This window comes from Nomascus leucogenys, chromosome 22a, assembly GCF_006542625.1.
Source record: "Nomascus leucogenys isolate Asia chromosome 22a, Asia_NLE_v1, whole genome shotgun sequence".
NCBI classification, from domain to species: domain Eukaryota; kingdom Metazoa; phylum Chordata; class Mammalia; order Primates; family Hylobatidae; genus Nomascus; species Nomascus leucogenys.
The window spans coordinates 128498160-128620055 of record NC_044402.1 but is presented as its reverse complement, the minus strand read 5'-3'; the positions used below and the strand labels follow the sequence as shown (position 1 = coordinate 128620055).

At 40.6% G+C, this 121896-nt stretch overlaps 1 protein-coding gene and 1 pseudogene across 1 annotated transcript; one reads left to right on the top strand and one right to left on the bottom strand.

Annotated features, from left to right (window-relative positions):
* Positions 1-22728: 22728 nt before the first annotated feature.
* Positions 22729-76739, bottom strand: DAW1 (dynein assembly factor with WD repeats 1). Its single transcript, XM_003274712.3, has 13 exons — positions 76065-76739; positions 62350-62422; positions 56607-56751; positions 55295-55353; positions 52707-52829; positions 48025-48124; positions 43204-43311; positions 41303-41409; positions 39995-40097; positions 39080-39194; positions 27819-27895; positions 25155-25317; positions 22729-23142 (listed from the first exon to the last, which is right to left on the bottom strand). Exons 1-13 carry the CDS (start codon positions 76102-76104, stop codon positions 23108-23110), a joined length of 1248 nt encoding a protein of 415 aa, XP_003274760.2. The 5' UTR covers positions 76105-76739; the 3' UTR covers positions 22729-23107.
* LOC100600200 lies at positions 76130-77733 on the top strand (annotated as a pseudogene).
* The last annotated feature ends 44163 nt before the right edge of the window (positions 77734-121896 follow it).

The window sequence follows — 121896 nt, the reverse complement described above, 5'->3', positions numbered from 1 at the left end:
AACTAAAGACTTCCACCCAGATAAAATTATACCTTTCCTGCTGGTTGATCTTTTAATAATATACACAGGTGGCTAAAGATTTATCAAAAGTGATTGCTGACGTAATTTAGGGCAGTTTCCTTTGAGAAATGCATGTCTACCTGTTATTTTGCTATTGTGTTTTTGATAGAGCAAAACATGAAAATTATATTTAAGATTCAAAATTTTATATTTGTCAGGCTAAATATCTAAAAGGAAAACAAGACACCTCAGATTTGAAATTTATTTTAAATTACACTAAGTCTCTCTTTGACACATTTCCAAAATTATTAAATCATAAAATTTTAGAATTGGAAGAGACATGAGCAGAGACAAAAAAAAAAACAGTCAGTCCTAGGTTCAAATATTGCCTATAACATTTCATTGGTCTTGTCTTAAGTGGCTTTCAGGTGATACCATTTCAGAAATCACAAAGCTGAATTCATGCAAAAGAGAGTATATCAAATTCACGTTGAAGGAGTTAATGAAGGAGTTAAAGAGCCCTTCAATCTTCCTTTTCTTTGAAGAGGTATAGAAACAAAATTCACTCAAGGTGAAACAAGTTAAGATTCAAAGGTTATTTCTGAAGCTACAAATAAGTAATGGATAAAATTAGAAATCATTGAACAAATATTTGAGTGTCTTTCACAGAAAGGCCTTGGGTGATATGTCCAAGGCCCTGGACTAGCAAGGAGTCTAGTCTGGCAGTCAATCAATTGGAGTCAGTATGACCCACCTTTGCAAAGACTATAATGAGAGAAAGTTAGCATGGCGGACTCTATCTTACTTCTACCCTTGCAAGCTGGCTGTCCTCACTCATTCCTGTGTGTAGGATGTAGGTCAAGCTAACCATGGGAAGAATTTAGTTTATAATTTAATTTTGAAGCAAGGATGATAATAGTCCCTCCCTAAACCTAACCCCTCCTTACTAAAGAAAAGCTAAAAGATTAGGATTATTGGAGGGGCCTGGATTTTGCTAAAATGTCAGTGTAGTTTCCTTTTCTCTTTTTTTCTCTTCTTTTCTTTTCTTTTTGTTTTCTTTTCTTTTTCTTTTTTTTTTTTTTTTAACAGATGGGGTCTCATTATGTTACCTAGGCTGGTCTTGAACTCTTGGGCTCGATTGATCCTGCTGCCTCAGCTACCCAAAGTGCTGGGATTACAGGCATGAGCCACGATGCCCAGCCAAGCATAGTTTCTATAAACCCTTATCGCTCAGGAGTTATGGCCATAGGTCCCAAGATTTGTGACTTCCTCAATCGCTCCTATAGATAACATCACTATTGCAGAACTTAAAGTTGGTCTTTTGAGATGTTGTTCAGACTTGTGCATTCTGACAACTGATGGACCCCACCCGGACCTGTGACTCGTGACTCAACTGGTGCTGTGCCCACCTCTACCCAGAAGCGGATTCAGTACACAAGGACCATTTCCCATACCCCTAAAATTTCATCACCAACCAATCAGCAGCACCCATTCCCTAGCCCCTTACCCACCAAATCATAAAAACCCAGCCTCTGAGTTCTCAGGGAGACTGATTTGAGTAATAAATCCAGCCTTTCTGCTTGACCAGCCTGAAGTTAATTAAACTTTTTTTTTTTGTTTTTTTGTTTTTTGTTTTGTTTCGTTTTGTTTTTTTTAGGCAGAGTCTCACTTTGTTGCCCAGGCTGGAGTTCAGTGGCGCAATCTCAGCTCACTGCAACCTCTGACTCCCGAGTTCAAGTGATTCTTCTGACTCAGCCTCCCAAGTAGCTGGGAATGCAGGCACATGCCACCACACCTGGCTAATTTTTGTATTTTTAATAGATACGAGGTTTCACCATGTTGGCCAGGCTGATCTCAATCTCCTGACCTCGTGATCCACCCGCCTTGGCCTCCCAAAGTGCTGGGATTACAGGCATGAGCCACTGCACTTGGCCTAAACTCTTTCTTTACTGCAATCACACTGTCTCAGTGAATTGGGCTTATCTGTGCAGCAGGCAAGAACACATCAGGTGATCACAAATATGCCCATAAAGTATAAGACTTATAAGCTAGGTAGAGGAAAAGCAAATGCTGTTCACTGCCCTGACCTTGGCCATTGCCTTGATGTGGCTAGAGTTACAGCTATAAATATATCTGACTGCATTATGCAGAAGTGGTATTATATCTTCTATATCCATGCTGTCCAAAATGGTGGCCACTGGTGACCTATGGTTATTGAGTGCCCAAAATGTGGCTGGTGTGACTAAAGAATTAACATTTTCACTTTATTAATTTGATGTTAATCATATTGAGTTGACACAAGAATTAATGAATTTATTTAACTTGAATAAATGTAGTTTTGAAACAGATACTTTTGCTTTAAGGTCAAATCAATTCTGGCTGGGCGCAGTGGCTCAGGCCTGTCATCCCAACATTTTGGGAGGCCAAGGTGGGCAAATCACTTGAGGTCAGGAGTTCAAGATCAGCCTGGCCAACATGGAGAAACCCCATCTCTACTAAAAATATGAAAATTAGCTGGGCATGGTGGTGGGTGCCTGTAATCCCAGCTACTTGGAGGTTGAGGCAGGAGATTAGCTTGAACCTGGGAGGCAGAGATTGCAGTAAGCCAAGATCGCAACACTGTACTCCAACCTGGGCGGCAGAGCAAGACTCTGTCTCAAAAAAAAAAAATCAATTCTTCTAAAAAAAGATATACCAGGCCTGTCAATGTGGGTGTGACTATTAAAGAAAAATGATTATTTGGTACTCAGTTTAGTTACTGGACAATTTTTACAACATGGTTGGAACAACTTGGATCACAATCTAGTTTTTCAACTGGGAATTTTATAAAACCTAAATACAAACAGGGTATTTCCAATGAAAATTTAGTGTCTGAATGAATATGAGTCTGTCCTCATTTTCTCTCTACTATGAAAATGTTCTCATTCTAATTTGTCTCAGGAAAGAGGGTTTCTGGTGAGTTTGTCCTGTGGAAGTCTCTGTCAAGTGAACCTTCCTTTTGAGGTGATGATACCTGAACAGCTGGGGTTGGGAAGTGCAGAAGCTTGGCAGGTCACTGGTAAGTTTCTTGAGAAGCCTTGACATCGGGACAGCCTGTCTTTCCCTTTCTAGTCAAGCCACCATTCTCCAGAGCTATGCAGATCTGGGGATGCAGGGACAGCACTTGCCAGTGGTATGCATCTGACCAGGGGAGAAATCCAGGAATTACATTACTGACTCACGACAGAACTTATCTGGGTTTGTTGCAAAATGATTCCTTTTTGTCTATAGAAAATAGAATTATTTGTCTCTTCCCTGAAACTTATTATGACATTTTTGAATAATGTGTTCACTGTTCTTCCCAAGGTGGGTCAGTTTTATGTGTCTACTTGGCAAGGCTGTTGACCCCAGTCATTTAAATACTCTGGAAGTTCTATTTGCTTTTTTATTGAGTATAAATGAGAAAAGTCTGAAAACGTGAGTGAGGATCAATGAGTAGTTGGAGTGTCTGTGGTGTCAAGGGAGCTTCTCTTCAGTGGCACTATCATTGTGGTTGAGGTCACCTTGGATCTCACAGCTATAGGTATGGGAATCCCAGCTCTGCTCTTCCACTCCCAGAGGTAGCAAATCTGCAGAGCTATAGATTCGCAGAGCCAATATGCTGAGATGCACCTGCATGGAGAGAAAAACACACATGCACACACATGCATGAATGCACACAATGATGTATAATCTCTAACAGTGAAGAAAATATGGTACAGTAGTTTCCCCTTATCCACAATTTCACTTTCTGTAGTTTTGTTACTCAAGGTCAACTGTGGTCCTTGAGTAACCAAGGACCCAAAAATAATCAGTAAAAAGTTCCAGAAATAAACAATTTATATATTTTTAATTGCTTTCCATTCTGAGTAGCATGATGAAATCTTATGCCATCCCACTCTGTCCCATTTGGGAAGTGAATCATCCCTTTGACCAGCACGTGGCTGTAGACACTACCTGCCCTCAGTCACTTAGTAGCTGAGGGAAAAGAGAGATCACATTCACATAATTTTTATTACAGTATATTGTGATAGCTTTTCTAACTGTTGTATTTTATTATTAATTATCATTGTTAGTCTCTTACTGTGCCTAATTTATAAATTTAACTTCATCATAGTATGCACGTACAGGAAAAACATAGTATATATAGGGCTCAATATTATATATATAGGTTTCAGGCATCCACTGGTGATTGCAACTTATCCTGTAAGGATGAGAGGGATAACTTAATGTGGATTCCTGAATATCTAGTAAGCTCTCACACTATGAGAGTTATTGGGTTAAGTGCAGAAATATAAAACCAAACAGACTAGATATTACTAATGTTCATCAGTATCTATTTTTCTTCAACTTCCATGTACTCAAAGGATTACATTCCTCCCCGCCTTTTTTATAGAGACAAGGTCTCACTCTGTTGCCCAGATTGAAGTGCAGTGGCACAATCATAGCTCACTGCAGGCTCAAACTCCTGGGCCCATGTAATCCTCACCCCTCTCCTGAATAGCTGAGACTACAGGCACATGCCACCTGCCTCGCTAATTTTTTTTTTTTTTTTTTTTTTTTTTGTAGAGACAAGGTCTCACTATGTTGCCCAGACTGGTCTTGAACTCCTGGACTCAAGTGATCCTCCCACCTTGATATCCCAAAGTTTTGGGATTACAGGCTTGAGCCACTGTGCACAGCCCTTTCCCCCTTTTTTTGAAGTTATGTATGGCCAGGTGACCAAAAAAACTGAACAGAAGTGTCATGTGTCAGTTGTCAGTTATGAACTCTACAACCTCTCCGCCCTTGTCTCAGTGACCCTGAGACCATATGTTGATGTGGAGCAGCACATGAGTCATCCACAGAGAACTGGTGCCCTGAAGAGTCACCTAGAGTCACAGCAGACTTACTTTACGAAGTGAGAAATAAACTTCTGTTTTGTTAATCATCTAAGAATTGAGAGGGGAGCAATTTGTGTATTTTGTGTTTGTTTGTTTGTTTGTTTCTATAGCAAACCTTGCCTATCCTAATGAATGTCTAAGTAACACGTGGTATCTGCCCTCCATGTGCTTACAGTCTAGGAAGGTGATTTCAAGTGTCTCAGTGGCTTTAATAACATGTATTTACTTTTACCGAAATAGTTATTTCCAATTTATGAAGGCATTTATTTCCAAAGATGATGGAATGATCATTTCAATATCAAAACATGTATAAAACAGGAAAACCAAAAAATTCAAATATATTTAGAGCATTTATTCTCAACCTTGGCTATATCAGAATCACCTGGGAACATTTTCAAAATACCAAGGTCAGGGCCCTAACTGTCAGAGATTCTGATTTAATTGGTCCACAGCGGAGCCCAGGCATTGGTATTTTTCAAAGTTCCCTAGTTTCAGATTCAATGACTTTAATAATTGCATTAAGCTCCTGGGATAAGTCTTTTAAGTAGTCTTAATATTAAACATTAAATTAAAAATTAAATTTAACTTTAGTTAGCTTCCAGTTATCCAAAGGAAAATAGAAACACATTTCCCAACTGACACGTGATTGAAAAAAAAATGGCAGATAGGAGGCAGTACTAAAGTGCAGCTCCCACTCTGGATGCACAGAGCAGAATGTGGAGACTAGCACTGTGGGCTTTTGCTCCAAAAACTACTGCAGGAGTATCCCAGAAAAGCCAAGAGAATCCACAGACCCTTTGAAGGAAGTGGATTGCTCCTGCAGGATCCAGGAGACATCTCAAATGCTGTGCTTATATCCACAGCTGAGAGAACCGAACACAGTTCACCTCACAGGACTCTGTGCAGACACCCCCAGTACCAGCCCAGAGCCTGGTAGCCCTGCTTGCTGGCTAGATTCAGAAGAGAAATAACAATCACTACAGTTTGGCTCTCAGGAAGCCATATCCCTAGGAAAAGAGGGAGAGTATTACATCAAGGGAGTACCCGTGACACAAGAGTCTGAACAGCAGCCTTGAGCTCCAGATCTCCCCTCTGACATAGCCTACCCGAATGAGAAGGAACCAGGAAAACAATTCTGGTAATATGAAAAGAGAAGGTTCTTTAACACCCCAAAAAGTCACACTAGCTCACCAGAAATGGATCCAAACCAAGATGAAAAATCTGAATTGCCAGAAAAAGAATTCAGAAGGTCAATTATTAAGCTATTCAAGCAGGCGCCAGAGAAAGGTGAAGTCCAACTTAAGGAAATCAAATAAATGATACAAGATATGACGGGAGAAATCTTCGGTGAAACAGATAGCATAAATAAAAAACAATCACAACTTCAGGAAATAAAGGGCACACTTAGAGAAATGCAAAACGTACTGGAGAGTCTCAGCAATAGAATTGAACAAGCAGAAGAAAGAACTTCAGAGCTCAAAGACAAGGTTTTTGAAATAACCCAATCCAACAAAGACAAGAAAAAAAGAATTTTGAAAATGAACAAATCCCCAGGAAGTTTGGGATTATGTTAAATGACCAAATCTGAGAATAATTGGCATTCCTGAGAAAGATCAGCATTCCGGAGAAAATTTAAAAGTTTGGAAAACATATTTGGGGGAATAATCGAAAAATCTTTCCCCGGCCTTTGCTAGAGCCCTAGACATCCAAATATAAGAAGCTCAAAGAACACCTGGGAAATTCATCACAAAAAGATCATCGCCTAGGCACATTGTCATCAGGTTATCTAAAGTCAAGACAAAGGAAAGAATCTTAAGAGCTATGAGGCAAAGCATCAGGTAACCTATAAAGGAAAACCTATCTGATTAACAGCAGATTTCTCCCACCTTGGCCTCCCAAAATATTATGATTATAGGCATGAGCCACTGTACTGGGTCTTATGAAGGTGTTTTGTAGAGGTGATTAAAATCCATAATCAGCTGACTTTAGGTAAGGGCAATTATGTTACATAGTCTGAATGGCCCTGATTCACTCAACTGCAAGATCTAAAGAGAAGAATAAAAGCCTCTCAGGAGAATGAGATATTCCGCCTGTGGACAAAAGTTTCAGCTGACACTGATCCTGATGGCCTTCCCTAAGAATTTCAGACTCGCCTAGTCAGCCTCACAATCCTGGAAGACAATTCCTTACAGTAAATCTCTTTATGTTTTCTACTTACTCCGTTCATTGTTTGAACCTCGATTGATATACTCCCCCACCCTCACTAAATTGTAAACCGTCAGGGAGAGGTGTCTGTCTTCCTTTTTATGAATCCCAGTACCTAGCAACATGCCTGGCCCATAACAGGCACCCAGTGAACATCAACACAAACAAGGCTACTCTGTGATCATGATGTGGGCCAAGACAAAAGACAAAACAAAGCAAAAAAATCACCGTACAGCCATCTGAACAGACACAACATGAGCAGTGTCCAAGCCACGAAAATGACTAAACAGCCCCCTCTCCTGGCTGGTATGAGTGACAGCTGCTCCTTTACCAATTACAACTTTAACCTTGCTCTAGTTTGCTTTCTCTATGGATAATTTATGAAGACACCCAATCACATAAAATTATTCTCACTTCCTGAGAGTATTCCATCTAAAGCAAAGAGCAAAGCCGGAAGGAAGGAAGGAAGGAAGGAAGGAAGGAAGGAAGGAAGGAAGGAAGGAAGGAAGGGGAAGTGGAAGGGAAAGGGAAGGAGGATCAATCTGGCTGAAGAGGTAAAACATGCAACATAAAGGGCGGGCCTTGAGACACAATAAATGCTATTGGAATTCAGCATAAGGAGTGAGCACATCTGGCCATGGAGATCAGGGAAGATTTATAACATGACCTGGGGTTAAAGGATAGAGAGTGGGGGAACAAAAGTGTAGAGATTAGAAAGGGCATATCTGGACACATCGTACAAGATAAACTAAACAAAGAATTCATGTGAGCAAGTGAGGGAAAACAAGTGTGGAAGAATAGATCATGACCAGATTTTGCACAATTAAATGCAGAACTTCATTCTTTCAGCCAGTGGTTTCTTGCTATCTATCTATTTAACTATCTATCTATCTGAAGATTCAAAAAATTTTTCTTCAAATGCATTTTACTTGGAGGCTAAAATCAAAGACAAAAAAAGTGTTTTTAATGGCACTCCACTGGCTAAAGCGCAATGTGGAAGACAGGATTCCGTGTACTCAGCTCCTCACTGACTGAGCTTTAACAAAATAGCTGAGGCTCCATAAAGCTGAGTTTGAAAATCAATGCTAAAGTCATGAGCCATGTTAGTATTAATTCATTCATGTATTTATTCCATCAATCAATCAATTAATTCACTATTTAGAGCACTCTAACATGCCACATTTTGGAGAAGCTCCCAGTAAGAAGAGAAGCTTCGTCTCCTGGTGGTGGGACCAGACTGAAAAGGGATAATAACACTCCTGAGGTTGCAGGTCTTCCTGGACATTACTGAGGTCCAGCAGCAGCCTCCAGGTCCTATGAGGCTTATGCCAAAGACAATGAGTCCCTGACAGAGGAAGCAGACTGTTGTGAACACTGTGGATGTGTACTAGCCACATTTTTCCTGACCTCTTCTCGCCTACGTGAACTTGTGCCACAGCCCTGGGGAGATAAGTTAAAAACAAAGTACTCCATCATAAACGTCTCTGTGAAACATTGAGGCAGCAGCAAAGCTGCTTTACAGCCCACACAGCAAACTGCTAAAGCAGTGCCAAAAGGCACTTGAGGTGGAATAGATTTTTAAAATGGAATATGAGAAAATTTTATCTATCTGAACAGGAAAAGGTGGTGATCCCAGTGGACAGAGATAGAAGCACTTGTCACTTCACCTGCATCCTGTCTTGGAAAAAGCAGGAGGTTTGACAAATCCACAGAGTCTCAAGGAGAATTCAAAGTCTATTTGCCTGGACCTTCTTGCAAGACTTTCCATTTTTCCCCAACCTCCTTATTTCCAATGGCCTAGGCTCTTTCCAGCCAATGATCTTCCCTTCACCCAGCAGAGCTCAGAACATTCTCTAAAAGATATCTAGTCTCCTCTTTTCTTGGTGGTTAGTCTTTTCATATTCTGTCTTTATTCATGGAATAGCCCATTCCTCACAGGGAACCAACAGATCTGTGCTCCCTGGCACTTTCAACTCTGAACTCCTGTCCTTTGTCCTGATCCCTTTGTAAACCCCCCAGCCCGGGGCCAGTGTTAGGATGTGTCTTCTCCACACCAGTGCTGCACAGCCTAGCCCCATGGGAGAGAATCACACAATGGGAATGCTGATCGCTGCAGTAACTCCATCAACTCCAACTTTGGCTGCACCTCTGATGCTGCCTATCAGCCCTCTATGATTCTCTTCAGTGACTATTCTCTCCGCAAAAAACACCTCATTCTCAGCAGACATCACCAGAAAGCAAAGTCATCAGGCATTAATTATTCAGGTCTTGGTGTTGCTACTGGCCTGAAACTCAGAGCCAGGCCTTGGTGTTTTCCAGTTGAGCACAGCTTCACAGAACATCAACGTCAACAAGGCTACTCTATGATCATGATGGACATCAAGACCAAAAACAAGGCCACGCTAGAGTCATGTCTGAACAGACAGAACGTGAGTATTGTCCAAGCCACAAAAATGATGAAACAACCCCATCTCTTGGCTGACATGAGTGACAGCTGCTCCTTTACCAATCACGTTAGCCTTGCTCTAGTCTGCTATCCCTATGGATAATTTATGAAGTACCCCATCATGCAGAATTATCCTCACTTCCTGATAGCATCCAATATAGAGCAAAAAGCAAAGTCCCTAAACCTAACCTAACACCAGCTCACATCCCATAATAAATTCTCTCTAAAATTATCTGAGACATTCCATGCTTTCCCAGGGAGTGCATTTTGTCTCCAAGGCATCATCAACCAAATTCGTTCAACTATAGTCATGTTCCTGGTGGTCTTCAGCTGGAGGATATTGACAAGAGTGATTAAAAAAAAGATTGCTTTTGTTGGGTTCTGTACTAAGTAATTTACATGTGTTATCCATTTGATCCTTTGATGATGGTGAGGATTTGTACCCATTGTAGACATGGAAACACTAACACTGAATCAAACAAAAAGCCATTTAGGCCAGGCGCAGTGCTCATGCCTGTAATCCCAGCACTTTGGGAGGCTGAGGCGGGCCTTTGGGCCTGTAATCCCTCCTTTGGGAGGCTGAGGTCAGGAGATCGAGACCATCCTGGCTAACACGGTGAAACCTCATCTCTACTAAAAACACAAAAAATTAGCCGGGCACGGTGGTGGGCGCCTGTAGTCCCAGCTACTCGGGAGGCTGAGGCAGGAGAATGGCGTGAACCCGGGAGGCGGACCTTGCAGTGAGCCGAGATATCGCCACTGCAGTCCGACCAGTCCGGCCTGGGCAAAAAAGTGAGACTCCATCTCAAAAAAAAAAAAAGCCATCCAAGTCACAGATCCAGCATTAAGGGTAATGGGATTCAGGAGTCTGGCTCCTGAATGAAATAATGTATACAGTGGTCCATTTCCAAGACAAAGTGCCTTGAATTGGCTTAGGTCAGCAAACTACAGAAGAAACAGAGTATACTGGGCCCCTGCTTGGATAGCCGATGCCTGCTTGTCAGCCTCCCGCTCCCCGCACAGCAACTTACTTGCCTTTACCCAAACCAAAGAAGTTTAGTCTAAGATGAAAGTTTACTAGCCTGCAAAATAGCTCGTTTCACCTGTTATCAGCCTGCCCAGATACTTGGGTCATAAGTCAAATACTTGAAGAGCCCCTGAGCTAACTAGGATTGCAATGCATTGTGGGCTGCAACAAAATGCAGCAAGACAACCCTAAAAAAAAAACACCTGAAGCCCCTGTGCAACAATTAATAGGTGACATCTGGGAAGATTGTGACCCCATGGTACTCAGCCTAGGAGGAACCACGGGAGGGACCTGTGCACTAGGGGTTAAATTGCTTGTGGAAACTGTGCTGGGTGTGCCTGCCTATCAGACACCTGATCTTGTAAGATCCTCATTAAAAGTCTCATGCTGTTCTCCGGGTCTCTGAGTCCATCCTTTGGGTTTGGGTGAGTTTGTCTCACACTCCGGAGCTCATGCTCTTAATGATTTTAGAAATAAAAAGAAAGAAAATTTAGCAAGACCATTGTCTTCCTCACATCCTCTCCTCCAGTCTCAGAACAGGAGCTGTTTCTCCTTATAATGTCAACCTCCCCCTCTGTCTGCTCTTTCATCCCTCTTCTTCCTCCTTAAGCAACGGGCTTCAGCAAATACCAATTTTCTTCTGATTCTTCATGTCTCTTTCCCCTAGGACCATATTCTCAGTCAGATGTAAGCCTTTTTCATTCTAAAAACAAACCACAGTTACCTCCAACGACCCATGGTTCCTTCACCTTTTCCATCTCCAGCCCAAGTTCTGAAAACCCTAGTCTACATTTGCAAGAGGATAATTAATAGGCATGCATGAATGGAATCTGGGAAGCCTATCTTTTCCTGTGTGGAGGGAAAGAGTCGGGAGAAACTCAGAAAAGAGTACAAGAAAATAATGATATCTGCAGCAAATTCTGAAGTATGAGGGGGTAAAATTGTCCAGTTGTAGGGATAGGAAAAGGAATTTTAGAGTAGTTAGGTAAAAGTAGAATCACAGAGAAAGGAAAGCATGGCACATTTTTGAGACCTAGTGAGTAGTCTATCTGCTGTATTAGTTTATAGGGCCGCCATAACAAAATACCAGACTGTGTGGCTTAAACAACTTGTTTACTCACAGTTTTGGAGGCTAGAAGTCCAAGATTAAGGTGCTCCCGTTTCTTCTGAGGTCTTGCTCCCTGGCTGGCAGGTGGCACCTTCCCACTGTGTCCTCACATGCCCTTTCCTCTATGCATTTGCCTGCCTCATGTTTCCTTCTTTTCTTATGAGAACACTAGTCATGGGATAAAGAAAATATGGCACATATACACCATGGAATACTATGCAGCCATAAAAAATAATGAGTTCAGGTCCTTTGCAGGGACATGGATGAAGCTTGAAGCCATCATCCTCAGCAAACAAACACAGGAACAGAAAACTGAACACCGCATGTTCTTGCTCAAAAGTGGGAGTTGAACAATGAGAATACATGGACGCAGGGAGGAGAGCATCACACACTGGGGCCTGTTGGCGGGGATGGGGGAAAAGGGGAGGGAGAGCATTAGAACAAATGTCTGATGCATGCGGGGCTTAAAACCTAGATGACGGGTTGATAGGGGCAGGAAACTACCTTGGCACATGTACACCTACGTAACAAACCTGCATGTTCAGCACATGTATCCCAGAACTTAAAGTAAAATAAATAAATAAATAAATGCTTGAGGGGATGGATTTAAAAAAAAAAATGCCAGTCATATTGTATTAGGACCCGCCCCATCCCCGGTGGTCTCATTTTAACTTAATTACCTCTTTAAAGACCCTATCTTCTAATAATTACATTGTGAGGTACTGGGGGTTAGGACTTCAACAGATGAATTTTAGGAGGGACACAACTCAACCTATAACATCTGGGATATACAGGAGTAGGGAAGATGGGGCCAGAAATGCAGATTAGGATCAGCTCACGGATGCCTGGGAATATAAGAATGGGAAACTTGAACTTCTTTAGATAGTGAGCTATATGAACACCTGAGATGACATACTTCACTCATTTAACCTTCAAAATTGAAGGTTAAATATGCTAACATGATTCATTTACAAACAAATTATCTTTGAATGTTATAATGTGTATTTTGCAGCAATCAACACTTCCCTCTAAAGAAACTCGCTTTCAGATATATATAGATATATATATATATATCCACATTCTCCTATTTTTATCCTCTTCTTTCAAACCAACCCTAAGAGGAAGATCTTATGGACAGCAAGAGATTATCTGAAATGTACATATAGCCAACGCTACAAAAAGGTTTGGACTAATACTCATTAAGTATTAGCTCAAATTCTTGGGAAAGCAGCTAATGCTATTCTAAATATAGACCACCTGCTTTCCCCAACGGAGTCAGTAAAACCTGAGTGACTCAGAAGCACATTGGAGAGAGAAAGGCTCTGCTGCAGCAGCAATGAATGGTCTTCAGACAGGCAGAGGAGCTGCCCTTGCACTTTGCAGGAAGGGCAGTGCACGCAAGATCTTCCCTCCTGTCACACAGACAGAACTGATTCCGGCCTCGAAATGGCACATTCTCAATGGAAAAAGGGAAGGTCATTTTGTAGGTGAGAAAACTGAGTCACAAACTGAATTCTCAAGGTCTCAGAACCAAAAAGTGGTGGAGCAGGATATTAAAACAGGCATTCTGATTCCAGACTCGGCATTTTCAATCACCAAAATACTGTCACTCATGAGAAATGGGCTGTCATGGCAGCCATCCCTCCTCTCAAATAAAAACCATTATGACAGTTTGATATCAACAAAGCACCATTGACCTCCACTTATTCCAGGAAGTGGCCACCACAGAAAACCTTCCACCCATAGCACTGAGCAATCCTTAAAGAAACTGCCAAATGTACCTGAAGACCAATTAGAAAGTCACCCCACTTCCAAACTCCTGTCTTCATAGAACGCTCGTTAATGAGAGGCTGCCTCACATTTCCTCTTTTTACTCAATAAAACGGATTCTCCTCTGAACCTCTGATCACCTGTGAAACGCAAGTGACAGCAGATGGTTTCCCTGTCTGGTCTCAGACTTACTTTTGTCTTTGACAACCAAACACAAATCAGTTTGACCCTTTAGGTTTATAGTCATGTAAAAGTAATCAAATTCAAAGTACTTACAATTATTACACACTGAATCCACTGAAAACACAATAAACTTTATTAAAACAAAAATAATCCATGTCATACTCTGATCAGACATTAACATTAAAAGACATAATTGAGTGTTGAATTCCCTGAACACATGTGGTAGTCATGACTCTGAATCAATCCAGCTTTATAGTAACTTTTCCCCTTTGTAAATCTCTAAACCTCTAAGTAGCTTAAGAAGCCTCCTCTGTTCTACACAGCAATGGAAATCATTGTTCATGAGGAGGAAGATGTAAATATCATTAATTAAGAGCAACTGACAAATCTTGAAATTCTCCTCCCAGTACTTGAGATGATAAAGCATTTTTATAAGAAAAATTAGAGGGAATTCATCAAATACTTTAAAAAATATATTAAGGGTAAAAGTATTTCCCAGGGTGTTCTCATGTTTTAATTTGAACAGCAGTCCTGTAAAATAAATGATCATAATATGGCTTTCAACAGAGGGGCCTTTGAAGAAAAATGGAACTATCACTTACTCGCCTTATTGGTCTGTGTCCTCACAAATAGATTAGAAGATGTCTCTACAGTGCAACAGGATTAAGAAGACATGTCATTTGCCCCAATCTGCCAGCGTGGTCCTAAGTTTAACTATACCACAATCTGAGCATTGTTATGTATCCACCCATAAACCTGATCTGTAAGGGACACAATACAAAGCTTACTCTATATACTTCATGAGTAGCTGCAAGAAAAGAAGCCAGCACTTACTTATCTGCTGGAAGATGAACACTGACACCTGCTGAGTAAGAGAACTAACAAAAATGTGCAAAGTTATGCACTTTTAAAACAGTGACATTTTCTAGTTTTCATTAGTGAGAGCAGTAAAAAGTATTCGCTTCGTTGTTAAGTAAAATACATGAACATCTGGCCTGTTGTGGTGATTACTTAAGATCTTATAGTCCCAAGAAAATAGTAGCAAAGGCAACTTTTTTCAAAGCAGTCCATCCAACATTTCCCAAAAGGTATGACAAAGAGCAATCTTCACCTTCATGGTATTTACAGCTCCCATAGAGCCTTTCTGGAATTCCCATTGTTTGCATGGCCACAAGTACCCACATACTCATTTTTAAGCTTCTAAGTAACACAACCTGAAACTACAAAGCACGAGAGAAAATTTCAGACTAGAGAGAAAGTGGTGGTTTTGCTCTGATGTGCAGCATTCACAACTGTATCACTTCCCCTTCATATGCTGAATCGATATTCATACTAGGAATTTCTTATGTAGACCAGGGTGTTCCAGAGGAAAGGCAAGGAGAAGAAGGTGGGGGCGGGTAGTAAAAAGGGATAAAAGACTCAAAGTTATACCACCTCCTAAACATGTGTTGTCAGCTTAAATTAAGGCTCTAAGAATTCCTACTTTGTTCCTATTATTAAATGAACTAGTTTATCCAAAAGTCTCGTAAATTGTAAAATATACAGATATTTGGAATTTTTTCTGATTACATTAGAAAGAAGTAACCTGGTAGGGCAGGAGGAAGCTCGGGCAATTAGCTAGAGGATTGTTTCAGTTTCTAGTGCCAGGGTGATAATGAGATTCTAGATTCTAGATTAAAATGGAATAAGACTGCATAACTAGCATTTTTTAATTGAGGGAAATCTTTATGATTTGGGGACCAGATAGAGAAAATAAAGGAAAAAGAGAATGATAATTCTGTTGTTAGCAGAAACAGCATTGCTGAGATGATACAGAAAATGGAAGGAATGGGGAGGGGAGTAAGTAGTTCTCTTTTAGCTATGATGAGATTAAAATAGATGGCAAGATGCTTAACCTAATAAAGCTGTGTCCTCAATCTTGCAAGCAGGAAGGTTACTCAGGAGGACAGAAGCCAACATGCTAAGTTTGGAAAAGTGGAAAGTCACCAAACTCTGGGTCCTTGAGTCCTCGTGCCATCGCACAGTCACCTTCGGGACTGACCTTGTTTTAATCATGGTATTAATCGTGGTATTTAATCATGGCAAGTATTCTGTTGCTTGCAACAAAAGCATTTCTAACCAAGACAACAGCGAATTTGAATTCAGCAAAATATAAAGTAATCATGGTAAGATAACAGTTTTTTTTTTAACTTCAAATTTTACTCCTTTGGAAACTGAAAAAGATAAATTGTTTTAGAGTAATAGTAGCAGTGAAAACACAGAAGATAAATTTACTTCTAATTTAAAGATGATCAGTGTGTTTTTAAATGGCAATGTGAGACATACATGTATAAAAAGCATTGTTTAGTTCAAAAGTGTGTTTATTTTAATTTTAAAATGGGAATTATGCTAAATCATGAGCTAATATATCTTTATGTATGAGCTGTTAGAAACTCTCTTTTTATAAGAATAATCCTCTTTCATAGACTCATATAAGAAAACTAAACATATGAAGAAGATGGATTAGATCATAATAGTCTATATTAATGATTTCTTTACTTCTCAGTTCCTCTGTTCAATACAGAACCTTTAAACGGATAATACTCTAAGAACCTTAACTTTTATTTCTAATTGATAAAAAATTGATCTAGATAATTCTCCTTACAATACCTATAACACATTAAAGTCAGTTATATCTTAAGTATGATTTCTGAGGAAATAATACCGTGTTCTTTCTGGAGAAATGTGTTTAAATAAGATGACTAAGTTCTTATTCATAAAAATAATAGTAAATGTTGGCCAGTACAGGGGCTCACACCTGTCATCTTAGCAATTTGGGAGGCTGAAGTGGGCAGATTGCTTGAGCCCAGGAGTTCAAGACCATCCTGGGCAACATGGCCAGCACTCATCTCTACAAAAAATAACAAAAAATTAGCTGGGCGTGATGGCATGTATCTATAGTCCCAGCTACTTGGGAGGCTGAGGTGGGAGGATTGCTTAAGCTCTGGAGGCAGAGGTTACAGATCACACCCCTGCACTCCAGCCTGGGCAAGAGAGTAAGGCCCTGTCTCAAATAATAATAATAGTAAATGTTGAGTACTATGTTTATTATGTGCCAGATATTCCATTTTTTTTTTTGAGACAGGGTCTCACTTTGTTCCCCAGGCTGGTCTCAAACTCCTGGGCTCAAGTGATCCTCCTGCCTCAGCCTCCCAAAGTGCTGGGATTACAGGTGTGAGCCACCGCACCCAGCATGTGCCAGGTATTCCTAATCCTAAAGAAGAGAACTATTATTATCACTTTTTATGTAAAGAAATTGAGACACAGAGGAGTGATCAGGTAACTTGCCTATTGATTAAGAGCTGGAATCAGAATCCACATGCAGGCAATCTGACTTCCAGACCCCACACATACTGCACTACAACTCTTCAATGCCTTTTCCTGCAAATGAAAATAAAGTGGGTATATTATCACTTTTCTTATGATTGTAAGTATTCAAACACTTATTTTAAGTAGGTTGGAATATCTGAAAATCATAATAAATATTAAGAAAGACTTCTTCAACATATAAAAACTACAGAAATAGGCCACTTTCTGGCCAATGCCTTCCTACACCTAAATTGGTCTATGGGAGGTTGGATCTCGACTATCATACATTGGCTGACTCTTTCGAATGATGTAACAAAACAGTATCACCCTTCCCTAAAGCAATCAAAGAGTTAGATAGGCAAGAGTCAGCATCTGCTTCTGTTTTTTTTTGTTTTTGGAGTTTTAAAAGAAGTAACCACAATGGGAAAAGGATAGTCTCTTTAATAAATGATGCTGAAAAAACTGGATATCCACATAGAACAAAAGAAATTGGATCCTTATCTTACATCAGACTCAAGAATCAACTCAAAATGGATTAGAGATTTAAATATAAGGCCTGAAACTGTAAAAAATCCTAGAAGGAAACATGGGGAGAGCTCCACAGAGTTGGTTTTGGCAAAGATTTTTTTTTTTTTTTTTTTGGTCATGACAGCAAAAGCACAGGCAGTAAAAGCAAAAAAAAGCAAATAAGATTACATCAAACTAAAAATATTCTGCACAAATAAGAAAATAATCAACAGAAAGAAAAGGCAACCATAGAATGGGAGAAAATATTTGCAAACCATATGTAAGATAAGGAGTTGTGGTGCAGCCATTATAGAAAATAGTATGATAAAACCTCAAAGAATTGAAAATAGAACTACCATATGATCCAGCAATCCCACTTCTAGATATATATCCGCAGGAAATAAAATCAGTATCTCAAAGAGGTGTGTGAACTCCCATGTTCACAGCAGCATTATTCACAATAACCAAGACATGAAAACCACCTAAGCATGAATGGATGGATGATAGATAAAGAATATGTGATATCTATATATCTATATAGATACAGTGATACATGTATGTCTATATCAATAAAGAAAATGTAATATATATGTATATATGTATCTTTATCTGACAATGTAATGTAAGAAAATCTAATACACATGTATGTATATATCTTTATCATATATATATATATCACATTTTATTTATTCATATGTTCATCAATGAACACTTAGGAGGTTGTTTCCATATCCTGACAATTGTGAATAATGCTGCAGTGAACACAGGTGTGTAGATGTATAATATAGATGCAGGCAGACCTTGGAGATACTGCAAGTTCAGTTCAGATGCCTGTGGCAATTTCTTAAAATAAGACGGCAATAAAGGTTGCTGCATCAATTGACTGTTCCTTTCATGAAAGATTTCTCTGTAGCACGTGATGCTGTTTGATAGCATTTTACCCACAGTAAACTTCTTTTAAAATTAAAGTCAATCCTCTCAAACCCTTCTGCTGCTTTATCAACTAAGTTTATATAATATTCTAAATCCTTTGTTGTCATTTCAACAATGTTCACAGCATCTTCACCAGGAGTAGATTCCATCTCAAGAAACCACTCTGTATATCTGGAAGAAGCAACTCCTTGTCCATTCAAGTTTTATTGTGGCATTGTAGCATTTCAGTCACACCTTCTAATTCTAGTTCTAGTTCTTTTGCTATTTTGAACCACATCTCTTGAACCTCTCAGTCATCCATGAGGATTGAAATCAACTTATCCCAAACCTTTGTTAATGTTGATGTTTTGACCTCTTCAAAATGATTCATCATTCAAGATGAATCATGAATGTTCTTAATGGCAACTAGAATGGTAAAACCCTTTTAGAAAGTTTCCAATCTACCTTGCCAAGATCCATCAGAGGAATCACAATTTATGGCAGGTATAACCTTACAAAATATACTTCTTAAATAACTAGACTTGAGAGTCAAAATTACTCCTTGATCTATAGGCTACAGAATGAATGTTGTGTTAGCAAGCATGAAAGCAAAACTAATCCCCTTGTTCATCTCCATCAGGGCTCTTGGATGACCAGGTAAATTTCCAATGAGCAGTAATACTTTTGAAAAAAAAAATCTTTTTTATTGCTGAGCAGTAGGTCAGCAGTTGCTAAACTATGCTATAAACAGAAGTGCTGTCATCCGGGCTTTGTTATTCCATTTATAGAGCACAGACAGAGTTGATTTCACCTAATTCTTAAAGGACCTAGGATTTCAGGAATGGTAAATGAGCACTGGCCTCAACTAAAGTCGCCAGCTGTCTTATCCCCTAGCAATAGAGTTAGCTATCCTTTGAAGCTTTGAAGTGAGGCACTGACCTCTCCTCTCCAGCTATGAAAGTCCTAAATGGCATTTTGTTCTAATGAAAGGATATTCATTTACATTGAAACTCTTTTATTCAGTGTAGCCACCTTCATTAATGATCTTAGCTAGACTTTCTGGATAACTTTCTGCAGCATTTGCTGCTCACCTTGCACTTTTACGTATGGAAGCAGTTTCTTTCCTTAAACTTCATGTACCAACTTCTGCTAGCTTGAAACTTTGCTTCTGTACCTTCCTCACCTCTCTCAACACTAATAAAATTGAAGATGGTTAGTACCTTGCTCTAGATTAGGCTTTGGCTAAAGGAAATATTGTGGCTTGTTTGATCTTTGATCTTTTGTCCAGACCACTAAAACTTTCTCCATATCAGCAATAAGGCTGTTTTGCTTTGTTATCATTCATGTGTTCATTGGAGCAGTACTTTTAATTTCCTTCAAGAACTTTTCCCTTTCATTCACAAGTTGGCTATTTGGCATAAGAGGCCTAGCTTTCAGTCTGTTTTGGCTTTCAATATGCCTTCCTCATTAAGTTTCATCATTTATAGCTTTTGATTTAAAGTGAGAAACATGTGACTCTTCTGTTCACGTGAACACTTAGATGCCATTGTAAGGTTATTAATTGGCCTAATTTCAATATTGTTGCATCTCAGGAAATGGAGAGGTCCAAGGAAAGAGAAAGAGATGAGAAATGGCTGGTTGGTGGGGGAGTCAGAACGCACACAACATTTATTAAGTTTGCTGTTTTATATGGGCATGATTCATGGTGCCCGAAAACAATTATAATAGTAACATCAAAGAATACTGATCACAGATCACCATAACAGATACAACAGTTTGAAACATTGTGAGAATTACCAAAAAGTGACACAGAGACACAAAGTGAGCACAGGCTATCGGAAAAAATGGCACTAACAGACTTGCCCCAGGCAGGGTTGTCACAAACCTTAAATTTGTTTAAAACATGTAATATCTGAGAAGTGCGATAAAATGAATTGCAATTAAGCGAGGTAAACCTGTATAAAGATATATGTAATATTATTTAGCCTGGGCAAAGGAGAAAATCCTTTCATATACAACAACATGGATGACCTAGAGGACAAAGTGAAATAAGCCCAACAAAGAAAAACAAATACCGTATTATCTCATATATGGAATTTTTAAAAGTAAAACTCAGTAGAAACGGACTAGAAGGGTGGTTACCAGGGGTCAAGGAGTGGGGAAAATGGGGAGATGTTGGTCAAAGGGTACAAACTTGCAGTTTCAAGATGAATTAGTTTCAGAGATCTAATGTACAGCTTGATGACTATAGTTAAAAATAAAGAATATTTGAAATTTGCTAGGAGAGTAGATCTTAAGTATTCTCTCCACAGGGGGGAAAATGGTAACTGTGTGAGGTGATGGATTTGTTAATTAGCAGTTTGAATGTGGTAATTATTTCATTTTGTGATATCAAAATATCACATTTTATACCTTGAATAATACAATTTTTATGTGTCAATTATAGCTCAATAAAGCTGAAAAAACTAATAAAGCTTAAGAGGTTTGCTTTTAGAAAAAAAAGAAGCAGCCAAATTTTGGCAAAGTTTTCTCCAATCTAAGTTCTTGGCTTCATCATGTTGGAACCTCCTCTTCCCAACAGTCCCAACAAAGGTTTGGTTTATTTTCTTTTGTGTTTGTTTACTTAATTTTTTTTCCTTTATTTATTTTATTTTTTTTTTGAGGCAGGGCGTCACTCTGTTGCCCAGGCCAGAGTGCAGTGGTGTAATAACAACTCACTGTAGCCTCAACCTCCCGGGCTCAAGCAAACCTCTTACCTCAGCCTCCCAAGTAGCTGGGACTACAAGCCTGCACAATCAAACATGGCTAATTTTTTAATTTTTTGTAGAGATGGGGTCTTACTATGATTCCCAGACTGGTCTTGAACTCCTGGGCTCAAGGAATCTTCTGGCTTCAGCCTTGCAAAGTGCTGGGATTACAGGTGTGAGCCAGCACACCCGGCCTGTGTTTGTTTTATTTTTTTCTTCTTGAGGGTTAATATCTATAGATAATCCAAGAAGTAATTCTCACTTCAATTCATCCTACCTTTACATCTGATTCTCCTCTCCCATATTAAATCTTTTCTACTTAAGAACACGGTTTAATGGAGCCAGCATCCCTGGTTTCTAAAACCAACATCACCACCTAATATCCAGATGCCCTTGGCAAATACTTAACTTCTCAGGGACTCACTTTCCTCGTTTTTAAATCAGGGCTTGTATCTACTTTGTAACAGTTGTTAGGAAGATTAAATGAGATGTTCTACATAAAGTGGTTGGGCATTAGTGGCACATGGTAAGCACTCAGTCATATTGGTATTATTCTCATTATTAAGAAAATGAGTTCTAGAACACTTTCTGGGGATTTGCTGTACACCACAGTACCTATAGTTGACAATAAAGTATTATACACCTTGAAATATGCTAAAAGGATAGAGCTCGCGTAAAGTGCTTGTACCAACAAACAACAAAAATCACAAAACAACACAAGGAAATGGTTGAAGGTGATGAGTATATTTAGTACCTTGATTTTGATGATGGCATCATATATGTCCAAACTCATGAAAATGTATACATTAAATATATGCAATATTTTATATATTGATTACATATCGATGAAGCTCTTTCTAAAAAATGATTTTATAAGATTTTCAGGCATTCTCTTGCTTCAGATTCAGGCCTTATTAGTGCTTGTACTTTTCTTTTAACATTAATTTTAATATGCATTTGGGTACTTTTACACAAACCAAGCTTTTAAAAAACATTTTAAAATATTTCAGCAGTATTTAGGTTGGTGTTTGATCATTTTCTCTCATACTTCGATCGTTTTCCACCCAGATTTTATTTATTTATTTATTTATTTAGTGTATGTGTGAGATGGAGTCTCGCTCTGTCACCCAGCCTGGAGTGTAGTGGTGTGATCTCAGCTCACTGCAACCTCCATCTCCTGGGTTCATGTGATTCTCCTGCCCCAGCCTCCCGAGTAGCTGGGACTACAGGCCCCCACTGCAACGCCCGCCTGATTTTTTTTTTTTTTTGTATTTTTGGTAGAGATGTGGATTCACCCTGTTGGCCAGGCTGGTCTCAAACTCCTGACCTCAAGTGATCCACCTGCCTCAGCCTCCCAAGGCACTGGGATTACAGGTGTGAGCCATGGCGCCCGGCCCCACCCAGATTTTTAAATGTAATAGTCCGAATATTCTGTTTAACTTTTCCTTACAAATAAACCTGCCAAAATTTTTTCAATGTATCAATACAGAAGATATTTGCTATTAAATAAGATCCATATTATTTCCCTTACTTCACCCTAAAAGCATACATCATAAATACAGATGTACAAGGAATTTCCTCCGAACACTTTATTCAACAGAAATTATAACAATAGGCTTCAAAGTAAAATCCAGGAGACACGTTGTTAAGTTACTCTGGTCTCCTTTTTCAGTATCATAATGCTTTTAAAAAACAAACACAACTGAAATAACTGGTGGCATTAGCCAAACATCATGCTGTGTCCTGCCATCGCCATCAAATGATAATATTGGAGTGGCATAACTTTGTCATGTTTAATGGTCATATCCGTGAAATAAAGGACAGTTGTATAAATAGTTGACTTGTAGAAAAAGAGAAAGTATAAGAAATATTAAAAGAGCTGCTGTCTGTGAAGTTCCAGTTCTTGATTACCGTTTTTGCTAGCAAGGTTGCTCACTGACCAGCTTCCTTCAGTCAACGCCATATCCTACAGGTATTATCCTTGCTGCCTAATAAAACAGATTTCACTGAGTTATTTTTTTCTTCATTTCATTCACCTCATTCTCTCTTTCTACAAGTTGACATTTTCTGGGCCATTGGTAATTAACAACGTGCTAAATGGGCTAGGTTCTCCACGCCTAGCTGCAGAGTCTCTGAGCAGCTCAGACATTTTTGAAGTAGTGATTTTTTTTTTTTTTTCACGATACCAGCTAGTTGTTAAAACATGAAGTGTCATTGTGTGGGATATGGTTCCTAGGAACTAGGAAAGCCTATAAAAACCATATCCCACAAAATGACACTTCATGTTTTAACAAATGTAAAGGTCATGCTAGCCATTTTTCTGCCATTTACTTTGTGATTCTAAACCCAGCCTCGGGCAGCCCACTACAAAATGCCTGCAGTTTATCACACTGGGGTCCACTCAGAAAATAGAGTAGATTCTTTCAAATAAAGTGATTGCTCCATCGATGTCAAGAGAAAAGTGTCGCCCCATTCTAATAAGCTCTGTTGTCTAGTGAGCCAATGTTAAGCACTTCGGTGCTTTGGGATACACTAAATTAATCAGTAGTATCTTAGAAGCGCTCAGGAATGTATGTGCCGGCACCAAAGCAAGGCACAGCAACAAAAATTATTTTGCTAAACTCTCCAGGGTCTTCTGTGAAAACTGGTTGAGGGAAGAAGTACTGCAGAGCCAGCCTCACATGAGGCCATGTGGACTAGGAAAGGCTGGTCTTCCTTCTACCTCACGCCCTGCAAGAGCGCCCTGTGCCCTCCATCATAGCCCCTCACCTCTTTTCTCATCAAGGAGAAGGATTTGATATTGTGTTCACAACAAAAATATATGGCTTACTTTCCCAGTGCTTTCAGAGTACCTACATCTTAGTTAACACTTGAAAATCATAAGCCCGAAGATTTTGAAGATCATAAGCCCTGTGATTTTGGAAACTGTCCATGATTAAGTAGACTGGGGAGGCATTTTAGGTGGTAAGGGGAGATAATTCTCAGCACCCCTGAAGTTATCTGACAAGGAAACCACCTAATTAGCCAATATGTAAAGCCAGCCTTGTGCCTGTGGCATTTAACTTACTAGACCAGTAATTTTTAAATTTGCTCAACGCAATGAGAATCACTGGTACTTAGGCAGATCCGGTCTTCTGTGCTCACTTAGGGCACCCTACTCCACACTATTGTGGCACCCATTCCCTGCCAAGGCCTCCCCTCGAGGCACTGCACTAACACGATACCATCATCTTGTCATTTTTCTCCCCTTTCCACAATTTAAACTACCCTTTCCTTATGAAATGTTGCTAATATTATTAATTCACCATAAACTGTTAATGGTTGAAAAATGGTTAATACATGTTCTTTTCCCCCCAGACGTTAGTTGTTTGGGTTACTAACACTTACTGACATAAACTGAATTTTTTTCTTGAGACAGGGTCTTACTCTGTCACCCAGACTGGAGTGCAGTGGCCTGATCATAGCTCACTGAAGCCTCCAGCTCCTTGGCTCAAGTGCTCCTCCAGCCTCAGCCTCCTGAGTAGCTGGGACTACAGGTGCATGCCACCATGCCCAGCTAATGCTCTATATTTTGTAGAGACTGGGTCTCACTATGTTGCCCAGGCTGGCCTCAAGCATTCTTTCTGCCTCAGCCTCTCAAAGCACTGAGATTGTCGGCATAAGCCAATGCGCCTGGCTGACTAAATATTAACCATTCAATTGATAGAAAACACCTGGGGAAATTTAGTAACCCATAAGGCAGGCTATCAAATTGTTACCTTACCTAGAGCAAATAAAATTCAAAGTTCACAAAGCCTTACTACAGTCAATGGCAGAGCTCACTCCTGCGGGTCCTCATAAAACTAAAATTAAATAATGAAAATATGAGGGCAGGCCAAGATGAGCTAGTGACTCCAGAAAAGAGGTAGGGAATGGGGATGAACTCCTGTTAGTATTCGGCTTGGGAACTCTAACAGCCAATCAAGAAAAAATGAGTCTATGGTGTTGATGTCTTCCATACCTGTAATGACTATGTTGCCTGTATAGTTGAAAGCACACGAAAAGATTTCACCAGTGTGCCCCTCAAGAACCTGGAGGCACTGGCCAGTCTGAGCATCCCAGATTCTAGCTGTTTTGTCAGAGCTGCCAGTTAGAAGACGGTTCCCTTGAGGGTTGAAAGAAATCTGCAAAAGAGAAAGAAAAATGATCATGCTTTGTGTAATGGTTCCCAAAACATTTCTTATCAGCACACAAAAAAAGGACATTACTAAGCACATGTCACCTTCCTAGTCTGGTATTTATTCTTGCATAGAACAATTTCTTCCTGATGGAAAAAAATATTGCAGGGACTAGTATATGGAAATTAAAATCCAGAGAGAAAATTTAATTGCCTACTCCTCACATTTCTAAGAATAAAGACCAAAGCATCCTTATAATTTGAGTATTCCCCACCCAGCTTCTTTCCAAAGATGCACGATGCCCTTCTCTGTGCAAAGACGCAGGGCCCTGGGGTGGATGAACACACGAGTCAGGATCCTTCATAGCCAAACCCTGGTGTCATCTTTGTGGTCAAAAGCACACAGATCCGGGCCAGGGGCGGCGGCTTAGGCCGATAATCCCAGCACTTTGGGAGGCCAAGGAAGGTGGATCACCTGAGGTCAGGAGTTCCAGACCGCCTGGCCAACATGGCGAAACCCCGTCTCTACAAAAAATACAAATTTAGCTGGGCATGGATGGTGGCGCACACCTGTAATTCCAGCTACTGGGGAGGCTGAGGCAGGAGAATCGCTTGAACCTGGGAGGTGGAGGTTGCAGTGAGCTGAGATCACGCCACTGCTCTCCAGCCTGGGTGACAGAGCAAGACTCCATCTCAAAAAAAAATAATAAAAAATAAAAATAAATAAATAATTTTAAAAAGCACACAGATCCTTCTCTAATCTGTGCCATAGAATAAGTGAATGTAGAACCTACAAGAAAGGATGTTCTCATCTACTGCCACTCCAAGTATAGCATTTTCCATAAATACGCTTCTGTGCCTCCCATGTGCCAGGTGTTGCCAATTGGCATCTGAGTGACCATCAAAGGAACCTGCTAGTCCTGCATCCCTTTGGGCATCACACTTACATCCCTCTCTAATCACCAGAAGACAGAGATTCGGGCCATCTCCTCAATGACTGAAGGTTTGAGGAGGGCAGGGCCATATCTGTTTTTATCACTCTGTTACCAGTGGCTGTGCAATGCCCAGCACAGTTGACACTCTCTAAAATGTTTGCTGAATGAGTGAATAGTTTAGCTTTGCACCCCATAGAAATGCCCTTACCAGGTGCCAATTCAATAAGAATATGTTCACTTAAAAAGCATAAAATTTAATAAAATAGCACTAGAGAATTCTTTATATTCACTCATTCATGAAAACAGATGTTTACTTGTGGAGGGGACACACCAGATGTACCAATAGCTACCTAGCCAGACACTCAGAAATGTGGGCCAGGCTTCCTCCTCATCCTGCCCCACACACCCCACTTTTCCATCCCCTCCTGCCATCTGTAAGCCTCCCAGCTTCTGAAGAGGCCATAGTCTGCATGCCCTGGAGACCACCACTGACCAGCCAGAGGGCAATGATCACCAGCTGTAGGTGCAGAGGCAGAAAAGCCAAGAGTACAGCATGGGGCGGAGGTCCAGGGTCTAGATGGAGCCTTTAGAAACCTAAAATCATCAAGCTGATATTTTACAAAGCAGGAACAAATCTGATCTCAGGCAGGGAACCAAGGGATTGGGCTGAGCTGGGAGGTGAGAGCCACCAAGTCCTAGCCTATTCTACGAAGTTCTGACGACACATCTAAACTTCAGATCACTGACTGGGTGGGCCTGCTCTGTGAATGATCCTTTGGGGGAAGTTTGTACAAAATCCTAAAATACAGCTTTGTAGTTTCAAAATGGATAATTTTATAATTTAATTTTAATTATAATTTTACATATTTCCAGGAACTACTTCCTCAGTTGCATCTAACTTACAGAACACTTGATACTTGCTGCACAGCATATTTTTCACACAACATAAACTTATGGGTTTACTGGAACCAGGAAAAGCGGTTTACACACTCCTTAAATTGCTGTATTAAGTATTTGCAGCTAACTAAATTTTTTGCTGACAGTGGAGGCGAATGTTGTTCCATACTTTTTAAGAGGTTTTAGAAATCATTTATTATGCTAAGTTTGAGGGCACAGTTAAAAATAAAGTCTTTAGGTAAGTGATTTCTAGAAAAAAAAATGAGACAATGGAACACATCTTAGTACGTCAATTTCAATAGACCTATTTATACTGAGCATGCTTTTTTTTTTTTTTTAGATAGAGTCTTGCTCTGTCACCCAGGCTGGAATACAGTAGTGCAATCACATCTCACTGCAGCCTTGACCTCCTGGGCTCAAACAATCCTCCTTCCTCGGCCTCCAGAGTAGGTGGGACTACAGGTGCATGACACCACGTGCAGCTGACTTTTTTTGTTTTTTGTAGAGATGATGTATCCCTATGTTGTCCAGGCTGGCCTTGAATTCCTGGCCTCAAGCAATCTTCTCACCTCTTCCTCTCAAAGTGCTTGGATTATAGGTATGAGGCACTGCACCTGGGCCCTGCTCTTTATTTTTTGAAAATAAATAAACTCCTCCAAATGAGAAAGCAACTCACCTTTGAAATTTCACCTTCATGGCCTTCCAGTTTGGCAATGCATTTTCTTGTGGCAGCACTGAAAATTCTTGCTGTTCCTTTTTGAGAGGGGTGGGGATATATATAAATTCATCTTAAATACAGAACTTTGGATAAAAGACTTTGCATTGTATAAATATATATCCTCCTGACACATGAGCTCTGTGCTAAGTTCATCTTCTTGCCTGTGGCGAGAGCCAGATACTTAATACTCTAAATTCCTGCTGGTCCCACTGTAGGAGAGGGTGAGAGGGAGCTCCTCGCTAGCCCTGAGCTTATTAGAAGAAATAATGTATTCCAAGGTAGAAAAGAGAGCAAGAAACAGGAATCCAGAAAGAAAAAACTTTAAGAGAAAAAGAGGAATTAGAGCAAGTTTCAGGAGGCAGGTGATGAAAGAAGCAGCAAGACCAGCATGATACACTAGGTGTGAGTCTGAGTTTCTGCAAGGTACATAAGGAACATTGAAGAAGGAGCATCAGCCGCTACTCAACAGGTAAAAAACAGGCTTCAAAAACAATTTCTATAGAAAAAGCTAATAGAATGCTTTGTTCCTGCTCTGCCTCCAGCACCAAAAGTGCCAAGCATATATTAGCCATTCAATAAATAGCTGTAGTATGGATGGATGGATGGATGGATGGAGAAATGGATGGAATAAGCACTACGAACATTTCCTTATAAGTAAAGGATGAATAAGTTAAATAAGTATTGAAAGAGAAAAACATGAGTAGTAAAATTTTTGTTAGAAGAAAAGTTACAATTTGCCTTGCCGGATGAAGACTGCTTTTTTACATTTCTAATTATAGCATTACATAGTAGTAAAATACGGCAAGGATACAAAATTGTAGGTACTTGATTTGCATCCAGAGAAAAGTAAAATATCGTAATAATTTTTTACTTATCTTTCTGACAATGTCAACTTCATGAGGAAGTACAAAAAATGATAAAACCTGCCATTTTAGAATTAATGTAATGAAAAAATATATAACTTGAAATTCAGTTGGACATTTCAAAACCCTTAAAGTGAAGTGACCAATTTGGTCTCAGAGTCAATAACATGAAAGAGAATGTCCTGCATAGATCTACATTCTAAATTTTATAAAACTATATTTCTAAATTTCAGAAAACTCAGAAATAATATGGCCTGCAACACTGTAATTTTTTTACAGATAGGGATACAACTAAAGAAACAAAAAAGTCAGGCTTCAGAATAATTCCAATGAAGAAGAAAAAATAGATAGATAGATAGATAGATAGATAGATAGATAGATAGATGATAGATAGATAGAGTAGTGTAATGCATGGTCATGAGGGAGATAACACAGACATAGCTTAGTGTCACATGTGGTCAGAGAGATGACAGAAACGTAGTGTAGGGTCAAGTGTGGTTATCAAGGAGATGATGCAGATATAGTGTAGTGTCATACATTGTTGACAAGGAGATTATACAGACATAGGTCAGAATTACGGAGCTGACACATACACAGTGTAGCATCATACACGATCATTAATAAGATGATCCAGATGTATAGTAGTATCTACACAGGAGTCAGAATGTTAACGTAGACATGCTGTACATCATATGAGGATTTAAAGGAGATAATGCAGACATAGTATAGCCTGATATGTGATCATTGTCAAGTTAAAGGAGATGAAAAAGACGTAGTGTAGCATCATATATGATCACCAAGAAAATAATGGAGACATCACATAGGGTCATATGTGGACTACAGAAGATGACACCCAAATAAGATAGTATACATGGCCATCATGGATATGACACATATCCATGATTATCATGTGTAATTGTCTAGAAGATGATGCAAAATAGTATAGCGCTCTACAAGGTTATCAAAGAGATGGCAGAGAAATAGTATAGCATCATACTTGGTTTTCAAGTAGATGATATGCACATTGACATTCATAATATGTGACTATCAAAGAGAATGACCTTTGTTTCATCATACATAGTTATCAAAGAGATAATGCAGTCATAACAGCATCATATTCTCAAGCAGATTTTGCACATAGTGTGGCACCATATATAGTTGTCAAGGTGATAACACATATCTTGCAGCATCAAATACTGTCATCAGTGAGATTACTCATAATATAGGCATAATTATTTTAAAATTGATGTAAACATAGTATAAATTAATGTACTGCTGTTAAAAACAACGCAGACACAGTATGTAACCATAAGTGGTTGTCAAGGAGATGATTACCTATTAGATATACTGTAGCAGTATATTATTTTCAGCGTAATAGTCACACAAGGTCTCGGTAAGACAATGAAGACATAATGTTGCATCATACATGGTTGTCAGGGAAACACAAAGATTTAAATATCACAGATGTTTTTGAGAAATATGTGACTGATAAAATAGCTATCATGAAAATATGCAGAAATACTGTATAATCATATGTAACTTTCAAGGTGATGGCACAAACATTGTAGCATTATAAATTGTCCTAAATGAGATGAACTACAGCATAATATTATAAGGAATTTTCAAGGACATGATACAGACAATAGTATAACATTGCATGTGGTTATCAAGAAGAGGAAGTAGATATAGTGTAGCATTATATATGGCTATTAAGGATATGACACATAAGATAGCATCACATATGATTGACAGAGACAATTATATTGTAGCATAATAACTGGGAGTAGAGAGATGAAACATAGTAGATATATTCAGTGTTATTAAGAAGACCCAAATAGAGTCTAGTATCATAGGATTTACTACAGACAGGATATGTTACAGCATCACACATCATTCTCAAGGAGATGATTATCAGAGGTTATTTTCAAGGAGGTATCACAGAAATAGTTTAGCATCACACAGGGTCATCGCAGAAAGGAACATAGTTATAGTATTAATCCCACTTGTTGTTCAAAGAGATAATGCAGACATCTTCCAGCATCAAACATGGTCATCAGGAAACTGACCCATAAAATAGCATACTTTATGGATATCAAGAAAAAAGAGGCAAATATAGAATAGCATATACATGGTACTTAAGTTGATGACACATACATAGAGTAACACCATACATTACCATCAAAAAGATGACCCACAATAGATTGTCATTTGAGAATATTGTGGAAATAATAAAATCATAGTATAGCATCATATATCATCACCAAGGAAAGGATGCAGATATAGTTTACATCACTACATGACATGAATAAAAGCAGAGCATCATATATTTATCAAAGTGTGCTGCAGTAATACTATACCATAACACATACTTAATAAAACTATGATGCAGACAGAGTGTGGCACCATATGTTTCTGTCAAGGGTATGATGCAGATATTAGGTAGCATCACTGTCATCAGGGAGTTTAGCCATCAGGGAGATAGATAGATAGATAGATAGATAGATAGATAGATAGATAGGATACAGCAATATCATACAAGGCTCTCAAGGAGGTGAAAAAGTCATAATGTAACAACATATGTAGTACGTTAAAAGATGATACAGACATAGTATAAAATGATATGTAGTTGTCATGGTGGCCTATAGCCTAGAAATATATATGATTATCAATGATGCAAACATATCATGTGATTAAAGGGATGACATATATTAGTGCAACATTATCTAAGACAGATATCATATTGAGTCCAACATAAATTTCAAGATGGTGATGAAAACATGTAGCATCATAGGTGGTTTTCAAGGTGATGACTCTGATAAGACATAGCACAATGCATGTTAATGCAGACAGTGAAGTAGACATCATGTATCCTCATAAGTGATCATCAGTGAGATGAAGCAGACAATATAATGCCAAATGTGGGCATAAGGGAGATGACATAATCTAGTGTAACATCATATGTAATCTTCTTGGATATAAGGTGCACAGAGTGTAGCATCATACATGGTTTTCAAAGAGATGACACAGAGTGGCATCATATACAGATATCAATATGATGGCTCAGCATAGAATCATAAGTAGTAATCAAAGTGGTGACAAATAACATAGATCATCAATGGTTGTAAAGGAGATTTGGTATACATAGTATATCATCATAGGTGGTTATCAACGAGATGGTGCATATGGCATTATAGCACCAGCCACGGTTATCAAGTTTAAGATGCAGACATATTGTAGCATCATATATTATGGTCAGAGAAATGACCCAAAATATAAGATAATCCTCAGTACAGGATCACAGATGATGAAGACACAGTATAGCACCATATTTGTTTGTCAAGGAGGTGGTGCAGACATAGTACAGCATCACTCATGGTTATCAAACAAATGAGGTAGACACAGATGTGATGTGAGGTCCTATGTGTTTATCAAAGAAATGCCATAGAAATATTGTTGCATTATAAAGGCCTTTAGGAACAAGAGTTTCTAATGTAGAGAGAGAGAGAGAGATACAGATATATGACTCTCTCAATAAATTAGATAGATGGTGATGATGATGATGATGATAGATAGATGATAGATAGATAGATAGATAGATAGATAGATAGATAGATAGATAGATGATAGATAGATAGATAGATAGATAGATAGATAGATAGATAGATAGGATGACTGTCTTCTGGTAGAAGGTGTAGACATGTTGTAATGTCATACATGATGATCAGGGAGATGACAGAGACACCGTAGCATCTTAGTGGCCATAAACAGCATGACATACGCATAGTGCAGGGATATATGTGGTGTACAAGGATTCTACAAAGATTGATTTTAGAACTATACATAGTGCCACGGAGATGACACATGTATAGTATCACATGGTTATCAGTGGGATGATGTGCATGTAGAGTACCATCACATATGGGAATTTTAAAATGGCACACAGGATAGCATTATACATGAATATCAAGGAGATGACATGCATGAATGTAGCTCTGTGGGTTTTCCTCATGGAAATAACCTATATTATGGCATCATAAATGTCACAAAGGAGCTGGTCCATATAAATATCAGGCATCATATGTGGTTATCAAGGAGAAAAGCATTATCTGCGATTTTCAACATGATGAAATACACAGTATAATGTCACATGTGGTTATCAAGGTGATGACTCAGAAATAGGGAGGTATAACACATGGTTATAAAGGTGATAACTTTGTATAATATCATCTATAGTTATTAAGGAAATGAAGTACACATAGTATAACATCACATGTGGATATGAAGGATATTCTGTGGTCACGTTTTAACACAATATGTGGTGATATCAAGACCCAAACAAAGGATAGTGTCACAAATCATCATCAAGAAGATGATCTTCTCATGCGTGGTTCTGAAAGATGAATCCTAAAATTGCACGTCACTTTGTTATCTAGGAGATGATTCAGATATAGTACAGACTTACACATGATTGCGATTGTAAAGGAGATGACAGAGAAATAGTTTAGCAATATACATGCTTGTCAAATGTTACAAGCTCCTTTGTAGCATTTATGATGCTATAAGCAGTCATAATATTGTACAACATATAGCTGTCAGAGATGGGGCATCAAACATGATCATCAGTGATAGGATCCAAAATGTGGCATCATATATGGTTGCCAAGGAGATTTGGAGTGATATTATAGCATACATAGTTGTCTAAGACATATAGATGCAAACATATGAGAGCACAATCCACAATTATCATGTTTATCATTGCAGACACATGGCAGCTTTTTAGATGATCATCAAGGAGATAACCCAGAATATACCATCCTACATGATTAACAGGTAGGGGATGACAGCAGTATAGCTTATGTATGGTTTTCAACAAGGTGACACAGACATAGGAAAACATTTTTGTTTTCAAGGAAATGAAGAATATAAACGAAGCACAATAGGTGGTCATCACTGAGATGACGAAGACAAAGTGTAGCAATGTCCAGACCTCCAGTGATATGAAACAGACATACTAGACCGTGCGGCATTATATATGATCATCAAGAAGATAAGGAACACAGCATGTAGCATAACATATTGTTGACAGCAGATGACACAGGCACAGTTTAGCATCACATCCAGTGATCAAAGAGATAACACACCCAATGACATCAAACATGATTACCAAGAACGTGACATAACTCGGGAGGCTGAGGCAGGAGAATCGCTTGAACCTGGGAGGCAGAGGTTGCAGTGAGCCAAGATTGTGCCACTGCACTCTGGCCTGGGCGACAGAGCGAGACTCCGTCTCAAAGAAAAAAAGAAAACGAGAAAGAAGGTGACATAGATACAGCATGACATCATACATGTTGACCATGGAGATGAGGCAGAATGTAACATTATACTTGGTTCCAAAAAAGACAATGTACACACATAAGTCAGTATAGTATGGTATGGTATGGCGTAGAAGAGTAGGGCATAGTGTAGCACAGTATAGACACACAGACACAGCACAGAGCCAAAAATTGTTGTCATGAAAGGATCTACACATACTGAACCAGGATACATGGTCATGAGAAAGATGAACCAGACAGTATAGGGGCATATATGTCAGAGAGATGGCACATATGTAATGTGGCTGCCATTTGTGGCCATCAGGGAGATGACATAGACATAGTGTAATCTCATAAAGGTCCTACAGAGAGGTAAGAGATAAGATAGCATCACATGTGGATGTCAGGGATATAACACATACGTTATACAGCATCATATGTGGTAGTCATAAAGATGATACAGAAAGAGTACATGTGGTTATCAAGGCAATGACACAGACATAGTGGAGAAATTATAAGTCGTTGCCAAGGAGAGGATGAAAACATGTTCTTACAAATAAAATGATCATCAGGGAGACAAAGTAAATATATTGTAGCATCATCCTTAAATAACTAGGCCATGTCACCCATAAGGTATAGCACAGCCCTTTGTAAAGGGCATGATGAAGTTACAGTGTAATATAAGTGGTTTCAAGAAGATGATAAAAACATAAAATAATATGCAGTCTTCAGGCAGAAGCAGCACACAGTATTTCATATATGCTATTATATGCTGAATTGTGTCCTTTTAAAATTCATATGTTGAAATCCTAATTCCCAGTATCTCAGAATGTAATATATAAAATTATACATAATCATGTATAATTTTATATATATACATGTGTGTATATATACACATGTATATATGTATATATATGCTTATATATACATATATAAAATATATGTATATATGTTTATATATTAAAATATATGTATATATGTTTATATATATATATATGTATATATGTTTATATATATACATATATATAAAATATATGTATGTACACACATATTATGTATGTATGTATATATACACATATGTATGTATATACATATATGCATGTATATATGTACATATACATGCATATATATACATACATGTATATATATAACTATACATGATTCTTAAATATATGCAAGCATAGTATAGTTTCATCCATTGTCAAAAACATGATGAGACATACAATTGTCAAGGATATGGCTCAAAAAATAGTGTAAGCTTACTTAGGTTGTCAGAGAGACAATGCGGATACAGGGCGATGTCATACATTATCAGGGAGATGACACATAGCATAGTGTCATACAAGACATCAGGGTCTCATGGATGATTGGATGCAGAAAAGAAAGTATCTGGGTGATGACATATAATTTTGTGTCATATGAAGATACCATGGATTTGACACAGATATGTTGTAATGTCACAGGTGTTTATCATGAAAATGAAGCAGACATATTGCAGCATCATAAACAGTAGTCAGGAAAGTGATGCAAAAATATTGTATCATCATACCCTGTTTTCCAAATGGCACAGACATAGTGTAGTATCATATTTGTTGGTCCTGGAGATTAATTGTAGCCTAGTGTAATAAATGGTAATCATGAATATGATGCCGAAATAGTACAAAGTAACATATAGCATCTTATGGGGTTGTTAAAGGGGTGATATAGTAATAATATAACATCACACATCATTGTCCAATACATTTCAAATAATGTAACACCACATATGGCTGTCTAGAATAGGGGGTGGTGGTGTGTGTGTGTGTGTGTGTGTGTTCATCAACGAATATATTCATCAAGGAGACAGGGTCTCACTCTGTCACTCAGACTGGAGTGTAGTGGCACAATCACAGTTCATTGTAACCTTAAACCCCTGGGCTCAAGTTATTTTCCTCAGCTTACTGAGTAGTTAGGTCTACAGGTGCACGCCACCACACCTGGCTAATTTTTGTTTTAATATTTTGTAGAGATGGGGTCTCACTATGTTGCCCAGGCTGGTCTCAAACTCCTGGCCTCAAGCAATCCTCCCACCTTGGCCTCCCAAAGTGTTGAAATTACAGGCATGAGCCACCACACCTGGCCATGATGCGTATGTTATATAGCATCATACATGATCATCAAGGAAATTGTCATAGTACCTCATATATGACTACCAAAGAATAAGGTAGGCATAACACATGTTTTAGGATACCTTGGAAACATCACGATGTTGTATTTGGTTGTCAGGGAGATGATGCAGATATAGTATAGTGTCATATGTGGGTAACAGGATATACACAGACAGTGTGGCATTGTGATGGTTAATTTTATGTGTCAACTTGACTGTGTTAAGGGATACCCATGTGGCTGGTGAAACATTGTTTCTGGGTGTGTCTGTGAGGGTGTTAGGCTGAGCAAAGAAGAGCCACCCTCACCCATGTGGGCAGGCATCATCCAATCCACTGAGGACCCAGATACAACCAAAGATGGAGGAAGGATGAAATTCTCTCTTCTGGAGCTGGGACATCCATCTTCTCTGGCCCTCGGTCATCAGAGCTCCTGGTTCTCAGATCCCCAGATTCCAAGACTGACACCAGTGCCCTCCTCAGCTCTCTCAAGTTTTTGGCCTCAGACTAAGGGTTACACCATTGGTCCCCCCAAGTTTTTAGGTTTTCAGACTTACACTGAATTATACCACTGACTTTCCTGATTCTCCAGCTTGCAGATGGCATATGACAAGACTTCTCAGCCTTCATATATAAATATGTGTGTGTGTATACTTATATAATATTGGTTATATACTATATATATGTGTGTCTATATTTATATACTATTGGTTATATACTATATATAGTATAAACAGAATTATATATATAGTATATATAGTGTAATACATATAAATATATAATTATAAAAATGTATAAATATATAAAAATATATAAAATTATATATAGTATAAAACAGAACCAATAGGAGATAGATAGATAGATGATAGATAGATAGATGATAGATAGATAGATAGATAGATAGATAGATAGATAGATAGATAATATCACCACCTTTCTAAAGGTGGTGATGTGATATAGTGGACCCTGCAGACATGTTGGCCAGGGCAATGAGGTATAAATACTATAGCATCATACATGGATTTCTAAGAAATACTAAGATATGGAATAGTATCAAACATGGTTATAAATAATTGGATAAAGATACAGTATAGTATCATACATTATTATAAAGAGGATAAAAACACAGTGTAAATTAAACATAGTAGTCAGATACATGACATAGATAAAATATAGCATCATATGTGGTCATCAGATAGATAACATAGACTTGGTGTAGCTTCATATGTGGTCATCAGGTAGATGGTATCGATGTAGTTTAGCATCATCTGTATCTTCAGGAAGATGACACATAGTTCATACTTTATATTCTATGCCTCATAGAATAGCATCATGCATGGTATGTGATGTCATGATATGACATAGACTTAGTATAGCATCACATATGCTTGCCAAGGAGACATAGGATGATGGAGACAGTATAGTACCATGTGGTTATCAAGGATATGGTGTAGACATAGTTTAGTGTAAAATAGGAAATTGTCAGGGAGATAATGTAGAAATTGTATAGTGTTAACACATGTTTGTCAGGAATATGCTGCAGACATAGAGTAGCATCATAAATCCTTGCCAGGGAAATAGTGCAGACACAATGAATCATCGCATATGGTTGTCAAAGAGATGACACATAATATAACACCATATATGGTTGTCATGGGAATGACTTGTTGTTCAGTATCATAAAATGTTATCCAGCACATGATGCATGCATAGTACACCAATACAGATGGTTGTCACTGAGATAACAAAAACATCATATAGCATTGCCTGTGGCTTCAATGAGATGATGTGGACAGAGTGTTAGTATCATACATATTTGTCAGCAAGATGATCATGGTTTTGCATCATATATGATTATCAAGGCTATGATGCAGATATGGCCCAGCATCAAATGTGGTTTTAAAGGAGTAGATGAAAACACAGTGTAGCATAATATGCAACTTTCAATAAGATGATGCAGATACAGTGTAGAAATAAACATGATCCTTAGGTGATAAGACAGACACAATATCATGTCACATATAAGCAACAGGGAGATGACAGATATAGTGTAGTGTCACATGTGACTGTCACAGGATTGAAGCACACCTAGGATAGCACCATATATGGTTATCAATAAGATGACACACAGTGTAGAATCACAGTGGTAATCAAAGAGACAGTGTATAGCATAGCATCATGTATGCTTATCACAAAGATGCAGTAGACATAGTGGAACAGCGCATGTGGTTATAAAGGAGATTATAGCACCAGTGATGGCAATTAAGTTGACAAGGCCAAGATAGGGTAACATCATATGTAATCATCAGGGAAGCTGGGCGTGGTGGCTCGCACCTGTAATCCCAGCACTTTGGGAGGCCAAGGCAGGTGGATCACCTGAGGTTAGGAGTTCAAGACAAGCCTGGCCAACATGGAGAAACCCCGTCTCTACTAAAAATACAAAAATTAGCCAGGCATGGTGGTGCATGCCTGTATTCCCAGCTACTCGGGAGGCTGAGGCAGGAAAATTGCTTGAGCCTGGGAGGCAGAGGTTGTGTTGAGCCGAGATTGCACCACTGCACTCCAGCCTGGGCAACAGAGTGAGACTCCGTCTCAAAATAATAATAATAATAAGGGAGATGACCCAGAATATAGCATCATATACAGATATTAAGAAGATGACAAAGACCTCATATACCTCGTTATCTAGGAGGTGACACAGACATTGTATAACATTACATGTGGTTATCAGCTATATGATACAGACATACTATTGTGCCATACATGGTCACCATAGAGATGAGACATGGTTTTTATCATAGCTGGTCATCAAAGAAATGACCCATAGTGTAGAATCATGCATGGTTATCAAGCAAAGCATAAATCTCTCCAAAAATTAAAAGAATGAACAGATCACCTACCATCAGCTGAAGCAGTTGCAATAAGCTTTCCAGTGTAATCAAAGCAGCTGTCTAGTATTTCATCATCATGGCCTGTTAAGGTTGCCACACATTTTCCATTTGTAGCATCCCACAGCTACGATTAAAAGAAACAAAAAACAAAAAGAAAAGACTATATGACTTTCTGTCTAAAGTGTGAAGATGGCCAGTGGTCTTCATGACATGCTATGGCTGGATAAATAACTGTACAAAAATCACTTGTGTAATTCTTGCATGTTCAGTTAGATTTACCTTGATTCATGACCAGAGACCACGGCCAACCATCAAGCAACTCACACTCTAGTCACAGAGAAAACCAAAGTCAGACATTTAGAATCTGCCACTACATTAAAGAAAGAAAAAATATCTCAACGTGTATGCTTTACTGGTTGGTGAAGAGTTTTGCTCTTTTTATAGGAAGGACATCAAATGATTAGGAGCTTGATATAAAACTACAGTGTCAGAAAATGGAAAGTACATTATAAGATTATATTTGTTACATAAACAAATGATAATTCCATAGTATAATCTCTTAGTAACCATTTTTTAAGTACAGAAACTTAGGGACAAGGAAACACTGTGTTTGAAGCTCCTTGAGGGTCACTCTACTGATTGAAGTTCTATAAATGAACAGTGGGATATTAAATAAAAATAAAATGCCTTCTCACATAAGATATTTAATATACTTGAAGCAATTCAAATTGCTTTACTACCTCACAATTCCTTCAAATTTGGAAAATCCAAAACTTGAAATTTTAAAAATTACCAATTATTATTTGTAAATTAATATCTTAATTTTATATCACCTTTGAAATTTGTTAACATTACAATGGATATCTGACACAGTAAAGAGTATAGACACAATATAAAGCAAAGATATTTATTTATTTAGCTCACCATGCAGGTTTTGTCCATAGAGCCAGTTAATATTAGAGAGGAATCCCAGTTGAATAAGGCACCGCTAATCTCAGCACAATGACCAATTAAGATATTTACCTTCCTACAACACAAAAATAATTAAAACTAGTGAAAGATATCTTACTTCAGTATATGCAGATGAATAATGAGGCCAAGCCCATCTGTGTAAGCTAATCTAAATTTTGGTTTTTACAAAATAATATATTTGATGACAAAACAAATATGGCTCTACTATTGCTCAAAAAGAAGCTACTAATAATTTCATTTCAGCCAGGCGTGGTGGCTCACGCTTGTAACCCCAGCACTCTGGGAGACCGAGGTGGGTGGATCCATGAAATCAGGAGATCGAGACCATCCTGGCTCACACAGTGAAACTCCGTCTCTACTAAAAATACAAAAAATTAGCCGGGCGTGGTGGCAGGTGCCTGTAGTCCCTGCTACTTGGGAGGCTGAGGCAGGAGAATGGCGTGAACCTGGGAGGCAGAGTTTGCAGTGAGCCAAGATCGTGCCACTGCACTCCAGCCTGGGTGCCAGAGCGAGACTCCGTCTCAAAAACTAAATAAATAAATAAGTAATTTCATTTCAACAAAAATGTACTTAGATTTTAAACTATCAAAATAATACTACCTAAGGCAACATTTCAAAAAGAAATGGGTAACAAACAGTAAAGGCCGTAAGAAGTATTCTTACACCAGATGAGTGCACCCCTGGTTGTTCAGAAACTACACATTAAGTAACTGAAAGGTCCTTCTTTCTCTGTCATTTCTTGTTGCATACATCTTGGTCAGCACCCCTGATAATTAGCCCCTCTATTAAATCACAGACAAATCCAAGAGTAGAGTTTTCCAACACAAATATGCTAATTTAGTTAACTTCCTAGCAACTAGGACCAAAAATCATTAGGAAGGAAATTGAAGTTCTTGGACTAAATTAATTTGGGAAATTAACTAAGAGTTTTTATGTATACATGATATTCATGCCTAACATAATGACAAGCCATTGAAATTTGATTATCCATGGAATAAATAATAGCTATATAACCAGACTATTGCTAACATTCTCCTTTTATGTTGCTGTTTGTCATTATTTGCTCAGAATTCAAAGAATGCACACATTTTGTGAATCAGAAATATCATTAAAGAATGAACTAATTTACATTTTCAATATGCCCTATTTTCATGGAATCCAAAGCAGAGTTAATAGATAGTAGCTTAAACTAAAAAATAACAGAGGGTTTTCTGAATCCCCTGATCCAGGTTAAAACAATTCTTAAGAACTAAGAATTACCTTCCAGTATCAGCGTCCCACACTACAACTGTATGATCAAAAGACCCCGTGATGATTCTGTCTCCTGAGGTGTTAAATGACAAGGAGATGATTTCAGCAGAATGTCCCTAGAAAAAGAACAGATACTGTCAAGTATACCTGCAGATAAAACAATTTCTGCAAGTGTACAATATCATAGTCTAAAAGGAAAGGCTGGAGAAGGCCGAGCTCTAGGAAAGGAGGTCAGCGGTTGGCTGGGGTGAGGATGGGGAGTGTCTGCACATGGGCAAAGGGTTCTTTTTGGGGTGATGGAAAGGTTTGAAAACCAGGTTTTGGTAATGGCTGCACAATTCTGTGAGTTTACTAGTGACTTACAGCTAGTTCATTTAACTTAATAATGTTGATTAAAACCAAAAGAAAGAGGTTGTATTTGGGGAAACTAGAGGACGTCCTTTACATTGTCTTGGAAACACTACAGAGCAGGGGACTCCATGGGCTAATAACACATGGTGTGCAAAAGTAAACAGTGTATGAAATAAAACTAATTACTTTTAAAAAGGAAATTATTAGGATAACTTGACATGAAATCCATTGACAAATTCCTGCCTTTGGCCTGACTTTCAGCTGGTTACTGTCTAGTGTTAGTGAATCAAACTGTGAGACAATGGGAAGACACCACTCTCCACAACAGATTCTGGAACTCTGATAAGGGGATCCTGGTTGGAGTACATATATCCCTTGATTCCCTCATTATTTTAGTAAATTAACATAAGTATATTTTTAAATAATACAACAAATTAGAAAAGTTGAATTATAACTTGATTTTTCTGATTGATTTCAAAGGACAAAATGAAATGTAGTTGAATATTCGAATTCTAAGTACGCAAAACAAATGCACTCTCTGGCGCAGACAGGTGCACCAAGCAGGACTCCTCCCATCGAGTGCTCTTAGGCACGTCTGTAAAAGGAGTCATTTTAGTTGAAAGTGCGGCATTAATGGGGGCCTTTCCCTGCACATTTGCCTGAAAGAAGAGATAGTAATGATTTAAAAAAAAAAAAAAAAAAGAACTGAGAACAGAAAGAGTATACTTACACTAATAATGCTAGATACTCAGATTTAAGAAAGAAAAGCCATTACTTTTATTTTAAAATGGTGATCTTTTTTCCTTCTCAGTCCATGTTTTAACTTTCTTAGAAAAAGCTTTCTGAGAAAACAAATCATGTTTTTAAAAACGTATTTATAATTTTGAAAGGACAAGGATACTGAATTTCCCATCCAGCTGTTCCTGCTGATTACAACATAATGTCACTCTAGTTTTGTTGCTGCGGTGACTTGGGCTGGGGTGGGAGGAAGGGGAGGGTGGGAGGAAGAGGAGGATGGGAGGAAGGGGAGAGTGGCAGGTGGCGGGGAGGTGCTGGGCGCATGGTGGTGACACACAAGAGCACGCCCCACCAGCACTCACTCTGTGGGCAAAGCCCTTTGGCCGTTTCCCTTCTGGTCACTTGCCCCTCTGTCATTTCAGACTTTGTGACACAGGATGGTTGAAAGACCAGTGGGCAGAGGACAGTGTGCTCACAGTCATTGCTTTAAGGATTCTCTTGGCATGGTTCTCCAGTTCTGCCTCTTCCAAAAGTACCAGCCTCCACCTGCTTTCCTTTTAGCCAGAGAGATGGTGATGGGTTCTAAGCTATAGTTTATGTGTTTTGCAGACTAAAGTTAGTCAAAATAAAAAGCTCCTTGGACTTCCCCAGCACCTCCACCCAAGTCTTTTGGAAGAGCCAGGAAACCAGTAGGAACACTCTTTCACCACTACAGTTTGAAAACCAGCAACTCAACAACATCCAACTTAGAGCTCATTTTGCAGCAAAAACACAAATAAGAAGGAACACAAATAACAGGCTTATTAACATTATTGACATACTCTTAAGGTGCAAACCTCCTCGCCATTCTGAATGTCCCACAATTTGGCTGTTGTGTCCATACTTCCAGTCGCCACCAACGTGCTTTGAGGGTTAAATGATAAACACACCTAAATTACATGAAATGGGAGAAATTTTAGGAAGATAGAGTTTCAAAGTGTTAATTATACACAGAAAATCTTCCAGCCGCAATCACCTTACCAGATTCAGTCTAATTCTTTGTACAAAACATCAGGTTATGTGTGACCTGCTATCCCCAGGTTGAGTCCTTCAGAGTCCTCCTCTTGAAAAGAGGCTGCTTGTTCTCCCACAGCACCCAGCTCAGGCTTGGATAGGCACTAGCTCTCTTTGCCACTTCCAGACCACAGAAGAACAAGAACAAAAGTGAAGCCCACCTCCTTTAAGATCTGTGCTATCTGGCTTTCCTTCTCCTTGCTGCTGTCATCACAGTCCTTCCAATCATGGGCCCTCACTCATCAAGAGACTACTGGCTTTTAGTCTCAATGCCAAGTCTTAGGTGGCCTTCACGTGGGCAATCCATCCAGTTCCCCCAGACCCATGCCCCAGACGCCTCTTCAGTAGTCTCTCCCATGGCCACACCATGGACCTTGGTATTATCTTCTCTAGAAGACTCAGCACCAATTCACCAATCCAGGGTCACAATTTCCCTTCCCCCCGCTCCCCCAGAAGATCTTTTATCTTATTGAGACATCTGCCTTTTCTCCTGCTCCATCCTCCCCATTCAACTGACACCCTGGAAGCATCACTCCTGCCAGTATCCTCGACGCTTAGTCCCTATCTATCTGATGCACCTTTCATACAAACTCCTAACATTAACTTTTATCAGGCAAGGATTTTATCCAATCATTCACCTCCCTGCCTCATCACCCAGCCAAGGTAGCTTAAGAGAGCTGCACAGAAAGTTACTGGTATTGCTCATTCATGCCTCTGTCCTCAATAGAATCCTCAGCACCATTCCCTACTATGTTTAAAATGCCTCTGGCTCCATACATTCTCCCATTTCCCACTCTTGCCTCTACTTCCATCCTCACCCCTCCTCAACAGACAACATGGCCTCCTACCACTTCCCCGAGAAAACTCTCCTGTCAGGTAGGAACTTCTCCACTTCGATCTTACTTTGCTTCCCTTCAGTCTCAGATGCAGAGGGATCCTTCCACCCATTCTAAGACCCTGTTCCCTGCACACCTAAGGGAGATGCACCCACTAGCTTTTCCTTCCCTCTGGACTAGATCCTTTTCAGTGGCCTGTAAATATGTTTGAGTAAATCCTCCCTTGATTTTATGTACCCCTCTTAACTACTCTTCTTCCTCTTTTACAACCAAATTTCTTGGGAAACAGTCTACCACCATTTTTGTCCATCTTCTGCTCACTCTTCAACTCTTCTGAAACCACTCTGGCTAAATGTCCAATCCAGGTTTGGCCGGTCATCCCGCTTAACCTCCCTGACATCTGCAGCACTGACTCCTTTGTTCTCTAGTTTCCATCTCTTTCTTCTTTTTTGTATCATTTGAAGTTCTCTCTTCTCCATCCTCCCAAGATTCTGTCAGTCCCTCTCCATACTCTACCTTTTCCTCTGGGCAATTTCAATTGCTCATTGGTTTCTACTGCCACCCAGATGCCAGTGACTCATGCATCCAAGTCTTTTTCCCAGACCTCACTGCTCAGTTCCAGCCCCAAAGAGCCAACTGCTAAATGGATGCCTCTGTCTGGCTATCACACAGGCAGCTTACATCAATCTAAGACACAAAAGTCATATCGATGCAAACCTGTTTCTCCTCTTTTATGCACAGAATTGGTGAATGGCACTGCCCATCATGCAAGCACAAAATCAGGGAATCCATCCTGGGGTCCCCTTTTCTTTTATGCCTCATAACTACTTAGTAACAAACTTCTACTCACATTCTCTTCATCTATCTTTACAACAGGACTTCATCATTTTTCACCTGGATTTCAGCAAGATCCCCAACTGGCCGATAACTCTGATTTTACCACCCTCCCATTTCTTTTTCACAGTGCCACAAAAATAATCTTTCCAAAGAGCACAGCTGATCGTACCATCTCCTAGCCAAAAAGTCTCAACAGTATGGCATTACCTACAAAATAAAATCCAATTCCTTAGCATAGTATTATAACCTCCTGCATACTATGGCCCTTGCCTGCCTCTCCTACTTTAATTGCTCACACTCTGTGATCTGAATTTGAATGGGCTATAAGTGTACCAAGGCATGGACACTTTTAACCCAGGGAGCTGGGCAGCAGCAGGGATCCTTGCCCATCACCTCTGGCCATGCACAGCAGGCAGCTCCCTTCAGTGTGCTGCAAATCCACATTCGCATATTCTGCACATGCCACCACATGGAGGGTCAGGAAGTTCTGCTCTGCTCACACAGAGCGACCTGAGTTTCAGGCACACATCACTGTTGCATACCTCTTTTCGGCATTTTCCAGGGCTGCTCGCTCTGCCTGGAATGCACATGCCACCCCTCTGGGAAGTGTTTCCTGAACACCTTTCCTTGGCTCAGGAGGCCACACTGCTCCCTCTGTGTCCACACTGAAATCCCCATCCACTTCTGACACTTACAACACATCTTTCAACTTATCCATTGACGCTTTTACTCCTTCTATTAAATTGTTAGAATTGTGTCTGATTCTCTCAGGTACCCTAAGCCTGTAGGCCAGGCCTCCACACATGGTCAATATTTAATAAATATTTATGGGATGGACGTTGTTGACTGTGAAAACGATGAATGTCTCCCTAGGAATTATATCTAAAGAAAATATTCCCCAAAATCTAAAGGAGTGTGGAAAAATGGTCACACTCTAAGGACACACATTATGTTTTTCTTTGACTTTGGGCAAGTTACTGAAGCTTTCAATGCCTCAGTACCCTACTCTGTAAAATGGGGAAATACCTTCCTCTTAAGGTTGCTATGAGGCACAATTAGCTAATGCCTGTCTATGTAAAGGGGCTTATGACAGTGCCTCTCAAACAGCAAGTGCTGTCAAAGGGTCAGTTATGTTTCACTGCAGGATTCCCAGTCACTAGCCAAGTACCTTCAACATAGCATGAGTTCTTTATGGATGAATATACCATGAATTTTTAGGATGAGTGTAAGTAAATTTTACTTCTAAAATAAGCAGCTTGTTTTTGTTCTTGTTTTAAGGTGCACATAAATAAGCAGGATACAGGACCCTTTCCCATCTCCAGGTACTTTCCTTACCCTCAAGATATATTTCCAAGCATTCCACAGTCTGTCCTAGGTATCTTGTTCCTAAGTTCCAGGGGTGGGTGTGGGTGCTAGCACTTGAACACTGCTGGCAGACTGGCTGTCACCAACTATTCACAAAAGTTGTCGCCACTGTGGCTTGCTTTTCCTCCCTCCACCCCTGTATGTTCTTGTTTTCTTTTTCTGGTTCACAGCAGGTATCTTTTTTTCCAGTGAATATTGAGATTAAAAGACCCACCACTCTGTTATCGATTTCCCTCTTCATCTAATAATAGTTATTAGCACATTCTTTTTATGTCTCTGTTCAATTCAAAAAGTACTGAGCTATATTTCCCCACTGACAATTATGGGAGAGGTGGTTATATTTTGTTTCCTGCTTTAGCCTTTTCTCTCTTTGACCCTTAAAAGTCTCTATTATTTTTATACTACTACTGCATTGGTAAACTGAGTACCTTCTATTTGTGGATTCTCTTTTGGTATTATCCACTTAAGAGTAACTTCAAAGTATAACAAGGGAAGTGAGTTAAATATCTAAAGAAACATTCTACCTAATGAAGGCCAGAAATGGAGGGAAAGGGGTGGTCCCCATTAACAGGACAAAACATAACTTGGGGATTTGTTAAAATCAGATCAATTTTTCCTTATTTAAATCTTTGATTAAAACCATTTAAGGTATTACTAATCATTAGGAGCAGCAGCCTGTTTATTTTTCAGCACTATCATCTGTTCTTATGGAATGCCAATTATTGCACTAATTGTTATTAGATACATCTCAGAACTGGTCAAGGAAAAGGGCTTCCCGATAGTGAAAGCTGTTTCGAGTATCAGACTATTTAGGCAAATTTGAGCTCTAATGATATACAGAGAACAATCGGCCTAAATATTTAACTATTTCACATAGTATTTTAAAAATTATTTTAAAAACTGTTCTTATAACTTAATTGACCCTCATTGAGTCAGTACTTTAAAGAAAAGTCAATGAAAAATAAAAAGTAAGATTGGTTATTGTATTTATAAATTTATCATATTACATGTCTACTTAGTCAATGCAGGGTACGATTCTTTATAGAATCTGCAAGATATTAACTAGAGTAATTTTTAAATTGTATCGATACCACCACATAAATATAGGCAGACTAAAAGCATGGGGTAGAATTTGAAAATTAATTATAAAAGTAGCCCCATTACTTTTATAATAGAATCCTAAAAAGAAATAGCAACATAAAATATAATAATAAGGCCAGGTGTGGTGGCTCCCGCCTGTAATCCCAGCACTTTGGGAGGCCAAGGCGGGCAGATCATGAGGTCAAGAGATCGAGACTATCCTGGATAATAGGGTGAAACCCCGTCTGTACTAAAAATACAAAAAATTAGCTGGGCGTCGTGGTGGGTGCCTGTAGTCCCAGCTACTTGGGAGGCAGAGGCAGGAGAATAGCGTGAACCCAGGAGGCAGAGCTTGCAGTGAGCCGAGATTGCACCACTGCACTCCAGCCTGGGTGACAGAGCGAGACTCCGCCTCAAAGGAAAAATATATATATATAATATAAAAATAAATAAATTGTTAAATATACTCACTATTTCTGCTGTATGACCCCTGAAGGTATGGTAACATTTTCCTGTTTCTACACTCCAGAGTTTACAAGTTTTATCAAAGGACCCAGTGGCGATTTTGTCACTAAGATTTAAAAGAAATGTGGATTATTAAAAAAAAAGACACATTATAAAATAAACCGAAATAAGATAAGAGATATTAATACGTGAGTAAAAAATTTACTTCACTTCTAAAGCTATAAGCAATCTTAAATTTGTTTCAGTGGATAATAAAATAAAAATCTAATTTTTGAGTGGTATCAATTTACACATTTAATTTTAAAGGTTTTATATTAAAGTTATAGGTATATTTGTTTGGGATTATAACAATTTTTAAAATGAGTTTAATGAATGTAGCAAAAGGTTTAGTTTAGAAAATTACTTACAAATTAAAATAAATAATGTATAGTATGAACTGTGTAAACATAGAAAAATTCTGTTAATAAGTATATGGAAAAGAATAACACTGAATGTAAAAGAAAAATGAAAAAAGATAAATCCCATTAAAAATACAGTTAATAAGGTTTTGAGAATTTAGACAGTGCTTGTCCTCTTAAGGAAATGCTGGCCAGGCGCGGTTGCTCACGCTTGTAATCCCAGCACTTTGGGAGGCCGAGGCAGGCGGATCACGAGGTTAGGAGATCGAGACCACGGTGAAACCCCGTCTCTACCAAAAATACAAAAAATTAGCTGGGCGTGGTGGCGGGCGCCTGTAGTCCCAGCTACTCGGAGAGGCTGAGGCAGGAGAATGGCGTGAACCCAGGAGGCAGAGCTTGCCGTGAGCCGAGATTGCACCACTGCACTCCAGCCTGGGCGACAGAGAGAGACTCCGTCTCAAAAAAAAAAAAAAAAAAAAGGAAATGCCTATATTATTCCAGTTGTAAGAGGGCTTAGAAAGGAAATACAAAGACTTCAGTCACTTTCAACTAAGAGGCTTCTCATATTGACTGGGGGGCAGGGCTATCATCAACGTCTAACAAGCAAGAGTAGATTACCCTGTTTGGCCTTTGATCTTGGAACTAAAAGCTTTTCTTTTAACCCTGGCTTACATCTGTCTTTTATACCAGTTCTTCAAGATGTTCACCGAATTGGATTATCATTTACGGTACAAGCTCATTTTCCCGAAGTGTAAGAGATCTCATGACCCAACACATATATCCTAAAGCAGATTAGAAATGTATATTTATCCAGACTAACACTGATGCCTTGATTCTCCCCCTTGTCCCAGGACACCCATATTTCTATAGTGTCTACGTGGTCTCTTAGACTAAAGCAAAGTGGCACCCTCTTTGTCAATGCTCCAAGGGCAGCTTGTACTGGCAAACACTCACCCACCCAAAGCTTGCTAACAGAGTATCTGACCTGACTTTCTCCTCTGGCTTCTAGCCCAGGGCATTTTACTTCAGCTGCTGATGTCTTCCAATGTGTGCTCAAGATAAGCCTGTGCTTTTTTTTTTTTTCCTTTGAGACAGAATTTTATTCTGTCACCCAGGCTGGAATTCAGTGGTGCGATCTCAGCTCACTGCAACCTCAACCTCCAAAGCTGAAGCAATCCTCCCACCACAGCCTCCCCAGTAGCTGGGACTACAGGCACATGTCACCATGCTTGGCTAATTATTTTTTATTTTTTTGTAGAGATGAGGTATCACTATGTACATTCTTTATCAGTTCCCTCAATTCATTTTTCCATCCTTCCTGACCCTAAAATATATGAGTCTGGAGTTGCTGTTGTTTCTTGACTAATACCTATTCTATCACAAACTGTTCTCTATATCCACATGACACCACATTATAGAAGATATCTCTCATGTCAATGTGTTTGAGAATTACTTTATTGAATCAAAGCTTACTTCTGCCCTAAGGTATAAAGCAGATAAACAGTAAATTGGTTGAAGTTTTTCTTTTCTCTCTTTCTCTCATACACACACACACACACACACACACACACACTCCCTCTTATTCTTTGGTGATTGTGTTGAATTTATGCTACTGAAACCCCAATGACCCCAAAGTGCAATGAGAAACACTGCATTCATGCATACATAAATCATCACGTGATGATAACTGATTGGACAAGTGGGTTTTTCATCAGGGGCTCTTGGTAGAATTCAGCTGAAGAGTCAAAAAGTATCCCTCACCTCCCCAACAAGAGAAAACTTCATTCTCAGATAGACACCCAAACACATCATGTTTGTTAAGTAGACTATTAAAGGATATGGCATTATGTTATAGAGAATATCCTTTAAATAGCATTGCAATGAAAGTAGGAATTATACCAGATGTAAAATAGTGTCATTTATAATTTCAATAAAATCTTTATCTTTTCATAAGCTGGTATAATAAGGTATTATAAAAACTGTCATTCTCTGGCATATAAAAATGCATAGATCAAAGTTACATTTTCTAAAACTTAATTGGAACGTTTAATCGTTTTAATGTACCAATTTAAGTTGGTGCCATCACAATTAACATGTTTTGAAAGGGTATTACATTTTTCAAAGATATTATATTGGCAACCTAGATATCAAGTTTTTTAACTATAGTATAAAATGTCTATTCTAAGTGTATCAAATTTTTATGAAATTCCTCTATTCTTCCTGCCCCTACCCAGGCAATGAGTGTATTATGGTATCATGAGTGTATTATGGTCCCATGAGTGTATTGTCATATCTGCATCCTAAATGACCTCCTTGTGTCTTGTTTCTTCTCACATCCAAATCTTCTGACTTCTTCTCTCTGCCAGAGCTATCCTTCTATTTAAAACATCACTTTCATTGTTCCACTTTTTGTTCCCAAACCTTGATGGCAACTCAGTCCTATAAGACAGAGTTTAAACTCCACTGAATGCTCTGACCTCACCCACTTCTGTTTCTCAACATGAAATGCTCACTTCAGAGACTGGCCACTGAGTCGCTGCAGAGACTGGCCACTGAGTCACTACAGAGAGTGGCCACTGAATGTGCCTGATGAATCTCCTCCTGGAGACACTGAGCTGCTGAGGTCTCTTTGCCCCCTGTGTTCTCTCCACTGCTCACCACCCTCCATTCTTCTGGCATCTGCTTTCGGCTCACACCATCACTAAAGTCACACTGTGACTCTCACCAGGAGAAATCACAGTGATCACTTTCTCGTCTTAATTGTTAAATCATTTACTGTTTTTGTTCTAGTCGTCATAACACTATAGTAAATGAACCATATTTATAGACCCAGCTTAATTTATGGAAAAATTCATTTAGCATGTGCAATCATGAAAAAAATACATGCCTGTCTATAAAAGGTATACTCCACTAGACATAAATATATATTTATTTGCCAATCTAGAGGCCACTGTCTTTCTTTGACTATGCGTCAGCTAAGTGGAGTTTACCATCTGTCTTTCAGAAATCGTATCAAACCTCTACGATATCTAGTTTTCTTGTCTTGCAAGTGGAATGAGAACTTAAAGAACTTAAACATACGTGCAGAACAATCTGAGTGCAGAATTTTTCTAGATTTTGACAGTGTGCTTTCCAATTGAACATTGATCTCTTCCACAATTTCATTTAGTTGTGAAACAATTTTTCAAAGATTTGCCCTTTTTATGCTTCCCTAGAAAAGACCAGCTTTCTTTTCACACTCATATTTTATTGGTTTATGTAATATTTAGTTAAATTACATGTTATGTTACACAATTACAATTGAAAGTACAACCAACATAAGCATATCGGTTGACAAATACAACTAACTCTTGATCAGCTTAGTGGGAGGAGAGTGCCCATTCCAGTGGGTATCTTCATTGCTACAGATGTTCAGGGTGCCATGGGAATCAGCAGTGTGTCATGAGGAAGAATGGAGGACACTGGGTAATCTCCTGTCCATTATCTAGAGGTTGGTTTAAAAATACTTCTGCTGTACTTGGTACTGTTATTTAGCATGTTGCCACACACATTTTTTTCCTGCCTGGCAAGACTGTAAATTAACTTCTAAATGAAGTAAACCATGCTGTGTGTGTATGTCACATTCCCCCAGAGGCACCAGCCCAGAGCTGTGAACATCAATGGGCAGTGCCTGTCGGAACTCCCAAGGATTTAGAGTCAAGTCTTGCCTGAGCATGAACTCCAGCTCTCCTCTTTACTATCGTGCGATCCTTGGAAGCATACTTGAACATTGTATTCTTATTTTTTTTTTTAAAGACAGAGTCTCACTCTGTTGCCCAGACTGGAGTGCAATGGTGCAATCTCAGCTCACTGCAACCTCTGCCTCCTGGGTTCAAGTGATTCCCCTGCCTCAGCCTCCTGAGTAGCTGGGACTACAGGCATGTGCCACCATACATTACATACATTGGCCCAGCTAATTTTTGTATTTTTAGTAGAGATGGGGTTTCACCACGTTGGCCAGGCTGGTCTCAAACTCCTGAGCTCAAGTGATCCACCGCCTCGGCCTCCCAAAGTGCTGGGATTACAGGCGTGAGCCACCGCGCCCAGCCTTAAACCTTGTATTCTACATGAGGATAGTGATAGCTAACCCAAAGACCCTTTTAAGCTTTGAAGGAGGTATTTAAAAGGCTTCCAAAGCACATACCAAGCTCTCAATAAATTTAGACCTCTTGTCTTCTTCCCTTTCTCCCCAAGCAGATGGAGGGATGAATAAATGAATTAATAAACAAATAAGTGAAGGGATGAACACACCCGTAAGGATTGTTGAATGCTATGGCATAAACCACATTCTTGTGGCCCTCCAGGGTGTTCAGCTCCTCTCCAGACGCAGTTTCCCAGAGCTTGCACGTCCAATCGTAGCTTCCTGTGATAAAGCTAACACAAGGAATATAAACACGTTGCAGGGAAGAATGGCAGTGTGTTAATAAAGACTTCATGTTTTACCTGAAGGATAATAACTCTATTTATTATGCTGTTTGTTTGTTTGTTTGAGAGAGAGTCTCACTCTGTCACTCAGGCTGGAGTGCAATGGCGTGGTCTCGGCTCACTGCAACATCTGCCTCACAGGTTCAAGCAATTCTCCCGCCTCAGCCTTTTGAGTGGCTGGGATTACAGGCGCCCACCACCACACCTGGCTATATTTTTGTGTGTGTTTTTAGTAGAGATGGGGTTTCACCATGTTGGCCAGACTGGTCTTGAACTACTGACCTTAGGTGACCTGCCCGCCTCAGCCTCCCAAAGTGCTGGGGTTACAGGTGTGACACACCACGCCTGGCCTATTATGCTTTTTACAGTGGAAATCATGTGTGCAAAACAAAAAGTTAAATTGAGAACAATGTCTAAATTGTGATATATTCCCTTGTTCCCCCCCAACCCCCACCCCACCCCCAAGACAGAGTCTTGCTCTGTCGCCCAGGCTGGAGTACAGTGGTGCCATCTCAGCTCACTGCAACCTCTGCCTCTGGGGTTCAAGCGATTATCCTGCCGCAGCCTCCCAAGTAGCTAGGATTAGAGGCATGCCACCACACCTGTCTAATTTTTTTTTTATTTTTAGTAGAGACAGGGTTTCACCGTGTTGGCCAGGCTGGTCTCCAACTCCTGACCTCATGATCTGCCCACCTCGGCCTCCCAAAGTGCTGGGATTACAGGCGTGTGCCACCACACCTGGCCTATATTCTGTTTAATAAACAAATGACTGGTTCCTTTAACATAGCTATTCTCCTACAGGAATAGTGAATAGAGTATAATGTAAAATAGCAGCATCTTAATCATTCGTTCAATATTCAATTAGGAAAGAGACTTTCTCTCTAAAGTATCTCTGAAATCAAAATATTGCTTCAAAGTATAACAAAAATATATTTCCCCAGCACAGAAAACAATCTACAAAATTGAAAAGCCAGTCTGAATGTCAAGTGGCAACAAGAAAAGGTGAAGAAAAGTCTAATAGCAAAACTCAACTGAACAGGCAGGTTGACAAGACAAGGTATCTTTGATTCTCTCCTAGGTATTTTCCTTCTACCATCTTCTGCCACAGACTTCCTCTACTTTTGGAAAGATGCAAACTCACATTTGCAACTATACACATATATACTATAGATAATTTTATGGGTTGAAATATATGCCCTCAAAATTTATATGTTGAAGTCCTAATCCCCCAGAACCTTAGAATGTGAATTTATTTAGAAATAAGGTCATTGCGGATATAATTATTAATAGTTAAGTTAGGGCTGGGCGTGGTGGCTCACGCCTATAATCCCAGCACTTTCGGAGGCCAAGTTGGGCAGATCACCTGAGGTCAGGTGTTTGAGACCAGGCTGACCAACATGGAGAAACCCCATCTCTGCTAAAAATACAAAAAATTAGCTGGGCATGGTGATGGGCACCTGTAATCCCAGCTACTCGGGAGGCTGAGGCAGGAGAATCGCTTGAACCGGGGAGCTGGAGGTTGCAGTGAGCCGAGATTGCGCCACTGCAATCCAGCCTGAGCAACAAGAGTGAAACTCCATCTCAAAAAAAAATAGTTAAGTTAGGATGAGACCATGTCACAGTAGGATGGGCCCTAATTCAATACATCCTTATAAGAACGGGCCATATAGACACAGACACGCACAGGGAAAACCATGTGAAGATGAGGACAGAGCTCAGGGTGATGCTTCTCCACACCAAAGATTGCCAGCAAACCACCAGAAGCTACAGGAGCTGTGGAACAGCTTCTTTCCCACGGCCTCAGAAAGAACTGACCCTGATGACACCTTGACATCTGACCTCTAACCTCCACAACTGTGACACAATACATTTTGGTTGTGTAAGCCACTCAGTTTGTGCTACTTTATTATGGAAGCCCTTAGCAAACTGCTTATTTTATGTCTATTTTATGTTTATTTTATGCCTGTAGGTCAACAGGAGACTTCTCCTTCATCTCTCCTACCTAGCACGTCAGGTCCCAAGCTGATCACAGCCATGCTCTCAACAGACTTGAAGCTGCTGTTCGCCATACCCCAAATCACTGACCCAGATGGAGAATGTCTGCTCTGAATAGACTGATCACAACCAATCAAGTTAGACACGAGGCCACCCTGCCCGACTCATTCCTGAGTTGAGTCCTTCAGCAGCTACATTTGCTGAGAACCCAATGTGCCTCCCATTCACTGCGGCACAATACGACAGAAAACTCAGATTAGAAGAGTGGGAGAAAGGGCTTATATTTCTCCTCAGTATCCAAGAGGGTACTGAAATCAGAAAAATGAATATATTATGTACTTAGCTAACTGGAATCTTTGATAAATAAACACAGAAATTTGTTTCATTGCTAAAAATTAGACATAAAAAAAGAATCTTACCATGAGCCCGATTTGTTAACTGCAACATTAGTCAGTGGCAATATATGTGCTTTGAGAACCTTCAGTGAAAGAAAACACCATTTTTTAGACTCAAACCAAATTAAATTTGTTAGTTATAACTTCAAACCAATGAAGACATTCAATTTTGTCTTAATTATACATCAGAAATGGGCAATATCTGATTTACCTTTAGATAGTGCTCTGTGCTATCTTATTGATAGCACTAATTTGTAACATTTTCTTTTACATATGGCATATGGTTTTGTATATATGTATAAACTGGGTATATAGGCAATACACTAAATATGTTTCAATAAAGATTTGACAATGTATTATGATTTTATGAGTCCTGAAGCTCCTTTAGTGTCAGAATATGCCTTCTTTATCTTTCGATCTCTACATCTAACATACAGTGAATGTTTAATGAATATTTATTGAATGCATGCATATACATAAATTGGACAATCTATTAAGAGTGATTGGCTGGGCTGGGACAGTCCCAGTTATGTCTGTTACCAAAATGTAACTATTAATAGCATCTACTTTCACTATCAAAAATGTTCCCTTTGGAGAATAAATTGAGACACGCTAGTTATACAGCTCATATTTGAGATTAAACAGTGCCACCTACTGGACAAAGAAATGTTACAAGACTATAACATCCTCTTCCAGAAACGAATGCCTGGGTATTTTATATCAGGTGAGTCTATAACTAACAATTATATGTTATTATCATAATTATATTTAAATCATAAAAGATAAAAGCAGTGTAATATGAAGTAATTCTAAGATAATGACAAAGGAAAATTAAAAGCTTTGCTTGAGGTACTAAACGACTATATTTGCTATATTTAATCATCAAAAAACTATTTAAAAAGCATATTTACATCACATTAAAATTATATGTCATACAAATAAATAATTTACTGAAATATGGTTTAGTTCACATGAAAGCAGAAAATATGAAATGTTGATTTGTCATAAAACACAACTTCTTAATGTTACTTTAACTAGAAAAAAGCTTTAGTTATTCCATAACTTAAAACTATATTAATAATAATAACCCTTTAAATTTATCATTATATGAAGAGCTGAAATCTTTATTTAACCTCTCAAGAAATAAGTGCTTTGGATTTCACTCATTCATTTAACAAATAATTATTGGGACAATCTTAGCAAACATATGTGAGGCATTACAATCAATCACTGACATGCATTTTTCATGAAAAAATATTTTTAGGGAAAGAAAAATTAATAAAATATCAATCATTTCGCTGAAATTCTTCTATCTGATTTTTTAAAAATCCATTACCTTAAAAAGATAGAATGTGTGATTGCTGTGCTGGCCGAGTTTCTCTTGTAACCTCTGTATCAAAAGTTTGACTTGCTCTGTTCGTGAAGCTGTGAGTAGAGGTTCTGCCTTCTGGATTTCTTCTACTAAAGCACTGACATCAGTACTGAAATACACCCAAAAAAAAGTTTCGTTTATGTCAAAATTTGCATATACCTTTATTACATGAAGAATTGATTGTATTGCTTCATGAAGCACATTTATAAAATGTCAAAAACACCGTTATCTTTCCCAAGAGATATCTGGGGGTGGGGCGGGGAGGATCATACAAATCAGTAAATAGATGATGGCAGGAAAGCAAGAAGCTTGGAATTTCTAAAACACATTTTTCCAAAGCCGAGGCTTGTTTCGTGGAGGGTGTGCCAAGAGTCTAATGTTCTCACCTAGTGTTGTGGTTTGAATGTTTGCGTCCACTCTAAAATTCATATTGAAACATGTTCACCAATGTCACAGCATTAAGAGGTGCGGCATGAATAGGTAATTAAGTCACAATGTTGGAGCCCTTCTGAATGGGATTAGAAGCCCTGATAACAAGGCTTGACAAAGAGAGTTCATCCCTTTTGCCCTTCTGCCCTCTGCCATGTGAAGACGCAGCATCAAGGTGCCATCCTGGAAGCAGAGTGCAACCCTCATCAGACACCAAACCTGTGGGGGCCTTGATCTTGGATTTCTCAGTCAGAACTATGAGAAATAAATAACCCTGTCTCAGGTCTTTTTTGTTACAGCAGCACAAAACGACTGAAGACACCTAGGAAGGCCTAGTCCATACTAGTTCTGAACATGAACTCTTTTACTTTCTTTCCTGTTGCTTTTGAATGAACATGTATTGAATGTTCCCAGCATCATACTTTTCACTTTACATATGTTCTCTTTTTTAATCCTGTAACAATCTGCTAATGTAATGCTTTTATCATAATTATTTTAGAGATGAAGAAACTGAGGTTCAGAAAGATTAGATTTAAAGTATTTTAGGAAAAGAGAAAAATGCCTAACCATAAATTTAAAGCATCATAAGACTAATATTAATATTTATTATAGACTAAAATATTGTTTCCCTGAAAGATAACTGGTCTGAAAAGTATACAGATAGATTCAAATTTTCTCTAGCATTCAAATAATTCATAGAAATTCTGAAAAATGTTGCTGATACAGAATAATATTTGTTCAAAAAAAGGTATCAATGTATATACACCAAGAAGCATCCAAAAAAAGAGCCATTTTACAAATCATGTCACACACGTGTCTAGAAGATGCACTATGCAGGTTCCCCCACCTTTAAGAAAGAACTCAGGCCCAGAGTCAGGGTTGGAGCTTTGTTGCCTGACAGCTTCTAGCTGCAGCTCTTTCAGGCTGTACCTTGGCATTCCAGGCCAAGGCTGCCTCTTCTCTGCTGGCTCTCCGTCCACAGCTGAGCAGGGCCAGAGCAAGAGCCTGGCCGTTTCTCCCTGTGAGGCACTCCTCTAGCTGGCAAGTTTTGCTCCTGAGATCCTCCAGATTGGCAGAGATTCTGTTGTCCCACCTCCTTCTGATCTTGCTTCTGCTTCATGTCCTGGACTGTCACAAGTGTCACTGCCCAATAAACCTTTGACTCACCCACCTCTGTCTCAGTATCCATTTCCCATGAAAGTGGCCGCTGATAAGTATCCCCCTCTTCACCTCATCAACAAACGTTAAGCTCCAGTTTTCTGCAAGGCACCGAGCTAGGAACCTGCTCATTCAATTGACATTTATTGAGTTGGTACTATTGCTTTAGCACTGGGCGTGTGAAAGATATGGCCCCAGCTCTCAAGAAACATAATCTATTAGAGTAGGAGTGAATATTTTGAACAAAAATGAACCAGGGACCGTCCGTAATGATGACTTGGATAAACACTGAGATATTCCATTGTCAAAAAGATAATTAATTTCATAACAATTAAAAGGGTAAAAATGCCCCTTTGAAAAGTTTTCAACAACTTGTATAAAAATAGATTTCCTCGCCAGATCCAAATTGACCAGATAATCTAAACGCTCCAACCCTGCAGGATTTTCATGCAATAATTCCAGCATGTCATCTATGGTGCCAGTGTTTTTACAGGCACAATACTTCCAGATTCTTGCACAAAACTAGAAATAAAATTCACACTTTTTTGAGACATTTATTTACTTTCTCATATCACCAAAAGGTCATGTTTATGAGTGGCTACACCTTATATCTCCTCAGGAAAGCACAGCACGATTGAGTGACTATAGTTAATATGAAGACCTTCAAAGTGCTGAGTGCATGGATTCACAGCCCGCAAGTCCTTTTTGAAATCACCTAGTAATTCATACTGTTTAGATATAAAAATCTGCGGTTTTGCAGAATGTCTAGCTAGAGGTTATTCTCTCATATAGAAGCTTATCTGTACCACTTGTGTGATGTTCTATGTTGTACAAGTTGTTTCTCAAACTAGACAAAAAGCCTATCAAGTGTAGGGATTATGATTAATATCTTTATAGCCTCTTATAGAATCTAACCCAGATTAGATTCTTACGTATGTGTTGAAGGTACATATACATAATTGCTGACTAAATAAACGAATGTCTCACCAAGAAACTTCCTGCATGCTAGCATAATCACACAAATCAATAACATGTTCCATTTGCAAAAATTACAGGTTGGGTTTGATATTTGGCCTCAACTTTCCTGAAAATAACAAAGATTGTTGTATTCAATGACACTATCTGTGCCACTGTTTATTCTTTGATTTTAAAAAAATATCTGACAAAGGGCTAATATCCAGACTCTACAATGAACTCAAACAAATTTACAAGAAAAAAACAAACAATCCCATCAAAAAGTGGGCAAAGGACATGAACAGACACTTCTCAAAAGAAGACATTTATGCAGCCAAAAAACACATGCGAAAATGCTCATCATCACTGGCCATCAGAGAAATGCAAATCAAAACCACCATGAGATACCATCTCACACCAATTAGAATGGCCATCATTAAAAAGTCAGGAAACAACAGGTGCTGGAGAGGATGTGGACAAATAGGAACACTTTTACACTGTTGGTGGGACTGTAAACTAGTTCAACCATTGTGGAAGTCAGTGTGGCGATTCCTCAGGGATCTAGAACTAGAAATACCATTTGACCCAGCCATCCCATTACTGGGTATATACCCAAAGGACTATAAATCATGCTGCTATAAAGACACATGCACACGTATGTTTATTGCGGCACTATTCACAATAGCAAAGAGTTGGAACCAACCCAAATGTCCAACAACGATAGACTGGATGAAGAAAATGTGGCACATATACACCATGGAATACTATGCAGCCATAAAAAAGGATGAGTTCATGTCCTTTGTAGGGACATGGATGAAACTGGAAAACATCATTCTCAGTAAACTATCGCAAGGACAAAAAACCAAACACTGCATGTTCTCACTCATAGGTGGGAATTGAACAATGAGAACTCATGGACACAGGAAGGGGAACATCACACTCCGGGGACTGTTGTGGGGTGGGGGGAGGGGGGAGGGACAGCATTAGGAGATATACCTAATGCTAAATGACGAGTTAATGGGTGCAGGAAATCAACATGGCACATGGATACATATGTAACAAACCTGCACATTGTGCACATGTACCCTAAAACCTAAAGTATAATAATAAAAAAAAATTAAAAATTAAAAAAATATATGTATTGACTACCTTCTTTGTGCCAAGCACCTGAAGTAAGACTTGGACCCTCCGTAGACCATCAGCCTCTGAGCCATTCCCCATCCCCACCCTAGGCAGGTGCTCCCAGAAACATCAAACCTCGCAAGTGGCGGCAACTCCAGGAAGAAGAGAGCCCCTCTCTCATCAGCTATGATGTCAAGTGGACTCATTATAAAACTAGAGAGCAGCCCATATAAGAAAGCTCCTTTGCTTACAGTCTCGGGCCACGAACCTAAAACACAACATTTTTGTTTTGTTTCTTTCGTGATTTTTCACCCACTGACATTATTTTCACCTTATCTGAACTTAGGCACTCACAGGATAATCACTAACCTGACTCTCTCTTGAAGTAGGATTTGTGTTTGTTTGTTTGTTTACAAAGACAGGGCCTTGCTATTTTGTGTTGCCCGGGCTGGTCTCAAACTCCCAGCCTGAAGTGATCCTCCTGCTTTGGTCTCCCAAGATGCTGGGATTACAGGTGTGAGCCACCACACTTGGCCTTGGCCTTGAAGTGGAGTTTTGTATGAGATTTCTTTTCTTTTTTTTTGAAGACAGAGTCTCACTTTGTTGCCCAGGTTGGAGTACAGCGCCGCGGTCTCAGCTCACTGCAACCTCTGCCTCTGGGGTTCAAACGATTCTCCTCCCTTAGCCTCCTGAATAGCTGGGACTACAGGCATGCACCACCATGCCTGGCTAATTTTTGTATTTTTAGTAGAGATGGGGTTTCCTCATGTTGGCCAGGCTGGTCTCGAACTCCTGACCTTAAGTGACCCTGCTGCCTCAGCCTCCTAAAGTGCTGAAATTACAAGTGTGAGCAACCGCGCCCAGCTATTTGCATTAGATTTCCTAAAGAGAATGAACTCTGGGCATTATTACATCACAAGGGGTTTCCTCTGGGCTCATACCAAGCTTCAGTAATAGAGATTAGGTCTCCCTCTTCTGCCCCATGACAATTAATGAAGAGGAACATATGCAGTCAGCCCTATGAAGTATTTAATAAGAAAATAACAGGCTCAGTAATATTCTTAAAACTCAGTAACAAGTACTTCTCAAAAATGTAAAGGTCACTGGCTGGGCACAGAGAATCGCTTGAACTCAGAAGGCGGAGGATGCAGTGAGCCGAGATCAGGCCACTGCACTCCAGACTGGGCAACAAGAGCAAAACTCTGTCTCAAAAAAAAAAAAAAAGGGAAAAAAAAGAAAGAAAGAAAGGTCAGCAAAAATAAGGGAGGTCTGAGAAACGGTCGCAGCTTAGGGAAGCTTAAGGACACATGATGGCTAAATGTCATGTGGGATTCTGGATGGAATCCTGGAACAGAAGAAAGGAATTAGGGAAAAACTAAGGAAACCTGAATAAAGTGGGCCTTAGCTAATAATTATGTATCATACTGGTTCATCAATCCTAATAAATGTACCTCACTAATCTGAGATATTAACATGAGGGGAATCTGGTGTGGAAACTCTACCTTCACAGCCTTTCTTCTTTTTGAGACGGAGTCTCGCTCTGTCTCCCAGGCTGGAGTGCAGTGGCGCGATCTCGGCTCACTGCAAGCTCTGCCTCCCGGGTTCACGCCATTCTCCTGCCTCAGCCTCTCCGAGTAGCTGGGACTACAGGCGCCCGCCACCATGCCCGGCTAATTTTTTGTATTTTTAGTAGAGACGGGGTTTCACCATGGTCTCGATCTCCTGACCTCGTGATCCGCCCGCCTCGGCCTCCCAAAGTGCTGGGATTACAAGCGTGAGCCACCGCGCCCGGATTATAAACTAAAAGGTTTAATTTTTTTAAGACCTTAGAAAAAAAGAAAAGAGCGATGACCCTTTTCCCACTTCTTCATTCAGCAAGAGCCTCAGATACAACTCCCTGAAACAAACAGAAACTAACACACCACAGAAGAACAATTTTTTTTAAATAATGTATTATCTGCAGTTTACGCAGCTCATCCACACATCACTGTGTGTCAAGGCTGCCCAGTGAACATTTACTTGTTGAAGCCTACAGCTTACTTACCTGGGACCAAGATCAAGCAAATCTATGGACTTAGTCTTTAATTCTCCACGTTTTTCATATTCCAACATAATTCCTATAGAAATAAACAAACATGTTATAAAACATGATGACCACCTATGTCAAAAGTTAACCTACCTTGCCACAGTTTTTTCCATTTTTATTTTTAAAATTTTTAATTTTTTAACAAAAAATAAGCAGTGATATCTAGTTCCAAAACAAGATCATGTAGCCACACTTTTCCCTGGTCCTTCCCTCTAAATATAACTAAATACCCTTGAAATTGTCCAACAGACAATGGTAAAATAATAGAAAGTTGGATGGAAGAAGGTAGACTGGCTATAGGTTTCAGGGCTTGAGGAACGACTACATGGTGAGATTCCTGGATTTTCTTTTTATCCCCGCACCCCACACCCCAAAACTAGGACAAGAGGGCCCTAATCCCTGCCCCACAAATGGGGCCCTTGCAAGCAGTTTGATCCCCCAGTGGAAGCTTGGGGCTGTTCTAGTTCCCACTGCACATGCTGGGCCCCAGCAGGCAGTTGGATCTGGCTGCAGCCCCATCAACAAAGTCCTAGGACCTCCCAGACCCCACTCCACAGCCAGGCCATTGGTGGATGGTCCTATCCACTTGCAAAAGGGGCAACGGTGACATCCAGGGATGTCTCAGACCTCACTCCACAACCAGGCGCTGAGGCAGCCTCAGCAAAGTCCTGCGTCTCCCTGCCTTCCAGCCAGCAGCATAATCAGGCCGGGAAGTGACCAGGAAGGTCACTCAGTGACAGCAGGCCCACTAGGGAAGCACCTTCTGCCCCCTGCAGGTGGCGCCAGCAGTGACTGAGCAGGAGCCTTAGCAGTACCCTAAAAAACAAAGGACAGTAACATTGCAAGGGCCTAGGAAACTACACTGACACCGTTGGAACTAACGCCCGCAAAAGTAGCCCAAGAGCGCATATGCCAAATCTAAGCAGATTTCGCCAAATTAGAAGGTTTAGATAGGATCAAGGATCCCCGTAATAATCAAAATGTCTAGGATACAATTTTTTAAAAATCGCCTATTATACCAAGGACAATCAACAAACACCAATACCAAGATGAATCAGAGGTTGGAATCATCTGACAAAGACTTTAAAGAAGATATTATAAAAATCCTTCAGTAATCATTTACAATTTCACTTGAAACAAACGAAAAAAGGGAAAATCCCAGAAAATATTTATTAAACCAAATGAGGTTATAGAACTGAAAAATATGATAATGAAAATAAAAAACTTGCTAAGTGAGTTCAAAAGTAGAGATGACAGAGAATAGAATCTGTGAACTTGAAGATGGATCCATAGAATATATTCCATCCGAACAGCCCAGGGCTAATAAAACCTGGACAGAGCCTCCTAACCACCTTACTCTACTGCCTCTGTCTGTCGATATAAACTAGTACATCTCAAAAATTTGGCTTCAGGATCACCTTACACACTTAAAAATTATTGAGGACACCAAAGAGTTTTTGGTTTTTTTCCATATTAAAAACTAAAATTGAGAAATTTTAAAAATATTTATTAAGTTGTTTTAAAACAACAATAATTCATAGCATGTTATTTTTATAAAGTTTTTGTAAAAATAACTATATTTTCATGCCCCTAAAAAGAGTAAGAAGAGTAGCACTGTTTCATACTTTCACAAATCTCTAATATCTGGCTTAAGACACTGGATTCTCATCTCTGCTTCTGCATTCAAGCTGTTGCTAAATGTTTTAGACAAAGTATAAGAAAAGAATGTAGTCAGACACTGATATGTAGTTGAAAAATGAAGGAGTATTATAATTGCCTTTTTATATCATTGTTTGTATCATTGTTTATATTATTGTTTATATCATTTTTTGATATTATATTTAAATTCAACAAATTAAAATTCAACAAATTTTGATATTATATTAAAATTCAACAAATGGTAACTTCTTAAAATTAGTTGCAATATAGAATCTGAAACCATATTAGTAACTTTTCCATATACTTGCATTAAACCTCATTGGTCTATTTCATACTTTCGATGGATCTTTTATTCATGCACGATCCATGCATAATCATGCACTGGACATTTGAAAAATACTGATCTACTAAGTTATGCATATCTTGTAACTGTTGACGTATTTCATCACACAATATCAGAAAGTAACATTTACCAATTTCACTACCAATTTTTATCATAAGAAAACTCTTACTGTTGGTAAGCTGTCAAGATTATGATGGTAAACAAAAGTTTTCTGAACTTATACTTTTTGCTTGAAAGTTAAAATATATCACTAGCAAGGAATGCTGACATTTTTGCTTGAAAGTTGTGGGCTCACATTCTTCATTTTCAAGAAAATGTCTGCCAAAATGTCTGAGTCTGAAAACCATGTTGTTTCTCAGTCACCCTTTCAAGTAAAAATGCTTTTCCATGAAAAAAAAGTTGGCTCATCTCATAATTCAAGCAACCACCTATATTTTCCTTAAGACAACTGTATTAGTTTGTTTTTATATTGCTATAAAGAACTGCCCAAGACTGGGTAATTTATAAAAGAAAGAGGTTTAATTGACTCACAGTTCCTCATGGCTTGGGAGGCCTCAGGAAACTTACAATCATGGTGGAAGGAAAAGAGGAAGCAAGGCACCTTCTTCACAAGGCGGCAGGAAGAGAATGAATGCAGGAGGAACTACCAATCATAAAACCATCAGATCTCGTGAGAACTCACTCACTATCATGAGAACAGCATGGGGGAACCGCCTTCTGATTCAATTACCTCCACCTGGTCTCTCCCTAGACATGTGGGGATTATGGGGATTATGGGAATTACAATTCAAGATGAGATTTGGGTGAGGACACAAAGCCTAACCATATCAACAACTATCAGACTTCACTGTAGAGCAGAAGTGCTTGCTTAGTACTTCCTATTTCCTCACCTGGAATACTCAAAATACATGCACTCCTATGTTAATATTTTGCTACATTAATAATTTTTACTGCTTCATCAAGGAAATCTTCAAGCAAAACTAGGTTGTTCTGTTGGGATTTTTTTGTTTTTCTCCTATTGTGAGTGTGTGTCAGTGAAGAATAAATACAGTGACCACTATTAGAGTTTGGCGTCACTGCCTTGATTTGTAGTAAGACACCAGCACTTTCACCTTCCATTGCTTCTGCACCATTAGTGACAATGTCAGCACAGTGTAGAAAAGGAAGTAGCATCTTACTGTTATTATGAAAAATAAGTTTGACCTTGAGACCCTGCTGAAAGTGTTCAAGCATTCCCAGGAGTCCTCTACAGTTTGAGAATCACTGCTATAGACCATAGTTTGATATAACAGATATAATTCTAATAGTATTTCAGATCAAGGGAAAATAGGATATGTTGCCAAAACACTCTATTTACTTTTCAAAAGCACTGAGCCATTGAGAAAGAAAGTGGCAGAGGCCAAGTGCAGTGGCTCACGCCTGTAATCCCACCACTTTGGGAGGCCGAGGCAGGTGGATCACTTGAGGTCAGGAGTTTGAGACCAGCCTGGCTAACATGCTGAAACACCGTCTCTAATGAAAATACAGAAATTAGCTGGCATGATGGCAGGCACCTGTAATCCAAGTTACTTGGGAGGCTGAGGAAGGAGAATCGCTTGAACCCAGAAGGCAGAGGTTCCAGTGAGACAAGATTGCACCACTGCACTCCAGCCTGGGCGACAGAGTGAAACTCCATCTCAAAAAAAAAAGAATGTGGCAGAGTTGAAAAGTGTATACTTGGCATCAGATAGATCCTCAACTCCTTACTTATGTCACGATCTAGCAAATGTCAATTTTCTCATCTATGAACCTATAAGTTTGCTGGTTGAGATTAAATAAGATGTATATGAAACACCTGGCATAAAGTCTCAATGAACAGTGCTTATTTTCTAGCTATTAATCAAATGCTACCTTGTGGCATATGCTACATGGTCACCTTGTATTACTTAAATTGCATTTATGCCTTCTCTTTCCAGTGAGATTGTAACATCTTTGAAGAAGGAAACATATCCATGTTATATCTTCCCTATATTCCCAAAAAGACCCTTCTCAGGGCAAGTCATGATTTAAGCACAGCAGGCCTGTGATTTGTGTTCAGGTTCAAGTACGAGCAACACATTCAGATCCCTCTCTGGATTCCATTTCTCTATCAACAGTGCCTGCCCTTATCTAGTGTCTTCATGATCTTTCAAAATGCTCTAGCAGTGCTTGTTGAATACATGAACTAACTGGTAGATGATGGGAAGACTGTCCTCAAATTGCTTAATGCATTGGACATTCTCTGTCCTTACAGCATGTGGCCTTTCAGAAATAATCAACACTATAAACAATATGTCCTTCTTCCTCAAATATACCCTCTTTAGGCTTTTTATAAAATCTCTTCTTTCTCTTTTTTCCAATCACTTTGTTATTTTTTGTTCTCCTTTGTCCTCTTTTGCCTGACCTTTAAACACTAAGCATCTTTAAACTTCGGGTCTACAGATTCTTCTCTTCTCACCTTACATTAAATTCATCAGTATCATGACTTTAATTACCATCAACATGCTAACTATTAATTGCAAATCTCCAGTCTATATCTCCTCTGAGTTCCAGATACATAGATGTCTCCCTATCACCTCAAAGAGTTCAGGATCTTCTCCTTCAACACTGCTTCTCCTCTGGAGTTTCCTCCTCAGTGTCGGACACCACTACCTACTCAGCTGCACAGCTATGATCTCCCAGAAGGAATTTTTCTCAACCCTGTCTCGCTGCACAGATGTGCTGAAACCTAAACAGGTAATCCAAGCAGCTGTTGCGTAATGAACTGCAAGATTTTAGAACAGAAAAGTAATTAAAAATGCTTTTAGTGACTCAAGAAACTGCCCAGAACGCTACAACACAGCAAGCAAATGCTAGTTAGAGGATAGTTTGGCATAATTTTGTTTTGTTTTTTTCCCCCCAAGAAGTAGTTCTTTTGTACTAAAGACCTGAAATCAAACTCTAGTATCAAAAGCAAACTTAAAAAGAAAAAAAGAAAGATTCTGTGGAGAGCCAACCAGTACTTATTTCCGCAGGGTAAAAAACAAACAAACAAACAAAAAAGACTGTTCGTGTCACATTAAACTTTTCAGCAAAATATGGACATTACATACAGCATTGTTAAAATATTTTTAAACCTAACTGTATGACACATGTTATAAAAAAGATTTAAGGTGCTTACAAAAGATACATAGAATATGAAAAGCTAAGAGTAGAAGAAGATAAGAAAGAGATACTGTATCCATTGAAGATACAGTTAATGGCAAGATCACATTTATAATTGCAAAGAAAATTACTGAATATCTAAATATAGAATTAACAAGAAATGTGCAAATCCTAAATGTACTATTGAATATAAAAGAAAATTGTGATAAATGAAGAGACACATTTCTGGATGAGAAAACCCAATGCTGTAAAGATGTCAAATTTATGAAGTTAATGTAATTATGATTTTACCTTTTTGAAATGTGAAAATTTACTCTACCAGATATTACAATGAACTATAAAACAATAAAGTGTGGTTTTGATACAAAATTAGATCAGTATAATAAAATCATCTATGCATCAAAATTTAAAAATAAAATGCAGGTAATATTTCAAATTAATAGAGAAAGAATGTATTGTCCAATAAATGATGTAATAATCAGTTGGATTTTTTGAAAAGTTAATAAAATAGATTTCTGCCACATACAATGTATGAAAATATTCCAGGTTGATTACAAATTTTAATATTAAAAATAAAATATAAAATATTCTAGATAATATAATGTATTTGTCTCTCAGTGTCTATAATCACCTTTGTCAGTACATGAAATACAATAGCTATAAAAGAAAAAATTGACAAATTTGTCTAAAATAAATTATAAACCTCTGTACAATAAAAGATACCACAAAGTTAAAGGCAAATAATAATCAGCAAAGAAGTTTCAACCATAAACACAAAGCTTTAAAAACTTAATATAAAGAACTCCAAAAATGATTTTTAAAAAGAAAATTGGACAAAAGTCAGGAGTGGTCAGGTTATAAAGACAGACAATGATCAATAAACAAACCAAAACAAAAAGTCCCTAACTTCATTATTAAGAAAAAATACAAAACAAAATAGATGTAAGTTGTACCCATCAAATTAGCAAAGATTACAAAGACTGATAATATTCCACATCAGCAGCTTGAAGACACAGGCACTGTCACGTGTCAAGTGGCTCCTTTCAAGGCATGATCGCATCTTCAGGAGGGTGAGGCTCATCTTAGCTATTCCTTGATGTGTTTTTCATTATTCAGCTATACATAAATATTTTATAAAAGTAAGAGAAGCCAGGCATGGTGGCTCATGCCTGTAATTCCAGCACTTTGGGAGGCCGAATTGGGCAGATCACTTGAGGCCAGGAGTTCAAGACCAGCCTGGCCAACATGGTGAAACCCTGTCTCTACTAAAAATAGAAAAAATTAGCCAGGTGTGGTAGCATGCCTGTAATCCCAGCTACTTGGGAAGCTAAGGCACAAGAATCATTTGAACTCAGGAGGCAGACGTTGCAATGAGCTGAGATTGTGCCATTGCACTCCAGCCTGGGCGAAAAAAAAAATTAAATTTAAAAAGTAAGAGAAAAATAAGAAAACAGAAAAAATGATAGGGATCGACATATTTTGTTTTTCATTTTGTAGAAACAGAGTCTTGCTCTGTTACGCAGGCTGCAGTGCAGTTGTACAATCATCACTCACTGTAGTCTCGAACTCCTGGGGACCCATGCCATTCTCCTGCCTCATTTTCTTGAGTGGCTAGGACTATAGGCCCATGCCGCTATGCCCAGCTAATTGTTTAATTTTTTGTAGAAACAAGATCTCACTATGTTTCTCAGGCTGGTCTTCAACTCTTGGGCTCAAACCGTCCTCCTGCCTCAGCTTCTCAAAGTGCTGGGATTAAAGGCAGGCACCACCATGCCCAGTTGATCAACAGTATTAGAATATAAACCCTTGAAGGTCCCTACAAAGCTATTTGAAAATTCAAGAAAGATACATATTTTAAACATACAAAGTCTGAATCAATGCAAGGTGTCATTATCATCAAGGGAGTGTTTCTTTCTGTACTATAATTTTAGATTTTTTGCATTATATATAAGGGTATTTACTATGTGCTATTTATTATTGAGGAAATAAATGCTTGAGTAAATAAATGATGTACACAATGAATAAGCAATATAATAATAATCTGTAACTCAGAGAAAGGTTGGAAAGAATTAGCACTTGGCAGCCCACAGAGTATGATCTAATACCCTAAGGAAATGCATTTTTAACATTTTAGCAAATAAGTGAACAAAAGTCTGCTTTCTTTATTCACTACTTGTTTGTAATAAAGTAAAAAGTTCAAAGTCTTTAAGCTGACTACTAAAAATTCGTTGGGATGCTGTACAAATGGATCTGGAAAATAAAGTACAAAACTGAAACATGTACATTTGACGGCTTCACTGTGACAAAACCTCTAGGCCAGGGGTCCCCCCACCCCACTGGGCCCTGGACCGGTACCAGTCTGTGGCCTGTTAGGACCTGGGCCACAGTGCAGGAGGTGAGCGGCGGGCGAGTGAGCATTACCGCCTGAGCTCATTCAGCTTCCTGTCAGATCAGCAGCAGCATTAGATTCCCATAGCATTAGGAACCCTATGGTGAACTGTGCATACAAGGGATCTAGGCTGCACACTCTTTATGCGAATCTAACTAATGCCTGATGATCTCAGGTGGAACAGTTTCATCCCAAAACCATCCCCCTGGTCTGTGGAAAAATTGTCTTCACGAAACCAGTCCCTGGTGCCAAAAAGGTTGTGGAACATTGATCTAGGCAATGTGTTCATCCCTCTCATGATGACTGAGCAAAAGGCTGTAATATGAGCCATGAAGAATAAAAACAGAAAACAAAGAGTCCGGGAGCAGTGGCTCACGCCTATAATCCCAGCATTTTTGGAGGCCAAGGCAGGTGCATCACTTGAGGTCAGGAGTTTGAGACCAGCCTGGCCAACATGGTAAAACCACATATCTACTAAAAATACTAAAATTAGTTGGGCGTGATGGCACATGCCTGTAACTTCAGCTACTTGGGAGACAGAGGCAGAGGTTGCAGTAAGCCAAGATTGTGCCACTGTACTCCAGCCTGGCTGACAGAGCAAAACTATGTCTCAAAAATAAAAATAAATAAACAAAGATGCTGCCAGAAATACATGCTTTTCTTCAGTGACGGTTTCCCATAGTATCTTAATAATCTTGATTTTCCCTTGATTGTGCATTTCAATAAATATAATTCCCAAAACACTTAGGTAAGAAGCCTCTATGCCTCAAATTCTTCAATATATTAAAAGGGCATGCTTCAAATGATATTAATATTCTTTACTTAGATTATATATTCAATCAACAGAAACCTTTAAAATGCTCAGAATGTTAACTAGTTTAGTTAATGTTGACTTAATTCCTTCTCCTGGTCTAAGAACTATGGACTTCACACAATAAATGAAATACAAAAATTGTCATAACTGAGTTAGCTGAAAAGCACATAGTCAACACCCACTCTTCCCAAAGCAAAGAGCTTATGAATTAATAAATGTGACCAAGATGAAAAGGAATGTCCCATGTTTGGTTAGCCATGTTACTGACATGTACATTTAGCCTTTGGGAATGTAGGTAGGGAGAGGGATAATTCAGTAGATAGCAGCAAGACAATGCCCCTGACCTATAGGTTATTCAAAAGAAAGTGGGAGGGCAAAAATTAGAGGATTAGGAGGCCAAACAAAATTGCTCTATATGCAGAAGGGATAAAGGTAGCACGGGAATGATTCAGTGGAATAATTTTTTCCTATATGATAATGCTATTATTGAAACACCCACCTGCTATTCAGTAGTATCTTGGAAACTTGCATGTGATTTGGCTCACCAAAGATTGGAATTCAGAAATTAAATGTCAAGCATGCTAAGTAATATGACCTCATTATAAGATAAGCATTAAGGCAATAGTCGCAAACATGAGTCAAGAGAATTACGTGAGCCTAAGATCACTACAAGAATCCTAGGCTTGGCTGGGCACGGTGACTCACGCCTGTAATCCCAGCACTTTGGGAGGCCAAGGTGGGCGAATCACGAGGTCAGGAGATCAAGACCATCCTGGCTAACACGGTGAAACCCCATCTCTACTAAAAATACAAAAAAAAAAAAAAAAAAAAAAATTAGCCAGGCATAGTGGCAGGCGCCTGTAGTCTCAGCTACTCCAGAGGCTGAGGCAGGAGAATGGCGTGAACCCAGGAGGTGGAGCTTGCAGTGAGCCAAGATCACGCCACTGCACTACAGCCTGGGTGACAGAGCTAGACTCCATCTCAAAAAAAAAAAAAGAATCCTAGGCTTTTAGAGCTGAAGTAGATCGAAGATCACTTATCTGGCCCTTTCACATTTCAGGAAGAGTTTGAGGCATTCTGCTTAACACACATCATCTCATTAAACTCACTTATTCAACAAAGACACTAACGTCATTTTATGCACCAGGCTCTCCTCTGGGTGCTAGAGATAAGGAGTAAACAAAATAGACAAACTTTCTACCTTCATCAATCTTTTATTCTCGTGGGGAAGAATAAGCAAATAAATGAGTAAAATAATGATGAGTTGGATTAAGATAGCCCCAAGGAGAAAAGACAAACCAGGGAAAGGGGCTGTGAAATATCATAGGAAGAAGATAGAAATGCTCAGAAAGGAGGCATCTAAGTCTTCACTTTACACAATTTTGAGGAAAGACTTTAAAAATATGGGGCACTAGCGATACAAATGTCCATGGGTAGATTATTCGAGGCAGAAAGAACAGCAACTGCAGACCCTGGGTGGGGACACCTCTGCCCCATCCAAGGAACACCAAGGAGAGGAGTGTTGCTGGAGGGAAAAGTCGAAAGTGGTGAGGTCAGGGAAGCAACAGGGGGTGAGATTATGCAGGGCCTTGGGGATCATGGCCCTTTTACTTTAAACGAGCTGAGAAGTCATTGGAGGGCTGGAGCAGAAGAGTGACATGGTGATATTTATGTTCTAACAGAGCCACCCCATTGCCATATAGACTGAAGAGGGGCCAGGGTGGAAGGAAGCTTTCAAGCTAAAAAGAATGGTAGTGGTCAGGTAGTACAAATTGTTGGATTCTGCATATATTTTGGAGGCAGGACTAGCAGGATTTGTTAGTGGATGTGGAGATGAGAGAGAGGAGACAATGAAGAGTCCAAAATGTTGGGCATGAGTAAGTGGAGAAATGGAGCTGCAATTTGCTGAGATGGGGAAGACCATGGGAGACCCCCATATGAGATGTACGGTGGACATTTAAATGAATGTGTTGGGTGGGCAGTTAGGTACTCAGGACTGTGCGGGATGGTTTTGTTTGTTTGTTTGTTTGTTTGTTTTGAGACAATCTCGCTCTGGCACCCAGGCTGGAGTGCATTGGCATGATCTCAGCTCACTGCAACCTCCACCTCCCAGATTCAAGCGATTCTCCTGCCTCAGCCTCCTGAGTAGCTGGGATTACAGACCCGCACCACCACACCTGGCTAATTGTTTTGTATTTTTAGTAGAGACGGGGTTTCACCACGTTGGGCAGGCTGGTCTCGAACTCCTGACCTCAGGTGATCCACCCGCCTCAGCCTCCCAAAGTGCTGGGATTATAGACGTGAGCCACTGCACCCAGCTTCAGGATAGTTTTTAAGCCTCGAGAATGGATGACCTTGTGTAGTATATGAGCGTAGATAGAAAGGAGAAGTCCAAGGTTGGGGCTCTGGGGCACTCCAACATTAAATAATCAAAAAGAAGAAGAGGAACCAACAAGATGGACACAGAAGAAGTGACAGTGAGACAGGAAGGAAAATAGAATATGTGTCCTGGAAGCCAAAGAAAAGCAGAGTGGTCGAATGCTGCTGTCAGGTCAAGGCAGGCAAGGACTGTGGCTTGGCCAGTGGATTAGCAATGTGAATGTCATTAGAGATCTTAAAGTGGGCAGTTTCAGGGTGAAAACATGATAGGAAGGGAGGACAGCACTTGGGGAGAGTATTCTTCCAAAAAGCTTTCTTTACTCTGAAGAGAAAGAATCAAATAAGATAAGCAGCTGGAAGGGTCTGGTAGACCTGTGAAGTGGTGCTGTTGTCACCATGTACCCATGCTTTGATAGAATAATACAAACTGCCCAAGTTTTTTTATTATCGTATATGGTGAGAATCAGTTATGCTGAACCCAGAGCCCATATTCTTAACCTACACTCCACAACAAAGGGATGAAAGCAAGCGCTTCATTTATTGGTACACCTATGGGAACCAGCACAGGCCTATGGGCAAAAAGAGCCAAAAGAAAATTATGGAATACTTAAAGGAAACAGACTATTAGTCTTAATTTTAAATTTTCTATATACTATATACCTATGCCTAATTTAAATTTCGTAGATACTCTCAGCCTGGTGCAGTGGCTCACACCTGTAATCCCAGCACTTTGGGAGGCCAAGACAGGTGGATCACTTGGGGTCAGGAATTCAAGACCAGCCTGGCCAGCATGGTGAAACGCTGTCTCTACTAAAAATACAAAAATTAGCTGGGCTTGGTAGTGCACACCTGTTATTCCAGCTACCTGGGAGGCTGAGGGATGAGAATCATTTGAATCCAAGAGGTGGAGTCGGATTGCGCCAACTGCACTCCAACCTGGGTGACAGAGCAAGACTCTGTCTCAAAAATTATATTAATTAATTACATAAAATAAATTTCTCTAGATACTCTCTGTATATAGCTTTCTCACATTATTTTAACTGGAATTCTATGAGGGAGAAAATGAGTGTCTTTTCTACAAATGTCAACTTCCCATTGGAGAAAGTAGCTGTCCAGGATCGGTCTTCCAGGGAGGCAGAAGCAGCATCCCTTAAGATTTTCAGTGTTTATTCTCTGTAATTTCTATACCTGACCTCTCATCAAACACATCCATTTATCCATACATTCATTCAACAAACATTCCTGATCTTCTGTGTCACCAAATCTCTTCTAGAAGCTGAGGACGCTACAATGATCAAAAAACACTAAGATCTTAGTTCTCACGAAGTTTACATTAAATGGGAAAGAGGCAGACATTTGAAACAAAACAAGTAGAGTTTTGGATGATGACAAATATAATTTTTAAGCACTTTATGGCATAGAGTAAAATCAGCGCAGGCTACTTTGAATAGGTGGGAAAGTCTCTTCAGGTGGTTGACATTGATTGAAACTGAATGAAGAAAAGGAAGCAGCTTTTCCTAGCTCTAGGGAAAGCTGGGTCCAAAAAACGAACGAGTGAAAGGCCTTCTCTTAAGTCTTAGAAGAACAAGCTAAAGAAGTCAGAAGTATAGTGAGGGTAGACAAGTGAAGTTTTAGAAGTCAACAGCGCAGGATGAGCCAAATCCCACAGGGTGCGGATTGTATTCTAAGCATGATAGGAAGCCATTGGAGATCTTGAATTCAGATCCCACTGGCTCCTAGTGGTAGATAGATTTTGGGAGATGAGGGTAAAAACCAGGAATCCAGTTAAAAAGCCACTGGAGTGGCCCAGCCAAAGGGAATGGTGGCTGGAATGGAGGCTTGGACTAGGTTGGCAGCTGGAAGGGATGTTAGACCAAGAAATCTGTGTTACGGAAAGAGGGATAATCTGATGGATTCACAGAATATTTTGGACTTAGAGCTGGCAGAATGATAAAGGAATGCCGGGGGGTGGGGGTGCGGGGGAGGCAGTGAATGATCACAGGAGAGAAACAAAAAGTGACCACCTAGGTTTCTGGCAAAAAAACAGGCTGGGTGATGATGCCTTCTACTGGCAGGGCACAGTCTGAGAAAGCAGCAGGATTGGGATGGGACTGGAAAAAAGAAATCATGAGATCTCTGTGTGATACCTCATCGGAGGTGTTGACCAAGCAGTTGGATGTGTTGCGGGGAAAAGAGAGATATTCAACCTTAAATTCAACTCCCACCCCTCATAAAGCTATTCTAAACAAAACTGGTCCAAAGTATCTTACCCTCCTTTGAAATCTTTATGACACTTCCCATCCAAACTTCATTGGGCAAGTGTATTTGGTTATCTTCTGCCTTGTGGCATGTTTTGCAGATGTTTCTTTTTTTTTTTTTTTGCAGATGTTTCTAATTCAGAAGATGAGTTTTGAATTAGAACCCAAGAATCCCACTCCTATTTCTGTCCCTAGCAAGCTGGGTGATCAATAGGTGTCACCTATTCTTTAAAGGTGACCATGTCCTCACCTAACATTAGAGTTAGACAAGGATTAGGTAATTAATGTATTGCTTATGTTACTAAGTAATAGTTAAGTAATTTATTTCATAATTACTTCACTCATTGAAATCCAGGACTATGAACTTCTTTAAAGGTCCATAGCACAGAGCACAAAGCGTGTAGGCAGTAGGCACTCAATAAACGCAGACGGACTGATATGCACAGTCAAGCTAAACTCTTTAAATTACTAAAAGAGTAATTGTTAATGCTTTAAGGAAGAGTCCAGGAGCTGAAGGAATGAGGGGCACAGGTTGGGAAGTGCCGGACTTCCTGTCCCACCTGGGGACCCGCCGCCCCTCAGTCCCCGCGCCCTCCTCCGCCCCAAACCCTCCCAGTCTGGGAGCCCAGGGTCCCACGTGGGGATGACGGGGCCGGGGCTGGCGCGTACCTGGCGGGTAATACCGGAGCAGGAGGCTCTTGAGCTTCATTTTCTTGCTCTCCTATCCCCGGCCCATGGGCTTCGTAGCCATAGAAACGGCTAAACAGCTGCGGGACGCGGGTGCGCATGCGCAGGTTGCACCGAGCGGTCCTGGGGCGCAGAGCCGGAAGGTCTGGCTCCGCGGGCGGCTGGTGGTGACTTGGAGTTTCGGCGCGCGGGGGGCGAGTGTTCTGGAGGTGTCTAGAGTGAACGAGGTGAGGGCACCTCGTGTCCTCACTAAGGGCGACCTCAGAGGAGCTAGGCATGGCCGGGAACCGACGGCCTAGGCCATAGGCTGGGCTGCATGCACTTTTTTAGCACACTGGGTTTCCCAAAAGGAAGGCTGGGAGGAAAAGCCCGCTGCTGGTTACCACTCCGGGGCCCCAGCCCGTGCCCTGTCCTTGTCCTCCCAAAAGAAAAATGACCTCGACTTAGTATCCTGCCTTTCTTGGCTCTGTGCCATACATTGCACTAAACGGTGTATGCACACATACTCATACAATCCTAACAAGGTGTGAGTTACGCACCACTTCTTAAGGATGAAGTAACTGAGAATTAGAGAAAGTGGAGAACTACCAGAGGTCGCAGCCTGAATGGATAGTGGAGGCAGGAATGGAAGGCAGGTGCGTCGGAACCTACACCAGAAAGCCTACACCTGTGCTCTCAACCTGTGCTTAAAACTCTCCAGGCCTTCATGCGGCCTGTCCTATTTCTTGCCAGCATCATTGTTTGCCTGCCACGTTTCCATCAGAAAGCCTGCGGAGAGAAAGAGTCAGCCAGCCAGCTTGTCCATTTCCTTTAAGGAATTTGGCCTCAGTTGGAATTGCGCAAACTTCAGTAATTCCTGTGTTATCTGCACAACTATGAGCCATATCTCTCCTTACCTCTTCCAGAGATCCATACCTAAGTTTTCTTTAAGTTCTTAAAACACCTCTAGATTGACTCGCTTATTTTACTTCACTTTGTAAAATGTAATTTTAAGAATTACCTTTACGTTTACAGTTACTGGATGTTTACTGAAAATTATATGAAATTTAATTCCATATGTGAAGTTTTTATTTCTAAATTTAAAATTATATGAAATTTTCAGTAAACAGCCAGTAACTGTAAAAGTAAAGAATTTTTTAAAGGCGTTGAATTGCTTGTTAAGGGCTGGGCCATCAGGAACTTGTGCGTCCATCTCAGGGAGACGGAGACCTGGCCTTCAGAGATGACAGCATTCAGCCCCAGGAGGAGCCTGCAATTCGTCCTCGGTCTTCCCAGCTTGTGCCCCCCCATGGGGATACAGGACAGTAAGGAGCTAAACAGAACCTGCTGCCTGAATGGGGGAACCTGCATGCTGGGGTCCTTTTGTGCCTGCCTCCCCTCCTTCTATGGACGGAACTGTGAGCACGACGTATGCAAAGAGAACTGTGGGTCTGTGCCCCCATGACACCCGGCTGCCCAAGAAGTGTTCTTCCATATGTAAATGCTGGCACGGCCAGCTCCGCTGCTTTCCTCAGGCATTTCTACCTGGCTGTGATGGCCTTGTGATGGATGAGCACCTCATGGCTCCCAGGACTCCAGAACTACCACCGTCTGCATGCATCACTTTTATATGCTAGCTGGCATCTGCCTTTCTATACAAAGTTACTATTAATTGACATTGACCTATTTCCAGAAATACAATTTTAGATATCATGCAAATTTCATGACCAGTAAAGGCTGCTGCTACAATATCCTAACTGAAAGATGATCATTTATTAGTTGCCTTAAAATAATGAATACATTTCCAAAATGGTCTCTAACATTTCCTTATAGTACCAACTACTTCTTACCTCTTTGCCCTACCCTCCCCACAAAAACTACTTCTTTTTTCAAAAGAAAGTCAGCCATGTCTCCATTGTCCCTAAGTTCAGTGTTTCTTGATACATGTAATTCTACCAAGGTCTTCTTAAAATGTTCTTTTAAACAATGGAATTATATCTTCAGACTATTAAAGACTAATCCTAATGTGGACCTTAGGATACAGTTTTGAGTAGAGTTGATAAAAATCAATTAAAATCGTCTCTTTAAAAGGAAAGAAAGCCTCTTTAAGGGGAGGAATCAGAGGGCTGAAGGAATGGAAGTCATCTGCATGTATGCAGGGAGACTGGGTAGGAAAGAGGAAGCAAATGGGAGAGAGAGGTTGGAAAACAGAAAATGGGTTACTTGATGGTGATTAGGTGGGTGTAGAGAAGCAAGTTAAAAGGCTAAATGGAAGGGCAAGTTTCCATCATCTGTAGAAAGCTATATGAGACAAGGACTCCCATTTTTTTCCTGGAGGTGTAAAAAGAATGAAGTCTCCTTATAAAAAAAAAAATTATACCTCAATGTCCCCAACAAGATTGCTTAATAAATTATGTTTCCTCCAAGCTATGCAATTCTTTTAACTGTTGTAGAAAATGTTCACAATGTATTTAGTTGTAAACCAAGTGATAAAACTACATATTGTAAAGCCAATTTTTAAAATACATTGTATATATGTGTACGCACAGTAAAAATGGAAAACATATTCACCTAAAGGCGTTGAATTACTATATACTACTGTATATTACTATATTACTATATGCTAATTACTATATACTGCCAAAGACCCTGAACCCAAAACCATCCCTTTCTTTGTAAACAAAGGAAGAAAGGAAGGAAGGAGGGAGACACGGAGGGAGGGAGGAGGGAAGGAAGGAAATTAGCAACTGTTTGAGATTGTTAAGACAGGCTACAAGACGGAATAGCACTCAACTGAGCCTTCCTACTTGATGTGTTCAGAAGATTGAAAAGATCTTGAGATGGCAAAGCCTTTGCTACTAAGTGACACAATTTAACCTAATATAAACGTGCAAAAAAAAAAAAAATCGTCTTTTTCTCACCAGTACTAAGCATCCCATACTTGGAAAACAGGGAACCATATGAAATCCAAGCTCTCTCCCAGCTCAAACTTTCTCCTAGCCATTAAGACACTCTGGAAGGACTTATGGAGGGAGGGGCAAAGAGTTTGTTCTATAGAAGTGAGAAAGTCTTTGGTAGATTTTGGTCACCTATGTTATTGCTTGTGCTCATGCCATTTAAAATGTGATCTTTGGGTAGGGCCCCCATTTAAAACGTGACCTTTGGATGGGGCACGATGGCTCTTACCTATAATCCCAACACTTTGGGAGGCCAAGTTAGGAGGATTGCTTGAACCCAGGAGTTCAAGACCAGCCTGGGCAACAAGGCAAGATCCAGTCTCTACAAAAAAATTAATTAGCTGGGTGTGGTTCACGCGCCTACAGTCCCAGCTACTCAGGAGGCTGAGGGGAGAGGCTCACTCGAGTCAGGGAGGACATCACTAATAGTGGGACAAACTGACATATATTACCTGGTATTACGATGCACTGAAGAGAACACAGCAAAGCCGGGTGCAGTGGCTCATGCCTGTAATCCTAGCACTTTGGGAGGCCAACGTGGGCAGATCATGAGGTCAGGAGATCGAGACCAACCTGGCCAACATGGTGAAACCGCATCTCTACTAAAAATACAAAAATTAGCTGGGCGTGGTGGCATGTGCCTGTAATCTCAGCTACTCGGGAGCCTGAGGCAGGAGAATTGCTTGTACCAGGGAGTCGGAGGTTGCAGTGGGCCGAGATCGTGCCACTGCACTCCAGCCTGGCGACAGAGCAAGACTCTGGAAAAGCAAACAAACAAAAACAAACAAACAAACAAAAAAACCAGCAATTCTCTGGAATTCCTGCCCAAAATGAATTACTTGACTCAAATCATAAGGAAACATCAGAGCAAACCAAATTGAGGAAATTGTACAAAATAACTGTTGACAGTCAAGGAAAGAAAAGTCTGAAGAAATACTTGAGATTAAATAAATCTAAAGAGGACGACTAAATGCACTGAGTGATGATAGATCCTGAACCAGAATAATAATTACTTACACAGGACATCATTGAGAGAATGGATGAACTCTGAATAGGGATTGTGGTTTAGATAATAGTGTTTTATCAATGTTAAGTTTCTTGATTTTCATCATTGTACTGGTTATGTAAGACAATGTCCTTGTTCTTAGGAAAAGCATACTGATTTATTTCAAAATAAAAGGGCATGCTGGCACCCTGATCTCAGACTTCCAGCCTCCAGAACTGTAAGGAAGAAGTTTCTATTGTTTGTCAGCCACCCAGTCAATGGTACTTGTTATGGAAGCCTGAACTAAGACATTCCCACCAGGACCTGCCTTCAACAACCAGAAACTAAATAATGAGTAGCAGTAATTTTAATCTCCTAAACCAATCCAGGCTAATACAGTGAAAACACTCTAGACTTCAGTTCTCCAAGCATGGTCCCTGGACCAGCAGGGTCAGTATCACTTAGGAATTCATCAGCAATGTACACTTTCGCCTCCCCTGAGTCCCGACCTACTGAATCAGAAACACTGATGGTGAGGTCCAACAACTCACATTTAAATGTGCTTTCCTGGTGATTCTAACAAATGATGAACCTTGAGAGCCACTGTGCTAGCTTAATAGGTTACACTGGCTTGGACAGAACGAAGTGAGTGAAACTGGGCTTCATCTCCAATGATCAGGTCTTTGTGTGAATTCCAGGCAGTCTTCCCTGATTGTCAGGAACAGTAAACTGGTTGTTCAGCCACATCCTCGAATGTAAATAAGACCCAGAAACAACATGGGAAGAAGCTGGAATTCTCTACCTAATTGGGTTTCAGATGCTCCAATGCACTGAGAGAGGACAGTGGACATCAGGCTGTGGGAAGAATCAGAAGGTACCTGGGAGGATGGGAGTTGGGGAGGGAGGTAGTCTCTAAAAGCAAAATATGTATGGTGGGTCTGGTGGCTCACACCTGTAATCACAGCGCTTTGGGAGGCCAAGGCAGGAAGACTGCCCAAGCTCAGGAGTTTGAGACCAGCCTGGGCAACAGGGAGAAACCCCGTCTCTACAAAACATACAAAAATTATCCCAGTGTGATGGCACTCACCTGTAGTCCCAGCTACTCAGGAGGCTGAGGTGGGAGGATGGCTTGAGCCTAGGAGGCGGTGGTTCAGTGAGCTGAGATCACACGACTGCACTCCAGCCTGGGTGACAGAGCCAGACCCAGTCTCAAAAAATATATATATATGGATGTAGTATATCTACACATACATATATTTATATTTACAGAGAGAGAGAGAGAAAGAGGAGGAGGAGGAGGAGAAGGAGGCAGGAGTCAGCCTGGGGGATCCAGATTCTGTATTTTTGAGGCTGGGCAAGGTAAGGGAGGAGTAGGGCTTCTGGCTGCGGCTGGGCTGGGTGGATTCCATTTGGCTCAGCTTCTGGAGAAAACCAGCTTCAATGAGATGACTGCATCACTGGTGTTGGAGCCTCACTGAGAGCAGCAGATAAAAAGAGAGATGAAATCCTCTCCTAGAAAGAGAAGACACAGATGCTTAGAGCCAGGCAGGAGCAGTCTGCTGTGCACAGGGTTTAAAGGTGGCCTCGTCACAGCAGTTCCCAGAGCAGAGGAACTGCATCAGGGTAGGGGCATATGGACCAGACATCGCCATTTACCCTCTTCCTCTGCCTGCCTCCATCCCCACAGTAGGACTCAAAAGTATCTGATCTTACCTGGCACTTGAAAACTAACAGGGCTAGGGCCACTAATTTGTATCATTCAATAAATATGTATAAAGGACCTGCTAGTACCAGGCATGCTGCTCTTATAGATCTAATTCTGAAAACTATTGCAAGGGAGTTATTCACAGAAAGAATCAGACTTCAGGTGAGTTTGAAATGATTGTAAGTTGCCAGGCGCGTTGGCTCACGCCTGTAATCCCATCACTTTGGGAGGCCGAGGCAGTGGACCACCTGAGGTCAGGAGTTCAAGACCAGGCTGACCAACATGGTGGAACCTTGTCTCTACTAAAAATACAAAATTAGCCAGGCGTGGTGGCACATGCCTGTAATCCCAGCTACTTGGGAGGCTGAGGCAGGAGAATTGCTTAAACCCAGGAGGCAGAGGTTGCAGTGAGCTGAGATCACGCCATTGTACTTCAACATGGGTGACAAGAGTGAAACTCCATCTAAAAAAAAACAAAACAAAAAAAAAGAAAGGAAGAAATGATTGTAGGTCAGTGGGAGACAGAACTTTAGGTGTGACCAAATTTACATTTGCTGATGGGTCAATGCCAGTACATAGCAGGCTGATAAACAGCTTTGCCACTGAAGCATTACAGCAGAATGCCTGACTTGAAGCCTACCGTTTTCTAGACATGGGATCTTGGGCAAGGTCTATCACCTCTCTGGGCTTTAGTTTCCTCATCAAAAAGCTAGAAATCACCATGGTATCCAATTCATAGAGTTGTCACTATGAGCCTGATTCACTTGAAACATTCTGTAAGAATTAGGGAAGGTGGGCCGGGCGCGGTGGCTCACGCTTGTAATCCCAGCACTTTGGGAGGCTGAGGCGGGCGGATCACGAGGTCAGGAGATCGAGACCACGGTGAAACCCCATCTCTACTAAAAATACAAAAAATTAGCCAGGCATGGTGGCGGGCACCTGTAGTCCCAGCTACTCGGAGAGGCTGAGGCAGGAGAATGGCGTGAACCCGGGAGGCGGAGCTTGCAGTGAGCCGAGATCGCACCACTGCACTCCAGCCTGGGCGGCAGAGCGAGACTCCCTCTCAAAAAAAAAAAAAAAAAGAATTAGGGACGGTGATGATAATAATATGCATTATTATGCTAAATTTGTTTGAAACTAAGGAAAGGGTATGTACATATCATTTCCACTTCAATTGATAATCTAGGTCAACAATTGCTCCAATTGCGATTTGGAATCTTTTGTGTGATCCTTGACAAGTATACCTTGCTAATTATGTCAATTAGTATAGTTGGCTTAAATATTAAAATTAGTTTACATTTTTTAAAAACATAACTACTTTCTCCGTGGACCCAAATAGATTTATCTTCTTAAATAAATGGCCTAGAGGATCTGGAAGGGAAGAATGGATTCTATACCTTACCAAGTTAGAGACAGTCCAGAGAAGAACAATACAGGTGCAGAAAGACCAGGGATATCTGGAACATGAACCAGAGACCCTGGGGTGGGCATAATGCCACCCTTTGTGCTTGGCACACCATAGGTGCTCGATTAGTGAGTGACTTTCATTATGAGTTAGAAAAGGAAGTCATTGATTATGTGCGGAACTAGAGGGCAGGGCTAAGAGAGTTAGATTCATGGAGGCAGATGTTGGCTCCATGCCAGTTTGTCCAGTAATGGATGAATAGACTAAGCTGTGTCCAAAAGTATGAGAATTTCCCAGCACTGGAAGTGTTCTAGCTGAGGCAATTTGACCAGTTGCCAAGATGATTGTAAAACACGATACTAAGTCGGCTGAGAGACAGGACAAGATAAAATTTTCCTTTCATTTCTATGGTTCCATGATCTTGTGCTCTCTGTGTGTCTGTGTGTTTTCACAAAAAGATAAATGTGGAAAGGTATGAAACAGCAGGTTGCTCATTGGAACACAGAAGTTCCAATCCTGCCCTTTCATCGATGACCTTTAAGCAAATCATTTGCCCTCCTAATCCTCAGTTACTAAACTGCAAATGATTTTTGCTCATTCCTTTCAGCACTCACGCACCACGACTCACTTATTCCTGCTCTGGCTTTGATTCTTGTCTTTCCTGCCACCCAGTAAGCCCTCTCATGTCAGCTGTTCTAAAGCCTCACCCAGCGGAGAACACCTTGCCCACGTGCTCAATTTGATTTTCTGCAACAGTATGTGCTGGGTGTGGAATTCACATCACACACTCCAAAATGTCCCTACCATACAATGCCTGCCTCCAATCCCTATGTCAACAACTGCATCTGGCCACTTTCAAGTAAACTCACGGGACCCTAGTGACGGTTCATTCATTTTGTGTTGAAAACTCCATTCTATTCGGTGTTTTTTTTTTATTTTTCTTCCTTTATAGGGTTTATTCTAAATTCCTGAAGGATCTGATACAATAGCCCTTTGCAGATTGATGGAGAAAAGGTCTGAAATGATCAGCCTTGGTTGTCATTGATTCTATGCTCCCATTTGCATTATAATGCCCTCCTCAGCTTGTCAGGGCGCCTCCTACCACCTCACTGCAGCACCTTGCTGAAGTGTCACTGCATCCTGTTTCAGCCCCCAGAGGACAGTCTGCTGTGTGCCACTTCTGGAGTCTCTCCTCTTGGCCCTGGGTGCCTTAAAGAACCTATAGTTCTTGGTGACTTCCATGCCACACTCTGGGATCCAGTGAACTTCTAAATACGTAAACTTGCCAGTTTGACAGATAAATTAGTCGTCTCTCTCCAGCCTGCATCAGGCTGCCATTTCCACTCAATGCCCACCCCTTTCTGCAATGCATGAAAGCTGCTTTGTGAGGCTTGCTGGATTTCCAGGATCACCTCAAAGAAGCTTGGCGTCATTTATCTTTCTTCTTGGATCCCAAAATTCCAAAGAAGTTCTCTCCTGCCCTCCTACCTCCAACTGTGACTAATTGTCTCCCTCCTTCTCCCTTCTACCCTGTTAAGTGAGTCATTCTCTAAATATCCTGGTGGTAGTGGCACTGGGGATTGACTGGAATCAGATCACTGGTGCCCTCTGCCTTGCCTGAGAAAAAGGCCCTGGCTAGCCTTGTGAATTTCATGCAGGCAGGTAAAGACATCCTGCCATGCTTTATATGGTGCCACTGCTAGCACAAGCCATGACTTGGGGCAGATTATGGAAAGGCATCAGCTCTGGGTTGGAGGGTGTTCCTTCACACTGCCAGGACCTCCAGGCCTAATGGGGGCATTCCCGCGGCCAGGAGACCCAAGCTGAGCAAGGGCCAGGCTTTGCCTCACTCACTGGCAGGGCTTTGGGAGCTATCCAGACTGCTCAGTGGGCCACCCAGCCCTGCACACGTGCCCAGGGGGCAGCTGATCATTGTAAGCCCCCTCAGACTAGCCCTGTTCACAAAAAGCCTTCACCTCTCCACACTCCCTCATGAGCTTATACTCTCCTCTAGTGTACTTGGTTGCAAGTTGCTTTTCAATGAAAGTGAAGTGAGGGAAAGACGGTGTAATGTGTAATTACATCAGACCTGCCAAGAGTCAGACTTTTGATATTGTTGATGAGTTCGTCCTCTTTAGGGAGGCCTGATGGCCTGGAAAGGACACAAATGTGAGCCAGAGGAGCTTGACGTTTGAATGCCAGTTCTGCCACTTACTAGCAGATCCCTTTTAGAGCCTCGATTCCCTCAAATCAAAACGGGGATAATAATACTATCTGCCTCATGGGGCTATTGTATAAAACAAATGATGTAAATGTATACAGTGGGCTGTATACCCAATTTCTAGGCACTTAAAATCTTTTTTCTTTGAACATTATCATAACGAAATTAACCACCTCTATAACTAAATTGTTTAACTCTGGAATACATGTTGATATGCAAAATATATCTAACCATCTATTCCAAATAAAATATCACATCGAGGGATTGTTGCAATTCCGTCAAGGTTATTTATCTGCTAAATAGCTCACTGCCAGTAGGGAGCAGCAGTGTACACCTGTTTTAGAAGAGCATTTCCATTCTTTCCGTAGGGCGACTACAGTGAATAATAATTGTATATTTTAAAATAACTTAAATAATGTAATTGGGTTTTTTGTAACTCAAAAGATAAATGCTTCAGGGGATGGATAACCCATTCTCCATGATGTGCTTTTTTTTTCCAATCCTCAGAGACATCTGAAATGTGCTTATTTCACATTGCATGCTGTGTCAAAATATCTCATGTACCCTGTAAATATATATACCTACTATGTACCCACAAAAATTTTTACAAATAATAAAAATAAAACTTTTTATAATAAAATAAACAATAAATAAAACAAAATATTCAGAAAAGAAAGAGAAAGGAAGGAAGGAAGAAATAAAGGAAGGAAGGAGGGAAGGAGGGAGGGAGCCCAGAGCCCAGGCCAGACAAAAGAGCCTAAGTATTGAGCAAACACTTTCCTTTTAGCTGCCTAAAACTGATCTTTGAAATAACTTGGCTGGGCGTGGTGGCTCACGCCTGTAACCCCAGCATTTTGGGAGGCAGAGGTGGGCAGATCACTTGAGGTCAGGAGTTTGAGACCAGCCTGGGCAACATGGTGAAACCCCATGTCTACTAAAAATACAAAAATTAGCTGGGTGTGGTGGTGGGCGCCTATAATCCCAGCTACTTGGGAGACTGAGGCAGGAACATCTCTTGAACCCAGGAGGCAGAGGTAGCAGTGAGCCAAGATTGCACGCCACTGTACTCCAGCCTGGGTGACAGAGTGAGACTCCAAGAAAGAGAGAGAGAGAGAGAGAGAACTCCTTGCCATGACACACAAACATGCTAGCAATGGTAACAATGATAATAATAATTAACATTTATTGAATGCATACTTTGTACCAGGCTCTGGGTTAATTGTATCACCCAAATCATCTGCTTCAATCTTCACAAAAACTCTATGCAGTAAGGACCATTGTTCCCATTTTACAGATAACAAACTGAGGCTTTGAGAGAAGAGCACAGCTTGATATGCCCTCTCTGTTTATGGCCATTTTGAAATAGTTCTTTATTTCGCCAACTTTACTTGCCTTGGTCTAAATTTTTTACTTTTTAAATTATTTTCTTATTTCCTTTTGCAAATACAGAACTGTTTATACTACTGCTTCTCTGAGGTGCATCTGTGCCAACTCAACACCACACGGTCCCTGCAGGACTTACTGTAACGTCTAACAAATTCCAAGATGATAATAGCTTGAATGTGTCTCAGCCAGGATTTTGGCTTTGTGTGTGTCAACTGAACTGAATATGTGCTTGCTGAAAAGTGACATTTTAAAGCAGAAAGGGAAAGATCAGCTTGTTCTTATTTCTTGTTTTCAATGGAAATATATACAGGAAATACTTAAAACGATAAAAACTTTTAAAGCCTATGGTTTTATGCTTGTTACTGCCGCTGTTAACTTTGTTCCCAGGACATAAATCTCACAGACGGCCCAGCATCTCAAAAGAGCAACAGTAGTAGGTAATGAGGGGAAGGTGTAGCTGTGCAAACCTTGGCTACTCTCCCAAAGGGGGATTCCAGATCCTCTCCACCTCCTCTTTCTTTCTCGGACTCTGTTGGCACTCCCTTTTGTCTTGAAGCTCCTTTCGCTTTTTCCTGCCTTTCTGTATTTTTTCTTTCTCTCTTGCTCTCTTATGTTTTAGTTCCACGTTTCTGTCTCCAACTCCGCCTATGTAGCTGCTCCTTTTCCTAAACCATCTCTTTCTTCTTCAAAGCCCTTCTGAACATCCTTTCCCTTTTTCCTCATATTTAATCAGCTAAGTCCTTTTATTTCCAAAACTCTGACATGGCCACATTGGCAGATTTGGTGGGTTGGCTCACTCAGTTCTGTTTCATTCCCCTGCCAGCGAGCCTAGTGCCTGCTGGAGACCACAGACAGCTTCAGGGCCCAGGTTCCACGTGTGGCCTGATTCCCATCAAGCAGGCGACACCCAGGTGCTGCCTGTGTCATCTGGAATCAGAAGCAACATTGGCAGGTGGAGTCAGGGCTGCCGCAGGCAAGCTCGGCCTGGTCATCACGGGGGTAGTCTGTTTCCTTCTGCAGCAGCTCTAACAGAGCTCTCCACAGCTGGGCTCTAGCATCATGGATGGTGACAAGCCGAGTGCCGGCCATTCAGAATGCCAGCGAGATTGTGGTCCCACAGCCATCAGCTATGTGCTGGCGTCCCAGTTCCCTGCTCCCTGATCACAGCAGAGTCGGCCACAGACCTAGTTGAACAGCTCTGCAGTGTTGTTTTGGCAGACCCACCTGAAAATTCTGCTCAGAATCTGTTCTCGCCCACTAATAATGTGGAAAACGTACTTCCTGTTTCGATCACTTTAGTTAAAACTACCACTGAGTCCTACCCAATCATTAATTAGTAAAAGAAATGATTAGAAACTGGGCTCAGTGGGTCACCTCTGTAATCCCAGCACTTTAGGAGGCCAAGGCAGGTGGATCACCTGAGGTCAGGAGTTCAAGACCAGCCTGACCAACATGCCGAAACCCTGTCTCTACTAAAAATGCAAAAATTAGCCAGGAGTGGTGGCGTGTGCCTGTAATCCAAGCTACTCAGAAGGCTGAGGCAGGAGAATCACTTGAACCCAGGAGGCAGCGGCTGCAGTGAGCCAAGATCGTGCCACTGCAATCCAGCCTGAGCGACAGAATGAGACCCTGTCTCATAAAAATAAATAAATAAATCCACACTGGCTGTCAGTCAGCCTCCTCCCCACCAACCCCAGTTTATGCTCAATGGGCTCATGAATAAAGTGGTGTAAGAGGCTGGGATAAAGGTAAGGTATGGCCCATAGAGGATTCCTTGTCACCAAGGCTGGCCTATCTATTGCCACTGGGCTGGCTTGCCAATTGTACTGCTACGTATCCAAATTGCCTGCAGCAGCAATCAACCTTGCAGCCCATTCTTTTACCATCCTTGGAGAACCAGGCTGACACCCACCAGAAGGTTGATTATGTTGGAACTGCTCATCACTAAGGGGACAGAAAATTGCCCACAGTGAAAAAGACTTATGCTAGATAAGAATTTTCCATATCTGGCCGGGCGCAGTGGTTCACGCCTGTAATCCCAGCACTTTGGGAGGCTGAGGCGGGTGGATCACAAGGTCAGGAGTTCGAGACCAGCCTGATCAACATTGCGAAACCCCATCTCTACGAAAACACAAAAATTAGCTGGGCATGGTGGAGTGTGTTGTTCTTGATGTGGTTTTTTTGCTCTAAACCAGCACCCGACCATCTTGGGTGCTGTCTCTCCTTTGGTCAGAACACGTTGTTCTGGATGCCAGTGGTGGGAATGTGAGTGGCATCTCTTCACATTCCACCCAGTAATTTACTCAAAAAAGTCTGATCATGATCTATTCAACTGTGATTCTGCTTGTTTAGACGTCTGAGATCCCAAGAACAAAATTGTTCCACCATTAGACACACCCATGTTCCCATAGCTAAAAACTATCCTTTGGCCATTTCAGGTTCCTTTTGTCCCTGAATAAACAGGCCAAAAAAAAAAAAAAAAAAAAAGCCGGGGAGGGATTTACCACATTGACTGGGAAGAGTAGACTGATTATCAAGGGGAAATGGAGTTCCTGTTAAATCATGCAGTTGATGGGAGAATATTCTTCAAAACCAGAAATCTTGTCATGTCAGGTGGTAAAAGTCAGTGGAAGACCATGGGAACCAACATGACAAGGACGTTCCTAGGGTTCATGCCATTCACAAAGGAAGGTTTGGATGACCCCCCTAAGTAAACACCCTATCCTGCTGAAGGCAAAGAGAACACAGAATTGGCAGCAGAGGAGGAAATAGACACAATAAATACCAAATAAACCTCATGATCAGTTGTGGAAATGAACACTGTTCATCGTTACAGCAAACTTATTTCTTCTTTCCACGCTATGTCTTTTTTCTCTCTCCCATTTTTCTACTATTGAGACAGCCAGGTGGGAGAGGGTCCCCAGAGAATCTCCCACCTCTCCAACCGGCCTGCACACTGGGAAGAGCCACACAAGTTCATGCCATTTGCAGCAGGGAGGAGCCTGGCCCGTCCTCTTCCTGTGTGGAAACTGGGATTCGAAAGGCTGAGCAGGAAGGCCGCTAACGGGGACCCTGGCCTAGCTGAGAGTTCCTGTTTCCATCTTTTCTAACTTTTTTACCCACTAAAACTCTGGGTTTTTGGGTTTGTTTGTTTGTTTGTTTGTTTGTTTTTGAGACGGAGTCTTGTTCTGTCCCCCAGTCTGGAGTGTAATGGTGCGATTTTGGCTCACTGCAACCTCCACCTCCCAGGTTCAAGTGATTATCCTGCCTCAGCCTCCTGAGTAGCTGGAATTGCAGGCACTCATCCTCATGCCCAGCTAATTTTTGTATTTTCGGTAGAGACACAGACAGTCTGTTGGCCAGGCTGGTCTTGAACTCCTGTCCTCAGGTGATCTGCCCACCTCAGCCTCCCAAAGTGCTGGGATTACAGGCGTGAGGCACCACACCCGGCCATAAAACCCTGTCTTACTTACCATTCGAATTGTCTGTGAGCCTAAATTTTCATGGCCGTGGGACAAAGAACCCCATCTTTAGTTGAATTAAGGAAAAGTCCTGCAACACGATTTTACATAAGGCTTTTTGGTGGGTGTTAACTTCATAATTTTGTCCATAGGTTATAGTAAAACCATACAGGACTGTGGTTAAACTAAAGAAAAAAGGACTAACCCCCAGAGATGAACGCTGCAACTGATGACATTTGTGGTCCCTGCTTTGGGAAAAAAGTATTCTCATTTGCATGAGGGATGGTTTTATTGCCATCATGAGAGCATTTTTTGTTGCTATTGTGGTTTGAAAGTTTAAGTGTGGGAAGATGGGGACGCATGGGTGTCAAGTGGTCAAAGCTTTGGTCTATGGCAAGAATTGGACTTTGGCTTCATCAGCTCCATCCCAACCCCCTTGGACTTGGCCCCACTGCAAGCTGGAGGCTGAGAAGCCAAAGACTGCGTTTCTGAGCCATCCTTCCAGCTCAAGTTTTTTATGTGACCTTCCCACCCAAGCCCTCTCTGAGCTGTGAGAAAGAATGGGAGCAGGGTGTTTAAACCCAAATCTGGGCTACGTTCTTAGCTGTGATGAAAAGTTCAAGAGTGTTAGGAGGCCGGGAGTGGTGGCTCACGTGTGTAATCCCAGCATTCTGGGAGGCCAAGGCGAGTGGATCACCTGAGGTCAGGAGTTTGAGACCAGCCTGGCCAACATGGTAAAACCCCATCTCTACTAAAAATACAAAAAAAAAAAAAAAAAAAAAAAAAAAAAGGCATTAGGGTCAGAAAGGTGGGAGTTCGAATTCCTACTCTGCTACCTAATCCCTATGAGAATGTGGACAATTTACTGACCTTCTCAGAGCCAAGCCTCAGTACTCCATGTGTAAAGTGTTTATCTGTACCTAGAAGAATTATCCCAAGAAATAAGTGTAAACCACCTTGTAAAGTACCTGGCACAAATCATGAAATGTCATTTCCCTATCCCTTAACAATTGATGATCTCTTTGGCAGTCAGACAACGGACCATATCTTTTTCAGGGATACAATGAGTAAAAAGTGTGCAACGTTACAGGAATGATAAGAAAAGAATTTCTATTATCTAGCAGGGCAGAAAGCCAGGGAAAATCTTATCCTAACTGGGGTCTGATTTCTTTCTGGAGGTAGAAAGTTATCTGGGCAAAATCCTCCTTTAGAATACAGGGCCAATATCATATTAAAACTTCTGGACTGTATCACTGTTTAAACGTATGGTTAAACGTACCTACACATAGTTTACAGGTAATAGAACTGTGTTCATATGCAGCCTCCTGCTTCCACTACTATCTTGATTTATTTCTCTCTTGAAGCAGGAAGTGTTATTGCCTACAGGGATTTTTTTTTTTTGTATTCAAGTTAGTGTTCCTAAAATATGTTGTTACATGCTCTCTACTTTCATGGTAAAGCAGAACTATATTGAAATGCTTATTATCAAAATTCATGCATGATTTTAACCTATAGACATGAAAAGAAAAAAATCCTAATTGTCTTTTCACAGTGGAAACCCCCACTTTTTAAACAATGAATTGTCAGGGTTGGCTGTCCTACTGAGGCTACTGTTCTAGAAATGTTTGGCACCTGATAACCCTAGGCAGAACAAGAAAGCTATTCATTATCCAGTAACAAAATATACAATGTTAGATGTATTTTCTGGTATAAACTTCTCAGTACTTCCCATGACTAAGGTGGAGGAAGGAAGTTCTCCTTTCAGAGAACTGGTTTGGAGGAGAGAAGTGATTATTTTCTCTTTTATTGAAATATGTCATGGGTTTGATGAAAGTTATGCGTGATGCTTAAATATTTGCAGACTATACTAATTTGATTTTTCGATTGTAACCAGGAATATAGAAACAATGAACAGATATTTAGATATATACCTGTATAAGTAGAGTACACCCATATATTAATGGTAATAGGAATGGAATAAGTGAAATAATAGGAGATACAAGAAAAAATAACTAAGAGACAGATGGCTTCAGAAGAGGAAAAGAAGATACTAAATGTAAAGAAAAAGGGACATAAAAATAAAAGAGAGAGAGAGAGAACTCTAAAATATAAATAGAAGGCTGGGCACAGTGGCTCACTACTGTAATTCCAGCACTTTGGGAGGCCGAGGAGGGAGGATTGCTTGAGCCCAGGTGCTTGAGGCCAGCCTGGGGAACATGGAAAAAACACATATCTACAAAAAACATAAAAATTAACTGAGTGTGGTGGTGCACATCTGTGGTCCCAGCTACTTGGGAGGCTGAGGTGGGAGGATCGTTTGAGCCCAGGAGGCAGGGTTTCAGTGAGCCAAGACAGCGCCACTGCACTCCAGCCTGGGTGACAGAGCCAGATCCTGTCTCAAAAAAATAAAATAAAATATAAGTAGGAAACACAGTGCTAAAGAATCTGAACTCAACACCTAGGTCTTGGAGTAAGTATAGGAATGGAGTTGTTTATTTCTCTGTCTCCTTTACTTGCCAAGTCAACGAATTCACCACTGCATCACTCAAGCTCAGCACAACGCCAATAAACCAATAAACTCTTGTTCCATAACTGAGTGAGGTTGAGGAATCATCATAGAACTACTGAATGTTAGTTACAAAGACCTTGAAAGGTACACTCTCTTTGCAGCCAATGTTCACCCTATCTTGGTTCTTTCTGGTAAAAAACAATACACTTCTCAAGACAGTTGGAGACAGGTAGCTTTCTTCTAATAGGATAAAACCTCCTGCCTCTACCTACCAGTTTGGCCCTTGGAACTGTACCTGGCATACCTAACTTCTCTTCTACAGGACAGCCCAGGGAAGCAGCTTTACATGACTTTCAAGATCACCTCGAAACCCCACTGGTTCCTGACACCACAGTTTCCAGTGCCTTCATCTTTATGACTCCATCCTGTAAGAGCATTTTCCTGATCTTCTTTTCTCCTTTCAAAGCATGGCTTCTTCTCTTGGTGTGGTCAGAACAACACAAAGGAAAGGGGCCATGACTGCCCTCATTCTAGAGACTGCAGGTGTAATACTATACCTTCGATTCAAATGACTTTTCTTTGAGTGGCCACATGGTAATAAGAAGAGCTCGCCACTGAAGAGCACTTTACAGTTTACACGCCTCATGCCTCACACTGAAAAACAGTCTTCATCCTCTCCTCTGGGTACAAAGCTCTGGGGAATTTTTGAAATAGGACAAGGAAGTTTGTCTTTGATCAAACAAACTTCATGCACCAATTCTCCTTCCCACCCAGGGATGTTCCCAAGTGCCTTTCCATCAGCTTCTGCACTTAGCAAAGCTGACTCACCCTTACTTGCCAACGTGCTGGGAGCTTCTCCATTAACTTCCCTTCTCAACAATCCCCTCCAAACCCTTTCCCAGCCAAGCTCTTCTTCCTCCTGCCCAGCGTTCCGGTTAAGGGGATAAGTGCTGAGCCAGGTTATGTCGTTACTCAGGGGCATGAATCCAGACAATTGATTTGACCTTCGTTCCCTCTCCTGTAAAACGAGGATAATAAAAATGCTGACCTTCTTAAGTCCCTGAGAGACATAGCAATAAGTGGAAACCCCTCAAATGGGGCTGGGGACCCAGAAAGTCCTCAAGAAGCATTAGTTAGTATCACAATGATTGCCCTGGGTCTGCCTCCTGAGGAAGCCCCGTGATTTATTCAGTCACACTAAAGACTGGCTGACTACTGGCTTCAAACTATCATGTGCAGGATTCCTTACACTGAGCTCCTGAAACTGTATGCACAATTATGTGAATACAAGCATATTTCCCCTGAAATTCTTTACCCCAGGTGCAAAGTAGAGTCATCTGGAGAGCTTTTAGAAACCGCTGATGTCCAGCCCCATCATCCCCAACCAGTTATTCCAATTCAAAGCATTCCTAAGTAAGGCCCAGGCACTTCTCCCAGTAAACGTAACAGGCAGCCAGGGGTGAGAACCACTGATGCATGGCAAGATTCTTAACAAAGGTGAGGTCATTTGTGTGGTTTAGGAAAAATAAAATACCCATGCCAAACCTCCCAGAAACTCAGACCCTTTAGGTCTGAGTTAGAATCAAGTAACTGTTTTAAAAGCAATACAGGTGATTTGGCTAGAGGCAGGAGGCAGATAAATTCTAGGCAGACAGGGGCAAGATCCCACTGAAACTCCACCTTTGAGCCAAAAAGCCTGAAACCCATCACCCAAAGTGAGAACTTCTATCCCTGTTTGCCTGCTCTCTCCCAATTGGTTCTTTCTGAATAATGTCTTTTTACCAATCAAACGTTGCCTTTTCCAAAACTACCTACAGCCTGCTCCACCCCCGATCCTGTGCCTATAAAGACCCCAGACTCAGTCGGTAGAAAGAGAGAAGTGGCTTGACTGGAGAAAGGTGACTTGACTTCAGAGGGACACCTGGACTTCAGAGGAGAGATGGCTTAACTTTGGACTTCAGGAGATTATTGTCTGTCCTGCCCCATCTCCAGCTTCTCTCTCTGCTGAGACCCATTTCTGTCACTAAATAAAATTCTCTGCCTTCACCATCCTTCAGGTGTCCATGCGACCTCATTCTCCTTGGATGCCAGACAAGATCTTGGAACCCACCTAGTGCAGGTACCCAAAAAAGGCCCTTTGCTCTCACTGGTGGAGCGATGAGGGCACTGTAACATGCCCTCCGGGACTTTAGGGTTGCAGGAACACCCACCTGGCTGCCACTGCATGGCCCGCGTGGAGTCTGCTCCTTCCAGTGCCCAAAGTGGCCAGCTGGATCCTACACTGACTCGCTCATCTGCTTCTCCCACAAGAGGTTGAGCACAGCAGGCCGAGTGAGCAGGTCACCCCTCTTGCAAGCCTGACGAAGGGGTTGAGAAAAACCCTGCTTCAATTCTGATGTGCTCCAGAGAACCACTGGCTGGCAAATTTTCATCACATTTTCCAAACATAATAAAAAATAGTGGCTCCCTAACAGAAGTCAATGGAGTGGTATCTATCTAGGGTGAGGTTTCTCCTGCCAGGCTTCTCTTCTCCAGCCTCAGATGTTCAGCCCTAAGCTCCCTGGGGACCAGCCCTGGCTCTTTTCCTTGCTAATCAGGCAAATCACCTACCAGAGCAGCTTTCATCTTTACTGAGAATGAGGAAAAGCAGGAGAAATGGCTGAAACCACGGGGTTCCTTCTTCATCTTTATTCAGAATATCTTAGATTGAGGGAAATAGCTTTAAGAAAGTTGTTTCTATTTCTGCCAACATATGCATATGGGAACAGATTTTTAACAATAACTGATAAAAATGAAATCCAGGAAGAAGGATATTGTCACTTCATTTCACACTGCACCAAATATATATGTGCAAATTGACAAGCTTGTATAAAGAAACAAAAAATAAGCCCAAGTAAGGTAAAATATCTGAATTCCTTAATATAGTCTCTTTAAAAATTTATATATCAACATGATTTTACCTCCTGGGCTTTCTTAAGATGAGTTTTTCATTATAACAAAATTGTTCTTCCCATATTTATGGTGTTAAAATGTCCTTTCTTTAATGAAATAATGGCACATTTGCTTTTTCATTGGTTTGTAATGACTTTGCTCTGATAAAGAACTGGAAACTGTATGTTAGTCAACCTCCCTCTGCTGTTCATCCCCCACAACTTTTTAAAAAACAATCTGTGAAATCCCAGTCTTGCAAACAGGTGATCTCTGCATATCACTTTTCAAAGTGCTTAACCAATGTACAAACATCTGAACCCCACACAGACCTGCAAAATTAGTATCTCCCAAATGCTGGCTTTTAAACAAGTGCCCCAGACGCATGCTGAAATTTGACACCCAAACAGGAGGTATTGCATTTTTGTTGTTTGTTTGTTTGTTTGAGACGGCGTCTCACTCTGTCGCCAGGCTGGAGTGCAGTGGCACAATCTCAGATCACTGCAATCTCTGCCTCCTGGGTTCAAGCGATTCTCCTGCCTCAGCCTCCCGAGTAACTGGGACTACAGGTGTGCACCACCATGCCCAGCTAATTTTTGTATTTTTAGTAGAGACAAGGTTTCCCCATAATGGCCAGGTTGGTCTTGATCTCTTGACCTCGTGTTCCTCTCACCTTGGCCTCCCAAAGTGCTGTGATTACAGGCGTGAGCCACTGCACCTGGCCGATATTGTGTTTTTAAAAGGAACGTTTCTTTACTCAAATGGATCTATAACTAGTGACACAACATAATGAAAGGAAGGATGAAGGATAAAATGTGTCAAGTATTTTGGGGAAGTGGGGATGAGCGAACTTGAAAAGTACTCTTTTAGAGTAATGAAAATAAAGCAGGGAAGAGGATGATGGATGGATGGATGGATGAATGGATGATGATGATGGCTGGGTAATTGACAGAGAAAAGAAAAGCAATGGAAACAGGATTAGAAAGAATTGGGAAGAGGGAGAGAATTAGATGAAGAGGAAGAGAAATATAAGAAAGTGTGTAGACAGTGTCAAGGAAAGAATGCTGAGCGTTACTCTACAAATGGAAATAGTGATTACGTCCTCAGTTTTCTTTTCTGAAAATGAAGAAAAAGTTCTGCTTTCCAAGTGTAGCATTGTCTATATCTATGGGGTAGACAAAGAAAGAGAAAGAGGAAAAAATGTGTTAGATTATGCATTGGTTTCCTATTGTCACTGTAACACATTACCACATTTTAGTGGCTTAAAATACAAATTTATACGTTTATAGTTTTGGAAGTCGGAAGTCCTAACATCTAGGCAGCCTACCTGTGCACTTCTCTTGCAGCTCTGAGACCCAGCAACATCTTTGGTCTCTACTTTCTCATGACTCCCAAGATTGCCCTGGGGATAGAGTTGCCAGACTTAGCAAATCAAATACAGGACACCCCAGTAGCTTCGAATTTCAGCTAGACAGCACATGGGGTTTTTTTGTTTGTTTGTTTGTTTTTAAGTAGGCTCCAAATATTGCCTGGGACATAATAGCACTAAAAAAATATGTTGTTCATCTGAAATTTGAAGTTAATGAGACATCTTCTATTTTATTTTATCTGGCAAGCTTCCTTAGGGATTATACCTATTCCAACCAGCCAGATGGGGAAAAGATTATGAGTAATCATGCTCTAGGGAGTATTTATGGCCCTGGCCAGGATGCATTTACTCATCAAGAATCAATTTGCTTCCCACTCTGGCCAGTTTTCTCTCACATCCCTCCACCAGCCACACCTGTTTCTTCTAATCTGCTTTAATCATATTGCCACTCTTTTCATCATCCTCCCAAACTCCTCAATGTGTCCTGGGAGTCCCTGCCCCTAACCTAACTGGGCAACCTCATTTATTTCTCACTCCTCTCTTCCCCAACTCCTGACGCCTTTCTTCCATGCCTCATAGAAATTGCTGAGGAAAAGAGTCAAACTCTAAAATATCTGAAGAGATTTACTCTGAGCCAAATATGAGGGACCAATGGTCTGTGACACAGCCCTCAGGAGATCTTGAGAACTTGTGCCCAAGGTGGTCGAGGCACAGCCTAGTTTTACAAATTCAAGGGAGACAGGAGACATTAATCAAATACATGTAAGATGTACATTGATTCAGTCCAGAAAGCTGGGATAACTCGAAGCAGTGGGGCTTCCAGGTTATAGGTAGATTTAAAATTTTTCTGATTGACAATTGGTTGAAAGACTTATTATCTAAAGACCTGGAATCAATAGAAACGAGTGTCTGGTTTAGGACGATAAGGGGTTTTGAAGACCAAAGTTTTATCAATCAGATGAAGCCTCTAAGTAGCAGGCTTCCAAGAGAATAGATTGTAAATATTTCTTACCAGACTTTAAGGTCTGTGTCGATGTTAATGCTGGTTGGCTTTTCCTGAATTCCAAAAAGGAGGAGGGTGTAATGTGGCATGTCCAACCCTCCCTTCACATTATGGCTTGAACCAACTTTGGAATGCCCTTGTCCGAGAAGAGGGGTCCATTCAGATGGTTGGCAGGGCCTTGAAATTTTATTTTTGGTTTACAAACTCTTTGAGCCAAAATGGAGTTCTTCTGTGCCTCAATAATTGCTCAGAGAGGGAGGAAAGTCATGACTGAAATGGGCTGATTGTCACTTAAATTAACACCCGGGGCCCCACCAGGAGAAGGTCCGAAAGCAAATCTCCCGACTTTCCTGTGAAATCCCTGATTCCTTTTCCTCTGTCTGTGGATTCTGAGTCCAGGGTCTTTAACTGGCTTGAGTAACTTTTGTTAGCATCTCCAAAAAAGTAAAAGAGAAACTGAATATAGAAAATAGTGCAAAAATATAAATTCATTTAAGGGAGGGTGGTTTTTAGGCTTCCGTTCAAGAAAAATAGTCTGACCCAGTTTTCAACTAGGTCAAGATGTGGATGTGGTAGGCTGAGTTAAATCATGAAAGGCCCAAATTACCCTAGAGCAGAGGAAGATTTTTGTGAAGTCACTTCCTTGCTGCTTCGTTTGCTGGAGTGAAACTTGCCTTTCCAGTCGAGTGAGTATGGTACCCTGAGGGGGCGAGGGAAAATGAACTCATAACTTTAACAGCCCTCCAGGCTCACCATTCCTTTCTGCAATAGTTGGTTTTTCCCTGTTTTAATGAGTTGGAATGACCCAAAAGGGGTGGCTTTGTGGTGTTTTTCATCTCTTCCTTCCGCCTTTTCTTTTATTCTTAGCAGAGCAAGAGGGAAAGAGACTTGCAAGTTAGAAAACCTAACAGTGTTTATTTTTTTCTTCTTCCTTATTTTCTCTGGCATCATAACTCTTACAAAGTTTTTGGTTCTTTCGTGTGAGTATTTACCTTAGCCTGTTTAAATGATCAAACTATTAAGATTCCTCTTATGCCATTCTTTTTTCTCTTATAAAAGTTTTTCCCATCACTTGGTTTTGTTGATCTTTGAAATTTGAGCCCTTTTGATTTCCTGCAAATGTTTGCTCTTTTAAGAAAGAGAAATAAAAATAAGCCACATTTTATTTTTGCCCCATGAACTTCTAATTTTCATGTTTCTGTTAAACATTTCTGATCATTTCTCTTTTTTTCTGCTAAAACGTTTTTACTTTTCTCCCGTTTATCTCTCCCCTTTTTCATCTAAGAGAGATCTTAAGAACGCAGCTTCCAAAGTCTCCTTTGCCTATTTCTTCCCTTTCGCACTGCGATGCTTCCCTATACTTTTATCTGTTTATGTCTTTAATCTCTTTTCTCTGTTTCTCTCCTGACTCATTCCCTTCTCTCTCTTCCCCTTTGTATCTGTGCCTCAATTTTCTCAAGTTTTCCTTAGTTTTCTCTTCTTTTCTTTACATCTACCTTGGTTTTTCCGTTAGTTTGTATTTCCTCGTTTTAAGGGAGAAGGAGGGATATCTTTTTTGTTTGTTTGTTTTTGTGTTTGTTTTTGAGACAGAGTCTCGCTCTGTCACCCAGACTGGAGTGCAGTGGCAAGACCTCGGCTCACTGCAAGCTCCGCCTCCCTGGTTCACGCCATTCTCCTGCCTCAGCCTCCTGAGTAGCTGGGACTACAGGTACCCGCCACCAGGCCCAGCTAATTTTTTGTATTTTTAGTAGAAACGGGGTTTCACCGTGTTAGCCAGGATGGTCTCAATCTCCTGACCTCATGATCTGCCCGCCTCGGCCTCCCAAAGTGCTGGGATTACAGGTGTGAGCCACCGCGCCCAGCCAGATGGATATCTTAGATATTCCTTTTTACTTCATAACAAAAACGTTCTTGCTTCCAAAAAGTCTCCAGTAAATCTTCTAAACATAAACAGGACATATTCTGGCCTCTGACCTGCCTTGGGGGCCCCATTTCTTAAACCCTCACACTCACCTGGAGGGCCGGAGTAGAGGGAAGAATTGCAGTGCCAAAGGGGTGAAATAGACAAAGAAGGCTTTAGCGTGAGTCTTGCCTCTACCTAGACAGTTCTTTCCTTCTCTGCTAATTTCCTATTTTTCTCTAAGACTTATCCATGAAGTGAGGACTTATTCTCACCTTCCTAGCCCTGTTGGCCAAATCTCATTTAACTTCATTATCACTCTAAATTCAAGGTGGGATTGTAAATTTGATCTTTTAAAAATGTTTTCAGTTATAGCAACATATAGAAGAACGCATAAAATAAATATACAAAATATTGAATCATTACTTTTTGAAAATCTGTGAACCTGCATGCAAATCAGCACTCCCTGAAACCTCATGTGTCTTGTTTCAGCCATACCCTGCTCACATGCTCCTGGAAATAACTACTGTCCTTTCCCTTCTGGTAGTCACTTCACTTTTCTTTATAGTTTCACTACCTTTGTATGCATGCTTAAACATAAAGTTTAATTTTTCCTGGTGTTGAATTTTATAGAAATAGGGTCATCTTGTAGGTGTTCTCTCTTGTCTTCCTTTCAATCAATGCCATGCTTAAGATTCCAGGATGTTATTGCATTCAGCTGTGGTTTATTTTCTCTTCTGTCTAGATTTCCATTGTGTGTGATGCCCCACAATTTATTTATTCTTTCTAAAGTTGATGGCCCAGTTTGGAGCCACAATAAACAATGCTTCAGAAAACACTCGTTTACAAGAATCCTGGCACATGTATGCATGCATTACTCAAGGGCACGCATGAGAAAGAATTGCTGACTCACAGAGTATACATGTGTTCAGCTTTAGTAGAAAACGCCACACTGGGCCAGGCACAGTGGCTCACATCTGTAATCCCAGCACTTTGGGAAGCCGAAATGAGAGGACTGCTTCAGCCCAGGAGTTCAAGACCAGCCCGGCCAACATAGTGAGATCCTGTCTCTAAAAATAATAAAAATAAAAAAATTAATCAGGCGTGGTGGCATGTGCCTATAGTCCCAGCTACTTGGGAGGCTAAGGTAGGAGGACCATTTGAGCCCAAGAGTTTGAGCCTTCAGTGAGCTATGATCACACTGCTGGACTCCAGCCTGGGAAGAGTGAGACTCTGTCTTCAAAAAAATTTTTTAAGACAAACTGTTTTTCAATGGGGTTACCACAGTTTTCTTTCTCACCAGCAGTGTATGAGAATTTCTTTTGCTCCATAGCCTTGCCAAAACCCTTGCTCAACCGATGGGCAGAGATGGTATTTTCCGTCTCTATATACCTGGAGCTACAGGACTGACTGGCATGTAGAAGATGCTCTCGTTTGTTATTTTATAAAATTCCCTTACGTTTATGAATCATTATAGACTTAGTCCAAGTCTAAAATTTTCCAAGGATCCATCTTAGGGAGATTTATGGTCAAGTGCATGTGAACAACACCAACTCTGGAAATTTTTTTTTTTTTTTTTTTTTGAGATGGAGTTTCACTCCTGCTGCCCAGGCTTGAGTGCAATGGGGCAATCTCAGCTCGCCACAACCTCTACCTCCTGGGTTCAAGCGATTCTCCTGCCTCAGTGCCCTGAGTACCTGGGATTCCAGGCACTTGCCACCATGCCCGGCTAATTTTTTTGTATTTTTAGTAGAAACGGGATTTCACCATATTGGCCAGGCTGGTCTTGAACTCCTGACCTCAGGTAATCCACCCACCTCGGCCTCCGGAAGTGCTGGGATTACAGGTGTCAGTCACTATGCCCGGCCTATATTGCTATGTTTCTTATGGAGCATATCCTTAAACCCTCACCTCTAATAAATAAATAGATGCCTAGTAAAGTTTGTAAAATTACAAGTCATTATGTATGGATTTTTATTAAAAGATGTCAAAGAAGACACATTTGGACACACCTAGCACTGTGTCTTCATACTTTTCTGGAGATCATTTACTAGGAATGAGATGAAGTGAAGGTCTTCATGCACAGAAAGCTGAAACTTATAAACACATGTTCCAGGATTTTTTTTTTAAATGTCAGTGAAGTTTTACTAATAAAAATTTCCCCACCTACAAGTGAATGTTTCCCTGAATTCAGATGTTAATTGAGTGTATGAGGTAATGCTCTACTTTTTTTTTTAATGCCATTTGGTTAGGGTCTCTGTAATAAGGTGAGCTATGTTTCCATAAGGTGAGCTTATGTTTCCATAAGAAACATAGCAATATAGGCCAGGCATAGTGACTGACACCTGTAATCCCAGCACTTCTGGAGGCCGAGGTGGGTGGATCACCTGAGGTCAGGAGTTCAAGACCAGCCTGGCCAATACTGTGAAATCCCTTTCTACTAAAAATATCACCTCTGTGATAAGGTGGCTTAAAATTCTCATCTTTAAATCTCTTCGGCTTTTAAAACTTTTTCCCTTAAACAATGTACATTTGAAAGGGTTCTTCAAATAGAACACAGGTCTATTAGAAAATTATTTCTCTTTATAAAGAATTTTTAACAAGTTTATAAGAAAAGAGAATATTAGTCATCAGAAAATCTGTGTAAATTGTTGTTACACTTCAAAAAACAATGTTTGACACACAGGAAGGAAAGAACCCCCCGGGGCTTCATCTCACCCAGTTATCAGTCCCTACCAGCTTCATGAAACCACTTCCTAAATGATGGATAAATCCTTGTTAGAGAGTTATAGTCATCAGTCAATAGAACAAAAAAAGATTAAAACTGTATTCAAAATGATTGCATTTTAAGGCCGGGCATGTGGCTCACACCTGTAATCTCAGCACTTTGGGAGGCTGAGGCAGGTAGATCACTTGAGGTCAGGAGTTCAAAACAAGCCTGGCCAACATGGTGAAACCTTGTCTCTAAAATTAGTTGGGCATGGTCATGGTAGTGTGCGCCTGTAGTCCCAGCTACTCAGGAGGCTGAGGCAGGAGAATTGCTTGAACCTGGGAGGCAGAGGTTGCCTCCCAGGTGAGTTGAGATCATGCCACTGCACTCCAGCCTGGGTGACAGAGCGAGACTCCATCTCAAAAAAAAAAAAAAAAATCTCATTTGGTTGGGCATAGTGGCTCACACCTGTAATCCTAGCATATTGGGAGGCTGAGGCAAGAGGATTTCTTGAGGCCAGGAGTTCAAGAGCAGCCTGGACAACATAGAGAGATACTGTATCTACAAAAAATAGAAAAGTTAGCCACCAGGTGTGGTGGTGTGTGGTTGTGTTCCCAGCTATTCAGGAGACTGAAGTAGGAGGATTGCTTGAGCCCAGGTGGTCAAGGCTGCAGTGAGCCATGATCACACCACCACACACCAGTCTGTGTGACAGTGCAAGACCCTGATTCAAAAAAAAGAAAAAAAAATATATATATATATCAAATTTGCCTTCTTGGTCAGCCATGTTGTTTTTTTGAAGTCAGAAATAAAGGATGTTTTGCAAGAAGAGGCTGTCATTAGCAAAGGGGGAAAACACATCATTAAATGACAAGGACTTTGTTGAGTAGAAAGAGCAATGGGCTGGGGCTAGGAGGTTTCCCATGCTGTAGCCTTCTTGGTGTATACTTGAACAAGCTCCCTATACATCAATTTCTTCCCTTGTAAAATTAGATAAATTAGATAATATCCAAAATCACATGCAGGCTTTAGTTTATGTGATTGAGTGATTGATACTAAGGCCCAGAAGTAATGAGAAAGTAAAACTTTTATTTTAATCAGAGAAAGATCACAATGTAACCGCCCTATGGGTTCTTCTTGCCCAGATAGAATCAATTTATCAAGACAGGAGAATTGCAATAGAGAGTTTAATACACACAGAGCCGGCTAAACAGGAGACCAGAGTTTTATTATTACTAAGTTCAGCCTCCCTGAAAATTCAGAGGCCAGGTTTTTTTTTGTTTCTGTTTTTGTATTTTTTTGTTTTTGTTTTTTGTTTTTAGACAGGGTCTTGCTCTGTCTCCCAGACGGGAGTCCAGTGGCATGATCACAGCTCACTGCAATCTCAACCTCCTGGGCTCAAGCAATCCTCCCACTCCAGCCTCCCAAGTAGCTGGGACTACAGATGCATGCCACCACGCCTGGCTGATTTTTGTATTTTTTGTAGACATGGGGTTTCACCATGTTGCCCAGGCTTGTCTCAAACTCCTGAGCTCAAGTGATCCACCCCTCTTTGGCCTCCCAAAGTGTTAGGACTACAGACATTCTCCACCACACATGGACCAGAGGCTAGGATTTTTTTTTAAAGATAGTTTGGCAAACAGAGGCTAGGGAATGCGGAATGCTGATTGGTTGGGCCAGGGATGAAATCATAGAAAGCCATCCTCTTGCTTTGAGTCAGTTCCTGGGTTGGGGGCACAAGACCAGATGAGCCAGTTTACCATTCTGGGTGGCAACAGCTGGTTCATCAGAATGCAGTCATAAAAATTCTTTGAACACCAATCGTCTTAGGTCTTACAATAGTAATGTTATCTATAGGAGCAATTGAGGAGGTTAGGAATCTGGTGGCCTCTGGCTGCATGACTCCTGGGCCGTAATTTCTAAACTTGTGGCTAATTTATTAGTTTTACAAAGGCAGTCTGTTCCCCAAGCAAGAAAGGGCTTTGTTTTGGGGTAGGACTATTTTCATCTTTGTTTTAAAGTTAAACTATAAACTAAATTCTTCTTATAAGTTAGCTCAGCCTATGCCCAGGCATGAACAAAGGCAGCTTAGAGGTTAAAGGTAAGATGGGGTCAGTTAGGTCAGAACTCTTTCACTGTCATAATTGTCCTATGTCATACTTTTCTCATTGTCATAATTTTTACAAAGATGGTTTCAATAATGTTTTACATATTCAAGGAATTAAACAAAAAACCCACTACACATTTACTAAAATGGCTTTAAAAAATTTAAAAACAACGGCACTAAATGTTGGCAGGTACGTGGAGTAACTCTAACACCTATGTATGGTTGGTGGGAATTTGAAATGTTATAACCATTTAGGAAAAAGGTCCATCGCTTTCTTATAAAACTAAACATACATTTATCACTGACCCAGCAATTCTGCTTCTAATGTACCAAAGAGAAATAAAAATATATGTCTACAAAAAGATTTGTACAAGTGTGTTCATAACAGTGTAAGACAAAAATGAAATTCTAAGCCCCCCATCTGACTTAATGGACCCTCTCTCCTGATTGGCCAAGGGGATCCTAAAGAAAACCTAAAAGCTATTTCAGTCTATGAGGGGAAGGGAGGTCAAACGTACCTCATTATACCCCATGTTGTTGAAGTTTAAGCAAAATTGACCAGCATTAATATTAAAACAGAGATCCTAAGACTGACAAAACAGACTATTTGTAGCAATGAGATACTGTACTCCAACCTACCCCTGATACAGCATCACACGAAGTATAGCAGGCCCTGAAGGAAATCAAAGTATTTTATCCCAAAATATATTTCTTTGACATATATTGAAATGGCCCTGCCAAACCATCTTTTATGGGGAAAATTTGCATTTTGTAGAGAATTCCCTTCCCTTTCCAGGTCTTTTCCTTATTCAGGAGAGACTTAACTAAGAGACTGACATCTTTTAAGGTCTAATAAGAGACAGTTATCATCTATTTTCTCTGAAGCCTGCTACCTGGAAGCTTCATCTACATAATAAGAACCTTCGCTTCCCCCTTATCTTAAGCATTTCTTTCTGCTAACTTTAACTCTTCAGGCAAAGCTTAACCTTTTCAACCAATTGTCACTCAGAAAATCACTGACTCCACCTGTGACCCATAGCTACCCTCTTCAAGATATCCCACCTTTCTGGGCCAAATCAATGTATATCTTACATGTATTGATTTACATCTTTCCCTGTAACTTCTGTCTCCCTGAAAGATATAAAACCAAGTGGTAACCCAATACCTTGAGCTCATGTTCTCAGGACCTCTTGAGGCTGTGTTCTGAGCCATAGTGCTATATATTTGGTTCAGAATAAACTTCTTCAAATATTTTACAAAGTTCAGCTTTTTATTGGTCAACAACAGCTTTATTCATAATAATCCAAAATTGAAAATAGCGTGGATGTCCATCAAGAGGTGAATGAATGAACAAACTGTGGTATATCTATACAATGAACCACTATTCAATAATAAAATAGGAAAGACACTATTCAGTTAGTAGCACTGCTAAAAAAAGAAATAAACAAAATGGGCTACATACATGTTACAACATAGATGAATCTAAAAATCATGCCAAGTGAAAGAAATCACATACTGTATGTTTTAGTTGGTTCTTGCATTGCTGTAAAGAAATACTTGAGACTAGGTAATTTATAAATAAAAGAGGCTTACTTGGCTTATAGTTCCACAGGCTATATAAGAACCATGATGCTGACATCTGCTCAGCTTCTGAGGAGACTTCAGGAAGCTTATAGTCATGGCAGAAGGTGAAGGGGGAAAAGGCATGTCTTACGTGGCAGGGGCAGGAAAAAGAGAGCAAGGCAGGAGGTGCTGCACATGTTTTAATAATCAGATCTCATGAGAATTCACTCACTATTATGAGAATGACACCTGGAAGATGGTGCTAAGCCACTCATGAGAAATCCATCCCCATAATTCAACCACCTCCCACCAGGCCCCACCTCCAACATTGGGGATTACAATTTGACATGAGTTTTGGTGGCGACACAGATCTAAACCATATCACTGTGTGATTCCATTTATATCAAGTTTTAGAACTAATCTATGGTGGAAAAATTAATAACAATGTTTGCTTTTGGGGTTGATGTTAACTATTGACGAAAAAAGGTGTGAGAGAACTTTCTAGGGTGACGATAACACTATGTATCTTTGGGGTTTGGATTTGCACTTTGACAAGTGTATGCATTTGTCAAAATTTATGGAATGGTACACTTAAGATTTATGCATTACATTTTATGTTGATTACCTTAAGCGTGATAAACAAATATTGAACCATAGTTAATGATGGGAAGTTTGAAATAGGGAGAGGTAGAGAACACTATATCTGCAACTTATTTTGAACTTTTTCAAAAAATATGTTGGGTTGATGATGGATAGAATTAGGAGATGAAGTGAATTGGAATTACATATATTAATCACAGTGTCTGGTTAGTTGGGGGGGCGTGTTCAACATACAGCTGTTTCAATATTTCTATATGTTTTAAAATTTGTACAATAAAATGTTAGGAAAACAAATCAAAAATTAAAGTGAAAAGGAAAGAAATGAACCTGATTATTTGTCAAGATGATACTATACCATAGAGAAAAAAAGTTATCTAAAGTCCTTTTTTTAACACAATGCTTTGTAATAACTTAGTGGGATAGGGTGGACAGCAAGATGGCCGAATAGGAACAGCTCCAGTCTGCAGCTCCCAGTGAGATCAACACAGAAGGTGGGTGATTTCTGCATTTCCAACTAAGGTACTCAGCTCATCTCATTGGGACTGGTTAGACAGTGGGTGTAGCCCACAGAGGGCAAGCCAAACCAGGGTGGGGCATTGCCTCACCCAGGAAGTGCAAGGGGTCAGGGAACTCTCTCTCCTTACCAAGGGAAGCCCTGAGGACTATGCCATGAGAAATGGTACATTCCGGCCCAGATACTACGCTTTTCCCACAGTCTTCGCAACCTGCAGACCAGGAGATTCCCTTGGATGCCTACACCACCAGGTCCCTGGGTTTCAAGCACAAAATTGGGTGGCCTTTGGGCAGACACCAAGCTAGCTGCAGGGGGTTGTTTTCATACCCCAGTTGTGCCTGGAATGCCAGCGAGACAGAACCGTTTACTCCCCTGGAGAAGGGGCTGAAGCCAGGGAGCCAAGTGGTCTTGCTCAGTGGATCCCAGCACCACAGAGCCCAGCAAGCTAAGATCCACTGGCTTGAAATTCTTGCTGCCAGCACAGCAGTCTGAAGTCAACCTGGGACACTCGAGCTTGGTGCGGGGAGGGGCGTCCACCATTACTGAGGCTGGAGTAGGCAGTTTTCCCCTCACAGTGAAAACAAAGCTTCTGGGAAGTTCAAACTGGGCAGAGTCCACCACAGCTCCGCAAAGCCTCTGTAGCCAGACTACCTCTCTAGATTCCTCCTCTCTGAGCAGGGCACCTCTGAAAGAAAGGCAGCAGCCCCAGTCAGGGGCTTGTAGATAAAACTCCTATCTCCCTGGGACAGAGCACCTGGGAGAAGGGGCACCTGTGGGCGCAGCTTCAGCAGACTTAAATGTCCCTGCCTGCTGGCTCTGAAGAGAGCAGTGGATCTTCCGGCACAGAGCTTGAGCTGCTCTAATAATAATAAGGGATAGACTGTCTCCTCAAGTGGGTCCCTGACTCCCACGCCTCTTGACTGGGAGACACCTCCTAGCAGGGGTCGACAGACAACTCATATAGGAGAGCTCTGGCTGGCATCTGGTGGGTGCCATTCTGGGAAGAAGTTTCCAGAGGAAGGAACAGACAGCAATCTTTGCTGTTGTGCAGCCTCTGCTGGTGATACCTTGGCAAACAGGGTCTGGAGTGGACCTCCAGCAAACTCCAGCAGACCTGCAGCAGAGGGGCCTGACTGTTAGAAGGAAAACTAACAAACAGAAAGGAATAGCATCAACATCAACAAAAAGGATGTTCACTCAAAATCCCCATCCAAAGGTCACCAACATCAAAGACCAAAGGTAGATAAATCCACAAAGATGAGGAAAAACCAGTGCAGAAAGGCTGAAAATTCCAAAAACCAGAATTCCTCTTCTTCTCCAAAGGATCACAACTCCTCACCAGCAAGGGAACAAAATTGGACAGAGAATGAGACTGATGAATTGACAGAAGTAGGCTTCAGAAGGGGGGTAATAACAAACTCCTCCAAGCTAAAGGGGCATGTTCTGCCCCAATGCAAGGAAGTTAAGAACCTTGAAAAAAGGTAAGAGGAATTGCTAACTAGAATAACCAGTTTAGAGAAGAACATAAATGACCTGATGGAGCTGAAAAACACAGCACAAGAACTTCGTGAAGCATACACAAATATCAATAGCTGAATCAATCAAGCAAAATAAAGTATATCAGAGATTGAAGATCAACTTAATGAAATAAAGCATGAAGACACGATTAGAGAAAAAAGAATGAAAAGGAACAAACAAAGCCTCCAAGAAATATGGGACTATGTGAAAAGACCAAACCTACGTTGGATTGGTGTACCTGACAGTGACTGGGAGAATGGAACCCAGTTGGAAAACACTCTTCGGGATATTATCCATGAAAATTTCCTCAGCCTAGCAAAACAGGCCAATATTCAAATTCAGGAAATACAGAGAACACCACAGAGATACTCCTTGAGAAGAGCAACCCCAAGACACATAATTCTCAGATGCACCAAGGTTGAAATGAAGGAAAAAATGTTAAGGGCAGCCAGAGAGAAAGGTCAGGTTACCCACAAAGGGAAGCCCATAAGACTAACAGTGGACCTCTCTGCAAAAACCCTACAAGCCAGAAGAGAGTGGGGGCCAATATTCAACATTGTTAAAGAAAAGAATTTCCAACCCAGAATTTCATATCCAACCAAACTAAGCTTCATAAGCAAAGGAGAAATAAAATCATTTACAGACAAGCAAATGCTGAGAGATTTTGTCACCACCAGGCCTGCCTTACAAGAGCTCCTTAACAAAGCACTAAACATAGAAAGGAAAAACCAGCACCAGCCACTGCAAAAACATACCAAATTGTAAAGACCATTGTGACTATGAAGAAACTGTATCAACTAACAGGCAAAATAATCATCTAGAACCATAATGACAGGATCAAATTCCCACATAACAATATTAACCTTAAATGTAAATGGGCTAAATGCACCAATTAAAAGACATGGACTGGCAAATTGGATAGAATCAAGACCCATTGGTATGCTGTATTCAGGAAACCCATCTCACTTGCAAAGACACATAGGCTCAAAATAAAGGGATGGAGGAATATTTACCAAGCAAATGGAAAGCAAAAAAAAAAGCAGGGGTTGCAATCCTAGTCTCTGATAAAATGGACTTTAAACCAACAAAGGTCAAAACAGACAAAGAAGGGCATTACATAATGGTAAAGGGATCAATGCAACAAGTAGAGCTAACTATCCTAAATATATATGCACCCAATACAGGAGCACCAAGATTCATAAAGCAAGTTCTTAGAGGCCTGCAAAAAGACTTAGACTCCCACACAATAATAGTGGGAGATTTTAACACCCCACTGTCAATATTAGACAGATCGACAAGACAGAAAATTAACAAGGATATTCAGGACTTGAACTCAGCTCTGCACCAAGTGGACCTAATAGACATCTACAGAACTCTCCACCCCAAACCAACAGAATATAAATTCTTCTTGGCAACACATCACACTTATTCTAAAATTGACCACATAATTGGAAGTTAGACACTCCTCAGAAAATGCAAAATAATGGAAATCATAACAGTCTCTCAGACCACAGTGCAATCAAATTAGAACTCAGGATTAAGAAACTCACTCAAAACCACACAACTACATGGAAACTGAACAGCCTGCTCCTGAATAACTACTGGATAAATAACGAAATTAAGGCAGAAATAAATAAGTTATTTGAAACCAATTAGAACAAAGACACAATGTACCAGAATGTCTGGGACACAGCTAAAGCTGTGTTTAGAGGGAAATTTATAGCACTAAAATGCCCACAGGATAAAGTGTGAAAGATCTAAAATCAACACCCTAACATCACAATGAAAAGAACTAGAGAAGCAAGAGCAAACAAATTCAAAAGCTAGCAGAAGACAAGAAATAACTAAGGTCAGAGCAGGACTAAAGGAGATAGAAACACGGAAAACCCTTCAAAAAATCAATGAATTCAGGAGCTGATTTTTTGAAAGCATTAACTAAATAGATAGACCACTACTAGCCAGACTAATAAAGAAGAAAAGACAGAAGAATCAAATAGACACAATAAAAAACGATAAAGGGGATCTCACCACTGATCCCACACAAATACAAACTACCATCAGAGAATACTATAAACACTTCACAAATAAACTAGAAAATCTAGAAGAAATGGATAAATTCCTGGACACATACACTCTCCCAAGACTAAACAAGGAAGAAGTCGAATCCCTGATTAGACCAATAACAAGTTCTGAAATTTAAGCAGTAATTAATAGCATACCAACCAAAAAATGCCCATGACCAGATGGATTCACAGCTGAATTCTATCAGAGGTACAAAAAGGAACTGGTACCATTTCTTCTGAAACTATTCCAAACAATAGAAAAAGAGGGAATCCTCCCTGCCTCATTTTATGAGGCCAGCATCATCCTGATACCAAAACCTGGCGGAGATACAACAATAAAAGAAAATTTCAGGCCAATATCCATGACAAACATCAATGCAAAACCCCTCAATAAAATACTGGCAAACCGAATCCAGCAGCACATCAAAAAGCTTATCCACCATGGTCAAGTCTGCTTCATCCCTGGGATGCAAGGCTGGTTCAACATATGCAAATCAATAAATGTGAAACTAAAATCCAGGAAATTAAGTTAAAACTCTGTAACATTAAATGTTATTGGAAATATCAATATAAACTAACACATTTTCACAATATATTTCCTAGTTCTTCCCTTATGGATAATATTAGGAGCTATAACACCTGTTTGCAATGAGTACCTTAGAATTCAGATTTTGGTTTCTATATGCCATCACCTGCCATCCACAACATAACCATGGCTTCTTGGAGAAATAGTTGATTCCAGGTCTGAGGTAGAGAAGGCCAAAGGCAAGCCTGAGACATCTTGTTACAGAAAGCCAGGAATGCTCAAAAACTAGTAGGCACATGTCAAAAGGGCACAGGAGCTACATTTGGGTTAACATGGGCTCCACAAACCCTAACCCTAACCCTAACTCTAAACTTAGTGCTAACCCTAACTTATGTTTGAGTCCTTAATCCATCTTGAGTTAATTTTTCTATAAGGTGTAAGGAAGGGGGAGGTAACATGGTAACATGGTCTTCACAACAGTAAGTGATTGCAAAACCTTGAATAAATAAAAATCCATACCATATAGAAAGAGGAAGGGAAACACATTTGCTGTCACTGACAGTTGTCTGTCACATCAAATCCTTACTCTGAAAATTTGTTACATTTTTCTAACTCTATCCTCAGGGACTGAGGAAAAGCTCATTTTTACAGAGGAATTATAGCTAATCAATGCAGAAGGAATAATAAGAGATTTTTTAAAACCATCAAAAAAGTAATTGATTCAGGCAATGATCATCCATGGATTGAAAAATATTACTATTCAAAATCATAATGGGGAACAGGATATTGGCATGATGTCAAAATGTCACCCTATGGATTACTTATTATTTGCATAGAGAAGACCCTCCCTTACAATGGAGAGATCTGGCTGGCATCCTGCGATGATCACCGAGTGATCAAATTCGCTTCACTAATTATGCAACAAACTACCATTATTTCCCTTGTGAAGCATGTAATCCAAACGTCACCTATAAAATTATGTCAATTTTACCCAAATTTACTCAGCTTTTAGACCTAACTTCCAGTTTGAAGAAAATGTGGAGGTCAGAGAAAATATTTAATTAACGGAAGCAACCACCAAATGCAGAATGTAAAATGTAACAAATAATTCTTTTTTAAATTTTTTTTTTCTTTTTTTTTTTGTACAGACAGGAATCTTACTATGTTGCTCAGGCTGGTCTTGAACTCCTAGCTTCAAGCAATCCTCCTGCTTTGGCTTCTTAAAGTACTGGGATTACAGGCGTGAGACACCATGGCTGGCCCATATAACTTCAAAAAGTCAACATGGGCTGGGCGCGGTGACTCGTGCCTGTAAGTTCCAGCACTTTGGGAGGCCAAGGGAGGTGAATCACTTGAGGTCAGGAGTTCAAGACCAACATGGCCAACATAGCGATGGTGAAATCCCATCACTACCAAATATACAAAAATTACCAAGGCGTGGTGGTGCTCACCTGTAATCCCAGCTACTCGGGAGGCTGAGCCAGGAGAATGGCATGAACCCACAAGACGGAGGCTGCAGTGAGCTGAGATCATGCCACTACACTCCAGCCTGGATGACAGACCTCAAGTTGGTCTTAAAAAAAAAAAAAAAGTCAACTTTTTTTTTTTTTTTTAAAGCTAACTAGAGAAATCTGGTGAAATTTCTAGATTAAAAGAGGTATAACTGGCCAGGCACAGTGGCTCAGTGGCTCACACCTGTAATCCCAGCACTTTGGGAGGCAGAGGAGGGAGGATTGCTTGAGCCCAGGAGTTCGAGACCAGCCTGGGTAACATGATGAAACCCCATCTCTACAAAAATAATTATAATTATTATTATTAATTAAATTAATTTTAATTAATTAAGTTTAAAAAACCTTTATTAGAACCTAATTTGGAAGGGAGAAAGAACAGCCAAAAAAGATATGTGGAACACAATTCAGGGAATTGTAATATGGATTGGACAATAGATGTATTAAAGAATGATTGGTAACTTTATTAGGTGTGATATTGACATTGATGATGGAGGAGAATTTCTGTAGGAGACCCATGCTAAATTCTTAGAAGTGAGATTGCATTGTGTCTACAACTTACTTTGAATACTTCAGCTCAAAAGTTCAGACAGAGAGAGACTGAGCAAGAGCAAGAGAACAATATGGTAAAACAACTGTTGAAACTAGTGGGTGGGTAACTAGTAAAGGCTCATCGTACTAGCCTTTCAATTTATTTGTATGTTTGAAAATCTTTTATAATAAAATGTTTTAACAAAAAGGAGAGTAATGAATAAGATCATCTTTTATAAGCTCATAACAGAGAGTGTGTTTTGAAAATAGGGCAATATCAAATCAAAATGAATTTAAAATAAAATTATTAAATATTTGAATAAAGTAAACAAAACCATGGTTCTGTTCACCATGAGTAACACAAGGGTATCTGACTTCTAGTACTGGTCTTTTCTAATCTATCCTATGACTTGCTGCCAAAATTAGTTTTCAAAAAAAAGATCTGATCATGTTATTCTTCTTTCAGTGGTTTAAGATCAAATCCTAACTTCCATTGGAAGACTCCTGACACACTCCTATTCACATTCCCCACAACAGCCAAACAAATGACTCGTACTTCTTCATAAAAATGCCCTTTTTTTTTTTTTTTTTTTTTTGCCCTGTTACCCAGGCTGGAGTGCAGTGGTGGCACAATCTCGGCTCACTGCAATCTCCCCCTCCTGGGTTCAAGTGATTCTCTAAATGCCTTTTTTTTTTTTTTTTTTTTTGTTGCCCAGGCTGGAGTGCAGTGGTGGCACAATCTCGGCTCACTGCAATCTCCCCCTCCTGGGTTCAAGTGATTCTCCTGCGTCAGCCTCCCGAGTAGCTGGGATTACAGGCATGTGCCACCACACCCGGCTAATTTTTGTGCTTTTAGTAGAGATGGGGTTTCACCATGTTGGCCAGGCTGGTCTCGAACTCCTGACCTCAAGTGATCCACCCTCCTCAGCGTCCCAAAGTGCTAGGATTACAGGCGTGAGCCACCGCGCTTGACCCATAAAAATGCCTTTTGTACCAAAGCTTTCTTTTTTCTCTCAGTGTGATGGATATCATAGATTGGCTCACTCAACTTCCAGTTAACCTTTTTTTTCTAACTGGAGAAGTTAGAAAGTTAAAAGCAACATTTTTGAAAACTGCCTTTCAGCTAGAGTGCTGGATGTGAATGGGGTCTGCCTATCAGATGAACTAGTACAAGATTTGTAATGCAGAAATGAGGAAGGGTCTTGTTTTGTTTTTGCTTTTGAGACAGGATCTTGCTCTGTCACCCAGGCTGGAGTGAAATGGCATGACCATGGCTCATTGCAGCCTCAAACTTCCAAGCTCAAGCGATCCTCCCATCTCAATCTCTTGAGAAGCTGTGACCACAGGCATGCACCACCATGCCTGGCTAATTTTTTTTTTTTTTAATTTTTTGAGACAGGGTCTTGCTCTGTTGCCTAGGCTGGAGTGCAGTGACATGATCTCTGCTCACTGCAATCTCCGCCTCCCGAGCTCAAGCGATCCTCCCATCTCAGCCTCCCAAATAGCTGGGACTACTGGTATGCACCACCATACCCAGCAAATTTTTGTATTTTATGTAGAGATGGGATTTCCCCATGTTACCCAGGCTGGTCTCAAATTCCTGAGCTCAAGCAATCCACCTGCCTTGGCTTCCCAAAGTGCTGGGATTACAGGCATGAGCCACTGCACCCAGCCTAATTTTTTAAATTTTTTGTAGATACAGGGTCTTCCTATGTTGCCCAGGCTGGTCTCAAACTCCTGGCCTCAAGCAATCCCCCTGCCTCACCCTCTCAAAGTGCTACCATTACAGGCATGAGCCACTATGCCAGGCTAGGGTCATCTTTACATCTATTTTTTTTGGTCTTTGCTATGTGGAAAATTCATAGATCATGAAGTGTTTCTGCAAGCATTGCATATCCTTCACCAACTTCAAGGGTAACAAGCTGTCGGGGCTTCTTGATGAGGCTCTCTAATCCCCGGATTGTAGCTATGGGGGGTCCAGTCTCTAGTTTCTTAGTAGTCTAGGTGTGGGTGAAGTGGTGGTCACATTGTCAGCCCAGCAGTTGGTGACTCCAATCAATATATTTTTTGAGACAGAGTCTCATACTGTCGCCCAGGCTGGAGTGCAGTGGTGCAATCTCCGTTCACTGCAACCTCTGCCTCCCGGGTTCAAGCGATTCTCCTGCCTCAGCCTCCCAAGTAGCTGGGATTAGAGGCATGTGCCACCATGCCCGGCTAATTCTTTGTATTTTTAGTAGAGACAGGGTTTCACCATGTTGACCAGGATGGTCTCAAACTCCTGACCTCGTGCTCCACCTGCCTTGGCCTCCCAAAGTGCTGGGATTATAGGCGTGAGACACCACACCTGGCCGACTCCAATCAATATTCTTAATTCCAGCATAGCTCTCATGGTGGGTCACTTCTTTCTGTTTCTATAATTATTCCCAGAGGACCAATTATGAACCAATCCTTTCAGCCCTTCCAGTAATTTTCTATGGCCAGATTTCCTGTATTAAATCCCTTCTTGATTAAATTACTTGCAGTGATTTTCATTTTCCACTCTGAACTCTGATAAAGCTCTATGAATCTAAGAAATAAATATCTTAAAAAAATAATATTTTGGGCCAGGCATGGTGGCTCATGCCTGTAACCCCAGCACTTTGGGAGGCCAAGGCAGGCAGATCACCTGAAGTAGGAGCTCGAGACCAGCCTGGCCAACATGATGAAACCCCGTCTCTACTAAAAATACAGTAATTAGCCAGGCGTGGTGATAGATGCCTGTAATCTCAGCTACTTGGGAGGCTGAGGCAGAAGAATCACTTGAACCCGGCAGGCAGAGGTTGCAGTGACCTGAGATCGTGCCATTGCACTCCAACCAGGGCAACAAGAGTGAAACTCCATCTCAAAATAATAATAATAACAATAATAATAGTAATATTTTGAAATGACAGGAACTTACACTTAGGCAAGGATACCAAAACCTGGAATATCAAACCACCCTTGGACACTTAGAAAAAAAAATTGATTTCCTGACTCCACCCCAGACCTATAGGATAAGATCCTCTCAAGGTGGAGTCTGGAATACATTTTTAAATCCCCAGGTGATAACGATGCAACCTACCTAGCACGGAAGGGCATGGACTCATATGTAAGACTTAAAGGCGTCAAGTCTCATAGACATCATGAAACCCAATCTGATGCAAGACTCTCAAGGCTGACATTTTGTTATTTCCCAACTTTCCTCTCCTACAGATTACAAATTATTATCTGCAGTAATTTATTAGCCTGGCAGGGACAGTCTACTAAGGAAAGCCACCTTTGCAGAAAAAAATGAAATCACTTCTTTTAAAACTACATAACAAAGTAAATTCACAGATTAAACTATGACTTAAAAATACACATTTTGCTTTACAAAATATATAGTGAACTTATAGTAGTATGTGATATACAACTAAGCTCTTTAAAGATATTTTTAGTAACTCGAAACACATTCCACTCAAAACCTATAGTGGAAGGCATAGTCCGAAAATAAAGACATTGGGCCGGGCCTGATGGCTCAAGCCTGTAATCCCACCACTTTGGGAGGCCAAGGTGGGCAGATCGCCTGAGGTCAGGAGCTCAAGGCCAGCCTGGCCAACCTGGTGAAACCCTGTCTCTACTAAAAATATAAAAATTAGCTGAGTGTGGTGGTGGGTGCTTGTAATCCCAGCTACTTGGGAGGCAGAGGGAGGAATCGCTTGAACCCGGGAGGCAGAGGTTGCAGTGAGCTAAGGTCGTGCCACTGCACTCCAGCCTGGGTGACAGAGTGAGACTACACCTAAAAAAACAAAAAACAAACAAACAAACAAACAAAAAAAACAAAAAGAAAAGGAAAAAAAGAAAAGAAAGAAAGAAAGAAAAGACATTGAACAAAAGTGAATTCAGAGGCCTTTCACCTGTATCTTTTAGTCAGTCGCTGGTTGAACAATAAACACTGTATTTAATGGGGCATATAGAGCTCTTTTCAAATAAATGCCAATCTGTGTTCACTATCCTACTTAATCATTCTTTAATTTTTCCTGAAATCTTACCTTGAGGTGTTCCCTAACCTAATCCCTTCTGTTGATCCTGCACTAACGTGCAAACAGTTGGAGAGTTGATCAAAGATGAACAAGAAAAGCAAAATAATGAAAAAGTAACAAAAATCTGTAATTTTGAAAGAGGCAAGTGTTTGTGGAAATGTGTACAAGGTACTTGAATCAGAAAATGAAGGCAGAGGGGCAAAGTTTCCTCCAACATCACCTTTAAAAGCCTGAGAAATAATCGAGAATGAATGCCCATCCACTCCTAATATTCTGACTCTGACAAGAACGCTGAGGGAGTGCTGCTTTCTGTTGATTGCAGAAGTGGACCACAGCTGTGCCCAGATTGCTTTCAATTCCTCCCCTCTCTTCTGGGTATCAATGACATTGAGTTGTTTGAAAATTGTAAGACTGAATGTCAGAAATGTTCTGACCTGATTTTCAAGGTGGAGAATTGACATTAGTATTTAATAAATGCACATGAGATACATTTTGAAACCCATCTGGGTCTGTTCAGAAGCAAGTTCATGGTTAATAATTTCATAGAGACTCTGCATTTGATAAGTAGTATATCAGGATCTCAGAGTTTAGGGTAAAAGGTGGACCCGATACTACCAGTTCTCACTAGTCCTTATTTGCAGTGATTGTCTATAAGGACTAGCGAGCTCATAGAAGAAAAGAAAAACTTAATTTAGCGACTTGAAATACATAAAGAAAATCAAACATATTGTGTTGTATTTGGGCAAGTGACCTCAAGATCATTAACTTACCAGATATTTACAGAGTTTCTAGCATGTGACAGACACTCTGTCCAGCCTGGGATACAGTGGTGAGCGGGGTCTCTGTTATCAGGGAGCTTACATTCTGGGCACGTTACAGTGTACCTGAAATGCTACCAATGGTCTGATTATCTCATTCTGCTCGGAATTCTTAAGGCATGGACTTTACAGCCAAGTTGACCTGTACTTGGACCTGGACCTCACCTCTTGCTGAACATGTTAGCCTGGGTGCTTGTTCCACCTACTGTCTCTCCTCTCCTCCTGGTCCCCAGGGTGGGCATGTCCATCAACACAGCACCATGTTGGAATGGGAAATAACCTGGTCCCATGGTGTAGAGAGAGAAAGCTCACCCATGTCCTTCAGATGAGGAAGGCCAGTTTTTGAAGGAAAAAAACAACATTTTCCCTGCAAACTCCCTCTTAATCAACTTTCCAGCTTCAAGGATCCATCCAGAGAGGACCTCTTCAGGCTGATCCTAACCTTCACAGAGTTAAGCAGGCCTGTTTCCTGTCTCATGAACTTTGACCAGAAAGCAAACTCACCTAACCATGAGAATCAGCCTGGCACTTGTAGAAGTACAGATCCTTGGACTCTGTGCCTACTAAGTCAGAATCTTCAGAAATTTCTATTTTTAACAAGCAATATGGAGAAACACTATTTCAGGATTATAGTCCCGGACAAAATCTAATTAAGAGATGAAGCCAGGTGCCTTGTGAAACATAGGAGAAATTTTTCTCCCAAGGTGCTAACAGAAATGGTAGTCATCTAATTTCTTTTAATGCCACCAGGATAAGCCTAAATTTTTTTTTTAATTAAAGGATATGAAGAAAGAGAAATGGCATGTGGTACCTTGTTAAAACTGTCCCTGGTGCTTCAGTTTTCTCTGAGATTGAAATATTCCTGTCCTCTTAGATTCAAAAATATTTCTTCAGGCATCCTAGAATTTTACTAAGTCTAGATATTACATCAAAATTTTAGATAGTACTATTTTATTTTATGTATGTATTTATTTATTTATTCATTTATTTATTTTGAGACGGAGCTTTGCTCTTGTCGCCAAAACTTGAGTGCAATGGCACGATCTTGGCTCACTGCAACCTCCTCCTCCCAGGTTCAAGCATTTCTCCTGCCTCAGCCTCCCCAGTAGCTGGGATTACAGGAGACCACCACCATACCTGGCTAATTTTTGTATTTTTAGTAGAAACAGGTTTTCACCATGTTGGCCAGACTGGTCTCGAACTCCTGACCTCAGGTGATCCACCCACCTTGGCCTCCCAAAGTGCTGGGATTACAGCTGTGAGCCACCACGCCCGGCCCTGTTATGAGCATCTTTATCCACACGTATTTATGCTCTTATGCAATTATTTCCTTAGAATGAATTCACAGGAAATAGAAATACTATACTGTGAAATAGATACATATTTTTAAGGCTTTTGATGCATCCTGAAAATGTGTCTTTAGAAAATTCCTACTGAATTATACTTCTACCAATTGTGTATAAGAGCACTGGTTTCCCCTGGGAATTATCAAGTAGTTTTTCTAGCCATTCCAAATCATCCCAAAAGCACCTTCTAGCTGCAAGGCTTCATGTTAGGCACTGCCAGAAATGCAAAGAGGTAGAAGCTATGCAATGTTCTTCACCCAAAGAAAACCACAGCATTGCGGAAAGAAAGCTCATGGAGGAAGTACAGTGCACGGGAGAAGGTACTTGCTCCATCAGTGGGAGAAATGCAACATGCTACCGACGCTCAGATGGATGAGGGAGGAGCTTTGGCTGATATAGAATTGGCTGATATAGAAGTGGTCCATGTAGGAGCACAACCACTCAAGCTGGACCTTAATCTAGATGGAGATTGGGCAGCATTCTTGGTGAAGTTATGTACGAAGATGTGTGGACAGAAAATGGCAAAGTATGCCCACACCATGGTAAAGAAGCCAGCTTGCCTAGAGTATGTGAAACACATAAATCACTCTAAGAGGCAGGATGAGAACTGGATCATGGAAGGCCCTGCACCCCAAGCTGAGGACTTGATAGATAATGGGTATCCAGAAGCAATTTAGAATCCTGAGAATGATAAAATCAATATTGTGGCATAAATTTGGCAAGACATGTTCAAATAAGAAGAGAGAAAAGGCTAGAAAACCTCTTCAGAGGTGAAAGCCACAGAAAGATGAGGGCAGTGTGAATGGAAACAAAGAGTAGGGAGGAAAACTGTTGCCAACTGTAGCCAGCCAGGTGAGGGCCTGACCAGTGGTGGGGGTGGAAGACTAAGGGTGAGGACGGAGCCAGATGACTTTGTGGTTTTGAACCTGAATCATTGGTAAGTGGAGAGAGACAGATGGACTGGCAGACAACAGACAGAGAGAGAGACAGACAGACAGAAGAGTCTCAACCTCAGGGAGAGGTTTGGGGAGGAAATACTCATAGTTTGTCTAGAAAGAGAGAGAGGGAGAAGGAAGGGAGGGAGAGTGAGAGGAAGGAGAAAAGACAAGAAAAGAAAAAGGAAAGGAAGATGAAGGAAGGAAGGAAGGAAGGAAGGAAGGAAGGAAGGAAGGAAGGAGGGAGGGAGGGAGGGAGGGAGGAGGAGGGAGGAGAGGAAGGAAGGAAGGAAGGAAGGAAGGAAGGAAGGATGGATGGATGGGGGAGAGAGACAAAACAGAAAACACCCATTTTTTCAAGCTGATGTTTTCACCCACACTGGATCATTGGCAGGCAGGTTTCACCAAACAGAAAGTGCGGCTGATTTTTATGGTAGGGCAGGGAGGAGGGGCAAGTCAAGTCAGGCCTAGACGAATCAGCTCTGCCAAGCTGAGCAGAACGGTGGTGGCAGGAAAAGGCAAGTGGCAAGGGCAAGCCCTGCCCTGGGAGCCCTGAGGGTGGAAACTGAGGAAATGGTATCATTTCAACAAGTGAAACAGCATCCGGGCCAAATGGGACTGCACCCAACATGCCAAACCCAGGGAGCCAAGAAATGAGGTGACAAAAGAGGGTGGAGGCAAGCACTGTGACCTCCTCAGACTTGGCTGCGTTGAAGGAGACAGACACCACGTGCCCTTTCTACTTGCGTTTGACAACATGCCCAGGGAATGCCACAGAACTGCTGCAAAACAGGACAAAGAGCCTCTGCTGTTACAGAGGGCGGTGCAGGGGGACACAGGGATGCCCTGTGTGTTTTTCAGGGAGAAAGACGTGCGTCACCCTTTGGCTTGAGATGTGAAGCAATTGCTGCCAAATAATTCAGGTGAGATGGGATGTTCATTAATTCAGAAGTTTTTCCAGGACTACGCGACTTGATAAACAGTTCTACCCCCAAAATTGGGCTAAGATTGATGTGGAAAAAATTCTGGAGTAATTCACATAAGAAAAGAGAGGAATGTGTAAAAACACGGTTTTGGTGAACAATGTTAGAAATAAATTGGCCGGGCGAGGTGGCCCATGGCCGTAATCCCACCACTTTGGGAGGCCGAGGCAGGTGGATCACTTGAGGTCAGGAGTTCAAGACCAGCCTGGCCAACATGACAAAATCTCATCTCTACTAAAAATAC

Coding starts and splice junctions, on each gene's coding strand:
- DAW1 (XM_003274712.3), bottom strand. CDS start 76,104: ATGAAGCTCAAGAGCCTCCTGCTCCGGTATTACCCGCCAG. Junction 40,098..41,302: donor TGGGACGCTGATACTGGAAG/GTAATTCTTAGT, acceptor TTTGTGTTGTAG/GAAGGTAAATATCTTAATTG. Junction 25,318..27,818: donor ATGAAGGTGAAATTTCAAAG/GTGAGTTGCTTT, acceptor TCTCTTTTGCAG/ATTTCTTTCAACCCTCAAGG.